The 144,179-nt window shown below is 42.4% G+C and overlaps 2 protein-coding genes and 1 long non-coding RNA gene across 6 annotated transcripts in view; 1 reads left to right on the top strand and 2 right to left on the bottom strand.

Annotated features, from left to right (window-relative positions):
* Nucleotides 1-64,467: 64,467 nt before the first annotated feature.
* Nucleotides 64,468-125,468, bottom strand: CRPPA (CDP-L-ribitol pyrophosphorylase A). 4 transcript variants are annotated; one of them, XR_014212650.1, is made up of 11 exons: nt 122,227-125,468; nt 114,074-114,341; nt 103,321-103,470; nt 101,619-101,723; nt 99,542-99,587; nt 93,153-93,250; nt 92,449-92,541; nt 90,794-90,886; nt 89,300-89,422; nt 82,058-82,165; nt 64,468-64,939 (listed from the first exon to the last, which is right to left on the bottom strand). XR_014212650.1 is itself a non-coding variant. In XM_082193979.1 (11 exons), exons 1-10 carry the CDS (start codon nt 122,430-122,432, stop codon nt 82,121-82,123), a joined length of 1,227 nt encoding a protein of 408 aa, XP_082050105.1. In that variant the 5' UTR covers nt 122,433-125,468; the 3' UTR covers nt 64,468-64,939; nt 82,120. The 4 variants fall into 4 exon arrangements, 3 of the variants coding, with proteins under 3 accessions (XP_082050105.1, XP_082050104.1, XP_082050106.1); XM_082193979.1 differs by having other exon boundaries at nt 82,120-82,165; XM_082193978.1 differs by lacking the exon at nt 82,058-82,165.
* A 7,141-nt stretch (nt 125,469-132,609) lies between these two features.
* Nucleotides 132,610-136,699, top strand: LOC309515822. Its single transcript, XR_014212675.1, has 2 exons — nt 132,610-132,974; nt 135,779-136,699. It is a non-coding gene; the product is annotated as an uncharacterized lncRNA (long non-coding RNA).
* Nucleotides 136,700-142,086: 5,387 nt separating this feature from the next.
* The window catches only part of SOSTDC1 (sclerostin domain containing 1), a 5,118-nt gene continuing 3,025 nt past the window's right edge, over nt 142,087-144,179 (bottom strand). Inside the window, exon 2 of the mRNA XM_082194023.1 lies at nt 142,087-143,365. Within this exon, the coding sequence (XP_082050149.1) occupies nt 142,950-143,365 (416 nt within the window). The 3' untranslated portion in view covers nt 142,087-142,949. The remainder of the gene's footprint in view (nt 143,366-144,179) is intronic.

The following is a 144,179-nucleotide window of genomic DNA, read 5'->3' as shown; positions in this document are numbered from 1 at the left end:
AAGTGGACCTTGGCTGCAGGGCTGTAGCTAAGGGGCGGTGAGGTGGGCCCCCGCCAGGGGCGCGAATATGGGGGCGTGCAAAACCGGCTTTAAAATATGTCCATAAATAAAAATATTGATTATTGCCTCATAAGAAAAGGTTTTAAATAGAGGGTAAATGGAATGGGTAGAGGTTAGGGGAGAGGTGGAAAGATGAGCTAATTTTTCTATGGCTAGGGGGCGCGATCTGGACTGTTCTACCAGGGGCGCAAGATCACCTAGCTATGGCTCTGCTTGGCTGTGGCACATAGCACTATGAGAAACACATCCCCTGATGACCAGAGTGGCCACACCAGTATGCCAGTGAAGCAGTGTCTCAGATCCTGCAAAAGAGAAGTGTAAGGCATAGGTTCCCAAATTGTGGTCCTGGGACCACCATGGACCATTCAGATGGTCCATGGTGTGTCTGAGAAGAACAGTGGGAGCAGCAGATGGAAATGGGGAGGGCACAATTAGTGTAGCTTTCCCTGATACTTGAGAGCCAGTGTGGTGTAGTGGTGAAAAGCGGTAGTCTCGTAATCTGGGGAACCGGGTTCACGTCTTCAATTGAGAGCCAGTGTGGTGTAGTGGTGAAGAGCAGTAGTCTCGTAATCTGGGGAACCGGGTTCGCGTCTCCGCTCCTCCACATGCAGCTGCTGGGTGACCTTGGGCCAGTCACACTTCTTTGAAGTCTCTCAGCCCTACTCACCTCACAGAGTGTTTGTTGTGGGGGAGGAAGGGAAAGGAGAATGTTAGCCGCTTTGAGACTCCTTAAAGGGAGTGATAGGCGGGATATCAAATCCAAACTCTTCTTCTTCTTCTTCTTCTTCTTCTACTGAATGACCCCCCCCCCCGTCCTTATGTTTAGTTAAGGCAGCAAGCTAGTATACACACTGACCCAGGAGTAAGCCCATTGAACTCAGTGAGTCTTCTTTTTTAGCAAGCATACACAGGGAGGGCTTCAGTGTAAGTCACTTGCCCAATTTTCAAAACATCTCTCTCTTTTTTTGTGGTAAAAGATATTTCTCCATCTTTTCAAAGTGCCCTTATTAGCTTTGGGCCATAAATGCTACAAAACAGATTTGAAAACTGGAACAAGCCCAACAGAAATGCTTGCTGCTGGTGAATATAAGGGCATACAAAACAGGGCAGTAAAGTCCCTATACAATATCAGGAAGACCATTAAAAAAATCTGGAAAAGCATCAAGATAGATGGCCTCTTTGTAGTTTCAGCCCAAAAGTTGAGCCCTGTTTCTAAATATTTTCCCTAGTGGGAAATAACAGCTTGAAAATAATCCCAGATGTATTCATTTGTATAGAATTGTGCTGCTTGCAATATATAAGCATGGAAATATTGTTGAAGGTTTCAATTCTGGTCTTGTGTTTTTTAAAATGTCAGGCTTTTGAAAAACAGCATCATTTTCCCTTAAAAGTTACTCATTTACCTGGAATGTTGGCCTGCAGGCCTAGATTATGGCCTGGGTTTGGACTTCCTTGAGACTGAAAAATTGCCTATAGGCAGAGAGTGGGGGAAGCAGGCAATTGTTGTGGATCATGTTCAATTGTAACACAAAAGTCAGCTGAAGGCTGGAGTCCCATGCTATTAGGACATCCACTGAAATGAACAAGCTTTACCTCTGAAGAGTGACGAGGACAAAATTCAATTCCGTTTGCCTTTAATGGCGACCTTACCTAATGAACACTTTTGAAAACAGTAAGAGAACCAAAGAACAACTGTCCTTCAAAGCTCGCACTTATTCTGCAGCCCAGTTGTCCAGCAGCACAGGACTTAGGGCAGTGTGAGTGGTTCCACGGCACAGGGCACCAAGCCGAGGGAGAGCAAAATTGAGAAGATCCATTTGGAAGCACCAAAATTTGGCCTTTCTCGGGGCACCATATTACATAAAATTACCAAAGTCCACTCCTTTCTCCCGCCACATAATATATACAAATATATATATATATAATGGAGTGAAGTGTGCATATGTTAACAAAAATAACACCAATACGCATGATATTAGGGGAAATGGCTTTGTAAAAATGTGTGTATTACACAAAAATGTGTACAGAAGGAGAATTTTGCACTAAAATGCAGGTGAATTTTCATGTGGACTTTAAAAATAAATCAGTCACAAACTAGAAAACCTAATTGCCCTGATTTATGAGGTCAGAAGGACTGTGTACAGAGGAAGCCAACCAAGATGATCAAGGATCTGGAAACTAGGCCTATGGTTGAAGAAGCTGGGTATGTTTATCCTGGAGAAAAGAAGACTGAGAGGAGATATGATAGCTATCTTCAAATATCTGAAGGGCTGTCACATGGAAAATGAAACAAGCTTGTTTTCTGCTGTTCCAGAGGTAGAATAGAGGAGCTTACCATTCCCAATTGCAAGATGAGCAAGAATATAATTTTTGAATGCTCCCCATATTTTTTTAAAAGCACACAACTTCCAAGTAATAAACCAGCATATCAGGGAGAAGGGTCAAGGCTAACTTATTCCCTTTTGTGATTTTCAACTTGCAGTGGTTTTTCATTTTTCATTTTATTTTTTTACATTTCAAAACAGATCCCCAAACTGCGGTTTAAAATGGTAGGACCTATTTGACGACTTCAAAACACTACCACCATTTCATCTCATTATTTTGCTGCAAGTTGTTAGTTTCAGCTCTCTTCACTGTGCAGCGAAGTGCTTGTCACGAGACAATGTTTACATTCCACAGTCAGAGTACTGTTGGGTTTTCACACGGGAATGGGAAGCTGGATGTGACATACACTGGTTTCCTGTTTTTCACTGTTCTCTCGGTGTTCGTTATTCCGAGGAGAAGGAGTGTTGCTTCTCTGCTCCCGCAGAGGCAAGATGCATGTTTGTAATTTCTCAACAATGAACTGAAAATAAAGCAACTTTAAGCATGTGGCACGTACTGTTCATCATTCCGTTGTGCAAAGGACTCTGCAATCACAACATTTTGGTTCCGGGCCCAGAAAGACGTAAATCAAACTGAAGATTAAAGACTCCAGCAGTCGAGTCGGAATGCCGGCAGAGGTACAGAGACACCGATCGCGTTATCTGCTCTGCGCGTCAAGTTTGATTGAAGAAGGTATGTGCTCATGCTGCCCGGAGCAGCCTGGCAGCCTGCCAGTTTCTAATTTATGGCTTTATGGCTGGACTTTGAACTTTTAAAGCCGTCTTGACGCGATACAGTTTAAGGCACAAGCTCACAGGCTTGGATGGCTGGGGAAAGCGAAAGTACTTTTTACAAGTGCTTTTGGAAGCTGTACTGTGACGCAGCTCGATTAAAGCAGCAATGATGGCTGAAGCAAAGCTGGCTGAAGCTTTTGGGATTCCTAAGCTCAATAAGAAAAATTACACGGAGTGGGTGCTATATGCAGAGGCAATTCTGCGGAAAGAAGGTCTGTTTAATGTTATTACAGACAACCCCCCAGCTCCAATTACAGCTGAATGGACTGCTAAGGATTCCAAAGCAAGGGGAACACTTACGTTGATAGTATCCCCAGAAGAGCTCTGTCTGTTGCGTGGAAAGACCACAGCCAAAGAAATTTGGAACTCTTTAAGAGAAGCTCACTTGAGGACAGAAGCTGGTTCCTCAATGTATTATTATGCCAAGCTGCATGGTATGGCTCTTGCTGAAGGTGGAGATGTGCGTAAACATCTGATGGAGATGCAGAATCTGAGACATGAGTTGCAACAGAGAGGACTCAACTTTCCAGAGGCTGTGTATTCCTTCATGATACTACATTCTTTGGGTCCAAGTTGGGAGTCCGTTGCCACTCAGTTTGCTGTTCAACCAACTGCTCAACTCACAGTAGCCTATGTTACTGCCGTGATCCAGAATGAAGCAGATCGCCGGGGTGCTAGCTGCATGGGTATGGGGGAGTCTTCACAGACGTCATCCCAGAGTGCAGTGGAACCACCAGAGGGCGCCAAAGCTTTGAAGGCAGTGAAATGCTACTCGTGTGGACGTCTAGGCCATATGAAGAGGGAATGCAGATATCCCAGGGCCAAGACAGAGCAGCGCAGCGGAAGCTCATCACGTGGAAAAGGCCAAAGCAAAGGCAAAGGTCCAGTGTCCAGGACAACGCAGCACAAGGCAATGGTCTCACGCTTCACTCCAAAGGTTGCAAAGGTCCAGAAGACGTCTAGATCTTTCTTCGTTGTTGATTCAGCAGCTACCCACCACATGTGCAACGACAAGAGACTGTTCATGTCTTTTACACCGCAGGAAGGTGCGATTCACCAGGCGGATGACCACACGATCCCCAGTCAAGGCTACGGAACTGTTGTTCTTCACAGTTTGGACTTAGAGATACAGGATGTACTTTATGTTCCAGATGCCACACACAATCTTCTAAGTGTGATGCAGCTGAATGAGCGCAACATTGACGTTTCCTTCAAGAACAAGAGATGCACCATCACAAAGAAAGACGATTACGTATTGCATGCTGAATGTGTTGATCGTTTGTTTGTTTTGTATTATGATGATGTTGTGCAGAATGAGACTTGTTGCATTGCAGGTTCTAACAAAAGTTTGCATGCAGGATGTATTCATGATTTTCACAGGAAATTTGGTCATTTGCATTTTGAGGCAGTATCTAAAATGCCTGCCTTGGTTGAAGGTATGACTATTAAACCCTGCAGGTACCACATGAAGTGCAAAGCATGCGCAGCAAACAAGGTGAAAATGGCTGCAAAAGGTAAGGTGTCTAGTAGGCAAGCTACAGAACCATACCAGATTGTTCATGCTGATTTAGTTGGTCCACTATCGCCCTCTTTGGGTGAAAATAGGTTCTTCATGGTTCTCATTGATGCATTTTCCAGGTATATTTACGTGTACAATCTCAAACAGAAATCAGAGGCTTTTCCAAGGTTCAAGGAATTCTGTGCTTGGTTGGAAAATGTGCATGGTAAGAAGATAAAAATTCTTTTCACAGATCGCGGGGGAGAATTCACTTCTCAGCAGTTTGAAGCTTTTCTGACTGAGAAAGGAATTCAACACGATTTGTCCAGTCCTCGCTCGCCATGGCAGAATGGGCTTTGCGAAAGGGCAAATCAAACATTGCTTCAAGGGTTAAAAACCTTGCTGCATGATGCCAATCTTCCAGAGAGTTATTGGGCCGAATCTCTCTCATGTTTTGTTTACAGTTACAATCGCAGGTTATCTTCAGCGATTGATTGTACCCCCTATGAGAAGATGTTTGGTAAGAAACCGTACATCAAACACATGAAAATTTTTGGTTCTGATATGTGGATTCACTCACCACAAAGCTCCAAGTTAGGCAAACGTGGTTTGCATGGTATCTTTCTAGGTTATCAGAAAGGTTCTTACAGAATAATGATGACTGACTCTAAAACAATTAGGCTCACAAGAAGTGTTGAGTACAATGCCAAGTGGGGGGAGAATGTGGGAATTTTTCAATGTTATCCTGATGACAGTGATGAGACTGAGGATAAGCAACAACAACCCACACCCACTGATGAAGGTTCTGATTCTGAGTCTGAAACTGAATCGGATAATTCAGAGGATTTCAAGAGTGCGAAAGCCTCTATGCGACCCTCTGAAAGCTCTGATCAGGAATTGGAAGAACCATTGTTCACAATAGGTCACTTTTCTCCTAAGAAGGAAGAGGAGAGTGTTGAAGACCAAAGGCTGATTCGTAGGTCACAAAGAGCCACAAAAGGCAGACCTCCAAAGAGATTTGCTGATGAATTTGCTAAGACAGCAGTAGCAGCTGTTAAAAGCTCCAAGAAGGTATTTGAACCTTCAAGTTTCCAAGAAATCCAGGATTTGAATTCTAAGGAAGCTGAGCCATGGTTAAATGCCATGAAGGCTGAGCTTGATTCCTTGGAAAGGAACAAAACTTGGGAGCTAGTTCCAGTAGTTCCAGGAATGAAACTGCTTGGAAGCAAATGGGTCTTCAAAGCGAAGACTGATCAAAATGGCAAGATAGTCAGACACAAAGCCAGATTGGTAGCCAGAGGTTTTGCACAGGTACCAGGTGAAGACTATCACGAGACCTACTCACCCACGGTGAGATATGAGAGCATTAGGCTTATGCTCAAGCTAGCTGCAGAGGAGAATCTACACATTAGTCACCACGATGTGAATACAGCGTTTTTGTATGGATCTCTAGGTGAATCACTTTATATGCTTCCACCTGATGGCGTACAGGTAAAACAGGGATTTGTTTGTGCTCTGAAAAAGTCCCTTTATGGTCTCAAACAAAGTGCACGGTGTTGGCACACAAAACTCACTGAAGCATTGTTTTCTCTAGGTTTTCAGCAAGGGAAAGCTGATCCATGTGTGTTTGTCAAAGAGGAGGAGCAAAAGAAGCTGTATTGTTTGTTTTATGTTGATGATATTTTATTCTTTTGGAAAGATGTCACAATGTACAATAACGCCCTAGCTCAACTGAAAGAGCACTTTGACATGAAAGATCTTGGTGAGGTAAACAACTACCTATCTCTGGAAATAGAAAAAGATCAAAGTGGTAACATTCTAGTACACCAGTCAAGGAAAATTGCTGATGTGTTAAGCAAACTAAACCTGATGGATGCTAACCCTGTAGACACACCGATGACAACAAGTTATCAGGTAGAAGACACTGAAGAAGCATTTTCTGACACTACACTGTACAGAAGTGTGCTAGGCAAGCTAAACTTCATTGCCAGATGTTCAAGACCTGACATTGCTGTTAGCTGTAATTTGCTAAGCAGACAAGTCAACAATCCTACTGTTAAGGATTGGAAAGCTCTGAAACGCATAGCACGCTATTTGAAAGGCACTATGCATTACAGACTGAGATTTAACAATCAGAAGTCTGGTGGTCTTGAGATTTTTGCAGATGCAAGTTTTGGAAGTGACACTACAGACAGGAAAAGTACGTCTGGAGTTTGCTACATGTACAATCAGGGTCTATTTGATTGGTCATGCAAGAAGCAAACAACAATTAGCTTAAGTACTTGTGAAGCTGAACTGAATGCACTGTCTTATTCACTTAAGGATTGTGAATGGTTGTTACAATTGTGCAAAGACATGAAAATTCCTGTCAAATGTCCAATCCAGGTTTACCAGGACAACAAAGCATGTTTGGCTTTGCTGAATTCGGAAGGTTGTAAGCAATGCACGAAGCACTTGCAATTGAAGTTGCAACATGCTAGGGAACATATTCAGAAGGGACTCGTAACGGTGTCCTATATGCCAGGTAATGAAATTCTTGCTGATGTATTGTCCAAGATTGTATCAAGGGATCAACACTGTACCTATGTACAGAAGTTGGGTTTGTACTGATATTGTACGAACACGCTGCCCAGTGATGTTCACAGAAAGGGGGAGGATGTTAGTTTCAGCTCTCTTCACTGTGCAGCGAAGTGCTTGTCACGAGACAATGTTTACATTCCACAGTCAGAGTACTGTTGGGTTTTCACACGGGAATGGGAAGCTGGATGTGACGTACACTGGTTTCCTGTTTTTCACTGTTCTCTCGGTGTTCGTTATTCCGAGGAGAAGGAGTGTTGCTTCTCTGCTCCCGCAGAGGCAAGATGCATGTTTGTAATTTCTCAACAATGAACTGAAAATAAAGCAACTTTAAGCATGTGGCACGTACTGTTCATCATTCCGTTGTGCAAAGGACTCTGCAATCACAACACAAGTGTCAATTACATTTGAACCAGCCCTTAAATACTGACAATTGTCTTCTGCATGGCAGCTGCAATTACCTTTATGAAAGTTATTACAAAGGTCAGGTTTGACTCAACATGGTTCAGGCAAGATCAATGATGTAAACAAGTTTGCACTAGTGCCTCATCAGATTAAGTTTGGAATCTGGAGGAGGAAATCAGACTGGAAGAGCTTCTCCTTTATATTGACCACCTAAGACTGCAGTCCTGAGGCAGACAGGAGAGAGCTCAAAGATGGATGAACCATTATATCTAATGCAGGCCTCTTACTGGCAGAGCACTAGTGAGCGTGAAGGAGTGCTCTTGTGCATCTCTCTTGTCTTCCTTGAAAAAACCCACCCATTTCCCACCTTTTGATCTACCTCTGGTCTTCCCGTGACACCCCCACAATCTGCTCCAAGACACTCCCCTTTCCGGACCTCCCAATGTCAAAGCTCCCGTGTTCATAAGGTAAGGATTGTGATTTCCGCTGAGGCAGGGAGGAGGCATTCAACATCACCTCTTCCTCTCTAAAGTTTGACCTTCCTCTATCTGCCATCAGAGAGAGAAATCTGATGTTTCCTATCTGGGATACCCCCTCCCTGGGGACCATATTCTATCCCCTAAAAAATTGGTGGAAGTGCAAGAGCAGGGATCATTCAGTGTGCAACTTAAGGGTTAATTTTGTTAACGTCAACATGCACAGAGGGTGATGGGATGAAGGAGCTGCTTTGCAGGGCATGATCTCTAGAGCAGTGTTTCCCAAACGTTTTTGGGCAACGGCACACCTGTTTACCGGAAAAAAATCTCGCGGCACACCACCATTAAAGCCCCGCTCCGTGACGTCAGCGCGCAGCGTCACGCCGGGAGGGACGCACAAAAGTGAACGTTTTTTCCCTTCCCCTTGCCGGGGTGGGAGGAGGCAGCAGAGCGAGGGACTGAGGGACGGCGGCAGCTGAGGCGGCGGCGGCTGTTGTGGTGGTGGCGGCGATAGCGGGCGGAGGAGGAGCCGTCGTCGGGAGTTGCTGCTGCTGCTGTTGCTGCTGCTGCCCGGACATGCCGGCCTCCTCCTCCTCCTCTGTCTCGCGCTCCTCCCTTTTGCGCGCGCTGCCCCGCTGCTCGGCACCACCACCGCGGAGCCGCCCCCGGCTCGACGCGGATCCTCGCCGCCGCCGCCTCTCGCCGCCCGACTCGCCCGCCTCCCTCCCCCGGCACACCAGCCGGTGTCTCACGGCACACTAGTGTGCCGCGGAACACCGGTTGGGAAACACTGCTCTAGAGCTCTGGTCGTGTAGTTATGAGAGAGTTCTTTCTCTGTATGTTTTGTTGAATGTCTCCCTGGTATGTACAAGGCCTGACCTACGAAAGAAGAAACCTCTCTCTTCCTTTCCCTTCAAATTATATGCTGTCTTTCTTCAGTTTGTTCAGTAAAGTGTTATCCAGACTCTCTTTGGACTTCTCCCATGTTACTTAAGGGGCTTTGCTAAGAAAAACCTGCAGGTGGAGATTCTGTGTCTGGAAGATATCTTCAAACAGATGCAACTATCAACCCTATAGCAGAGGGTTGTAAGGAAGCAGTAGTAGTTATGAAGAAGTTTCACACAGGTTTGATTTTGGTCCTGGCATTTGAGACTTATCTCACCCATCCTGGCTGCTCCACAATCCTCTTTGCTGTTGTTGCATTTTTGTTCGTCTTCGTTCAGTGTGCCTTTGAATGGGAGGCACAGTTCATAAATCACACAGGGGGAAAAACACAGGCAGGAAAAGGGTGCTATGAAATATATACAGAAAAGAAAATGTTTGATGGCAAAAGGCGGTCTTTTTTAAGACCCCTTGTTATGGTTGTGGTCACTTGTTTATACCTCGTAATAACTACAGCAATGTTATCAGCGCTTGTCAAAGCAGAAGGATTTCTGTCTGTGCTGTGAATATTGCCTCCAACAGACCCATGTAATTGTTTATAATAGCTACTCAGTGCATATAACCAGAGAGTTGGCCAGAAATGTAGGTGCTTCTGGGAAATAAATATTGCCTCTGCTGATAGGCATGATGTCGTTCAGCTTAGGGTAAGCAAATTAAATCCTCTTAATTAAAAATAAAAACCTCAGCCCACAACTTATTTTCCCTCTGTATACATTATCTGTGGAGAGGTTTGTAAAATATGTAATGTGATACACGGATTTCATTCCAGAATTCCAAACTTAACCTATGTTATATGTGAGACTAGTTTCACTTAAATTTATAGTCCAGTTCCTACCATTGAGCTTACAAGTTAAGTTTTACAAGGGAAGGGCAATAAATTAAATCTAGATGGAGGCATAACTTTGGCCCTCTAGCTGGTTGTACAGTTTAGCACATTAAAAAGAGAGAGAGCATAATGCGCACTTGTTAATAAAATTAGCACAGCGCTGACATGTAAAAAACCATTTTATAATTGGCGGGTCCATTCTAAGGGCCTGTTGACAACACTGAATTTCAGAAACCTGCTTTGGTAACAACATTGTAAATGTGGAAAGCTCATAAATGGATACAACAGAAATTCGTTTGCTCTTTGATATTACGTGTGTATGTGTGTGTCTCCGTAAAGCGAAAACTGTAAAATTACCACATAATAAAAGCCAGGGTACTGAGCGCTAATTGCCTATTTATACAAAAAAGGCTCTTTTCTACAGTCTTGTAGGTGTGAGGCGTAAACGTCTTGGATTTTACGAAGCTGCGATTTACATTTTCAGCCTGTCTGTTCTCTCTTGCATTTCATCTCAACCTTATAAAAAAGAAAATGTGATTTTATTAATCCGCTTCAAGTATTCACCGGGCATTAAATCCACAAAGCACCCTACAGGGTTTTAATTGTGACAGAAGAGCCAGCGACAATTGGGGCCTCCTGCCCACCACTGAGACTGGCCCACCCTGACTGCTGGGCACAAATGCTGGTTTTTAAGCAGCAATACCCAGCCGGTCGTGATAGCCACTTTGTCAGCTGCCTGGAGGGAAGTTGTCAAGTCTGGGACCCCGCTGCTTTATTCCTATAACTCTGTTGTAGAAACACCTCACAAGTGGAATTGTGGTTGCCTCATCCAGAAAATGTGGAAAGGATTAATGTGGCATGTAAAACAAATCACTCTTGAGCTCAGCTGAGAAAGTGGGTATTAAAAGCACTCCAGTCAAAAGGGCTTTTAGTAAAAGGGTTGCTGTGATATACAGTCAGCATATGCTGGGCTGGTAAAGCTGCAGGGTGTTTGGAAATGGTAATGGTCCATGGGTGTAAATTCTTTCAAGACCTCTTAAAGGCACATATGTTTTTTGAGCATGTTCCTCAAACAAGGACCTGTTATGGTTTAGAGTCAATGGCGCTTTTAAACTTTATTGATTGGCTTGTGATATTCCGAGGCCACTTAACCATCTTTCTAGTATTGCTGGACAAGTTGCTTTTAAAAACCTGGAATCTCATACATTCTCCTGCCTATGCAGTTGTGTGCATTCTGAAATTAGTGATCTCTAGAGGTCCAGGCATCCCAAGGAAACAGTGACATCTTCCTGGGGTGTGTGAGTGTGTCTGTGTGTGCCCTTTTATTGAGCTTTGTTTATTCTTATGCAGATTTTATTGTTGGTTGATATACCACTGTACTGGTCCCCAAAAGCCCTTAAAGGTTGCTTACAATAAAAATAAGTAAAAACAGTGAAATACCTCATCCCCATTTTGCAATGCATAAATACAGGATAAAATTTTGGGAGGTTGTTTTCACTCAGTTATGCATATACCTGCTACTTCTTCTGAAGATTATGGACTCCTTTGAAAGCCACTTTACCTAGACATGTTACAAATGAAGAAGAGCAGAATCATTCCAATGCAAATCTTTTTTGAAGCCTAGATTTCACAAGTATGGGACATTGTACAAATTAACCAGGAATATTGATCTGGCGGGGTGGAGAGAGGACTCACACCTTCTGTAAGACAAGGTATTCTATTATTGACTTTGTTTAGACATTTGAACATGGTTTTGATTCTCCCCAGACCCATGGAACCTTAGACACTTTCATTTGACTGCCTTTCTGGGAAGGTCTAAAACTACAACCATCAGCCGCTATTTTTCTTTCTTTTCTGAACAACTACTAAGCTCTGTTTTCCTTGCATGCATATGTTTTGCTACTTGAAATTAATAGATCAATCAAACAGCAACAACAGCATCTCTCCAGGGCAACCCATCACCAAATGCACACAGAGGCAAATGTTCACCATACCATGTTGTAAAAACACACACCAAAGCATACATTTAAAAGAAAAAGCTCAGAGAGATGGAGAAGGAGCCAGTATGTAGCACTAATAACCTAGCAGGGTAGCAGTAAACAGAAGCAAGATGAAAATGGGATGACGAATGGCCCAGATATTCATCATGTGCAGGAGCGAACCTTATAGTGAGGCTGTGCTGCTCAACTGACCCCCCTTTAGTTGTGTTGCTGCTGCATAGTAAAATACAGAGGAGGAGTCGGAGTCAGACAGCAGCAAGATCAGCCTGCTACAAACACGTCAGCAGAGCTGATCTGGTAGCCCTCTTTCTCTCCATTCTGGTATGCAAAGAGAAATACCTGATTTAGGTGTACAAACTCAGTGTAAGTTCTCCAACTGTCAGATGGGAACAAGTAGTTGCCTACATAGATCACAGGAATGTATTGCAGGTAAAGCTGCAAAGGGGACAAGAAAAAACTGAAGCCGAATACAGTGGTACCTCGGGTTAAGTACTTAATTCGTTCCAGAGGTCCGTTCTTAACCTGAAACTGTTCTTAACCTGAAGCACCACTTTAGCTAATGGAGTCTCCCACTGCTGCTGCGCCACTGGAGCACGATTTCTGTTCTCATCCTGAGGCAAAGTTCTTAACCCGAGGTACTATTTCTGGGTTAGTCGAGTCTGTAACCTTAAGCGTATGTAACCTGAAGCATATGTAACCCGAGGTACCACTGTACTGAAAAGACAGAGGGGTTGTGTATTCCAAGTTTTCGAGTTCAGGTGGTGGGAACATGATCCGTGTTTAAAGTCCTAAATAACCCAGCACCCCAACACCACCTCCTTCCCTATAGACCCTCCCAGTTGGTAAGATAAACAAAGAGAGGGTCCTTTTGGTAGTTCCACCTGGTAGTTCCCCCGTGGGGTAGTGGTGGTGACATGGGAGAAGGCATTCTCTGTGGCAGCCCTTAAGTTGTGGTGTTGCCTCACCAGTGAGTTGTGTCCAGCTCCTTTACCATATAGCTTTTGGCCTTTGACACCTGAGATGTGTTTTCAGAGCCCACCCTATTCCTGCAGGTGCAATCTGCTTAAACTGTTTTAAATGTCGAATTATGAATTGTTGTAACCCACCATGGGACCTGCTGGTGAAGATTTAAGAGTAAGGAGCACATTGTGTAGAACCATTTCAGTGAGGTTGTCTACTGGCTTGACCTTCTACTTAGGGACATATGATTGCTTTATCCATACTTTAAAGAAGAGGAGCCATAGTTCAGTAGCACAGCTCATGTGCTGCACAAGGTCACAGGTTTAGTTCCCAGAACCAATAATAATAATAATAATAATAATAATAATAATAATAATAATAATAATTAATTTATACCCTGCCTATCTGGCTAGGTTTCCTCAGCCACTCTGGGCGGCTCCCAACAGAATATGAAAAACACGATAAAACATTAAAAGCTTCCCTGAACGGAGCTGCCTTCAGATATCTAAAAGTCAGGTAGTTGTTTATTTCTTTGACATCTGATGGGAGGGCGTTCCACAGGGTGGGTGCCACTACCGAGAAGGCCCTCTGCCTGGTTAGATCCCCGTCCAAGATCCTGGCCATATTGAATGAAATGGACCAGTGGTCTGATTGATGATAAGGTTCTTTGAGCATGTTAACTTTGTTTGTGGACTGAAATGATTCAGACTTATCATCTGTTGAGTAGTTCCGTTGTTCTTGAAAACTATGCCTGCTACTTTATATGTAAACCTAACAATGAATTTAAACGTTAAAACGAACATAAAATCAGGGAGCAGCTGCATAGACTTCCCTTGCAGGTAATCACTGCATCTGAACACTGGCTTCACTGAATGGAGCTCATGTTACAATTGCTTTTGAGCTGTAGATGCCAGATGTTTGTGTGTGGTTTTTTTGTTTTTTGTTTAAAGAGCATGCAAGAGACCTTGTTGTATTTCAAAGTGGGAAGTGGCTGAAATGGAAATGAAAAACAATGCTGCATCTGGCTGTTAGATTTTATTTGCCATTGCATTCGGCAACTTTGCAATAACATTTCCTTCCACTGTCCCTGCACATTCACCAATAAATCTGTGATTTCTTTCAAAACATTGCTATTGTATCTGGACTCATTCTGGAGTCTTGAAATCAATTAAAAGTACAATGTTGACTTTGATGGTGTACAAGAAAGAATGAGCACAGGAAACTGGGATAGTGGGTCCCCACTACCTGCCAGATTTCTACCTGAGTTTCAGCAGGAAAGTAATAAATATATATACCGTATTTACTGAAAATGTGCATAGATAGTAGGAATGAACACACACAACAAGGACAAGTTTAAGTTTTTATCTGTCCAGAATATATCTCCATGGGTAATCTTGGGAAATAAATCATGGATACATGAGCAGCAATTATGTCAGAGTTGGGGGGGCAAAAAAAGAAGAATATATATGTGTGTTTGTGTTTTGAATCACTGTATATAAAATTACTCACGGATTGCTCTTATTTTTGTTAATCCTATAAATCACCAGGACCGTCAAGCAGAAAGGTCATGGTTTCATGATCAAAAACGTACTTAGCTGAGTTAAAACAATCGTGCGGAATCCTGTGTGAATGTTGAATATTTTGGTTTCCCTTTCAGGTTCTGGTTCAGTGCCCCAGACTCTGCCTCTGACTGTAACCATGACTGAAAATATTGTTTCACCCGTTTCAGCAATGACACCATTTGTTACTTCTTTGCTTTACTACAGGGCTGGTAAAAGTCAAGATCAATCAACCGCCTTTAATATTTCCACCATGCAGAGAACTTTGCAGCCAACATGCAAAAAGAGATACAGTTGAAGTGAAGTCACGCTCTGGCATCTTCATAAAATGGAAAGCCGAACATGTAACTTCTGCATACCAGGACTGAAACGCCTAAATTTCGCTGCCAATGCCCTGAAGTTCAGAAGATAATTCATATATATATATGAATAGACAGGGGACAGGAATAGCACCTTGAAACACTGGTTAATTATTATTATTTTAATCACAAGCTGATGTGGAAATGCAAAGAACTGAGTTTAAGATATGAAAAATGAAAAGTTGAGTGAAATTGACAAATATTCCCATTCTTAGTAGCCTCCACATCCTGCTAAATGGGAGATAATTTGCTTCAAGGGGTACCATGAAGGCAGTGGGAGGATAGATACAAGAACTAATGTACTTAAAATTGTGGGGGGGGCATTTGGACTCCACTTTGGGTATTAAAATTCAGTGGGCCAGCACAGATGTTGAGCAGCACTAATCAATATGTCATCATTAGATGTATATACCATCCCATATATTTTTGCATTTCTGTAGTGAGAAATGGTACATGGAAACGAATATAGGCCCACGGAGAAAAGCATAATATACGGAAAAGAGACAAGCTATATAAGGATGTAGAAGGGGAGACCGAGAGAATGAAAAGAGGAAGCAGGAAATGAAGGCAACATTTGAAAAAGCAAAACTGCCACACCATAATTTATTAGGCAAACCAGGAAATGAATTACAGTTAAAGAATGACAAGAGACATTTCGGAAACTATATATAATAAAAAGTAAATTCTGGACTGATGGATCATGTGCTTCTGGAAATAAAATCACAGTGCCATTTTCTCTCGCCAACTCACCAAAATGTTTTGGGTTTTTAAAAAAATGTTTTCCAATTGATAAATATGACTAATAAAAACGGTATGCTGTAGAACTGACTGCATTCAGGCAAACAACAACAAACACATTTTTATTTTTGAAAGGTCAAAAAACCCCTCACGGATTACCTTTCACAAAGTTTAAAACAGTGCCACTCTGCCTATAACATGATGGGCTGCATCCAGCTAAGATACTCTACTCAGAGTGGACCCATTGAAATTAATGCACTCAAGTTAGTTAAAAGGTCTACTCAGATTATGACTAACAGTGGGTCATGTTAGCATTTCACTCCTCCGTTGCTGGATGTGTGATTGTTATATCACATGTCTGTGTTTACTGTCTAGTGTGAGAACGGAAACTAGTCTTATCTCTTCCGCTCTACTGTACTTTTTTACTTTCTTTTACCTCCTTCGTCTCCAAGAGAGAGATCATTGGTCCTTGATCCAGTGAGCAGTGTATACGTAGCTGGGCATTCTCAGGCCTAGAGGCCAAAGGCAGCTCTAGCCAGCCCTAGACAAGACTCCTACCTGCCCTTGCTTCCCTGGTCACTTTTGCCTGGCTGGAATAAACTTTGATAATGCATCTTGTTTGCCTGAATGGTGGGTGGAGAGATTTGTATGAGTGCAGAAGCCTCTCTATGTGTTAAAACCTCTGGCGGTTGTATGGCTAGAATGTAGCCTATGCAGCAAAGGACAGGTTCATTGCTCTATACTCTTGGGCCTCTGGCCTTGCCAACTGGGGCATGGGATCCCCAGAAGAGTGTCCATGGAGGAATGTATATGTTTCCCACGCCCAGGGATGGGGGAGAAATTCATTTCAGTTCACACATAAAGGCAGACCTAATGAATCCACACTTTCCAAAACAATACACAAAAACCAAGTCAGAGCCATCCAGAATGCGGCAGCTAGTCTGGTGACTGGGTGTGGTCACCGTGACCACATTACAACAGTCTTGAAAGACATACATTGGCTCCCAGTACGTTTCTGAGCACAATTCTAAGTGTTGGTGCTGAGCTTTAAAGCCCTAAATGGCCTTGGTCCGGTATACCTGAAGGAGCATCTCCACCCCCATCGTTCTGCCCAGACACTGAGATCCAGCGCCAAGGGCCTTCTGTGAGAAAAGAAGTTACAGGGAACCAAGCAGAGGGCCTTCTCGGTAGTGGCACCCACCCTGTGGAACGCCCTCCCACCAGATGGGAAAAAAACTACTAGACTTTTAGAAGACATCTGAAGGCAACCCTGTTCAGGGAAGCTTTTAATATCTGAAGGATTATTATATTTTAATATTTTGTTGAGCGCCACCCAGAGTGGCTGGGGAGATGGAGCCAGATGGGTGGGGTATAAATAATTTCTTCTTCTTCTTCTTCTTCTTCTTCTTCTTCTTCTTCTTCTGAAATTCGCACTTCCCTGAATTTTGCAATTCGCCAGCAACATAACATGAACAAAAATCTATATACTGTACAGCACTAATGAGTTCATATAAATGCATTTATTGGTGGAAATAGCATACTGTACAAAGACACATTGTGTTGTGGGTAATTGCTTTGCAAAAAAAATGCATATGTAAGGGAAAACTGAATATAAGTATGTGCATATTAGGAGAAATTTGCACTAAATGCTGGTGAAATGTCACAAGAACATTTCCCTACACAAAGTAGACTTAGGCAGAATTGTGGAGAGCCAAACGTAATAGTGGGGCAAGTGGAATCAGAGGTATTGAAATGCCTATATTTGCCCATCCCTACCCGCCACTGGCATAAAGAAGCAGGTTTCTGGCCACAGGTTATCTCCTCCAAGCCCCTGTACATATTTCAAGATGTGATTCTAACACAGCTATGCTATTGCAAATAGGGCCATGTTAAAGCACAAGTGGCACTGTGGTGTAAACCACTGAGCCTTGGGCTTGCCGATCGGAAGGTTGGTGGTTCGAATCCCTGCAACGGGGTGAGCTCCTGTTGTTTGGTCCCAGCTCCTGCCAACCTAGCAGTTCAAAAGCACGTCAAAGTGCAAGTAGATAAATAGGTACTACTCTGGCAGGAAGGCAAACAGCGTTTCTGTGTGCTGCTCTGGTTTCGCCAGAAATGGCTTAGTCATGCTGGCCACATGACCCAAAAAAACTGTCTGCAGACAAACGTCGGCTCCCTTGGCCTGAAAGTGAGATGAGCGCCGCAACCCCAGAGTCATTCGCGACTGAACTTAACTGTCAGGGGTCCTTTACCTTTACCTTTTTTAAGCCAGGCGGTCCTAAATCTTAAGTTTTCTGTCTTTAAATGTTTACTGTGAGAGTGACAGCAGTGTTGTTATTGTATCTTCCGGATGACAGTTGCTGCAGTGTTGGACAAAATCTGTTGCCCCGAAAGCTCATTGTATTGGAATATCATAGAGGGTGGAATTCAATGTTGTTTAACATGTCTATAAAAATGCATGTTAATGAACAGTACACACAAAAACGTGTATATTCGTGAAAATGTACAAAAATGCATCCTACGATGGAAAATGCATATATAATAGGCAAAATTGTGGCAAAACGAATATATATTGGGAGAAATGCACAAAAAAGGCATCTGAATGTCCATACAACCTTCTTAAACTGAATTTAAGATAAGAAAATTGTGAAACTGAGAAATTGATAGTTTGTCCATCCCTTCTTTGAAGTAAGGCTTAACGTTAACAGCTATAACGTTAGCAATAATATTAATTAGGCAGTGCCCCCTTCCATGGCTCTTACTCATGATATGCTATATAGAGCAATAAAATGCACCTAGTGCATATAATAAACATAAATGTGAACTAATATGGAAATATGGATCCCATGCCAATATTTCTAAAAGTTTTCAACACATTTGTTGTTGTTAATGGTTTATTAGGGTTTCTTTTTTAAAAAAGATCTTACAACTAACAAGAGTTTCCCCTTCATTTCTCCTTCCCAAAATTCCCTCCTCCCTCTTATCCAAACATATTAATTCCAAAACACTTTAATTCAATGCATACACTTAAAATCCTAATAATTTAAGGGAGAAAAAAACACTTCTCAACACTTTTAAAGCTTAATTGGGCAGTAACAAAGATGAAGAACCGGCCAAACATGCTTCACATCTTATCAAATTCATATTATCATTTGAATGTATCTGAATCCCATAGTTCGTATTCAAATTACAGACCCTTGCAACTTCTGTTTGGCTGGCACCAAATACTAAATATTAAGGTTCAATCTATATTGGAAACTGAGCTTGAAACGGGTTTATAGCCTGGAGGCAAGTTGTGAATCCCATAAAGCATTGTTAGAGGCACCTGGTTAGTGTTCGGTACACCTGCTTAATGTTCCTCTCCCCTCCCCGAAGTCGCAAACGTCAAACGTCTTGGCAACGTAATGGGGTTTGAATGACAGCCATGCGCTTGAACAGCAGTTATGTTTTTTCACTACCAAATTGGATCATAAATGATGAAAAAGAGGTCAGAAAGGAAGTATGGAGGCAAACAAATTTGAAAGGGGAAACTGCTAATAGCCATAAACCGTGCAAAATCAAAGGGGCCGACAAGTCATTGTGGATTACCTGCCCCATGAATTACTGATCAAGCTGCATTATGATATGGAATTTTCTGGCTCCTTTCATCTGCAGCGCAACACTTTCTAATGGCTCCCAGATTAAAACGCACAGGTTTGCCTGAAGACTGCTTTCTTAGAAAGCAACCCCCATTGCTTTGCATGCGTAACATGCTTTATGTGTTGAGTATTTCTTAAATATGAAGGTTAGACAGCTAGACTGCTTCTTGATTTGATTACGAGGTATGCTGCAAGTGCCATCCTCTTCGACACTTCTGAAATAAACTCAACACAAATGTTGCATTTCCATGACAAAGCCATTTTGAATGTGCAGTAAAGTCACAGATGATTTGACGTGCCTCCACGGTTATTTCTCACCAAAGGAGAGTGCTGAATGCAAGTAGTCTGTCAACGCCTAGTCACATGTTTTGAGACTGATATACTATCAAGGCCCAATGTACATATTTACAGAAACACACCTTTCACACATATTGAGGCATCACTGGCATGGGAAGCAGCCATGTCTTTGACTCCTTCCACATAACCTCAGAGTTATCTCACTGGGGTTGTACAGGAAATGGCCACCTTCCATGCAGTCAGGTCCGCCATAAAACAAATTATGGAGCACGCACATGTGATTAAAAATGAACTGTGTGATTGTGGGCCTATCACTCTTTAGTTCACAGAACCTGATCTTTTAAAAAAAAAAATAGGGACTACACCTGTCAGAGAGGAGAGGTTTAACCAAAAATACTCACCCGCAATCTGAAATTTGCAACAGAAAAAAATAACCCACTAATATAAGGGGAATCCCCCCCCCTGTCATTAATTGTGTTTTTTGCCCGGGTGGTTTTTTGTTTGTTTGTTTGTTTGTTTGTCAGGATAACGGTAGAAGAGGAAACAGTCAAGTTTCTTCTCCCCATGAACTGAAGTCCCAATTCAAAATAGACTCCCACACCCCATGGATGTGCTTACTGCTAAATTTTAAAACCCAGACAATACTGCAGGCAAAACAGTGAGCATTACATGTAGCAAGGCCTCAAATGCTTTAAGACTTTAAACTTCCCTACTAAGAGAGATGTTCCAATCCCCTTTTCTGCGCTCTTCCCAGCCCTTCAACATCCTACTTGAGATGTGGCTAGTGAGAAAAGCTGTAAGATGCTTCATACAAAAAGCTACTAAATCTGCCCTGAAGCCTTATTTCAAAAATAAACCAGGATTTGGGGGTCAAGGGGGAGGAGTCTTTACCGATATTCCTGTGTGCTAGGGAATGTGCATTTGCTTTTGTTACCTCAGTCAGCCAATGAGGGGCACTATTGCATCATGCCATAGAAGTTAACAAAATCTTTTTAATTAGTGTTTTGGCAATACAAATGATGTTTTTGTTAATCTCTTGGGGGTGACACTCTTTTATTTTAATTCCAAAATGTACTATTTTGTTGTTGTTGTACTCTTTAGTAATGCTATTATTGGTATTAGTATTGCTATTAATAATGCTATCATTATTAGAAACTACATGAGAAGACCTAAGACTTCTGTTTGCTTTGAAGAATATTGACATTGTACAATGCCATGCGGTTTTTAGGTTGTCGGTTTTGCATTTGTCAAATGCAGAACACATTGGATATAGCAATAACCTGACCCAACACAGGTGAAAGATGAAAGAGAGATTATTTCTCTTCAGAATCGGTACAGAGAAATCCAATGTTTCTGCCACACCAACAGTCACACTCCCAGAAAATTTGGAAACTAGAGAGAATATAATGAAACTGGCAAAACATTTGCCCACGTCCTTGGCAATGCTGTCAATACACACAAATCAGAAAGCAGCATGTCAACACCCAGGGCCAGCCTACTCATGGCGCAAGACAAGACAATCACCTCAGGCAGCAGCATCCACAGGGGCAGCAGATCCTGGTGTAGATCTTTATTTCCCCCCTTGTTCCTATTGCACCAGAGTCTCGTCTAAGTAAACTGCAGCAGCTCTGGTGTTTTGACTAAGGTGGCTCAGCTTTACCAAATCAACCTCTGCTACGGGTCCTCCTTTTCTGCTCTTGTCATTGTTCAAATGCTTGCAGAAGGCAAGCAAAAAGGTAGCTGACACCAAGCAGGAGGAGGCACGGGATACCCTGAGGATCAGCAGGAAGAAGAAGAAGAGGAGGAGGAGGAGAAGGAGGAGGAGTTTGGATTTGATATCCTGCTTTATCACTACCCTAAGGAGTCTCAAAGCAGGTAGCATTTTCCTTTCCCTTCCTCCCCCACACCACAACAAACACTCTGTGAGGTGAGTGAGGCTGAAAGACTTCAGAGAAGTGTGACTAGCCCAAGGTCACCCAGCAGCTGCATGTGGAGGAGCGGGGAGGCAAACCCAGTTCACCAGATTACGAGTCTACCGCTCTTAACCACTACACCATGCTGGCTCCCTTGCCAGGCTGTGTGGGCCTCAGGAGGTGTTCAGTAATGATGATTCCTGAAACCAGTGTATCTCTAAGGACCACCAATGCAAGGGACTTGTCAGGATCCAGCTGGCAAATGAATGTTGCCCAAGGGGAGTTTTAAGACAAGAGCAGCAGAAAGGCAATCATGCCTTCCACACCTTTTGAGTGGTGGCTCTCTGTTCTAAGAGGACGCAAGCTTTTGTGTGTCTTCTTGCTTTGTTTATGACAAGACTTGATCCATCAACCAATGGATATTTTCAGGGTCATGAGTAATGCAACTCATATCACAAGCAGGATGGTTTATAGGTATGGAATTAGTATTATACTAGGAAGTTGAATTACATGCCTAGTGAAATGGAGTGGCTAGAAGATCAGCAGGTCCATTGCAATCCTCCAGTTTCATAAATCTATAATGGGGGTGGAGTTTACTTCTACTAGAGTCCACAATACACACACACACACACTTTACAGCTCAGACTTAACAGTTCACTGCATGTTGACTGGCTAGACATCGAGCCTAGTTTTCCTAGATCACTGGTTAAAGGTGAATTGGCAGCTACAACTGGCATGTTGGAACAGCCATTTTCCTGGTGTCACCCTCAAAAGCCGTGATCCCCCCCCCCGCAACCTGCAATATTGTAAAGTCCCACTTCTAAAATCATATAAAATGAATGCAACCACCACAAAGAATGGCTCTTTCCTAGCAGAAACCGTGGCCCCACGTTGCCTTTGAGCGAGGAACACAACAGAAAAATATAAAAAGGAAGGGGGCAGGCTAATTTGTCGTTGTCAGCAAAGTTTGGCTGTAAATATACAGAACGAGTTGCAGGGGAAAATGAAACGAGAGAATTTGCAAAGCTGGGGGATGAGATCATCCTCCAACAACAAGCCCCAAATTCATAAGACACTTTTGAATTCATGAGGTGAGAATGACTAGCACAGAGGGCTGTAAAATGCATTTGAAGTGCATGACTTTTTTTTGGGGGGGGGAGAGAAATATATACATTTTACAAACTATCTCCCATTAACAGAGATGTGGCTAAGTTGCACTAGAAGGGGGTTTGGGTGGAAAGATAATATAATTGTTCGCAACCGTGAATGTTCTCTATAAATATTAGAGGATCAGAGCAAGCTACAATGTGTTATAGCATCAGAGCACTATTTTGAAAAGGGCTGATCTGGAATACATAAATTCCTATGCATGTGATTATGCTTAGGACCGAAAGCCGACTAAAGGTAAGTGGCAAAACGGGGTTTGAAATTGATTCTACACATGACATAAAAACAGCACGTGGTGCTCTCCCTGCTCCTTTTAAATGCATAAATTAATGCACTACAACCAAAATGGCAACACTGAATCCTGACAAGACAGCAGTGCATTTGGTTCCTGGGTAAGATGTTGGGAGATGCCAGAAAATCAACAGATTTATGCTCCCCATATCTATTGGCCAGGGGGACTAAGGAAGTTCAGACCCCAAGACGGGCTGAAAACTGTATTGGATGGAATTTCAATGAATAATTTCATATTTTTTTTTTATTAAAATACTACCTCCCAAAAAAGACCTGAAACTGACATACCATCAGGCACCTTGCCCCGAAACAAAAGCTGTTCAAGTTGCATAAACCTAGCCAAAGTTTGACAAACTCAGATGTTTACATTTTGTGGCCTGGTTATCTAACTGGTGTAAAATAAAAACAAAAACATAATACGGTAATCAAGTTATAACAAAGAGGGCCTTCTTGGTAGCACCTACCCTGTGAAATGCCCACCCATCAGATGTCAAGGAGATAAATAACTATACAACTCTTAGAAGACATATGAAGGCAGCCCTTCATAGGGAAGTTTTTAACGTTTTGTTACGCTTTTATATTTGTTGGAAGCCACACAGAGTGGCTGGGGCAACCCAGTCAGAGAGGCGGGGCACAAATAACAAAATTATTATTAATGTAGTAGTAGTAGTAGTAGTAGTAATAGTAGTAGAGGTTTTCAAATAAACATTATTATTATTATTCTATTCATTTCTATACCACTTTATATTTTTAAGAAAAGAATCTCAAAGCAGTCCACAACACATGAAAACATCAAAGAGGACAATCCAGAATAAAACATTGCTGAAGAAAGTCACATATAAAATGTACATTCAAAGCAACATAATTAAGAGGAAGCTAAAATATTCTCTTCAAGTTTTCAAATAAAACATTGCAAAGGAGGTCAACGACAGAATGCACATTTAGCGCGACAGGGTTAACAGAAAGAAATCTTAAACATTTCAAAAGAAAACATTACTAAAGGAAGTCAAATATAAAAACCACATTTAAAACAGCATAATTAACAAGAGAATAAAATATTGCCATAAGCACAGAATTTGTCTGCCAATGGTGGTTCATGGTGGAAGCTCAGGCTTGATGACCTGGGTCTGCATGAAGGGACAGCCAAAATGGTCTCCTAAACATTAGGAGGAACTTCCTGACTGCATGAATTTCTTGGCGGTGGAATAGACTGCCACAGAAAGTGTGGGGGCTCTTTTTAGGCATGATAGAGATAGAGATAGAGATAGAGATAGAGATAGAGAGAGAGAGAGAGAGAGTGAGAGAGAGAGATAGAGATAGAGATAGAGATAGAGATGATATAGATATAGATATAGATATAGATAAGCCCTAAAAACAAACAAACAAAAAGTCAAACACAGCATCTCCAAGAGTCAGTTCTTCTTTGAGCAGGGAAAGAAAAATGCAAAAAAGGAGAGAAAACCCAACACAGCCCCCCACCTTACTTTCCTCTCTACTACACCCCACCCAGCTACTCACCCCCTCCAACGACCCCTCAGAAACATGTAGTGAGGTGCTGCCACCTTTCTCCCCCCACATCCTTGAACTTACCACAGCTGGTTTTGTTCCCCTTCCTCACAGTTTGCTTCCCTCACTATCCAGGCCTATCCAGGTCTCATTTGAACTCTTTCCTGTGCACCCCCACTGTTACCTGCCCAGCGCCCATCTCTGCCTTGACAGTGTTGCAGCTAGAAGGGGATGGTGGCCCTGAGTGGCTGCAGCCCGTCCTGACAACACAAGGAGGTACATGCCATCATGTATCCGGCGGGGGAGCCGAACCAACACCACCACCTCAACCCTTGGGCAAGGTGGCTGTACCAGCAGCTCCTGCAGACCCTGTTTTGCTATCTCCACTGTCACGACTGCCTGGACACAGAGTTTTACATTACATAAAACACAAAGATTACAGGTAAGGGAGCGCCAGGAAGGCAGAATAAAGTGCCATCATCTGAATCTAGCCTTCGAGTTGGAAGGGGACTCAAAGACCATAGAGTCCCCACCCCACATTCCTGCAAATGCAGGAAATTCGTTGCTATGAAATCCCTGAAATTGGTGGCCTTCCAGCCTCTGCTTCAAAACCTCTAGCAAAAAAGAGCTAGGCTTGCCATACGTCTGGAAAATTCCAGACATGTACAGAAATCGGATGCCTAAAATGGCACCCAGGGGGAATTTTTTGAATGTTAAGAGATTTCTGGAATTTCCCGAATGTATGACAACCCAGGTTTTTTCGGTTTTCTGTCCCTGCTTCCCCTGTTTTTCTGGATTTTTTTTCCAGGGGAGGCTGTGCCCTGGTGGCAGCAGAAGTGACGAGAGGTCACTTTTGTTGGCCAGTGGGGAGAAGAGGGAGGAGACAGAGAAGGGAGGAAGGTGATGCAGCAGTCTAGCTGCCCCAAGCATGTTGAAAAGGGGACCCCATGCCAGTTGGTTCTCAAACTTAATTCATTCCAGGATTCCGTTCGGCTCCCAAAACCATTCGAAAACCAAAGCATGGCTTCCAACTGGCTGCAGGAGCTTCCTGCACTCAATCAGAAGCCGCGTCGGATGTTCGGCTTCCGAAAAAAAAATGCAAACTGGAACACTTACATCCAGGTTTGCGGTGTTTGGGAGCCAAGCCGTTCGGGAGCCAAGCTGTTCAGGAACCAAGGTGCCACTGTACTGCAGTGTAAAAGGAATGTTAGAAATTGGAACAGAACTGCTAGCATTATAGCCAATAAAATGAAATAAACTCTATGTCTGAAAGCTGCCAAAGATTCTGTGAGTAACGCAATGTCATATTCTACGATACTTTGCATTGCTCATGTACACAATATGTAACTCCAAAAATTTATGTTAATAGTGCATTTGGGCTCTCTGTGGGTTTAGTTACCATTACCTGCTCTGCTTTGGATATAGTAGCTGCTCTGTTTGTTTGATGGTATGTTCTAGTATGTACTGTTATTTTATGATTTTGTTGGTTGTTTTTATTGCTATTTAGTTAATTAGTGGACATTCTGATCGTTTTTCAGACAGAACAAAAAAACCCAAACATCTCAAGGTGGTTTACACACCAGATGTCAACACCTGCATGATAAAATATAATCTTAAAAATATTATAAATATTTATAACAATCCATTTCCTTATTGAGAGCCAGAATAAACCATACAATAATGATAACCCACCTCGTATTCCAGAGCCAGATATTACTCCAGCGAAATAATGCCAAGATTTCGGAGCCAGACCACAATACCAATTCTATAGCCCAAGTCATGGTTAGCCTCTACTTGCCACGATAAAAAGATGGGGTTTTTGTTTTTTAAAAAAGCATTTAGGAATTGAGGTTTGCCTGATCTCGCTTGGGATCGAATTCCAAAGCTGTGGAATGTTAGGTTCTACACCCTGCCTTCATATCTGTAATAAATATGAAATTTATATCTGTATAAATTTTCAGCCTATATAAACCTGGTGCCTTCCAAATGTTTTGAAAATGAATGCTCTATTCTGTGCCCTGCCCATATATCTGTATAAATCAACATTCCCCAATCTGGTGCCCATTAGGACCAGTAGGGTAGAAGGCAGAAAGTCCAATAGTAGAGGGAGACAGATCCAATGACCTGAAAATGAAATTTTCATAGATTTTTTTTAATAAAACAAAACAAAACTCAACTTACTGTATTTTTTGCTCTATAAGACACACCAGACCACAAGAGGCACCTAGTTTTTGGAGGAGGAAAACAAGAAAAAAAATATTCTGAATCTCAGAAGCCAGAACAACAAGAGGGATCGCTGCGCAGTGAAAGCAGCAATCTCTCTTGCTGTTCTGGCTTCTGGGATAGCTGCGCAGCCTGCATTCGCTCCATAAGATGCACACACATTTCCCCTTACTTTTTAGGAGAGAAAAAGTGAGTCTTATAGAGCAAAAAATACAGTACTTTACAGTACTTTTTACCTGTTGGAGTTTCCCAATATAACTGACTGTACATCATACAAAGAAATAATATATTTCAAACCATGTGGACCAGACATATTTCCCTCATCTTAATTTCAAATATTTGGTCTGAGAGCATCCCATTTCAATCAATAGTGGGATGGCTCGGTAGATTACACCAAAGAATAAAAGTTTAAATCCGGATTGAAGAATTGTAACAAGCCTGGAAATTATAACCTTGCAGGCTCTTGATTCTAAAGCTCCAGAGATACCTCCCCCCCCCTTTTTTTTGTATGCCAGCTCTCGCAATGATCTCTCAGGTGTCATAATAAAGAACTCTGCAGTATAATTATCGCCGAAATATAATTGGACTAATAGATGTGTTAGTCAGTCCAGAAGGACCAATCTCCCAAAAAATAATCACCTGAAAGAATGTAAAGTAACTTTTATGTCAGGTCAATGGAAATGGTCGAATTCTCTCCAGGGAGATGTCTTTTAAAATAATTATATGCTTTTTTTCCTTCTTCTGTTTGGTATTTCCTGCAGCACTGGCTGGTTAACACAATAGCACCTTGGCATACTATACAGGGCTGTGGCCCAATTAAATATTTTAAAAACCCAGCAAATTCAGTGTGTGGCAGTTACACCACTGTCAGGAGACTATTGTTCTGCCTCCACACCACTGGGTGATGATCTGGCAATTCACACTAAGTCCTGGCATTTAAAGCACATTGTTCCCCTCAAAGAATTATGAGAGCTGTAGCTTATCCTTTACTGACCTACTGTTCCCAGAATCCTTAGCAAAGTACAATTCCTGGGGGAAATAATGCAGCCTCTGGCTCCTAAAATGACTGAAAATGAGCCAGGCACCCTTTGGGGTCTGTTGCCACTTATAAAACACTGCTTTAGAAACTCCACGCATCAGTATACATGAAGCTACCTTATATCAAGTCTGGTGACTGGTCCATATAGCTCAGTATTATCATCAAATCATATTCCAGACCCCAAAAAAGGGGGTTGTGGGTCTTGCTGCTTCCAAATACTTGAGTGTCTGCTTTTCTTCTCATTCATTCTAGGGGAAAAACCCAACACTCTTTTCACTTTGGTTGAATTGCCTCAGGTACTTGAGACTCTTTTGGGGGCTGACTTGGAAAAGAGACTAAATATTGTACACTATGGCAGACAATTCCAACAGACTGGGTCGTCTTGACAAAGGGTAATGTACAGTACTTGGGGAAGGGGCGGAAATCTGGCCTTGGGCCGTCAAATTGAATCCCTGGACGCAGCAAGTCACAATAAAAGGGTAGGGAAAAAAGGAAAAGAGGGGGAAGGGAGGCGTGCGCTGCTATGGATCATCCATTAAGCTGTCTGTTGAATCTGGTGTAATGTTAAGCAGACCAAAGAGAGGCTGCTATTCAAAATTATGCGGTCTGAACTCATGCATGCACTCAACCTTGTCCGCAGAGTTCTGGTGCTACATAAACCTATTTGCTAAGGCCCATATTTCTCTTTTTTATTTTATGAGTGTGGAGAAAGAGAGGTTGCTACCTTCTCACCTGTGTCCCACTGTGAGCCCGAACGTCTATTGAGAGCAGTCCTGGAGCACATTTAAACACATGCCACGAAGAAAGGGCCTCAGAGCTTCTGCGTTGTGCTGCTTGATCATACATATGTATGAAATGAGGATTTGACAGTGTAGCAAACCATTGGAGGAAAAATCAAGGAATTCTCAGGAAAGTGGATTTTTCAGTCACCAGCTCCCATCAGCTCCAGCCAGCATGGCCAGTTGTCAAAGATGATGATGATGACGATGACAACAACAACAACAACAACAACAACAACAACAACAACAACAACAACAACAGTTTATTATTTATACCCCAATTATCTGGCTGGTGGGAGCTGGAGTCCAATAGTGTCTTAAGGGTCTGCACAGCTTCCCTATCCCTGCCTTAGACTACTGGTGTGAGCTGTATCAGGTCCGAATATTATATGCAGGGCTTTTTTTCAGCAGGAGTTCACAGGAGCTCAGTTCCGGCACCTCTCAGGTGGGTGTCACTGCCATTCTAAGAAAACAAGAGAGAAGTTCATGATGAGCTCCGGCACCTCTTTTTCTAGGAAAATAACACCAATTATACATAATGTATTTCTTAGTGGCTGACCCACAATTATAGTTTTCTTTCAGGTATATTATTTAAAGAAGCCAAAGGCCAATTTATATACTTGTAGCTGGGCTAGAAAATCTCCCGATGCCATCCATCAGGACAATCAACCCACAGAAAAAAGTCAGTTAGGGACTGGGCCTGATAAGTGAGCAAAATGGGAGTCTAATATCATCTTTTTGGCACCCTGTTTTCCTGAAACATGGTTCAAAATCTGCCTGCCTGCCTTCTTCTGGGCTCCCCCCTTCCCCTTCCTTGAGCTAACATCAAGTTATCTTTCTCTTTTGCTCCTCATCTCACTTTGAATGCTAGTTCTCTCAAGCCTGTGTTGGACTTGGACAAGAGAGACCCAGGGATGAAGCTCATTAGGTGATCATTGGGCAAGTCACTATCTCTCTGTCTCTCCAACTTCCCTCGCATGATTGTGATATAAAATGGCATGAGAAACCCCCCACTCCCAGCTCCTTTGAAGAGCAGGGCAGTTTAAATGTGTTATGTCGTATCTTGCAATTTTTAGTTGACTTGCAATCTGCTCCAAAACTCTTCTGTATTTTTTACATGAAGGTTTTGTGCGGTTTTTAAATGTGACTAGTCTACATCGAATGCTGTAAACTGAATCTAAGCTAGATAAATGTAGTCTATGGTGATAGGTAGAGGGGAGGAAAGGAACCGAAGGCATCTTGGATACCTTGAATATGTAGGTTTAGCATAGCAGGGAGTGAGTATGAAAGACATTTGTTAACACATGTGGAAATACTTAAGCAAAACACAGTTACTGACTAGTGATGGAAAGCACAATTCCTGAACTTTCTGATAAACACCGCCTCTTTCACCAGCTTCAGCCTCTATACCTATAGTGCTGAGATGGTCAAATTGCAGCCCTTGGCATGAGGCCTTCAGAGAGATATCATTTCAGACCTTTGGCAAAAGGAATGTGTATCTCCACCAGTGGTATAAAATGCATCCTGTCCTTCTAGGTAGGGAGGGAGAGGGAGAGAGAGGAAAATATGGGGTGGCAGAAGTCAAAGAAGTAATAATATATTATTATTATTATTATTATTATTATTATTATTATTATTATTATTACTCCACCCATCTGGCTGGGTTACTCCAGCCAGTCTGGGTGGCTTCCAATAAAAGATTAAAAATACATTAAAACATCAGTCATAAAAAACTTCCCTAAACAGGGCTGCCATCAGTTGTCTTCTAAACGCCAGATAGTTGTTTATTTCTTTGACATCTGATGGGAGGGCGTTCCACAGGGCAGGCGCCACTACCGAGAAGGCCCTCTGCCTGGTTCCCTGTAACTTCACAACTCACAGTGAGGGATCTGCCAGAAGGCCCTCGGCACTGGACCTCAGTGTCTGGGCTGAACGATGGGGGTGGAGACTCTCCTTCAGGTATACAGGACCGAGGTTGTTTAGGGCTTTAAAGGTCAGCACCAACACTCTGAATTGTGCTCAGAAATGTACTGGGAGCCAATGTCAGTCTTTCAAGACAGGTGTTATGTGGTCTTGGCAGCCGCTTCCAGTCACCAGTCTAGCTGCTGCATTCTGGATTAGTTGGAGTGGACCACAACAAATTTCCCTGAAGGGAAAGTGTCCCTTGACAGACAAATGATTGCCCACTCAACTAATACACATATGAATGTAACAAACACCAAAAAATGCAAAATATAAGGAGAATTTTTTAAAAATGTGTATATTGGGCAGAATTGCATACAAAACTGTATTTATTAGGAGAATTTTGCACTGGTATTCTGATGAATTTTCGTAAGGATTTAAAAATAATTATAATAATAATCACAAATTATGGCAGGGAAATGGGAAACTGAGAGAACTGAAATGGATAGATCTGTCAATACCTACTCCAGCTCAAGCTCCTGTCAGTCATATCTACAGGCATAGGACGTGCATACCATGTCAATGCAGCAGTGCAGCAGCACTTATTCATTTTGTCCTCCCAGATCATATCATCTATTTTCTCCTTGTCCTCAACAGGCTCCAGAATTCCTTTTCAACATAGCACTACTTGAAACGCAACCCTCGGCTGGTTCTGCCAAAAGCTACACCTGCGAGTCCTCCTGTGTGTCTGTGCTGTAATAGAAACTTGGCAGCGCAAATGTGTTGCTGAGGAAGACCTGCCGCGTCAGTCTGTTGCTTCTCCTGTACCGGTACACAGTGTAGCTCCATGCTGAATGTATCCACAGTCTTTTCCCAAGCGGCACACACACTTTAGAAAATACGTTGTATAAATACCTGTCTTCCTAGCACCGTCTGACAGATTTATATGGTTTTCTTCTGGCCCTTTGAGGTAAGAGGACAAAGTTGCAGAAACATAGAAGCAATAGTGTTTATAGAGTTACAGTTTCATAGACTTCCTGAAAGCCAAGATGCAGTGATGAGAGGTGCATGCCTCCGGAATGAAGCAGAAACCAAAGGAAGATGCCCTAGTCCAGTTTAGACCAGTAGGCTCAGCATTGTCCACACCAGTATTGGAGAACCTTTGGCCCTTCAGATGTTGTTGGACTACAGCTCCCATCATCCGTGTCCATTGGCTATGCTGGCAAGGGTTGAAAAGTGGGCTGAAGTAGCCCAATCACATCTGGAAGGCTATAGGTTCCCCATCCTTGACCTAGGGGTAGTTAATATACTGTCCTCCATATGTTTGTTAGACTACAACTCCCAGCAACCCTAGCCAGCATGGGGAGTGATCAGGGATGATGGGATTTGTAGTCCATTACCTAGAGTTGACAATGATTGAGCCTGGGATCTTTTGCATGCAAAGGGCATGCTCTGCCACTGAGCTATGGCCCTTTCCCCTTAATAATACAAAAATCTTCCTATACTTTTCTTTTTAAAAAAATAAGATAAAACCACAGATGCAATGATCCAAACAATGATAAAGCAATCACAAGCTTTGATAAAGTAGCCACAATATTTTCCTCCAGTGCTACATTTACAACGGATCCAGGGATTTCAAGTTGAAAGCAATTAGCTTTGCAGGAAAACAGAGAAAAACACTTTAATCTGTATGCATTCTTTTAACAAGACTATCTGCTTAATAACAGTGCAAAAGAGCCATTTAGACAGGCTGCTTACACAGCACTCCCAACATGGAAAAGAACAGTTGATTGGGCCTTTATTAAAATCTGGTTGGAGGAATATCTGTGTCAACAGAGCATGTAAGATAGCAAAGTCATTCCTAATCTAGCCCACAAGCAGGGGAAATTGAAGGTGGGGACATTTCCAGCCGACCTGTTTACTGAGCATTCAACCAGACTTGTGTTTGTAGGGAGGCCAGACCACATTCCATCAACGCTGGTGCCATCACACACTTCCCACTGCATTTCCCTGTCACCTCCCTTATCACAAAAGGTTGATCCTTTGGCGGAAGTAGGTTTGTTGGGCCAGATCCCCAAATCAACTGGAAAGGCACAGCCTGAGCTCACCATTATGAGATTGAATCTCACCCCCAAAATCTGGAAGTGCCCAGAGAGGCAGGGGAAAGAATGATGGATGTTGTTTAGGCTTCTGGAGAAATTACCTCAGAAGCAGATGCATAGCTGTCAACTTTTCCCTTTTATTACGAGGAATCCTATTCAGAGTAAGGGAATTTCCCTTTAAAAAAGGGAAACATTGACAGCTATGAGCAGATGGTTCTTTTTCTTCACTCTGGAATCATAATGATAATAATTTTATTATGTATACTGGGTTGCCCCAGTCATTCCAGGCACTTCCAACAAACATAAAAACGTAATATAACATCAAACATTAAAAACTTCCCAATACAGGTCTGTCGTCAGATGTCTTCTAAAAGTTGCGTAGTTCTTTATCTCCTTGACATCCGATGGGAGGGCTTTCCATGGGAAGGATGCCACTGCCGAGGAGACCCTCTGCCTGGTTCCCTGTAACTTCACTTCTTGCAGAGAGGAAGCCGCCAGAAGGCCCAATGTTTGTGTATAAAGGCGTATGATATGTTTTCTCCCACCCACCCCCATTTAATCCACAGAGACTCCTCAAAATTCTTAACTGTATCTAAATGACAAAAACTCGCCACTGAAAAGTCGCCAGATCTCTTGGTTGCTTTGGTTTGCTTAGGTAGCTTCCATGAGGTGGAACCTGCCTCCAGCTTTGTGTGCTGCAGGATCTTCTTCTGCCTTCTTGGAGTTTCGTTTCTTCTCAGGGGAACCCATATTACAGTTTGAGGAGCACTATGTTAAAGAGGGCACGTGGGTGGCGCTGTGGGTTAAACCACAGAGCCTAGGGCTTGCCAATCAGAAGGTCGCGGATCGAATCCCCGCGACGGGGTGAGCTCCCATTGCTCGGTCCCAGCTCCTGCCAACCTAGCAGTTTGAAAGCACGTCAAAGTTCAAGTAGATAAATAGCTACCACTCTGGCGGGAAGGTAAATGGCATTTCCGTGCACTGCTCTGGTTTCGCCAGAAGCGGCTTAGTCATGCTGGCTACGTGACCCAGAAGCTGTACGCTGGCTCCCTCGGCCAGTAAAGTGAGATGAGCGCCGCAACTCCAGAGTCGTCCACGACTAGACATAATGGTCAGGGATCCCTTTATCTTTATGTTAAAGAGACTAAGGTATTATGCTTGGGTAAAGGAAAAACTTTCTTAATGTGAAGAGGCAACTAGTGGACTATCTAGGAGAGCAGCCTACTTATGGCCTATTTGATTCAATATGTTTTATTATTAAGCTGATTGAAGGAAATAGGAGCATGTTGATGGAATCTGCAGATAACACCAAGCTAGGCAGTATTGTTAATGAAGCGAAGGAGCAGGAAATTATGCAGGATGAATTTGGGTGACCTCATGAACTGGAGTAATATAAATGGAATGAAATTCAATAGCACCAAGTGTAAGATCATGCATTTGAGGACAAACAATAAGTATTATTTTTGTAACTGGCTGAAGGTTTCATTCGCTGGAAACAACTAAATAAAGAGATAATGGGGTATTTGGTTGATTACATGATGACAAAGAGCCACCAAGCTGCTGCAGTTGCCAAGAGGGCAAACTCACAACTTGAAAATATCCGTGTGAGGTCTCTAGACAGCCAATACAAGCAGCCCAGTTGAGTCACACTTTGGCCCAACTGGAAGTAAACGCAGCCAGGCCGAAAAAGGGATACTGTGGTTCTGCCACATGCTCTGTGCATGCCTTATGTCTCTCCTGATACCCACATAGAGAGAAGGGGTCAGGGCCAGCCCAATATATTCTGCTGGTTGTGACAGAAGGCAAAATGGTGTCTTCTCCCAATTTGACTTATGAATTAGCAACTATTTTTTTACTTCCAAACTGGTGATGGGACAGCATCCACTCCCATCCCTGAGGACAGAAGGTGGTGCAGGCCAGGTTCAGTAGCACACAGGCTCTGACTTCCAACAGCTCAGGGGTGGATCCCAGCATCTGCTGTCTGAGGAGGACATTTTGCTCTGCCCACGGATAGGATGAGCCCTGAGTGGAATGCTGACAAGAAGGGCCTACTCTCCCACATGTCACAATGATAAACCCAGATGCTATCTTCTGCACGAGTCACATGGCCCACATTTTTAGGGGCACAGCACCCCAAAAATGAGTTTTGGGGTGCTGCACAAGATCACAGACCCCCAGCACCTTTTTTGGGGGTAAGAGTGTGGCATGAAATTGTCCAAAATGGTTGTCATGCTCTCTTGGAGGAAAACAGGATGTTCTGGTTTTTCCAGGACAGTTGAGGGTGTCCAACTAAAAGGGAGTTTGGAGGCAAACAATGGTTTTGAGAAGCTCAGTTGAAAAGCAATGCCTATATTGCCAAGGGGTATCAACGTAAAAAGCCATTGCCTTCATTATCCATATGCTAGTCCCACCATTATCCTCTTTGTATCCCTACCTGCCTAGCAGAGCGAAAACAACACGGGATATTGTTCCACAAAAGGGCATGAAGTATGATAGTTTTCCACATGGCCTCAGCTTGCTTAAATCTCTCCTGTGATCACAAAGACATAGCGAGGTTCTTGAGTTCTAAGGGGACCTAAACTGATGGTTCCACTGTAGTATTCATTACCTAAGTATTTCTACCATTTCAGAAAAGAACAAGAAGTTTCATTGCTTTGAAAGACCATTTGAGACTTTTTGGTTTGGGGTGGAAGTTGACACCAGGGCAACTAAGGCTGATGGGAGTTGCAGTCCAACAACATCTGAATGGGTCACAGCTTCCCTGGCTTAGCTTTGGGGAATCAGAGTCCCCCCCCAATTTTTCCCCCAGTGCAGGTTACCCTAAGAAAACCACCCCAATTTCCATAGGGAAACTGCATCTGGAAAATCAGCCAGAAAACCTACATCATTGTCTTTACCTGATGACTATTACACTTGACCATTCAGCCATTAAAACAGCTCATGACAATGAATTTTGCAGCATACGCTCTCAGCATAGTAGAAAATAGTAATGAGAGGCTCTCCATTTCAAATAGCAAGTGCAATATTCTCTAGCTCCAAGACACTTGGATGCTTTCTGTTTAGATTGCAGTTTTCCATTCATTTTGTTGGATGAGGATGACTTCAGTAAATAATTCAGAGGAAGATAAAGTTGTGGATTTAGGCAGCTGTTGAGATAGCCTCTCAGATAAAGTCTTGCAGAAATAAGACAAAAAATAATGTAGATCTTTCAAGATGACATCATGTTTTATGCGGACAAGACATGACCACAAATAACCTACAGTAACCTTTCAAATTAGTTTTTTCCTGACTCCATAAAGCAATATTTTATTTGGCAAGCCTTCACTGGCAAGCACTTTTGACAGCTCTATTTGTTTTCTGTAACCAGGAAGATACAACCAGAGTTTTCACGTAGGCTTCCTCCAGTGCGGTGGTTTTTTGCCATTTTTGGTCTCTTTTATTACAGTTTGCTGCTGCTCAATATTTTTCTTTGGAATGTGTATTAAGAGCAAGGATATGAATAAAAGAAAAGCAATATCTATAACTATGCTGGCTACACTTCCCCAGCTATAACATTGCCGCATCCGAAAAAACACAGTTATGACAGGTTAATACTAGCTGGAGCAGTTTATAGTTTGGATTTATGAAAGGGTGTGCAGCTGCGAACATATAAATGGGAGGAAATCCTTCTTTAGCTGTTGATGCGCTGAATGAAACTAACAATCCAATATGGAACTGTATAATGTGGATCTAGATGAAGTAAATTAGTGGGGTGGGGAGGAAGATCCTTAAAAAGCATTACAAGTCAAAACAACAACAAAATGTTGCAGTATGGACTGCTGTTGGCGATTACAGCTGCTCCACTCCATTCTCCTCTCCTTCCTTCAGTTTATCGACCTGCCCACAACTCTCACTCCCACAAGAATCAGTCAGTCCCCATTTGGGATGCTCTCCCACTAAAAAAAATAAAATCCTGTACATCTTCAAACTTTGCCTTTTCCCCAAGCCTGTCACTTTTTTCCTCTTGTGTGTTGCTAGCTATGAAAGTAGCTTGCATGTGAGAAGGGGAATGGGGAATCTGTCCCTGCTGGCGTTACTGGATTGTAGGTAAATTGCAAATAAATAAAACCTAAAAGCCATTAAAAACAAACATAACTGAGCAGGGCTGGATTTAGGTTTGATGAGGCCCTAAGCTACTGAAGGTAATGGGGCCCTTTATATGTGCAGCTGTCCTTTGTGAACAACAAATTGTCCCTGTTTTTTGTGTTGGATATAAGCTATATGGTAATTTATGGACCTAATAGGTATCTAAAGCCATTTCCACATAACAAAATATGTATTTTATCAAAGTAATTGTTGAACTGAAATACAGTGGTACCTCAGGTTAAGTACTTAATTCGTTCCAGAGGTCCGTTTTTAACCTGAAACTGTTCTTAACCTGAAACACCACTTTAGCTAATGGGGCCTCCTGCTGCCGCTACATCACCACTGCACAATTTCTGTTCTCATCCTGAAGCAAAGTTCTTAAACTGAAGCACTATTTCTGGGTTAGCGGAGTCTGTAACCTGAAGCGTATGTAACCCGAGGTGGCACTGTACAAGAAAAAATATATTAATAGTGAAACACTGTTGCTGTATTTACAGGTAGGTAGCCGTGTTGGCCTGCCGTAGTCGAAACAAAATAAAAAAAATCCTTCCTTAGAGACCAACTACGTTAGTTTGTTATTGGTATGAGCTTTTGTGTGCATGCACACTTCTTCAGATACTGTTGCTGTATGTGTGTTTTATTTCTTTGTTTTTTATCTTATATTTTGGAAATGTACATCCAGTTGTTGTTTTTCTTTAAATTTTTTGGGGGCCCCAAGAGAGTGGGGCCCTAAGCTATAGCTTATTTAGCTTATACGTAAATCTGGCACTGTCACTGAGAGAAGATGAGAAAGGGCATAGACATATAGTTTATATATGGATGCTTTGATCTCATGGGGGCATGAAAGAGATAGTTGGGAACCCCATAATAAAGAGAAAAATAGTGTAGACACACATAGGCCTATACATGAGATTTAAAACTGTGTTGAGAAGTAGGATCTGCGCACAAAAATCTCCCCCCCCCCATGTCCTCACATGAACATGTTCTTCTCAGACCTTTGAATGCTGAGTGCAAAAGTTCTGCTCCTTACCTCTCTTGCCCTGACCTAGCCACTGTGATCCACGCAGCGGCCACTTCCAGATTTGATTATTGTAACTCACTCTACATGGGGCTGCCCTTGAGACTGACCCAGAAACTCCAGCGGGTGCAGAATGCCGTGGCGAGACTCCTTACGGAGTCCTCACCATGGGATCACATTCACCCGGTGCTATACCAGCTGCACTGGCTCCCGATGGAGTACAGGATGAGGTTTAAGGTGCTGGTTTTAACCTTTAAAGCCCTATGTGGCCTAGGACCCTCGTACCTACGGGACCAACTCTCCTGGTATGTCCCACGGAGGACCTTACGGTCTTCAAATAAAAACATCTTTGAGATCCTGGGCCACAGGGAGGTTAGGCTGGCCTCAACCAGAGCCTTTTTCGGCTGTGGCTCCAATCTGGTGGAATGCTCTGTCACAAGCAATTAGGGCCCTGTGGGACTTGACATCTTTCCGCAGGGCCTGCAAGACGGAGCTGTTCCACCAGGCCTTTGGCCAAGGCACAGTCTGACCCCCTCCTTCTGTAATCCTCATAGAACTGTAGCCCAATGGTTGCCGTTAATTTGATTCTGAATTGATTTTAGAATGTATTTTAATTAACTGACTGTGATTTTATGTAAATTGTGCTATTTTTTACTGTTGTTAGCTGCTCTGAGCCCAGCTTTGGCTGGGGAGGGTGGAATAGAAATAAAATTTATTATTATTATTATTATTATTATTATTATTATTATTATTATGCATTTAGAAACCTCCATGCAATCAAGGACCCTTATACAACAGGGACTCTCAATTGTGCAGAGGCTTCTAAATGCACCCAGAAAAGCATACAAAAAGACCCTGATCAATACACAAAGTTCTAAGAGGATGCTTTTGACACAATTTTAACCCTTGTGTGTTCAAGTAAATGCCTGAAGATCACTACAGTCAAAGAAATCATAATTTTCTAGAAAAATTTAACATGGGCCTCATGGGTTGATATCCAATGCCCTTTAAAAATGTGTTGAGGAGGGGGGGTTATTGGGTTGTTCTTTTATTTTATTTTTGTCATGTATTTTGTGCTTTTATGTTGTGCTTTTATGTTGTGAACTGCTCCGAGACCTGTGAGTATATAAATTTTAAAACAAATAAATAAAAACAAAAATTTGACCAAATACACAATGGCAGAGAGCACACAAGGCCACATACATACAACTTAGATGTATCTTATAATACAATGCAATTGCACAATGCAATACAGTGCAGATACATCCTTCACATGGATTCAACGCATCATCCTTCACATACCTATAACCAGCTTTGGACTGGGGAAGAGGAACTTACATTGGCATCAGAAATGTGTGAGCACATGGAGCAAGCAGCATAGACATGACAGCACGGCAGACACAGATTTTGCCTTGCACCCTATGTCTGATGAGATAGGCTCTAGCTGCGGTCAAGAACAGATCCATCCTTGCAAGGTGTGTGTCTATTAACGAATAATGGATTATTTAAATGCCACTAGTATACTGTTCTCGGATTTCTGAGCAATATTGCAACATACAACTTGAATGGAAAGTTCCAATAATTAAACTTGCTCTACTGACCTAACCAAAATTAACAGGCTTTGCAACAGTACAGCCGTCCACATAAAAACAGGAAGCCAGATTTCCCCAAGTAACTCTGATTCACCATGAGAAAAACAGCTGGTTCTCTCCCTTAACGTGCAAGTTTGTAGGGCAGGGATGAAAGGATGTATATGTATGATATCCTCTCTTTAAAATGGGTGTGTGCGCATGTTTCCCCCCCCCCAGTGGAAGTTTTCCAGCACTGATTTCTGCAGGGGCCTGGCCCCAAGATAGTCTGAGTTAATACAATCTTTTCTTTGCAAAAATGGTTTTATTTTCAATGAACTGGGCGTGGGGGGGGGGAGCCAATTAGCCTAACATGCATATTTTTCTACAACCAAAAAACAGGAGTTATGTATTCTACTTCCAAAGAGATCAGAAAGGGGGGGGGCGCTCTCTTAACAATATTCACTGTTTAAAAAACAACAGCAAAACCCGGGGATTTTGTGTCACTGTTTCTCAGCAGTTATGCTACATTTTCCCCTGTAGACTGCTGAGACGTTTGATTTTTTTTTTTAAGGAAAAGTTTTGCTCCACATGATTGCACATCTGCTCAACATGTGTGGCTGGAGCCTGGGTTTTCAGGCTGAATGTCCTGCTAAATGGACAGAGTGGGCAGATCATTCCTTGGAGAGGGGAGAATCTGCCTCTGGTGGATTGCTGCCAAATGCTGCGGTGTAATAAAGAAAAGAAAGCTGCTCATTCAAATTGCTCTGAAATGAACTGTGTCTTCTCCAAAAAATACCATCTGGCTGCGATCCCTCGAGGCCTGGTCATAACACCTAGGTTTGGCAGGCTTCGCGTGATGGCTGCAGGCATCTCCACGCGGCCGGGATGTGTGGAAATCACAGGACCATTTTAAAAGCTGCAAAGTGGAAGAAGGGCTGTTGTTGTTGTTTTTCCTCTTCTCCCTTTCAAGAGGCTCAGACTTTGTCACAATGATTATGGAGGGCACAGGATTAATAAAGGTAGTGTAAGCATCGCAACAGAAAACTTCCACCCATGAACTTAGAACAGTTGTACCTCAGAAGTTGAATGCCTTGCAAGTCAAACATTTTGGCTCCCGAACGCTGCAAGCCCAGAAGTGAGTGTTCCGGTTTGTGAACGTTCTTTAGAACCTGAACATCCGTCGCAACTTCCACAGCTTCTGATTGGCTGCAGGAGCTTCCTGCAGCCAATCAGAAGCCACGCCTTGGTTTCCTAACGTTTTGGAAGTCAAACTGACTTCCGGAATGGATTCCGTTCGACTTCCAAGGTACCACTGTAGTTCATCCTAGGGGCTGAAGTCCCTTCACCCCTCCCAATAAAAAAATGAGGGGGCTGCCTCCCCAAGTTGATGGGCATTACCATTCAAATTGTGTGCATGTGGCGCATCATGGGATCAACCATGCAGGTTGGAGCTTACCAGGGCCCCTTCAATATTTTATTCAAGTTGGCACCTCTGAGCCAGTGTGGTGTAGTGGTTAAGAGCAGTAGTCTCGTAATCTGGGGAACTGGGTTCGCGTCTCCACTCCTCCACATGCAGCTGTTGGGTGACCTTGGGCCAGTCACACTTCTTTGAAGTCCCTCAGCCCCACTCACCTCACAGAGTGTTTGTTGTGGGGGAGGAAGGGAAAGGTGAATGTTAGCCGCTTTGAGACTCCTTAAAGGGAGTGAAAGGCGGGATATCAAATCCAAATTCTTCTTCTTCTTCTTCTGCAGCTTTATGAAGATGGGTTTGAAGGGGCTCAATGACACGTCTTTCAGTCAATCTTTCAGTGGTTTGGCACATGAGCAGTTTCTTGCAATCCCCATTGGCTTCATATGCTGCCCACCTGTTTTCTGCAGTGATGTGGTGGTTAAAGGAGGTTATGTAGACACTGAGGAAGTCACATGGATCCTTCAGAATGGGCCATGTTCTGTCCCAAGCCACCCAGCCCATACCTCAGTTTTAACATTTTCAGATTAATCATGCCAACTGGCCTTGAGTCTAGCTGAGGTCAAAGGGAACTCACAGAGCTAGAGTGGAGAACCTGTGACCTCACAGATGCTGCTCAGCTACAGCTCCCATCAACCCTCACCATGGCCCATGCTGGTTGGGGCTGATGGGCATTGGAGTCCAAAAACTTATGGATGGCCACAATGAAAGGTTTCAGGACCAATGGTCTGACTCGGTTGAAGGCAACTTCTGTGGTTCCCAATATCTGAATGTTCTCCTGTTATAGATAGCTGTGATCAGTGTTAATTACAAATGCATTTTCTGCAGACATTAAGCAGCAACAGGCTGGTAATTACTAAGGACTCAGCTACATTAGTTAAAAAACAGTGCTTTAAATGCATTATACACATGCAGCACCAGATGGCACTGTAGAGCACACAACTTTTCTGTGTGATTTTACATAGAGGGTTTTTTGTTGTTGTTTTGCTATAATGATTTAATTTATGACTTATTTAAAGTGGTTTTTTTCCCCTGTGTGTAGATCCACTCTAACTGTAGGAAACAAGCAAACAGCCACGCACAAGGAATCAGCTTAATCTGCTAAATCTATAGTTATTAAAAGGCAAATGGTATCTTAAACTCAAGCTCCCATCAACTCAATCTACTTGCACTCCATGGAGTGTTGGCGCAGTTACAAAAAAATGGGAATCTGGCTCTGTACGTTTTATCTGAAGAACAAGGAGTTCCTCTGCAATAAATAAACAGTGTAAAGAAGACGAAAAGGACGTGACATAAACACAGCAAAAGGCAGTTCCTTTATTAAAGCCACATCATTGGCTGTTAACACATATACAAGCTGGCAGGAGACATGAACAACTATCCCACCAAGTCCCCCGTTATTTATCACGGATGATCTTTACGAGAGAGAAAGAGAGAGAGTTCGTGCATAGGCTGTGATACCGAGTCAACAGCTGTCAATGGGGGAGAAGGCCCATGCAATGTTATGTCCTGCAAAAAAAGGAATGTTCCCTGCTTTGACCAACTAGAAGGCCGCTATTAGCATATGCTGAAGGGACTGTACTCACAGTTGAGCAGAGCATTTTAATCACGCTAGGTACACAATCTCCCTGTTTACACAAAGTGCAATCTGTGTCCTGGTGGAGTAAAATGGCAAAGTTGTTGTTGAGCTGAGTGGAAGTGGGTTCTTTCTAGCTTCGTGGCTCTTTCCAACATTAGAAAGCATGAGAGGAAACTGCCCTCTACAGACCATCGAGAGCAATATTGCTTACACTGACCAGCATCCGCTCATGAGGATTTCAGACAGGCTTATTCCCCCATCTCTTTTGGGGGGCTGATCCTGGGATCTGACTGCAAAGCAGCTGCTTCACCACTTAGCTACGGCCTTTCCCTAACCCAGCAATGCTCTATTTTATAGTTCTAAGATAACTGCAACTTGGCATTTCCTCCACTGTGGAATCTCTTGTTCTTTTTGACATTTTCCACTCCCCAGTTGTGAGAGAAGGTTTCTATGCCCTGTTGCACCCCATAGCACATCCGCCTGGAGAAAGCCAGATGTGCGCTTGTTTAAAAGTCAAGGGGGTTCCATATTTTAAAGGGAATATAACACTTCTATAAAAATGCCACAGTGATTCACCTGAAGACTCAAGTCTTCTGAGTACCCAGCCCTGTTCGTTAAGTTTTATAATTCAGTGTCCATAGCCATCCAAATCTTGGCTGCAAGTTTACTCTTGCCTCTCTGAACTTACTACCTTCTTATCTGTCAACATCTGCCTTAATTGGAGTTAAATAATAATTAGGACACTTTGAACAGGGCCTTTGATTGCTTACCTAAGGCATGACTCCAAACTGATGCTCAAACATTAATTACACTGACAGCAACGGAAAATGCTGAATTAACACTGTTGATATTTTGCAAAGGAGTCCAGTGTGAACCAAGTTATACATCAGGAATGGGGAACCTTTGACCCTCCAGATGTTGCTAGACTCCAGTTCCCATAATCCTTAGCCATGGGTCATACTGGTTGGGCAGATGGAAGTTGGAGTCCAAAAACATCTGGATGGCCACTAATTCCCCATCCCTACTATACGGAACTGGTCTACAGTTTGTGAGAATCAGAGATGGGGACTGCAATATTTAGGGGGTTCCCCCCCTCTAATGGAGGCTTTCATGACCAGAGTCTACATTACTTCAATGAGCGCAGAAAAACTCATTTCCCCAGGTCCATGCGGCTGATAACCTTTGATAGTTTTGCGCTTTCATTGAAATAGGTAGCAGAGCTAACTTGGGCCTGTATTTTATTACATGCCCATGTCCCAGATTAGAAATTGGTTACATGGATGGGTCTCCAGTGCCCATATGAGACTACTCTAAACACAAAATCTGCCCCTGTCGTCTCAACAAGTACATCCTGTTGTGCATGTCAGCATACGAAGTCAAACCTAACATTAGGTGGAATGGGTATGGACCTCCGGATGTTGCTGGACTACAACTCCCATCAACCCTGACTACTGACCATGCTGGCTGGGGCTGCTGGGAGTTGGAGTCCAACAACATCTAGCGAGCCCCAGCTTCCCCCACCATGGAGGTAGAGTGAGATGGCCACTAAAGGCAACAGATGATGCAACTCCCCTCTGCTATTTCTCTTGAACTTGCATTCCCATCCTCCTGAGCCAGAGCTGCAACAACAGCCTAGTCATGTCTTGCCGAGTCAGGTGCTCCTAACACATCAGAGGTGGTGCAGCTACGATAATCCCGCTAACTAAGGGACTAGGCAGAGAGGAAGCCAATGCAGACATGCCACAAACTGCTGGTGGGAGGACCATCACTGTTGCACTGGGGTTGGTCTGAGCAGGCAGAGGGCAGGTACCAGATAGAGTGGTCTTGGGAGTGGAGGAACATCTCGTCCCATTGCCCATGTTGAAGGAAGATTCAACTGCTGGTCTCTTTGGCTTCTCTTTGGAACAACAACCTTTTCTAGCCAGTGGGCCAGATCCTGATTTTCACCACCCCCTGCAGGCTATCACCTGACATCACAATGACATCAGGTGACCCAAAGTAATTTTCAGCTTTTAGAGTTTAAGTGTGCATCCCAGCAGGCTCCTACCACTGCCGATTGGCTGATCAGTATTTACATCATGGCTGCTTTTAGCAGGGATCCACTGCCCTATGGAATTCCACATTGTGGTTCAAATCTCCACTCAGCCATGAAGCTCACCTGCTGAGTGACCTTGGGCCAATCACCATGTCTCAGTTTCACCTACCTCGCAGGGCTCTTATGAGGATAAAATGTTTGTGTGTGGAAGGCAGGACCTCCCCACCTGCCCCAGAGCTCTTTGGGGGGAAGTGTGAGATGAAAATGTAATAAATAAATAAATGTAACAACTAGGTCATGGGTAGGCAAACTAAGCCCCGGGGGCCGGATCTGGCCCAATTGCCTTCTAAATCCGGCCCGCGGACAATCCAGGAATCAGCGTGTTTTTACATGAGTAGAATTGTGGGGCATAGGAATTCATTAATATTTTTTTTCAAAATATAGTCCAGCCCCCCACAAGGTCTGAGGGACAGTGGACTGGCCCCCTGCTGAAAAAGTTTGCTGATCCCTGAAGTGGCTTTAAATTAGGCTCTCAAACTCACAGTGAGCATCTATGGGTTAAGGTTAAATCCATCCCTAAGACAAAGCAGTGGTGTAGAAATTAATATTCCCTGTTCAAATGGCATGATCAAACCTGAAAGGAAGGGGGAAATCAAGTTGAAGTGAGACCGCTATGCACATCATTAAGCTTGACAAAATCATTTTAGAGGAAACACGAGCTGTTTACAGTGCAAAAGGTACATTTGTATTCCCTTACACTTCCCTCATTTATTTCTCGCCTCTCCCCCCCCCCCCCCCGATCTCAGTTATTTTCTTTACCTGTTTTGTATGGCTTTATTTTCTCTTCCAGCTAATGCCTGAGCCTTGGTTGGGGAATCCCAAAAGGCAGCCTAACCCTCAGCAAGAGAGAGAGAGAGAGAGAGAGAGAGAGAGAGAGAGAGAGAGAATGCAGAGCCACAAAGTGCAAATAGGTGAAAGAATTAGCTCTGCAGCACAGCTCTAGAGGAGAAGGGGAGAGAGTCCCTTACTTTCAAGCCATCATTTATTATACTATGGTCCCTCTGCTGGACAAAGGGAAGGACTGCATTATTGGCTAATAAGACATTTCCTCCTGGTTTGAAGCACAGGCCCCTGTGACTGGGTGTGCAGCGCAGATGGAACACACAGAGCTCTTTTGATTAAGGAGAATGCATCTCAGATGGCTGGATGCTGCAGTCCTGCAGCCAGTCTCACGGATATGGATCTGGTTCAGACATCCGGCCCAGAGGAAACGTCTTATACCTAGAGGAGAGAGATAGACCCGGCCTTGAAACACACCACATGAAAACATCTCGGGGACTTAAGAAGCAGTCTGCAGGATCAGCCCCATCTAGGCCAGCATTCTGTTCTCAGAGTGGACATACATCAGAAGGCCCATAAGGTCTACCTGTGATATCTCCCCCTCCCAACCTCGGTTCAAATGTTGGGGGGCTCAGGGAAGACCACAAATGTAACTTGAAATGTGTGCATCTCTGACACCACATTCCCATTGCATCTAGTTGGCCACTGTGAGAACAGGATGCTGGACTAAATGGGCCTTTGCTCTGATCCAGCAGGACTCTTATGTTCTTGTATTTACACAAATGACATATTTGCAGACCCTCCAAGTGTCCCTATTTTCCAGGGACAGTCCTGGATTTACAGAAGCCCTCCTGGTTTCTGATTTGATCCCAGTATGTCCCACTTTTCCTTAGGATGTCCATATTTTCACTGGAGAAATGTTGTAAGGTATGGCATTATCCAACACCCCTGTAGGCAGCCCTGTGTAGGGGAAGTTTTTTAAAAAAATGTTTAATGTTTTCTTATGTTTTTATATATGTTGGAAGCTGCCCAGAGTGGCTGGGGCAACCCAGTCAGATGGGTGGGGTATAAATAGTAATGTTGTTGTTGAATAGAACACCCCCACTTTCACTGGCAAAGTGTTGAAGGCTTTGTATTTGCATCTGCAAATATGTAAGTGGCATTCCTACAATCTGTGTGATCCTTCCACCCCTTTTAGGAGTGGAAACGCTCGTGCACATCGGGCTAAATCCATACACATTTGGCCCAGGTATGCAAACATGCTTCTGTAGCTCATTCCCAGCTCCCCATCATGCAAAGGATGTCACCTTGGATTCAGTTGTCTGAACTGGCCTTAATTGTCACATTGACATCAGAGAGGCAACAGATGCACATCTTGTCTATAGAGTCAAGACAAGCAAAATGTGGCTTAAATTCAGGCTAGTTCTACTGCTGCCCCCTGGTTAGCACAGCAGTGGAATGCAATTTGCCCATTCCTAACATCTACAACACAACCTAAGCCATGGGACAGCAAACTTTTTCAGTAGGGGGCTGGTCCACTGTCCCTCAGACCTTGTGTGGGGCCGGACTATATTTTGGAGAAAAGGGAAAGAAGAATGAATTCCTATGCCCCACAAATAACCCAGAGATGCATTTTAAATAAAAGGACACATTTAACTCATGCAAAAATACTCTGATTTCCGGACTGTCCACGGGCTGGATTCAGAAGGCGATTGGGCCGGATCTGGCCCCCGGGCCTTAGTTTGCCTACCCATCACCTAAGCTTTCCAACCTGGGTTTTGCAGCTATCATTGCAAACTTTCTCTTAATTATGACATCTTTTCAGATGAGTCTGTGTCATCCAGATAATGGTGTCCTACAAGCAGAAAGTTGGGCAAAAAAAAATATCCCACCTGCCTTTGGGGGAAGGAATGAGCTTAACGAAACAATGGAAAGTGCAGACACAGAAATTGAAAATGACTCACGCAAACTTGCAGAAGGCAGATAGTAAATCCTGTTCTCTGGCAGAGAATACTAGGATTATCTATATCTATTGCAGTCATCATTTCACAGAATGGCTGGACTTCAGTCACCTTAAGCCATAATTGATGGTGAAGGCAGCAGAGTCACTGAGATCCCTGCTCGCTGCAAGAGATGGGTGATTGTTGCAGTGTAGGCAAACTAACATATTTAGTTCAATTACATAACTGACTCCCTCCTTATTAACTTTCAGAAGTCATCTGTAAAAAGACCTGCTCACTCAAGCATTTGATGCCTGGAAGATATTGTTCCCCACAACTTTAGTTTATTTGCTGTGAGGATATGTGACTGTTTTAAAAAAATATGTTTATAGGCCCTTAACCTTTAAAAAAGGTGTTCTTATTTATATTTAATTCTTTTGTTTTACGGGTTTGTTGTTTGCCTACCTGGCTTTCTCTGGGAAGAAGGAAAGGATAGAAATTTTGGCTTGCACCCCATGTTAGTCAGAGCAGACCCATTGAAATGAATGAATCTGGGACTGTGTAAACATTTCTGTTTAGTCTGCACCCCAGGCACTCCCACAGGGATGCAACATGCACACATTAGCCACAATCTACAAATATCCTGCTGTTTCTTAGGGAATACTCCATTTTGAAGCTCCCTTCCCGTGAAACGCCCAGCTTCAATCAGAACTGAGAATTGAGAAAAAGAACAACCTATCCGCATTTGAAGCTGATAATTTGAAGTGTTGGTGTTGACCTTTAAAGCCCTAAACAGCCTCGGTCCAGTACACCTGAAGGAGCATCTCTACCCCCATCGTTCTACTCGGACACTGAGGTCCAGCGCCAAGGGCCTTCTGGTGGTTCCCTCACTGCAAGAAGCCAAGTTACAGAGACCCAGGCAGAGGGCCTTCTCGGTAGTGGTGCCTGCCCTGTGGAACGCCCTCCCATCAGATGTCAAAGAAATAAACAACTACCAGACTTTTAGAACACATCTGAAGACAGCCCTGTGTAGGGAAGCTTTTAATATTTGATGAATCATTGTATTTTAATATTCTGCTGGAAGCTGCTCAGAGTGGCTGAGGAAACCCACCCAGATGGGTGGGGTATAAATAATACATTCTTCTTCTTATTATTATTATAGAATGTGTACGCAGCCTAAGTTATTCAGGTCCATTAACATCAATGGGTCTCACTGAATAGCTCTGGCATTGGATACAACCCTTAATAAATAAGTAAAGCTATCATGCTGGTAGCAAACCTTCTGTAGGCCTTGCAACATGTGAGCCCACATTCGGTTGCTGGATTGGACCTGCAGAGAAGTCCCATGGATGCCAATGCCATGCACACAGGGGGCATTTTGAACCCTTTGAACTCGGCATGTGCATCACATTAGTTACGGAAGGTTCCCACATGTACAAATCATAGCCTTTCCATTCGAAGTGTTAGTGATATGTTTATTTTGTTGACTATGCTCTTCAAGCCAAATGCCCAGAGGGGCTTCCAATAAAATAATTACAATGAGAAACAACAAAGAAAATTAAAAACGAATATCGGAGCAACTGCAACAGAAAGCTGGATTTTAAAACAAAAATCTAAGAGAGCCAGGAAAATAAAGACCTGGTGCCCAAAAGGCGACCAGCTGCACCAGGCGAACTCTCTCTGGAGAAAGGCCAAGGCCAAGCTGCCATGACAAGGACATTCTCACCTTCAATTGCCACAGGTGGGAATAGAAACAGGGCGGTCATTTCGCTTGCCCCCCAAGAAGAAATGCATAACCCCAAAAGGATAGTAATATTCTCAAAATGTGCCTGTGCTAACTGAGATGCGTACATGCACATTTTGAAACAATGACCACCATTTTGAATGCAGCTTGCTGGGTCTACTGCCCAGTTGCCAACTGTTGGTGGACAACTTCAAGGTCATTGTTTTCCATCCTGGTGATTCTCTGCCTTTAAACCAGACTTGGACAAGACAGTCCTTCAGCAGAGGACTTCTTCAGAGGACTGCCCTCTGACAGCACCTTCAAATACAGCTTCTGGCTCAGCTCTAACCATTACTTGTGGCTCAGCCTTGATCCCCTATGAAGAGGGTGACAATCTGTGGCTGCATCAGATGTATCTCCTTACATACAGCAAAGAAACACAGAGATAGGAAGCAGAAGACACTGAGCATGAGAAGAGACCTTCTGGATCATACAACTGGCCAGCACTCTTGCTACATTAGCCAACTAAATGCCTATGAGAAGGCCACAAGCAGGACAGGGGCTGAAGCAGGAGTGTGCTCCGGTTCATTATGTGCAATAATAATCTTATTTTTCTTTGAGCTTTTGCTGCAAATTACCCAGTGGCAGGGCAATTTGTTCCTATTGTACCACAATGCTGGTAGTTGCAGGTGTGAGTAATTCAACCGCAACCTAAGCAAGTACATAAGATACAAAGTCACAGCGCAGTGGATTTACTCCCTTGAAATCCTTGGCACGGAACCATGTTTAATAAAGTGAATTAGGAGGAAAACCACATGTGGTTTTTTTTTTAAACTGCGCTCCCTTAAAAATTGTCCAACTGCAGGGGGCATGAAAGGACCATTGAACAGTTATGTATCTTACTCATAGAATTTTACAGCAGATCTGAAATTTTTCTAGGTGAATAATGTGCCTTGTGTTCCTTCTCCTTTTTGAAGCTTTCCTAAAGCATTAATAATATTAACCAACATGCACAGAGCCCTGAAGAGCAGCCCACACCTAATTGACAAAATGATGCTAATCTACAGTATTTATGAATACAAATATTAATATTAAAATCCAATGCTTTTCTCTGGGGGAGGGGGGGGATAAACATTTTGTGAATCTAGGTGTCAGGAGTGTGTGCAGGAGCCAGGCCCTGTGACCGGTAGGGCTTCACAGGACTGGGGCTTTCCTAAGTTTGTTCTGAAGAGGCAAGGTGCGGCCGCACAGTTGAGGCCGATTGGTAACTCACAGCACCTGGTGGCAAGAGCTGGGAAGGGATATAAGGTCAGCATTTCCCTTTGGCTCTTTGCCACAGCAACACGCTTCCTGCCTTGCTGTGTTTGGCTTCTTGACTCCTTGCTTCCTGACCCTCAGACCCTTGACTCCTGGTTTCCTGACCCTCGGACCCTTGGCTTCCTGACTCCTGTTCCTGCTCCCACCCCACCATCTTGCCCCTGGTCCCAACGTCCTCTGCCAGGACTTCAACCGCCCATCAACCGGACCGTGACACTAGGTTTCTGGGGGGATAAACATTTTGTGAATCTAGGTTTGGCCTCATTGAGGGGCAGTATTTCATTATGAGTAGGAAAATGAGAGTACCCCTAAACATTTTTAAGAAAAAAAGCACTGTTAAAATCTAAGGCAGAACCCACTGGGATCATCTGTGTAGGCCCCACTGGATAGACAAATGTGAAACTTCCATTCATCTATCTTAGGCTTACATGGGATAAGTTATGTGGATTGTGTCCCAAATGAACATGACTTCTTTGTGAACAAGGAGACAAAAGCAGACAGGCCTGTAGGTAATGTTCATGGTTTAGGCTGTCAAACCCTCTCTAGGAACTAAGAGAGCAAACCTAAGTCACCACCCAGCCCAGCTGAGTGGGACTTTATGGAGGGACATTCCTTGCTTGCTGAGCATGGCAACCGGGGCAGAAGGTGGGGGGGGCAGTAAGTGGGCAGATTTCTCCACCACCCTAGAGCTGGCAGAGCTATGGGACTTCAACTGGGCCTAAGGCTGATTCAGCTCTCATTTCAAGACAGTCTGCTGGGTGTCAGCACAACAGTTCCTTCAGCCTACAAATGTGGCGGTTCAGCAATGAGGACAGTGGGCAGCAAAACCAGGAGGAAAATGGCCCTCGACTCATCTCCCCCTTTACAAAGAGTTCCTACACAGACCCTTTCACTGTTCCATTCCATGAGCAGCAAAGCATAGAGAAAGCAAACAAGGACAACACTTCTCAGCTCTACCCCATTCTTTCCAAAAAGCCCTTCCATGGGCAGAAGAAATGGAATGACCTCGGCATGTTCCCCCACCCTCAACAAACAACTCAAAGGAGGGGTCCTTTCCTCTCCTCTCCAAGATGCTGAGGTGGACACCCTAAGGCCGCCGCTGGAAGCTCTATGGCCGGTCTGCCGCACGCTCACTTGGCTTCTGGACAGAAACTTCCACCAAGACCCCTCTAACGGGGTGCCCTGCATATGCCACCAGTTCAGGACAGGGTGGTGCACCACTTCCCCCCAAAGCTTGAAGACTAGGATTCCACCCAATGCCTTAACCGCCACTTGTGGTGGCTCTTTAAGATGCCTTGCCACCAATCCACCGACAGCTGCAACCAACCAGAGATGCCCTCAAACAAATCCGCCACCCAAAACTCATTCCCTGAAGTGGATAATTCCTAATTTTCGAACAATGTCAGGATGAGGGGCTTGCACAACTACCAAGTTGCTCAGTTGCTCAGTCGCTCAACGCAATGCCTTGTTCCTTGCCACTGTTGCCATGAAGGAGCTCTGGCCAGATGATTATGAGGCCTGGATACTGAGGACGCAGCATTTCGACATCAGCAACTGCTGCCTTGATGAGCTCAACACCCTTCATGGAAACCAAGTCATTTCTGCACAGCTGGAGGTGGGAGGCATGCAAGTCATTGCCTATGGGGGGGGCCCTCTGATTGGCGTGATTTGAACTCAACTTTTTGGTGGGAAGTCCTGCTCTGTGACCCGGCCAGCCAGGGAAACTGCCAAACAGCAGGCCCTACACATGTATTCTGGCTGTCAGGGATGTCAGGCAAAGGCGAGGGGCCGCAACCACTGTGCACTTGAGAAAGGGATGAGAGGCCATTCTGGACAAAATATGACCCTGGGGAACCTGGCTCAAATCAATCCCGGAATAGTCCTAAATTCCTAACCAAAAATCAGAAAATTTTAAGCAGAGGGGGTTGGCATTTCTTTTTTTAAAAAATAGTTTTATGCCATTTGCACTAGTTTACTGTTCAGCTTGGAGGGTGGAGGGAAGAGAACGCTCGTCTGAGAAATCCACTTGCCAGACACTGTTGCGACTGCTGCCCATTTGGTTTGATTTATTAAGAGCAGGAAATACAATAATTCTAGCTTTGTGCTTTAAACCTTTGTGGGGAGGAGAGACTCCTGCCCCTCCAGTCTCTGGGTGGCAGCTTTCCTGAAGGCACACACAACACACGCCGGATTAATGAAGGATTGTTGTACTTCCAAACAGCGAGAAGGTGGCTTTTGTCTTGTGCACTCAAGGCATTAGGAACCTTTTGTTTTTGCCAGCTTAGGATGATTTCCTTGAACGGGTGCTAAGCAGCCACTCCCCAAATCCTTTACAGGCAGTTGGTTTCCTTCCTCCCTTTTCTTTCCCCTACCAAAGATGAGGGGAGAGAGGAGATTACAATTCCAACCCTTAAGACTTTTTAAAATATTGTTTTTATGGCAACTTTCAGAGAAAAGCCTGTTGGAGGTCTGGAGTGCATTGAGGCTGGCCCAGTAATCTGTTTCTTACATGCAGGAATGGATTTTAAAGGAATTCCTGGCGGGGCAGACTGGGAGTTTCTCAGGATTTAAGTTCTGGTGCACAACGCTGCCACAAGCAGCTGCCATGGCGAAGGGTTCTCCCTTTCCGCACCAGCTGTTGATCATCTGTACTCCCTTGGCAGGGGAAAGGACATCTGCTCTGAGCCCCACCAAGCAGAGCAGGGAGGTGCCAAAGAGCAACAGCCTCAGTTCCTGATCCAGCCAGGCAAGGAAAGGAATCTTGTGCCAGACCACGGTCTTGGGTTAGAACGCAGGAGGGGATTGCTTAAGTCAAGCAGGGTGGGCTTCAAATGGGGGGGGGAGAGGGATGGGCTGGCAAACTAGGACACAAGGAAGCAGACAGGAAAGGAGGGGGTGGAATGGGAAAGCACAACAAATGCAGAGGAGATGCTGAGGAAGTGGGGTGGAGACAACGGGGAAATTCTCCTTTTCTTTTGCAACAGCATCTGAGCAATCCAGTAGTCAGCTTTGTTAGAAATGAGGTGGGTGAAAGGAGCTTGGTTTCTTACGCACGCTGTGTGGGCTGGGTGTTGCAGGAACTGGGGCCTAGAGGCACAGATAATGAGTCAAGAAGCAAGCACCTATTTGCCGAAGAACACGACCCCTGGGCTGAGTCTGAAGGCAAGAGCGAGGTCTCTGATTTAAGGTTCCTGGGAGAACAGAAGCAAGCAGGGAGTGGTAGCTCCTGAGCTCCATCCCATCAGGGTTTGGACCTTCTAGTTCTCTCCCGCTCAGAGGTCTCTCTCCTGCTTTGGGCTAAAGGATGGGGAAAGCTTCAGGGCAGAATTCCTTCCCACCTGTCACCAGCACCTTTCCAATATTCCTAGAACTTACTGGAATGGGCTAATGGGCAGCTCTCCATTCAGCGGTGCCATGCCCTGTGGAGAAAGGCAGCTTTGCTTTTACGCCTCCTCTCTCCCAGAGCTGGCCCAAAACATTTTACTCTCTAAGGTGGAGAGCAAAATGGCTTTCAACAGGGCTTTTTTCCCCCAGGCGGAGCTCACTAGAGCTCAGCTCCGGCATCTTTCAGGATAAGCACCATTGCCGTTCTAAGAGAAGGGGGAAGTTCGTGGTGAGCTGTGGCACCTCTTTTTCAACCTTTTTCATATACAGAAGCCAGCTGGACTTGCGGTTGAATCTTACCTTGATATTAGCAACTGGATCGAGTCCACTAGCACACCTGAAGGCAACAAACTGAATTAAGAATGTGCAGGACTATTTAGGACACAATGCTCTATTTGCCAATAGCTGGGAGGAGCAACCATGAATGAGCGTCTGCTGCCGCCCTCCATAATCTGTTGCTGGAGGCAGTTACCTACCTTTGCCTAATGGTACTGCTAGCCCTGCAGACTTTAGCTTTTGGACTACTATAGCTGACTGCACCCTTTCACTAATTGGAAGTGGCAAGCAGGTCAGCAGCATTGGCCCAAGTCAGAATGTCATGTTAGAGCGCTGCTGGAGGAAAACCATTCCTCACTCTTCCCTTGTGAGTCCAGGGCTTAGTGCCTGCTTAGGGCAGGAGGGAGAGTGGCAAGTCTTAGGCTATCCTGCCACATCTAGTTACATGATTTTCTTTTTTGAATTAAAGAAAACATGTGTATCTCATGTGGAATTAATACTAGCTTGCCAGTTATGCAGATTCTACAATTGATGTGAGGTGGAGTCCGTCTTCATCCTCTGGCACAGTGGAAATGGACACGCCTAACTTGTGACTGACTCACCGGATCACAAATTTATGAGTGCTCAGTATTAACTTGCTCTGGTAGGTTCCAATTGGATAGGATTAAGACACTTCTAATTGATTTATCATGCAGTTAATTGCTTTCATTTTCTTTTAGGCACACGGCACAGAACCTGCTTCCGCAAACAGGAACATAGAAATGAAAAAATATGTATTTGCCAGTCAACTTCTTGCTTCATTGAAATGAGGAGTGCATTTTGTGAAAAAAAATTACCAATGGGGAGGAAATGCCTTTGGAAGACTTGGCCACACCGTTGCAAAACTGTTCACAAAGAAGCAGAGGAAAGAGGCAGGTAGCCAGTGTTTTCTTGCATCAATTTGGTCAAAATAGGGATGTTTATTGGAATATGCATTCCATAAGAAGTAATTCTGCGTGGACCAACAACATCCACCTGCAGATGTGTCTTCCCTGTCAATGCCCTGCACAAGACATTTCCTCCTTCCCTCCCAATCCATTTTTGTAAATAATATAAGCCTGAGGGCAGGGACTGCCTTGCATGTAGTCACTCTGTAAGTCACTCTGGGAACCTTGGGTGGGTGGGGGCTAAAGAGTGGGATTAAAAAAAATACCTTTAGTCATACCTGGTTACATTAAACTTATTTAAAGTTGAATAGGGGTGAGAGCATTGGTGCATTCTGTTCCGGCAGGCAACAATATTGCTAGTGCAGTAACAAGAGGAGCATAGGCACAGCCTAGGGGCCTGGACAAGAGGCATGTATTGCCTCAAGTCACTGCTCTGATGCTTCCCATGTTTCTGCTGTGTTTTTTTTTTATGAAGTACAGATCTTGCCCACTTTGCTCCTCCCCATTTGCACACGGGAGAAACTATGATCGCTGACTTCGCATTATATCAGAACTGGGTTCATAATTGTTTTGCTCCAGACACACAATTACAGACTGAAATGTTGCACAATGTGTTTTGCTGCTTCTTCATGCTAGCAAGAAGCCATGTGAGTGATATCAGACCAATATTGGTAAATGATTAGCTATGGCTTACAGCAGCCTTTGCCAATCTGGCGCTGTCCGGATATCTTGGACTATAGCTCCCATTAGTTGCATGTAGTGGTCATGCTCACAGCAAGAGAAGTTGGGAGGATGCCAGATTGGTACAGACTGGTTTATTGTGGTGTGAGAAGTTGGCCAATGTGTGTGCTTTAAAATTAAAGAAGCACTGTCTAAATATTATCACAAGAGGTCCAAATTCTGGTTGCAGGATGTGGGGAAAAATAGAAGAGACAATACAGTGGTACCTCGGGTTACATACGCTTCAGGTTACATACGCTTCAGGTTACATACTCTTCGGGTTACAGACTCTGCTAACCCAGAAATAGTGCTTCAGGTTAAGAACTTTGCTTCAGGATGAGAACAGAAATCGTGCTCTGGCAGCGCGGCAGCAGCAGGAGGCCCTATTAGCTAAAGTGGTGCTTCATGTTAAGAACAGTTTCAGGTTAAGTACGGACCTCCGGAACAAATTAAGTACTTAACCCGGGGTACCACTGTATAAGGAAAACTTTCAGAATAACTCTAGCATTGTGAGTTTCTAATAAAATCTACTGAGATTTTATGACAAATTCTGTTTCAGGCACAAATAACTTCCCTCTAGGTTTTTGTTTTTTTTAAGGGGGCATCTATATTTATCATCTGAAACAAAATAATTTATCAATTTAGCAGTAACAAAATGAAATTGCAAGAGATGATGAGAACCAAGGGGAAATAGCAAAAATCAGAGCCGTGTTTTGCCTGGGGGTACTGCTCAAATACAGCATCGAGATGTGTGACTGAGAAACAGAACTTTTATACTTGAGTCTATTGTATTGCATAAATATAAAGGTCAGCGACTCATAGAATATACTATCAGCTGGATCACATCAAGGGTTTATTTCTTTTGCAAGTCTTGGCATCTCTTCTAGTTAATTCAGAGACAAAAGCAAGATGTGGGTTCAGGTAAGTGATCCTTGAAACAAACAAGAGGAAATACCTTTGAATAGCTTTCTTTCAAAGTCATACCAAAAAAAAAAAATATTATTCAACAAACCATGTATTTCAAGTCAGGATAAATATCCAATAATACATTTTTTTTAAAAAAAAGAAGCCACTGGGATTAGAACTAAGTAATTCTACTGTCAAAAAAAGAGTATGGAATAATCAGGTGGGTTACTTTAAACAGTAAACATAACCAAACACAATGGTTTGAATGACATAATAATATTCGGTTATGCCTACAGTTGCTTCTCTCTAGTGCAGCGTTGATTTGAATTGCTTATGGAAGATTTGCTTCTTATTGCCTGCTCTTTTCTGTAATCCTGTGTTTGAAGTGCATCTTGTGTCTGCTTGAACTGAGGTATACTAGAGCAAAAGGGCTTTCTCTCAGGATTTCTGGCATGATCAGGTTCCCAACATGTTTCAATCTATTTCTCTTAAAAAGTAAGTTGTAAGAAGTGGTTTTTAAACATATATGCTGGCTTTTAAGCTCAACCACTGAGCTGAGTCTAGATCCCTTCCTACTAGTCCTCAACACAAGATAGTATTCCTGACCATTCTGTTTCCCAATGCATAAAAACATTATACCCAAATTAAATACTTTATATAAAAAATGGAAAATGGGGCCATCTGCTAGCATGATCCTGTATCATACTTTGCAGGACTCTAGTTAAAGAAATCCGCAACTGGAAGGCTGCCTAGATAGAAGTCCAGTTAGAATATAAATAGCCATGAGAAGGGAAAGCAAAGGCCTTGATGTTGCCCATCAAGAGTTGGCACCCGGACAGCACATGTGTCACCTGGCCAGTCTTCCCCACTATGGTGAGATGTACTGTATTTCTGTTTGAATGACTGGGCTGTGTCTAATGCTGCTATTCCACTAGCATAGCAGACTTGTGATGGAACTTTCCCCTTCGCTTCCCTGCAGCGCTTTTCGCACACCCTCAAAATCTTTTCCGGAGGGCAAAATCTGGAGTAGATTTTGAGGGTGTGCAGGCAAGAGAGGAAGTCCTTTTGCAAGAGTGGAACTCTATGCCCACAATGTTGGATGCAAGCCATAGCAGTTATTTCTATATTTGTATCTATAGATATTAATTCACATATATAAAAGTTATGTACATCTATTTTTTGTGATGCCTTTTTTTTGGCAGTGTGCAAGTTATTATACTACCAACTGCTGCTGTTAAATCTGCAGAGCACAATCCAATAGGAAGTTAAAGTTTTTATGGGAGGACACTACTATTTGACCTGCCTGCCTGCCTTAGTATCATTAACTGTTCTTCCCTGATGTCATAGAATGTAGAGACATATTCTTTTAATGCCGTGGGGTTTGAGTGGTACAAAGAAATTTAAACCATTCTGGAGCTTTTTTGCACAAATATTCTAGACAGGAAGCAAGAAGGAGAATAGTCACAGAGCAACAACATGGAATTGAGGGTAGATGTTAAATGCTTAAGACTCAATGATGTAAATTCTATATTTGATAAAAAGTGCCAGGTAAAAGGTTATTGAATCTATAGATGATACTAATCATCATCATCATCATCAGAATTCATAGCATTATCCCATACAACAGGAGCCCTGAAAGATAGGTCAGTATTATTATCCCAATGCTGTAGACAGGACACAGAGACAGTGGCTTGCCTAACACCTCTAGTGAACTCATGGCAGAGTTGAGTTGGAAAATCAAGAACTTTGATTCAAAGTTTCAGTCACGCATGCTTTGTTTTGAAATTTCAGTCTATGCCTTAGGGAAATTAGCACTATCGTGCTTCTTTGTCACCTACCCAAGCATTGAGAAAGGTTGGGAACAATTGTTCAGTGTAAATGCCTCCTTGCAGAAACTGCTGAAGCTCAACAGAAGGAGCACAACTGTACATATCAAACAAACAAAAATGCAAATAAATCTTTGTAAAGTTATCAAAGGACAAGAGAATAACAAAGATATAGAGCCTCACATCCCATGTTTGTTTGTTTTTACAACTCTCTATCAAATTGCAAGCCTGAAGGCAAGGACTTTCTTATTGATATTTGTGAGCTCCTTTGGTAATCTTTTGTTGGTTGAATAGCAAAATAAAAATGTTTTAAGTAAAATAATAGTTTATATGGCCAAATCATGCAAGACAGCTCTTTCACCTCCATTTCTGAGGGTTCTCTTCACTATACTTCCTTGAGAGTGCTAAAAATAATCTTGCCAACAATGACATGAGCGTCTGAAAGGACCACAAAAAAAGTTTCGATGATTCAATTAGCCTTACTGTAATTGATTATATTTAGCTGCATTACACAAAGCTGCACCCAGGATATGGCCCAAGGGTCATAATGCGAGCACTTTTTATTTCCTTGTCAAGCTCAAAGAGGTTGTGCATGAATACCTGTGTAAAGCTGTGCACTGCTTATTAACCATTAACCATTATTGTTTTAGTTCCCTTACGGATTTAGTGACATACTGTATGAAAAGAGTTGGGTTGAAGAACATAAACATAACTGGGGTTTGCTCATTCATATTTTACGTTAACAAGATACAAGGCTTCCCAGATAAGGAGCAAGAGGCACGAACCACCTACTCCAAGACAAGAGCCCTACACTTAGGTATTTTGGGATGCTCCACATCTTACCTGGCAGGCTCAAATATTGTGGATATTGTTTTCTGTAGCTATCACACATGAAGTGCAAACAATATACTAGCATCTTTAAACACAAGACAGATCCTTCTCAACACATTCTGTCAATGTTTAAAGGTGTGGGTTGTGTCATCCGCAACGTATATATTTGTTGCAGAAAACACTGGTGTAGTCACAAAAAGAGTTTCTGCTGCGCAAAGTGTGGATTTGGCCTAAGGTTAAGTGATGACAAGGCAGCATTCTCAAGAGATAGAACCAGGAATCGGCCTTTCTTTGCTGGCACAGGGAGTCTAATGTATGCCTTCGAAATCCTTCTTTTCTTCATTGCAAGGGAAAGCTCCACACATGAAAAGGTGAACATCTGAAGCCGAGCGAAAAGCCCACTTACTTCTTTATCTGGGATTCAAAGCACAGCAAGGTAGTGCAATACACACACAATCCAATTAATAAATGTCAGTATGAAATGTTTTGTTCAAATAACACCTATAATTGATTTTCCCTGATTTAAACCAAAAAGTTATTTGAGAGAAGGCGAAGGAAATACTGGTTGCCTTAAACCACAGGGTTGGGTGGTGCTGTTATGCTTGGATCCTGATTTTGGGTTTCCGATGTTGGTTTCTGCTCTCTTCACTGTGCAGCAAAGTGCTTGTCACAAGACAATGTTTACATTCCACAGTCAGAGCACTGTTGGGTTTTCACACGGGAATGGGAAGCTGGATGTGACGTACACTGTTTTCCTGTTTTTCACTGTCTCTCTCGGTGTTCGTTATTCCGAGGAGAAGGATGGTTGCTTCTCTGCTCCAGCAGAGGCAAGATGCATGTTTGTAATTTCTCAACATTGAACTGAAAATAAAGCAACATAAAGCATGTGGCACGTACTGTTCGTCATTCCGTTGTGCACAGGACTCTGCAATATCAACATTTTGGTTATGGGCCCAGAAAGACGTAAATCAACATGAGTCGGAATGCCGGCAGAGGTACAGAGGAACGGATCGTGTTATCTGCTCTGCGCGTCAAGTTTGATTGATGAAGGTATGTGCTCATGCTCTGGAGCAGCCTGCCAGTTTCTAGTTTATGGCTTTATGACTGGACTTTGTACTTTTAAAAGCCGTTTTGCCGCAAAACAGGCAAGGGCTTTAAGGCACAAGCTCACAGCTTGGATGGCTGGAAAAGTGAAAGTACTTTTTACAAGTGCTTTTGGAAGCTGCAGGACTGTGACGCAGCTCGTTTAAAGCAGCAATGACGGATAATGCAAAGCTGGTTGAAGCTTTTGGGATTCCTAAGCTCAATAAGAAAAATTACACGGAGTGGGTGCAGTATGCAGAGGCAATTCTGCGGAAAGAAGGTCTGTTTAATGTTATTACAGACAACCCCCCAGCTCCAATTACAGCTGAATGGACTGCTAAGGATTCCAAAGCAAGGGGAACGCTTACGTTGATAGTATCCCCAGAAGAGCTCTGTCTGTTGCGTGGAAAGACCACAGCCAAAGAAATTTGGAACTCTTTAAGAGAGGCTCACTTGAGGACAGAAGCTGGTTCCTCAATGTATTATTATGCCAAGCTGCATGGTATGGCTCTTGCTGCAGGTGGAGATGTGCGTAAACACCTGATGGAGATGCAGAATCTGAGACATGAGCTGCAACAGAGAGGACTCAACTTTCCAGAGGCTGTGTATTCCTTCATGATACTACATTCTTTGGGTCCAAGTTGGGAGTCCGTTGCCACTCAGATTGCTGTTCAACCAACTGCTCAGCTCACAGTAGCCTATGTTACTGCCGTGATCCAGAATGAAGCAGATCGCCGGGGTGCTAGCTGCATGGGTATGGGGGAGTCTTCACAGACGTCATCCCAGAGTGCAGTGGAACCACCAGAGGGCGCCAAAGCTTTGAAGGCAGTGAAATGCTACTCGTGTGGACGTCTAGGCCATATGAAGAGGGAATGCAAATATCCCAAGGCCAAGACAGAGCAGCGCAGCGGAAGTTCATCGCGTGGAAAAGGCCAAAGCAAAGGCAAAGGTCCGGTCTCCAGGACAACGCAGCACAAGGCAATGGTCTCACGCTTCACTCCAAAGGTTGCAAAGGTCCAGAAGACGTCTAGATCTTTCTTCGTTGTTGATTCAGCAGCTACCCACCACATGTGCAATGACAAGAGACTGTTCGTGTCTTTTACACCGCAGGAAGGTGCGATTCACCAGGCGGATGACCACACGATCCCCAGTCAAGGCTACGGAACTGTTGTTCTTCACAGTTTGGACTTATCGATACAGGATGTACTTTATGTTCCAGATGCCACACACAATCTTCTAAGTGTGATGCAGCTGAATGAACGGAACATTGACGTTTCCTTCAAGAACAAGAAATGCACCATCACAAAGAAAGACGATTATGTTTTGCATGCTGAATGTGTTGATCGTTTGTTTGTTTTGTATTATGATGATGTTGTGCAGAATGATACTTGTTGCATTGCAGGTTCTAACAAAAGTTTGCATGCAGGATGTATTCATGATTTTCACAGGAAATTTGGTCATTTGCATTTTGAGGCAGTATCTAAAATGCCTACTTTGGTTGAAGGTATGACTATTAAACCCTGCAGGTACCACATGAAGTGCAAGGCATGCGCAGCAAACAAGGTGAAAATGGCTGTGAAAGGTAAGGTGTCTAGTAGGAAAGCTACAGAACCATACCAGATTGTTCATGCTGATTTGGTTGGTCCACTATCGCCCTCTTTGGGTGAAAATAGGTTCTTCATGGTTCTCATTGATGCATTTTCCAGGTATATTTACGTGTACAATCTCAAACAGAAATCAGAGGCTTTTCCAAGGTTCAAGGAATTCTGTGCTTGGTTGGAAAATGTGCATGGTAAGAAGATAAAAATTCTTTTCACTGATCGTGGGGGAGAATTCACTTCTCAGCAGTTTGAAGCTTTTCTGACTGAGAAAGGAATTCAACACGATTTGTCCAGTCCTCGCTCGCCATGGCAGAATGGGCTTTGCGAAAGGGCAAATCAAACATTGCTTCAAGGGTTAAAAACCTTGCTGCATGATGCCAATCTTCCAGAGAGTTATTGGGCCGAAGCTCTCTCGTGTTTTATTTACAGTTACAATCGCAGGTTATCTTCAGCGATTGGTTGTACCCCCTATGAGAAGATGTTTGGCAAGAAACCGTACATCAAACACATGAAAATTTTTGGTTCTGATATGTGGATTCACTCACCACAAAGCTCCAAGTTAGGCAAGCGTGGATTGCATGGTATCTTTCTAGGTTATCAGAAAGGTTCTTACAGAATAATGATGACTGACTCTAAGACAATTAGGCTCACAAGAAGTGTTGAGTACAATGCCAAGTGGGGGGAGAATGTGGGAATTTTTCAATGTTATCCTGATGACAGTGATGAGACTGAGGATAAGCAACAGCAACCCACACCCACTGATGAAGGTTCTGATTCTGAGTCTGATACTGAATCGGGTGATTCAGAGGATTTCAAGAGTGCGAAAGCCTCTATGCGACCCTCTGAAAGCTCTGATCAGGAATTGGAAGAACCATTGTTCACAATAGGTCACTTTTCTCCTAAGAAGGAAGAGGAGAGTGTTGAAGACCAAAGGCTAATTCGCAGGTCACAAAGAGCCACAAAAGGCAGACCTCCAAAGAGATTTGCTGATGAATTTGCTAAGACAGCAGTAGCAGCTGTTAAAAGCTCCAAGAAGGTATTTGAACCTTCAAGTTTCCAAGAAATCCAGGATTTGGATTCTGAGGAAGCTGAGCCATGGTTAAATGCAATGAAGGCTGAGCTTGATTCCTTAGAAAGGAACAAAACTTGGGAGCTAGTTCCAGTAGTTCCAGGAATGAAACTGCTTGGAAGCAAATGGGTCTTCAAAGCGAAGACTGATCAGAATGGCAAGATAGTCAGACACAAAGCCAGATTGGTAGCCAGAGGTTTTGCACAGGTACCAGGTGAAGACTATCAGGAGACCTACTCACCCACGGTGAGATATGAGAGCATTAGGCTGATGCTCAAGCTAGCTGCAGAGGAGAATCTACACATTAGTCACCACGATGTAAATACAGCATTTTTGTACGGATCTCTAGGTGAATCACTTTATATGCTTCCACCTGATGGCGTACAGGTAAAACAGGGATTTGTATGTGCTCTGAAGAAGTCCCTTTATGGTCTCAAACAAAGTGCACGGTGTTGGCACACAAAACTCACTGAAGCATTGTTTTCTCTAGGTTTTCAGCAAGGGAAAGCTGATCCATGTGTGTTTGTCAAAGAGGAGGGGCAAAAGAAGCTGTATTGTTTGTTTTATGTTGATGATATTTTATTCTTTTGGAAAGATGTCTCAATGTACAATAACGCCCTAGCTCAACTGAAAGAGCACTTTGACATGAAAGATCTTGGTGAGGTAAACAACTACCTATCTCTGGAAATAGAGAGAGATCAAAGTGGTAACATTCTAGTACACCAGTCACGGAAAATTGCTGATGTGTTAAGCAAACTGAACCTGATGGATGCTAACCCTGTAGACACACCGATGACAACAGGTTATCAGGTAGAAGACACTGAAGAAGCATTTTCTGACACTACACTGTACAGAAGTGTGCTAGGCAAGCTAAACTTCATTGCCAGATGTTCAAGACCTGACATTGCTGTTAGCTGTAATTTGCTAAGCAGACAAGTTAACAATCCTACTGTTAAGGATTGGAAAGCTCTGAAACGCATAGCACGCTATTTGAAAGGCACTATGCATTACAGACTGAGATTTAACAATCAGAAGTCTGGTGGTCTTGAGATTTTTGCAGATGCAAGTTTTGGAAGTGACACTACAGACAGGAAAAGTACGTCTGGAGTTTGCTACATGTACAATCAGGGTCTATTTGATTGGTCATGCAAGAAGCAAACAACAATTAGCTTAAGTACTTGTGAAGCTGAACTGAATGCACTGTCTTATTCACTTAAGGATTGTGAATGGTTGTTACAATTGTGCAAAGACATGAAAATTCCTGTCAAATGTCCAATCCAGGTTTACCAGGACAACAAAGCATGTTTGGCTTTGCTGAATTCAGAAGGTTGTAAGCAAAGCACGAAGCACTTGCAATTGAAGTTGCAACATGCTAGGGAATATATTCAGAAGGGACTCGTAACGGTGTCCTATATGCCAGGTAATGAAATTCCTGCTGATGTATTGTCCAAGATTGTATCAAGGGATCAACACTGTACCTATGTACAGAAGTTGGGTTTGTACTGATATTGTACGAACACGCTGCCCAGTGATGTTCACAGAAAGGGGGAGGATGTTGGTTTCTGCTCTCTTCACTGTGCAGCAAAGTGCTTGTCACAAGACAATGTTTACATTCCACAGTCAGGATGGTTGCTTCTCTGCTCCAGCAGAGGCAAGATGCATGTTTGTAATTTCTCAACATTGAACTGAAAATAAAGCAACATAAAGCATGTGGCACGTACTGTTCGTCATTCCGTTGTGCACAGGACTCTGCAATATCAACATCCAATGGGCATCTGGTTGGTCCCTGTGAGAACAGAATGTTGGACTAGATGGACTCTTCTTATGGCTTTAATTAGCCAGTGTAATAATCTAGTAACACATGCTTAGCACTTCCTCGTGGAATAGCTGCATTTAAAGCGCTTCACTCTGGTTAGATCATGCCCACGCAGCTTTGAAGCAATTCACTCCTGCAGTTATATCCCTTTAGAATACAAACAACCTTATTTATCATAGTCCTTAGTTCTCGCTGCCCAAAGGCACTCAAGGTAACACATAGCATAACATTCTGAACCTTATAGTAGCTATATTTCAAATAAGACCTCCCTCTTAAATATTTAACTGCCACCCAAAGTATACTCTTGGTAGATTCTAACTTAAAAAGCCTGCATTGACCCCTCCTTGTAATATCTGCACATCTCATTTTCACGCTACTAGAAGCTGTCCAACATAGGCAGGATTTCTGTCTCTTATTAATGCCATGATAAGAGCAGCAGCTGAATCCATGGTCTCTTGAAGCTTCAAATTGTCCTGAAAGAGAGCAAGAAGATACCCATTATCAGCTGCTTTCATTTCTAGGATGGGAAATCAAAATATGAATTTAAAATTTTAATGGGGAAATGGTAGGAATTAGGAAGAAAAAGTAGGAAGCAGATAGGCCCATATCTCAGTGGCACATTACATCCTTTGGCTGCAGATGGCCAGAGATTCAATTTTTGAGATCTACAATTGAAAAAGAATCTTAGGTAGCAGGGCAGAGAAATAACTCTGCACAATACAGTGGAGAGCAGGTTACAACAAGTAAAGCACAACATTAATATTAAATTTATTTTTAAAAGAAATAAACTTAGCTGAATATTTCCTGTTCTCTACATTCAGTTTGCACATTTTTGACTGACAATGGTCAGTGCAAGAGGGTCTCCTCTATTGACAGATCCTTTGAATCCTTTGAATTTACAGATCGCTAAATGTTTTTGCTGTGTTCCCAACATGTTTATGTGCAGAACCTTTAGTTTCTGAATGACTGCTTTATGGCTTGGATTCATTAAACCCAAATAAAAATAGAAACAAGAATCAGACAGTCTTTCTAATATCTAGCTGGACCTGTGAGTGAGCACTTCGTTCCAGTGATATTTTGATAGCCAAGAACCTTTCTTGGAGTTTCTCCTGAATTAAACTGGCAGTGCAAACTGACTCAATAAAAGATGTCATGGTCAATCATATTTACAAGTGCTCCTGCCTTTCTTTCCATACAACTTTCTTTCTATAGTGTTACAATCCTGCTTTTCAATATTCTCATTGAGGGAAGCCAAATATTCAACAACGGGAAACATCACAGACTTAGATACTTGAAAAGTTTAGTCATATTGTAAACCATTAAACACAGAAGGATAGGAAAAACAAAACGAGCAGCCGAGATCTTGTTCTTGTCCCACACCAATTATCTCACATTACCGACCACCCACTGCTGCCTCTATGGTTCTGGCATCCCAAATGTGTGATGCTTATGGAACATGTACAGAAAATTGTTTTACTCATCAGTAAATCCTGCAACAGCAATCCTAGTAATTGATCTTCCCTATGTATCACGTAAATTCTGTGGTAATCTACTTCCCCATCTCCAAAATGTAGACTGTATTATTGTTGAACCGCAGGATCCATTAACCTAGTACAGTTAATGCTGTATTGAAAAATCTATCTTCCTGGCGTGTAATATTTTTTTACTGTTATTTAAATGGATGATTTACTGCATTAATATACCAACCAAAGAACAAAACATTTACAGCGCCATGTGAATGTAATTTGGAAAACAAAGCATTTTGGAATCTTGCCAGTCATACAGTCTATAAATTCATATTACAAAAGTTTGATTCCACAAAAAGATATGCACCCTCTGCTTTTAAATAAGAAATGCCTTGTAGCTCCAGATGGATTCGGATGCACACTTACTACATCTGATTCGAGTGGTTTCTCACTATGTGTGGGCGCCCATACCACACACTGATGTCTACTTTTGCTTCAATACTAGTTGGATTATGGTAATACGCTGCCGGAAAGCAGTCTCATATTTGTTTTCTAGTAAACTTATTGGTGATCAGTAACTTGTATTCTATACATTCAGCTATGCCACCATATGAAGCGAGACCACACATACAATACACAAAACAGCATTGCCTAGACGAGTGTGTCGGCCTTGGGAACAGACTGGAGAGGAGCAGGCTTCACTCTGGTCTGCCCTCAGCCGCTTTAAGGCATTCCACAATCGGGGTTCCATTGCCAAGAAAGTCCTCCTTCTTGTTGACCAGAGAAAGAAACCGGGCTTCTTTATCCAGCCCTTAGAACCTTTCCCAGGCCCATGCCGCTCTCCAGCTCTGCACCACACCCTCAAGAGCTTTTGTCTGCTTAAGCATAGCCTACTATACAAATATATAGTACTTATTCTATAGCTCAATGTAATTATTCCATAGCTAGATGTAATTAATGAAGATGTGGAAAGGGCAAATCCACAAATGGTCAGCTGCATCATTCCAAGCATCAAGCCACATCATGAAGCCACAACAACTACAAATTGATTAATTGTTTCCAGATACAGTGGTGACAAGGTTGGAATAGATAAGAGCCATTTTATCATCAAAACGTCTACAAGCATGTCGCAGAAGTCCTTCAAAGGTTTTAAAATATCACCCAATAGGCCACTAACCCTTCAAAAAAACTCTGCTGAATAACTTCCTGAGCAACTGTGAGCAATTCAGTGGGAGGAATCATGTTAACAGCCCAATACAAGTCACAATTTCATAGTGAGACAAGGTTTTTAACAGAGGCACCAGCCACGTCAACTGGAAACTCCTAGGGTATTCATGAATTTATGGGATTCCTAAGTCTCCCAGAATGAACAAACTTAATGGGCCCAACTCTTCTGCACAGAGGAATGTTTGCTGTCTGCCTAATTTCATGAGAAAGAGATTTACTAGTCTGGCTCTGACTATGACAATAGGGTCTCACCTTCAAACCACCTGATAGGTGAAAAATACTAGGTTCAGAATGCGCCCTGGAGACTGCATAGGCCCAGTAACAACACATACCAGCCCAACTGTTGTCATGAAGCCATGGCAGCCTGAGGTGACCCTGTTAAGGCTGTCTTGGCATGAATGTTGATCGATTCTGACTGCAACAGGTTAAGCCAACTTTTAAAAATCATGCTATTTCACTGGCAAACAATAATGGCTGGGAGACAGAAGGCCAAGGGATCATTGTCCATTGTATCTTTTTACCCTGGGTTCAGGTGAGTTGAACTTCCACTTCAACTGAAATGAAGAATAAGCTTATATTTATATTGACAGCTGTGTGTAACTATATTAAAAGATGCCCAGATGTTAGCTGCCGCAAAGAACTAACAAGAACGTGAGGTAGTATTCTGTGCAGCACATTTGGCATTTCTTTTGGGTGGTCTCAGTAAAGAATTCTGAAATAAAATCCCATAACCTGTCTAACAGAATCAACAACACACCTGCTTCCAACCAAGGGGACAGGGAGAGACTGACTGCTATAACTATATCATGTTTGGGAGGGTGAAAGCATTATTAAGATGCACGAACTTCACTTCCTTTTGCTGGTGAGGTGTGGCATCATCACAATGGTTTTGCTCCAAAAGCCCTTGGAAATCTGGATGATGTACTAAAACATACATTGTATTTTGAATACCCATCTTTCAGTACATCTGTATCAGTATAAACAGAAGATTGTCAGTTGGCGACAGAAGAAAAAGGATAGTCTGTAAACTATTTTTATGGCTGCTAGGAGTTACATTTGCGGCTTGGAAGACCCACCACACTCCTGTGTTAAGGAAAACTGGTTAGACATTTTTGTACTACTGGAAAACACCCAACCATTCACCCAGAACATGCCAAGAGGAAACGCAAAAGAAAACAAAGGAAAATATGCAAAATTACCTTTAAGATGTAGATCACGGACAGGAAGCCTGTGACCCTCCAGACTGATTGAACTATATGAGGTATTTTTTTTCATATATATGCCTCATTCACTCACATCCATTTATAGCATGTCTAGTCTAGTCTAAGAAAGTAAATTAACAATTTGAGGCACTAGAGGTGGACAAATTGTAACAAAAAAAGATGATGAATTCTAGAATACAGACAAAATGTTTGTGATCAGGAAACCTCTTTACCCAAAAACACAAGAATGCAGAAACTACAATCTTCCAGATACTATTGGACTAGAACTCCTGCCATCCCCGACTACTGTTCATACTGACTGGGGCTGATGGGATTTGGAGTCTAACAACATATGGAAGGTTGTAGGTTCTCTATCTCTGCAAAAAAATACACCCTTGCCATTATTTATGCCCTTACCTTACAGTATTGTACTTTCACTGAACTGAATGTCTTTGGACAAGATAGTGATGCAGGGGAAAAAACAGAAAGTGCAACTGCCCCATTGTTTCCTGTTTTCAAGCATCTTAACATCTCATCTAAAACAGAATACATTCAAACTGCATCGGGAATCTGCCTATCTAGAGCAGGAGAAGAATTAAGTGTTCTACTTGTGATGAAGCAGATCAAGAAAAAAGCAACATTTTCATTTTCTGGTTTCCTATGTTCATCATGCATACACATATTGAGAATACAACCTCCAAATTCAGCTTTCAGACTTCAAAACCTAGAAGTATGTCCAATGCGACTCATACTCAGAAAAGACCCATAATAATTAATGGACATGACTAACTTGTCCATTAATTTCAGCAGGTCTACTCTGGATATTGCCACAATACATCAAGTAAATTAATAAAAACCAGCATACTAATAAACAAAAAACCAATAAAGTAGTGTTCTACTCATTAGGCCTTGGCTGTTAAGATTTGCCACCAACCATACTTAATCAAGAACATCCTTTTTCAATTTTGCATAAAGCTCATCTGAAAAGTGTTTCCTCTTTTGTTTTGTTTTTTACGAATCTGCTTCTTAAGCTATCTACTTCACATTGTTGTTTCACTGAAATGTTAGTCGTGCAATTTATTTCCAATGCAGACAGCAATTATTGTGCGCAGCTTGTTTTCCACCTTCACCCTGTTCTCATAGTTTTGGAGGTTTAATTAAACCAAGATTGTCAGGTTTTTCTGTTTCTGCCCTGCCCTCTAAACACTAGATTCTCAAATGTCTGGAACGCCATATATCCTAGTTGAATATGTTTTCAATTCCCATTTTGTTTCATGAATTGTACTGCCCAGCATTAATTCGGAGTTTGAAACAAATAATTCTAAGTACAATTATGCTCTGCAAAGCCAAGACTTTCTTAGTGACAGTGCTCATCTATACTCTATAAATCAGTGTTGGTCATCATGATTAGAGGTTTTCCTACAGTTAGTTGCTTCAAATCAGTTTTGAGAAGGAGGCCACACAATTTTGAGAAGGCGTAGCCAGGGATGTGTGCAGCTGCTCCCCGCATCAAGTAAATAAAGAAAAATACTTAACAAACTGACCTATTGCATCACAGATAACTGTCCCCCCCCCCAAATAAATCCTGGCTATGCCCATGAAACTACAATGTTTTTTTTTATTTAATTCACTAAATAATGCAAATGAAACTTCACATTTTCACTCTGTTAATCAAGTACAGCTATTTTGAATTATTTTAAAACCAAAGCCCAAAGAAATATGAATGAAACGCACAACTTGAAACTCAGTGCGGTCTAAGGTTTGGGAACATAGTCAGTACTTTCTTTTGCTGAAAATTCAAATTAAAACCAATCATGTACTGAAAAACACTGAATAAAAGAAAAATAGCAGTGAAAATATATCTTCTGCAACAAGGCTGAATTCCCATGCACATATCCCTAAAAGCAAGCATCACTGGGCCTACTTTTGAGTAGATAGGTACAGGATTGTGTTGAAAATACAAGTAAAACAGTGGGAGAGGAAGAAAAGAGCCAACAAACAAGGGCAATTGAGTAGCAACTAAATTCTAAGATAATCTAGTTGTTTTTGCTTTTCCCCTCATTTCCACTTTTGTTCCTACAAAATTGTTTTGTCTCTTTCACTCAGATTTGTGTTTTTAATTGTGGCAAAGAGTTAAATAAAGATATTTAATTTCTCTGAGGGGAAAAAATGTACATTTGTGTTTTCTGTTAAGAGTTCACCCTCAAAACTAGCTAGGCTTCAGCATAATCTAAAAAGAATGCTCTATGTTACTGATTAAAACAGAAAAATGACATGACAATACCCATGAGTAACTGCTTCCCCTCCAATAGTCAGACAGCAATAAAACTTGCTTTCAAGCAGACAGAAAATGCACCAACCAACAACAGTCTGTACTAGACGTATTTGCATAGTACACTACATAGCTCCACTGGTTTCAATTTACATGCCTGAACAGCATCCCCAACTTTGATTCTACTGGATAAGGATTGTTCTTGGCTACAGCTCATGGTTAGCAATCTAAACCATGAGCCCTGGGTTAGAAGCCAAACTGTGGTTTTAGCACAGCATAATAGTAAGAATGACCAGCGTAGAGCAAAGTGACTATCAACTCCTCTCCAGGTACCTGCACATTCACATGGTTCAGGTACACTAAGGTATAAACACAAAGCTTGTGGTGTTTTATGAACCAGGCCATAGTAAAAATAGTAAACTAAAAGCAGTGAACTATTTGAAGCTCCCATTTCACCCATTGCTGTAAATGGGCTCCACACTCCCTTATAGTTGATCTCTATAAGGGAAAAACATGGGGAGGGGTTAGGGAACATAATGTTCTATAGACCTTTGCTGCTTCACCATTGACTTCCAGCACAGTGTTTTTAGACTGATTTGTTTTTGTAAGATGTTTCAATGTTGTGTCTTACTATGCATGTGACCTACCTTGGAAGGTCTTACCCTAGAACTATCTGAAGTTATGGATCCTAAATATTTCCATTATCATTATTATTTGTAATTATTCTGTGTGGGAGTGCTGGGGTATTCTTGCAAAAAAAAGAAAGAAAGAAAGAAAGAAAGAAAGAAAGAAAGAAAGAAAAAGAAAAAGAAAAAAGCAATGTTGTATATGCACACTCCTTATTTGGCTGTTTTATTTCTTTTCTACTACATTCTACTAGTTTGATAGTGAAAGAGAAAAAGACATTGTGTCAATGGTTTCTGACAAACATTAATTTAGTGCTATGGTCTTATGGAACTAAAATGATAAAGTTATCAGAGACGAATAGCCAAAATAATATTTTTATGCCATTATGATAGATGCATAAAACAAGGGTTATCTACAACATGTTACAGTAAATTAAAAGCATTCAAGGGTTGTTTCACACACTATGTGTGCAGGGATATTTTAAGAATATACCTAAAAATGTAAACTATAAATGCAAATGCAGGTAACACAAGGGCATACTTCCCAAGGAGCAATGATTGTGCCCTAACATAACCAAATATTGCAGCCTAAAACTACCAAATTAATTATGTTTGGATATTTGTAGTTGTATCCACAATTGCTGAAAAGATTCAGCAAGATCTGAAGAAGTGTGCATGCACACGAAAGCTCATACCAAGAACTTACTTAGTTGGTCTTTAAGGTGCTACTGGAAGGAATTTTTTTATTTTGACTATGGCAGACCAACACGGCTACCTATCTGTAACTGAAAAGATTCTGTTACTAATCCCACTTAAAATATTGTTTAAAGAATGTCAAACATTACTGAATCAGAGTAGCTGGGTACAAAAAGAATGTCCTTGAACCCTGAATCCATTAGGTCCAGAGAGAATAGGCAACATAATCCAGGACAAAGTTTTCCATGGACCTAGGATGGGGAAGCTGTGGCTGTTGAACTCCAACTCCCATCAGCCCTAGCTAGCATGTCCATTAATCAGGAATGATGGAAACTGTAATACATTGACATCTGTGAGGCCACAGGTTCTCCATATCAGCCATAAATAGATGCAACCCAGAAAAGCATCTGCAGGACAAATAGTGCATGGTGACTCCAAGAATGAAGTCAAAGCACACTCTGGGGACTAAGCATTGAAACACCCATTAGAAATGTGTATTCTGTGATCAAAGCTGGAAAGCAAGAATGGTCACCAGCATGAACACATTCATGTAGAAAGAAATGTGTTTTTCAGCATTGCATTGTCAGAATGCATGCGCTAGCATGTCTTGTGTCAATATAAAATGTAATAATTTTGGCAATACATTTATAATTATAATCAGGACAAAATGAAGATCTATTGCCTTTTACTGTAATTATATTAATAAAACCACTGCTGACTGATGAAGAAATATGATATTTATGCTCCAGGGATTAAAAATGAGAAATCACTGACGGTCAAAATAGTTGAGCAATCTAGTTTCTGGTGAGGTATTTCACTAGAAAGATAACGTAAGCCCTTCCTGAACTCCGGTTTCTTCTCATCCCCCTATTTCAGACAGCTTCGTTTCACTGGCAACTGTGTAATTGACTCACTAGCTTACAATTATAACATATAACAACAATGGTGACTATAAATAGACCAATTTCATTAAAAAATACAAAATGGTTGTAACTCCAAGAGCAGTTTGATGCTAAAATCTATTTGACCTCATTGAGCTTTAGCTAGCCAGTACATACAGCTGTACTCTTCTTTAAACTGTAACTGAAAACTAGTGTTAGAAAACTGTTTGCAAATTAATATTATTTATACCCTATTTTTCTGTACAAGTACACCTAAAACAGCTTATAAGAGTAGAATGGTATCTGCCACATTTTAAGAGTCATTTTAGAACATTCCGCTCTTACATTAAAATAACAATTTAGGGATGTCTTGGCTCCCTGCCATCTCCAGACAGGATTGGAAACATCCCATATCTGAAACCCTAGAAAGCTGTGGTCAGTTAATAGAGACAATAAATACTGAGTTAGATGGACCCCTTGAAACTATGCAATTTCCTATGTTCCTATTTTAGCCATTGACTTCCCAAATTAATTTCTAAAAGGAAAAAAAATGCACCGCCCCACATATTACAGTAAAGACACCTTGGATCATCCAGTGGCGTAGCGTGGGTTGTCAGCACCCGGGGCAAGTAATTTGTGCCCCCTAACCCGTGGATTTGCGCCCCCTAACCCATGGATTTGCGCCCCCTAACCCTAACCCCCAGATGTTGCACCCGGTGCTGCCGGGCCCCCCTGCACCCCCCACGCTATGCCACTGGGATCGTCTGCAATGAAGAACAAAATGTATTTTATTTCTATTGATGAGCTAGCTGCTGCTGTAAAATTTTCCATGGGGAAAACAAATTGAATTAGACAGACTGATACTCTCACAAGCTACATATGAAGAGGTATCACATGTATGCTGTCTTGGGTACTATGGTGGAAGGAAGTCAAGATATAACTGTTATACAATTAAAAAAATGTTTTCTCCCCCAATCAGGCACTGGTTTGTGTGACTTTTTTCAATTTACTGACTTGTCAAGGGACACTGACAAGTATCATTTTTTTCCTTTATCTAGTAAGATATATACACATTGGTACAAATAAAATATGTCTGTGTGTTTGTTTTGTATTTTGCTCATTATGCAGTATGCAAATGGAACCATGCACAACTGAAAACAATTTAACAAAAAGTACAGAGAAACATGGGGGCATTCCACAAAGTAGGTCACATATTTAAAGGCCTTTTAAAAACATTCATTTCTTCCCATCACTTTATTTCATTTTAACCAATACCACATCTCTCTTTTGTAACTCTGCTCTCACTTTCCCTTCTCTTTGTGTGGCATGTGCTACTCAAAGAAATATCAACACTGTAAGCTAGACCTCAGAGTACATGGAAGGACACTGTATTGGTGGCTTTATTACGCTGTAAATGTTTTCCAGCGTTACCTCCTATAATAATCTAAAGCAGAGGTGGCTACCCTGTGGCCCTCCAGATGCTGCTGGACTGCAACTCCCATTATACCTTACCATGGCCATGCTGGCCGGGGCTGATGGGTGTTTATGAGTTTATTGGTGTCTGGAGAGCCAATGGTTAGGCCCCACCCCAGTCAGAAACTGTGTTTTGTTCTTAATTCTGTTCTTGCCCGCCTGCAAACAGACATAGACAGCCTAGATACAGTTGCCTGCATACGGTTCAATAAACCGAGTTGTGTGGCCCATATCTTGTGCTACATTGGATACAGTTGTGTTTTTCTGCACTTTCGTCATGATCCATCTTGTTGTCCATGAGTTGTTAGCATTCTTAGCAGCATGAGTAGCATTTTAAATTTTACAACGTCGTGTAATATCACATTCCCTTTGATCAGCAACGAAGTAAAAGAAACACAATCAAAATCAATGGACTCATCCTCATATACCTCATATGTGTTTATTTGGTACACACATCATTCTAGTACACACATCATCCACCCGTCATCCAATAAGCTTTATTACTTTTAATAGTAACAACCACCCTTTCCCTGGTGGAAATAGCTTCAGGTTCAAGAAGAAACAATTTCAGTGGGACCAGAAGCACATCTATGAGCTAGTTCACAGATCAGGCCTACATGACTGTCTTGGGGAAAGAAAGTTAGACTGCATATCTTTTTGGAAATGATATGCAAAGTAAATAAATATAATTTAGAGAACTAGAATTAATTGAATGTAACCAAAATTTGCATAAGGAACTGCTGATGTATCAGGAAAATTGCTCACTTCTTATCTTTGTTGAATTTAGTTAATTATAATTATACTACACCATCTTTTTTACTAAATCTACATGTACATCATTATGAAACACCTGCAGCCAGCATATTATGGCCTATCTATTGTAGAAAGCAATAATTATAGCATTTAGCTCCATTTGCCTTGATGTTCTGATACAAGTTACCACTGATTTAACCATTACATTCCAAGTACAAGACGTATTTGAAAGGCCAATTATATTATAATTATTATTTGTTCATATAGCAATTGAATGCAATTTTTAAAAATGTTTTGGCACTTTTATAATTAGTGACATTATTTACACAGCAAACACTTGCTACACTCAAAACAAAAAGCAGTGTAGTTTTTTACCTTTGGTTATAAAATACATTTCACCGTACGTGATTAATGAAGGAGTGGGTTTAGAATAGCATTTTGGCTTAAACCACAAAAGATGTTTGCTTGAGTGATAGAAGGCTTCTTACATCAATGCAAATTACTGAGAGATCACTAAAGGGAATCAGGGCATGTGTGGAAATGAACCAGAGAAGGTAAAATAATATAGATGGCAGCAGAAATAATTTTAAACTGATTATAAAGAACTTTTGAAGTCTGCATGTGGGATTGTTAAAAAAATTCTTTCATTAGGAGTGATTCCCCCACCACCACCACCACCACCACCATGGTATGCTGCTGCTGCTGCTGGCATCCATCTGTATAGGGCCTTATGTGTTAGCACCAAAAGCATGAACTTGGCCCAGTAACAGATGGGCAGCCAGTGCAAAGTCTTGCAAACTAGGGGATATATGCTGCTGTTGCAGCATGGAGTTTTTCCTTTACTTGGGAATAAGACCCATAGGAATCACCAGGACATACTTCAGAGTTGGGATCTGGCTGCAAGACCATCTATAAAACTGATGTAACTGATCAATTCTGAAAAGGAATCAAACTGAGAAGTCAGGGCAGGAGTGCTGTTCATTAAAGAGATAATGGAGGGGTATTTAAGTAGCTGAACATATTTGATACCAAGCTATCCACAAAACTCAGTAGCATGGATGGAATATTTTAAATGTTTCAGCACCTTAAAAACAAAACCTGAAATGCAAATATAAGAGATTACTGGCTAATTTATCACAACAGTTGAGAAGAATGGTGTCTGTAAATTTAATCTTATATCCCAAGTTCTAAAAATGCTAGAAATCCCTTTAAAAAAAAATAAATCTGATGATTTTGGCTCATTCTGGGAGCACTAAAGAAAACCTTTGCTGGTGCGTGGTGCCTCCAGGGTTGGTAACTGTCAGGGGATGATTAGCTGCTTGTGCTTAAAATTGTGCCCCTTCAGAGTTTGTGCGGCCCCACAAACCTCTGTGTGTGACAGAGCTCCTCAGACATGTCTGCTCTAGTCACTAGTAGAGTCTGACAGTGGCTGCCTGCGGAAGCGCTTCCAGCAAAGAAGTTCCTTAACGGAAACGCGTCTCCTGGACTCACGACGTGGCAGCTTCCGGCGAAGCATGGGTCTCCCTGCAGTTGCTTCTGACACCTCCCCGCTATTTTCGCTGGAAGTGTCTCTCACCCCTTTCTCTCCCCTGCTGTTTCCTGCCTGGGCTGCTGCGTCTCTCTCAGCATTACTGAGATCCTCCTCCAGAGACCCCTCGCTCCCCCTCCTTGTCCCTGCTTTAGCTGCTGACTCTCTCCCAGTCTCTGGGAGCCCTACCACCTCCCTTTCCTCTGATGTCAGTTCCCTGACATCCACCTCCCCTCCAGGGCCCCCTTCTCCCCCGCCCCTACTCTCTCCTCTGGGCGGTGAGGAGCTGAAACCCCGAAAAGAATCCTCTTCATCTTCAGACGTCTCGAACATTTCCCTCCATCGGTCTTCGTTCCGACTCGCTGAATCCTCCTCCACCTCGGAATCAGAGAACCCCTCCAACTCTTCTTCTTCGTCGGTGGTGGCGAAGTATTCCCTCCGGAACCTCGCCACTGGCTGGGGTTTACGAGGGAATCTCTGATGAAAAGTTTCAATCAAAACCTCGTCATCTACATCCTCTGCCCTGACCCAGGTGTTTTCCGACTCCGGCTCCCCTTCCCACATTACCAAATACTCTACTTGCTCTCCCTTCCACCTGGAATCGAGAATCTCCGCTACATGGTAGCTGTGTTCTTTTTCCTCCATAGCTGGTCCCCTATTGACCCTCCCCTCTCTGTCCCCTATATACGGTGACAGCAATGACCTGTGGAACACTGGGTGCAACTTCATGTGGTTCGGTAACCGGAGTCTGAAAGCCACTGGGTTGACCTGTTGCGTGACTTCAAATGGGCCCAGTCTTTTGGGTCTTAACTTCTTACAACCTCCTTTAAATGGTAACCCTTGGGTGGACAGCCACACCTGGTCCCCCACCCTAATGCTTTCCCCTTCCCTTCTGGTTTTGTCTGCCTGCCTCTTATATTCCTCCTTCGCCCTGTTTAAATTAAGTTGGAGCTGGCGATGGATCGCTTCCATTTCTTCAACGAACTGTTCTGCGGCTGGAACGCTCCAGTTCTCCCCTTCCCCCCCTGGGAAGGCTCGGGGATGACACCCGTGATTAGCCAAAAAAGGGCTCATCCCCGTGGACACGTTCTCTGCATTGTTGTAGGCAAATTCTGCCAACGCCAGCTTCTCCACCCAATCATTCTCTCTGTCATTCACATAACACCTCAAATATTGCTGGAGGACACCATTAGCTCTTTCCGCCTGCCCGTTGGTTTCTGGATGACGGGCAGTAGAGAAATTCACCTCTACATGCAATAAGCTCATGAGCTTCCTCCAGAACCTGGAAGTAAATTGTTTCCCTCGGTCAGAAACCACCCTCAAGGGGGCGCCATGCAGCCTAAACACATTTTCCACAAACAATTTAGCGGTTTCTTCCGCTGTGACCGCATGTGAGCAGGCTATAAAGTGGGCCATCTTGGTTAACAGGTCTACCACAACCATGATGGCTGTTTTCCCTTTGGACCTGGGCAGATCAGTCATGAAATCTATTGCCACTGCCTCCCATGGCCTTTCCGGCGTGGGTAGTGGTTCTAATAAACCTGCCGGTGCCCGCCTCTCCCCCTTGGCTCGTTGGCATCGGTCACACCCTCTCACATATTCCCGCACATCTTCCCTGACCTTGGGCCACCAGAATTCCCTGGTAACCAGCCACATGGTTTTGTGTTGCCCAAAATGCCCTCAATTCCCCTTCAGGTATGTATAACGCTCCCTTGTAGTACAACGCCCCATCTCTCTCCTCAAAACCCCCGGGTTTGTCTCCCTCCCTCCTGAGACCCCTGAGTTTGTCCTGGGCGTATTCATCCTGCACCGTTCCCTCTACCAGTTCCCTTTGCCCCACCAATGCCGCCCCACACACCCAGCGGTCCTCGGGAATGACATGGGTCTCTTCGGGTGCACCCTCTCCCTCCAAATATTCAGGTTTGCGTGAGAGAGCGTCCGCCCTAACGTTCTCCGGGCCTGGTACGTAACAAATCTCAAAGTTAAATTTGGAGAACTCCTGGGCCCATCTCAACTGCCGTTGGTTGAGCACTCGCGCAGTTCTCCAATACTCTAGATTCTTATGGTCCGTGCACACTTGCACCTTCTGTTGTGCACCAATTAGCAGGTGCCTCCATCTCCGGAAGGCCTCATGAATCGCAAGAAGTTCCCGGTCGTACACCGTGTAGTTCCTCTCAGATTTGTTCAGCTTTCGCGAAAAGAAGGCACACGGTCGCCACTCTGACCCCTCCTTCCCCGGCTGCAGAAGAAGCACCGCCCCTATGGCTCTGTCAGAAGCGTCTGTTTCGACCCTCAGCTTTTTTTGTAAATCCACATGTAGAAGTTGTTCATCAGAGGCGAAGGCCCTTTTCAGTTCCTCAAACGCTCGCTCCGCCTCCCCCGTCCAAACAAACTTCTTTTTACTGCTGAGACAGTCCGTGATGGGCGCCGTCAGGTGGGCGAAGTTTCGGATGAACTTACGATAAAAGTTTCCAAACCCTAGGAACCTCTGCACATCCTTCTTGGTCTTGGGTGTTTTCCATTCCAGCACCGCTTGAACCTTGCCGGGGTCCATGGCCAACCCCTTGTCTGACAAGCGGTACCCCAGGAATTCCACCTCCTTGGTATGAAACTGACACTTCTCCAGTTTCACCCACAGTCTGTTGGCTTGCAGCCTGCTCAACACTTCTCTGACGTCTCTCACATGTTGCTCCTCATTCTCCGAATACACCAACACGTCATCTAAGAAGGCCACGCAATTCTTGTAGAGCAAAGACCCCAGTACGTGGTTCATGAAGGCTTGAAAACACGCGGAGCCTGTTTGTAATCCAAAAGGCATAACGAGGTATTCAAATGCCCCCAAAGGGGTGAACATGGTGGTCTTCCATTCATCCCCTTTCCTTATACGTATCAGGTTGTACGCCCCCCTTAGGTCCAGCTTTGTAAAAATCTTTCCTTTTCGCACCCTGGTCAAAATATCATCAATCCTGGGCATAGGAAAAGCCGCCGGCTCTGTCACTGCATTTAGGCGCCGAAAGTCACATACCAGCCTCGGCTTGTCCGTGTTTTTTTTATCCACAAAAAACACTGGGCTACCCCCCGCTGCCTTGGACTCTCTGATGAAGCCTCTCTTCAGGTTCTTGTCAATGAACGCTCGCAACTCCTGCATTTCCCTGTCTGACATGGCATACAACTTGCCTACAGGAAGCTGTGCTCCAGGGAGTAAATTGATCTGGCAATCAAAGGGCCTATGCGGGGGTAGTTGGTCAGCTTCCTTCTCGCTGAACACGTCGCTGAGATCAGCATACTGTGGTGGCACCTTCCCCTTCCCCATTACTTCAGTCCCTGCTAGGGTGGCTTGGGCCCCTGCTGACCCCTTTTCCCCCCTGCAGTGTTCTAAGCAATGTGCTGAACCGAAGGAAACCACTCTTTGATGCCAGCCCACCAGCGGATCATGTAAGGCTAGCCAGCTCATTCCCAAAATAATGGGAGCGCCTCCCAAGGTGGCCACATTAAACGCTATCAGTTCTGTGTGCCTTGCCACCCTCATTATCATTGGGACGGTCTGCAAGCTAACTCCTCCTCCCAACAGTTCCCTGCCATCGATCGTGGTCACCTGCAGGGGGTTGCTTAAAGGGATAGTCTGTATCTGATGTTCAGCAGCAAACTCCTTGCTCATAAAATTGCAGGAGCTGCCTGAGTCCAACAGCGCCTTTATTTTTAGGGGGTGTCCATTTTGCAGCTCTAGCGACACTTCAATCACTAGAGCAGGTCGAGGAGCTTCTGGCACGGGCACTTTCACTGCTCTTTGGCCTGGCTGCAGTGCCCTGACGTTGGCAACCAGGCGTTGGCTTTTACCTGCTCCGTTTCTCCCTGCTCCTCCCCCTCAACTGCTCCCACCATCCCTTGCCATTCCTTCCTCTGGGGGCAGACTCTGGCAAAGTGGCCTGGCTGTTGGCAGAGATAGCATTTCCGGGCTCCCTTTCCCTCCTTCTTCGCCCCCTCACTGGGCTTTGAAACTGCGCGCGCGCGGGCTGTTCCGATTTCCATCGGCTCTGCCGGCGGGAAAGCTGGCTCAGGAATGTCTGGAATGCGTAACTCCTTCCAACGTTCCCCTCTCCCCTCCCGCCTCTCCAAGGCTCTTGCCTCCTGGCGCGCTCCAATGGTCAGCGCAGATTTGGTCAGCTGATCCATAGACACCGCCCTGGGGCTCCTGGCCAGCTCGTCTTTCACAGCTGAAGAAAGACCTTCTTCAAATAGCATCTGAATGGGTGCTGCCGATAAATCCCACCCCAATCTGTGAATCAGCATGGTAAATTCAGTCCAGTACTCACGGACAGATCTGCTTCCCTGCTTGCAAGCCATTAGCTGTCTGCGCACCACCCCTTCCTCAATATCGCTGGAAAACATGATATCCATTGCACGAAAGAATTTCATAGTGTCCTTTAGGATATCGTTGTGCGTTGCCATCAGGGGTCGAACCCAGTCCCGCGCCCCCTTCTCAAGATGCCCAATTACGAAAGCAACTCGCGATTCCTCATCAGGGAACTCATCAAACTGCACATTCAGGGCATATTGCATCTCAGTCCTAAAGGCATGGTAATCCTTGGGGTCCCCCCCAAACTTCTGCACCAATCCTGGTACCTTTCTGGGGAACTGAGTGGTTCTCCCCTTTTTGTCAGCATCCTGAGCCCTTCTCTCCTCGAGCCTCGCCGTCTGCAGCGCAAGTTGGACCTCCAGAGCTTGATACCTTTCTTCCAAGCTTGGACCAGCTCCAACCCCTGCCTCTCCGGTTCCGGCTGGGTTGCTCATGATGCTTTCTCCTGCACAGGCAGCGTACAGAGACTGTCAGACTGCTGTCAGGGGATGATTAGCTGCTTGTGCTTAAAATTGTGCCCCTTCAGAGTTTGTGCGGCCCCACAAACCTCTGTGTGTGACAGAGCTCCTCAGACATGTCTGCTCTAGTCACTAGTAGAGTCTGACAGTGGCTGCCTGCGGAAGCGCTTCCAGCAAAGAAGTTCCTTAACGGAAACGCGTCTCCTGGACTCACGACGTGGCAGCTTCCGGCGAAGCATGGGTCTCCCTGCAGTTGCTTCTGACACCTCCCCGCTATTTTCGCTGGAAGTGTCTCTCACCCCTTTCTCTCCCCTGCTGTTTCCTGCCTGGGCTGCTGCGTCTCTCTCAGCATTACTGAGATCCTCCTCCAGAGACCCCTCGCTCCCCCTCCTTGTCCCTGCTTTAGCTGCTGACTCTCTCCCAGTCTCTGGGAGCCCTACCACCTCCCTTTCCTCTGATGTCAGTTCCCTGACAGTAACCCTGCAGTAACAGAAGATAAATTTAGTCACTCGTCTTTATCACAGCCTTTCAAACCCAGTGAGCTCTGATTTATGACCCTGGCATGTTCATTAACTAGAGTTCCCTCAGTTCAGACATAACAAGGAATTCCATTTGGTTTAAAACCAGTAGCAAATGTATCCGAACTTCTCACCTGGCACATGCCAGAGAAGGCAAGCACTCAAACCCAGCGCTCATCATGGTTCATGCACTTACATCAGAACTGGCTCAGTGTACCTCCAGAAGTCTCACCATTGCAGACGTGTTTAGAAGCATGGAAGTTATCCCCTCACTAGAAATCCATTTCTTAGATATGAATCATAACAATCAACACTGAAACATTCATCAGAATCTATATTTTATAAAACAATGCAAGAAGCACAAAATACATTAAGTCAATTTTGGAATGAGTAATTCAGATGCCCTGTCTTTGACAACTTGTCTCTGATCATGAATCAGTTGACACAGTGTGTACTTTTCACTTGTTTTGGCAAACATGCTGGTTTCCATTAGCAGCATACTCATGTAGTGTTTTCTTTATACACTGTTATGTTTAAAACAGCAAGTCTGTAATAGCTTTCAAAGAGGCCTGATGTATTTGTGGTGAGGTTTTTGTTTTGTTTCATTTCAAGAGCTGGTTATAAGATTCCTGGTCTGTGGCTGGCCTTTTATGTTTGGAATAAAGAACCTTTATTAGCATCTCATATCAATAAAAAAATCCACAATAATGTGGGCATTGTGGTAGTGCAAACACAGGATATTAACAATTTCCATGGTCTTTTTGAAATATCACTTTGTTTCTGAAAGGCATTATTCCTGCATACAGGTGGAAATTCAAAATGCAATTATCATGCTGCTGGAAAAATTTAATATTTCCTCAACGAGTGTTTTTATTGGAAGTGCTACATGGTGTGGATTGTACCTGTGATATCACAAACAAAAAGGGATAGAACCCAGCCTTACCCAATGCCATTTATATTTTGTAGATTTCTAGCGTACTGTAACGAATCTAAAGAGGCCGTATCTCTGATTGCAGTATTTAAGTGTGAAACAATCCTAATTGTCTAAAAATATGTTCAATAACTAGGTCTAGATTCTGTTCTAAAGCATAACATTATTTCACTTTTATGAAGTTGCTTGATTACACATAGTTATTCATCACTCAGCAATTGCAGTATCAATTGATGGTTGGCATTTGCAAAACAGTCTTCAAAGATAAAACTCCAGAGGGAGAGCTTTTATATCATCTCATCACCCTAATTTTCAAAGGAAGCAATTCACATACTGAGTTGCAAGTCATTAAGTGATGAGAAGTCAACTACATGCATGTGTGAATCAAAAGTCCAAAGAAACTAAACGTACATTGCCTAGATTTTGTGTTCTAACTCCATGAATAGTAATTTAATTACACCAAAAATGAGGGACAGTTAAGATAACAGAATGATTGAATATGGAACACTACTTCCAAATTGAGTGGCTAGAGCAGAGGCTTTCAACTTTTTTGAGTCCACATCTCACATGACCAACTGCACTCTTTCTGCAGCTCCCCAGTGGAGAAACACTCTCCAAACCAGTTATGTCACCCCTTGCCTGCAGAGCTGACAGCCCCTCGCTCCTTTTTGAAACCCTCCCATGGAGTGTTCCCTCAGCCTCCTCTCCTCTCCCCTCTCCTTGGCAGTCCTCCAGGCAGACGCCACCACTGCCCCGGTGGTCTCTGAGCCACTGCCCCCCGCCCCAAAGAGAGGTGCCTCCTCACGCTGCCCCACAGGGGCAGAGGTTGCCTTCAGCCTTAGAAGCCTGAGGCCAGCACCTTATTCACCTTGGCAGGCAGCAGTGACAGCAGAGGGTGGCGCTGGGCCTGCATGGTGGAAAGGCTCCCCTTCAACACCGGGCACTCAGTTCCCATCAAGCACAAGAAAGGCCAGTGTGGTGCCTGCCTGCCCAGCATCCCACATGTTTGTCCGTTCCCAACAGCAGGGGCTGGGGGACTGACTGGCTAGGCTCCTTCACCTACTTGCTTACTTCCTCTGAGGCCACCTCAGCTCCTGGGAACCAGCACTCCCTGGCCAGCCCCTGAGGAAACATTTGCCTGGGGAGCATGTAGCCAGGGCTGTTGCAACAAACAGCCACGCAAGCCTTTGGGATGCAAGACAGCCTCAGAGGAGGGAGGGAAGGAAAGAGGGACAGAGGCCAGTGCTGCGTGCAGCATCCCTGACCATCATTCAAGGCACCCTAGGGTGCCACGGCACACTGGTTGAAAACTTAAAAAAACCAAAAACAGACAAAAATCACATGCAGTAAACTGGATTGTATCCAGTGATGCCCTTGTATTCATGAAATAGCTTTTGAGCCAGAGGAGATCTGTACTAATGAAAAAGCGAAGGCAATTTTCACCAATTCACCCTCTGCCCTCCAAATCTACTCTACTGGGATCAGGGATTCTCCTGAACAATGATGGGGTACAGCAGAACTTTCTTTTGTTTCTTCTTCCCTCATCTGACTACCCTGCATAACAAAACATGGCAATGTGCAAGAAAAAAGAGGAAACAGCAGAGTAGTTCATAGTGCCACACGTTTTTAAAAAGCTAGGAGAAAGCAATGTTTCATCAGTCACTGACTACAGTTAAAATGTGTTCACCTCTCAAATGTGACTTACCCTCATCACTATAAGAATAATTTAGTGCCTACAAGATGTGGGTCACAACATTGATTTGAAGCGGTGGAAACAATTGTGAAAAATAAACCTAAGATTTACTGCTAGTTACGCTTTTAAAAAGAACTGTTTAAAAATGATCCACAGGTGGTATTTGACACCAAGTAAATTAGCCAAAATGTCTAGAATCTAGATCTAAGGATGACTTATGTTGGAAGTGTAAAGAAACATCAGGTACATTTTATCATTCATGGTGGTCCTGTAGAATAATAAGAGAATTTTGGGAGATGGTATATAATGAACTTAAGAAAATGTTTAGAAGAACATTTCTCAAAATGTTTTTGGGAATAATAACAACAGAAATATCAAAAAATCAAATTACTCTTTGGATGTATGCGACCATAGACGCTCGAGTTCTGGTAGCACAAAACTGGACGACGTACCAACATAAAAAGAATGGCATCTTAAGCTATTAGAATATATAGAACTGGCCAGCATGACAAATAGATAAAGTTGACAAGAATTTGAAAGAGGATTGGATATTACATATAGATTACCGTATTTTTTGCCCCATTGGAGGCATCGCCCTATAGGATGCACCTAGGGTTTTTTTTGGGGGGGGGAATGAATAAAAAAAATTATTTCCCCCCCAGGCACGACCCCAGCCCCCAGAACAGCCTGCTATCCGCAAGCCTAGGGAGCCGCGCCGGTCTCCCCAGGTTTGCGGACAGCTGTGCGAAGCCCGGGCGCGCTGAAGAGTGCGCCCGAGGCTTCGGAATGCAGGCAGCTCTGCGCAACCCTCCAGAGGAAACCAAGGAAAAAGTGGAAGGGGAATTAAATACAAAGTTTAGGTAAGTAAAACAAATTGGAGGAATAAGCTATGTTACTAGTAATATTTATTTATATGTCATTTTTATGTTATTTTTCTTATTATCCTTATTATATAATACAGTATGCATTGATGATATGATAAAACAGAAAAGCAAAGAAAAAAAGATTTTTTTAAAAAAGAATAATTTAGTGCCTAGAAGTAATTTGATTTTTTTGGAATTTTAATGTTGGAAAGGCAGGATACAAATTGAAGAAACTGGTAAATAGGACAGAGGTGTATGCACATATTACAGTGAAGGATTACAGTGTAATCCTTCTAATATACAATACACAGTGAATATGTAAGTCTTCTGTGCTTTTTCTCTAGCAGGATGCAGCTTAAGAATACCAAACGCAGAAGCATTGCCAGGATATGTTCATCTTATTGAGTAAACACAGGTTTACTGAAGCCAGATGCAAGTAATTGCATTCCTTTTGAATTTGTGGTGGAAAATTCAAGAATTTATAGGCTGGCAATTATGGACCGAGTACAATATATTTATTTTACATATTGTCTGTTGCTGCTACCTAGCAGAAAGAACCCCCTTTCAGAATTAGCACAAAATTATACTTCATGGAATGAAATAGTAAACAGAAGCATTTAGCGGCTAAAGCAAAATTAGGTTTCCAGATAGATTGTAAAAATCAAATATAAGTGGTTCAGACTGTCAAAAATGGAAATTTGATACATTATGAGATTGTTCTTTTCCACCCATATGGTAGGAAAATGTTTCTCACTCTAACTCAAATACAATTGCAGACCAGTATGTATTTCTTCCACAAACTACATTCATAATTCTGAAGATTAACCCCTTCTAGGAGCAAGCACAGGTGCAAGGGAAACAATCTGTATAAAATGGCAAAACAAACCCTACTTTTCTAAATCTGTAGTGAACCACTAAGCAACTTTATGCACATGCATGCCTGCATACAATGGAACTTTCTCAGTGCATTAAACTGATTTCTAAGCATGGGTGATCTGCCACATGTGCAGGTATCAGCTACAGATATTAATAGGAGATGCTTCCAAGTAAATAACATTAGGTTCCGAATGTCAAATTATAACAGTCATTCCAACCTAAAGGATTAAGCAGCACTTAAAATGGAGATTTATGGCCACACCAGAGGTAGATGGGGGCTCTTAACTAGCACCAGAATAACCAGAATTTACAGATTTAGAAAAGTAGGGTTTGTTTTGCCATGCTAATGTGTCTGCTTGGCCTTGCTCACATTCCTCTGCATCATGGCCCAAGTAACTGCCCAAACCACAGTCTGTGACTCATGGTTTGCATGTACTGATAAACAGTGAGCTGGCACTTAACAGCTTTGGGCACAAAGCCTCTCTTTGCTAGCATAGTCATGATGAGATTGAATAGTCTGCTTCCAATTTCAATTAACCACAGTTTAGTGTTATAGCCAAGCTCTAAACAGTAGTTGGTTGAAACAATCAGCTTCATAACCAATGGTTAACCATAGTTTGGCTAGGTTTGAACACAAAACTAAGCAGGGGTCAGCCTTAATCTGAAGCAAAGCTTTCCAACATTAATGGAGGAGGAGAGGGAATGGGAAGCGCTTGAGCTAGGATTGTTCTTTATAGTCATAAACAATTTTTTATCATGACATGTAAATGTGGGCACTGAATCATAAGAGTCAGAAATACTCTGAAAGAAGACCTCATTCACACTATAACAATTCAGTAGAAAAGTACTGTATATTATTGTATAAAAGTATAGGCAGTGGCTATTTTGAGTGTCCCGTTGACACACGGCCACTGACATGTGTGCTGCTTTTGGCCTCAGAAGGGGGCAGAATGGACTTACAATGTCCCAGAATGCAAGTTGCCTGTACTGTATATGTTTCCTAAACCATTGGATATGGGCCTGAGAAATATCCATTAAACCATTAAACACTGTAGGCGATGTTGCGGCAAATGCCTCACAGGATTGTTGTGAAGAAAAGATGGGATAGGTTCATATACTCCACTTGGAGAAGGATTATTTGCAAAACATTTCTCTCAGTTAATTGATTTATCTTTCTGGAACAAAAAATCCTCAATGTTTTCCCAGCCAAAAGCAGAAAAAGTAAGGTAATATTAGAGAAGAATCATCCAGTATTTAAATGCCTGAAGTAGTCACACAAGTAATTTCAAAAATTAACCACAAATTTAAATGCTCTCCCACAAATTGAAAACAAAATACCACCCCTGATGAAACATTGGAATTTTTTAATGATAAACACAGCCCTCGCTTGGAAATGGACTGAGAAAGGGAAACTTTGCCTTTTTAGAATAAGCATTTCAAGCTTTAATGAGATTAGCCTTTCTAGGGCTTTCATTTACAAGAACTACTAAATCAGGCATCCAGTTTTTAGTTTGTACTGAAAGAAAAATGTACTCAAAAAGCTTTTACACATCTGCTGTCGGTATTCTTCTTAACCAAGTTTACCTACAGTTAAATGTAAGCCCTGACATCACCCTTTAAATGGCAATTCCTGCAGCAAACGTGTAGCATGAATGGTAGGAACATGCCCTTTAAAAAGCAGTGGAGAGTCACAGGGAAACCCAGAGCTCAGCGGGCCCTCTGGCACAAGTACCTAATGATTTAGACTAGATTCACATATGAATTGAACTTCAACCATGCACTGTGAAAGAGAGGGTGGAGAAGCTGCCAAGGTAACAACTGGATTTGTCTGGAAGCATAATTTCTGTGAACTGGTAGTCACACATCTAGTATGTGCATAGCTGAATTCTGTGAACTACGGCTACAATTTCTGACATTAACAAGCTGACAAGATGCCATCTATGTGGAGGTGCCAATTCACATAAACCACACAAATATCATCATATGTCCTGGCTTTGAGCCTCACACCCTGTTCCCTTCCAGCATAATCAAACAGGGCCTCATGCGTCAACCAGTCCTATAGCACTCCCTGACGATATTGCTATGTACGTGATCAAGTCAGGTATCTTGGATCCTTTTAGGATTTATTCCCTGCTTCTGCACTCTTATTGCATCACAGATTTGCCCTCATGCATTTCACAAGAAAATGCAGCAAGTGTCATCAACAGCAATGCAGTTGATTTTATTTGAAAGCATAGATTTTAGTGAAGATCTGTCTTTCTTGGTTTCTTACGCACAGAAAGTGCTGCTGTGACACACGAGATACGTTCTTGGCATTATACATGGAATTATACTTACTTGACACCAAGAATGGCTCTAGGCAATTATTCAAGGACTGACATTTAAACTGACAATTCCCCAGTGCAGAGTGTGATATATAAACAGAGCCAGAAGTAACTGTACTCCTGTATCCCTCATTATACTGGGATTACATGGCTTTCTCAGAAACCTACTTAGGCTTTTAATCACAAATTCCTCTCAGAACCATGAAGTTGGAAGGGACCCCATAGGCAATCCCATCCAACCCCAAGCTCAATGTAGGGAATTCAGAATTAGAATATGCTCAAAAACTGGCTGTCCAGTCTCCGCTTAAAGTCTTTCAGTGAAGAGAGGCCCGCCCCCACTTTGTTCCAGGTAATTGGTTCCATTGTTGAACTGCTCTTACTTTTAAGGTCTTCCTCCTAACGTTCAGGCTTCTTCTCCTTCCTAAACCCTTTTTCTTTTGTGTCAAGTCTCTCAGATTGTAAGCATAGGGGCAGGGACTTTTTTGTTACTAATAATCTGTAAACCACATTAAGGATTCTGCAGAACAACAAAAATGGAAAGGAACCTTTTCAACCTAAAAAACAGTTGTTTCATTTTTGTCACCTTTCAGATTTTTCAAAACTTAAAAAAGAATCAAATCAGGTGGGTCACAAAAATACATTCATAAATAGGTAATTCACAGATACTTCACATTTATTCAGCTACATACCTTTTGGTAATGTATACTGAGACCATATAGCAAAATATTTTTCTTTTCCACTTCCTTTGCAAATTTAGCAAATCTTTGCATTGCACTGATAAAAGACACATTTTCGAAAAAATCCAAGTATACCTAAGAAAGGGAGAGAAGAGAAAAACTATTTTTAAAAAATATTAATCAAATTCCCAAGAAACAAATAAAAAAGGAAAGAAAGTCAATTTATTGCTATTTAGAACTGCACCAAAGAAAACATTCTGTGAAATCCTTGGTCCAATTGTCCTAATAGTATCTGCAGGCAAAAAAAAGGACCTCTGGCAGAGAGGGAGGTCATTCCTGGATAGCAGTGAAACCTTCTCCCATTCCTTATGCTTTGTTGGTGGTGCTCCACCAGTGGTGGAATGAAAAAAGGGGTGGTTTGGAGGCACATCATGAGTGACCAAAGATCCACAGAATCTTAAGCTCTCTTGTTTCACTGGCATGCCTCTAAACTGAGCCTGAAACTAGTTCAACCCAAGATCTAGCATGGTTAATGCCCATCAACTGGAGTCAATGGGAGGAAGCAAAAAGGATACACACACAACCAGCTTCCACAGGATGGTTTCACTGCCACCTGGACTTAGTTAAAGTGTGACAGGTCTACCACAGATCTTCACACCATCACCATCAGTCGGATTAGTTTGGCAACAGAGGCAAACATAATCACACTTCCTAGGGAGCAAGCTTGACTGGACACAGTGAAACTTACTTCTGATTTACCATGCAAACAATTGCAAAGCAGATAGTGTGGTTCTCCGATACTATCAAAGAAAAGTACCATACCAACCCTGCTTACTATTTTAGTACATTGCTTTAAATGTTATTCTGGTTCAGAAATTTCCCTTTAAAATTTCAGCCGGAGTTAGAGGTGACAAGATACACACCACCAACGTGATTAGACAATCCTAATCTGGAAAAGCATGGAATTTTACAAGAAGTTGTTGGCATTCATCTGTCTCAAACACTATGTTAGCAGGACCAAAATGACATCCCCGGGGCGCAAGTCTAGGCAGTGTGTATGGAGGTCCTGGCCTGCCCAGATGACAAGACCCTTCTCCCAGCCTTGCTGATATGGTCCAAAGGAAAGCAGAGCAATATGGTTGGCACCAGCTTGGCTGCAGGAGTTGCTGGAAGGAGGCGTAAAGGGCACCATCCAACCTTCTTAAGGGCTCCACTCCAGATTTTTGTAGAGGAATCACAGATGAGAGCTGAGTGCAGGACCAAAGGTGGACAGACTATCCCAGAAGGAGCACAATATGTCCCCTGCCAGAGGCACTACCCCTCCCCTAAAACCCCATGCACCCTTACATTAAGTATTCAATAAATAATATAGTTTTGACTTGCCTCTACTTGGTATCTATTACATGTTACAGAGGTGACACTGATGCTTAAAAACAGAATCTCATATGTAGTCTGATGTATTAGAAAAGTTACTTTATAATATAATAATGTAATATATTAACCTACCGAGATAAGAACAACAGAGTATAAAAGAGAAGCATTTGTGTTTTCAAGTATTTCTACTAACTGATGTGTTTCTTGGAAGTTAGACAGGTTATCCTAAAAAACAACAACAACAAACAAACAGGTTTCCAGTTAAGAAGAATGCTTTCAAGATGCATAATGTACTTATTTAATTACACTATCAACTTCTCTTGCTCAGAGAGGCTGTGGCCTACCTCCCTCAAGCCTATACCCTACTGTAACAAATGAAGCACATGTAATGTAAATAAAAGGATATTATTCCCTAATTTACTACCTTCTCCCCTTCCTTCTGTTGTCTTTTTTGTGTTACTGTAAATCCCTCAGGGAAAGGACCTATCCCCTTGTACTTTATGAAGTTGATCTCCACTGAAGTGGTGCTATATGACCAATAAAATAACAATACATTTGTAGTATTGCACTAATATTACAACTGAATTCCCCTTTCCTGTGCATTGTAGGGTTACAGAATCTCAGGATTCGTAATGGACAAAAAATAATCTAAGCGAATTTTTCCATAAGGAAAGAAAAGTGCCTTTATGGAGCCACAAACAAATGTAACTTCACTGTAGAAGAGTTAAATTCTGCCTTGGCAACACAGCAGGTGCATCAAAGAAATATGTTGGCAGAGCAAATAGAAGAATGTATTTTTAAATAGCAATCTGTCTAATATGTTAACAATCATATAAATAACTTCTGATAAAAATCAATAATCTCATACAAACAAGCCAAGTTGCAACATAATGAAAAAACAGGATTGCCTGATTGGGGGAAAATGTCTTACTGATTACAATTGAGGTAATCACAGAGACACTTTGGGATCAAAAGCAGTAAAGATTTTGTGAAGTGTGTTATACTCTTTCAAATGTACTTAACTGTTTTCCCTAAAGTTATGGCTTTATGAACATAAAGCAGTACATATAGTGGAAATACTGTAAAAAATGAAATTTAAAAGACAATAGTTGTTCTAATTTAGGAATAACTTTCTACAATGTATTAAGAATATGAATACAGTGGTGCCTCGCAAGACGAAATTAATTCGTTCCGTGAGTTTTTTTGTCTAGCGAATTTTTCGTCTTGCGAAGCACGGTGTAGGAAAAGTTTTGGAAAAGCTTCAAAAATCACCAAAAACCTCAAAAAAGGCTACCACACCGCATTCTATGAGTTGCTCCTCGAAGCCAAGTCGCAACTGTATTAACGGTGTTAAGAAAAAGGAAACAAACTTGCAAGACGTTTTTGTCTTGCGAAGCAAGCCCATAGGGAAATTCCTCTTGCGAAGCAGCTCAAAAACCGCAAAACCCTTTCGTCTAGCGAGTTTTTTGTCTTGCGAGGCATTCATCTTGCGGGGCACCACTGTACAACTTTAAATGGGATGTATCTGGTTGTAAAATATATCAACATTACTCCGCCTGAGTCAACAGTCCAAGTATCAAGCTGACAGAACTGATTTCTACATATGACATATGGCTCTGTTAAACTAAAACCTGTCCTTCACAATTGCAGGCCTGAGTTTCATCAGTTTGACAACAGACCATGAAGCTTGTAAGGAAGCCAATTTTACCAAGGACAATGCATCTAAGTGATGCTGTAAAGTTAAAATATGTGCTCGGAGACTGCCTTTGATCTTCCATAATACTTACATTTATGCAAATAAAGTTGTAGCATTGTCCTAGTAATATATTTTGTAGATGACTTTCATTTTTGCAAAGGGAAGTTGATATAGCTTTAACCAGCTGAAAAGAGAAATTAAGATTGTATTAATGAATACTCCCCTAAACAATGTTGTTATCCTGCACATCTTAAACCACAAACCACTGAAGAATCCATGTGTTAACTACCACTTTTAAACTATGTAAGTAACACTTTGTATCATCATACTCATGAACAGAACAAGCATACTCAGGCTCAGCTCCCACAATGGTTTGATGTGAATTAGAAGTATTCGTTGTGGGAAATTTCTAAACTATGGTTTAATGGAACCAGGCCATAAACTCATTTCATGCCCAGCTATAGGCCTCCTTAGCCAGTCCAAGCAGAACACTTATCAAAATACTGGTCTGATCTGACTGTCCTGACTGACTGTAATAAGACCCAAGGAAGGAAGCACTGTATTAAATACCCTGGTACAAGGAGTGATTGATCAGCTGCATGTGTTCTGGGAATCTAAAAGGAAAACCAACTCAGGATGCCAATTCAACCCAAGCTATAATCATCCCTTGGGGGGGGGGGGAATTGCCAGAGGCCACTGCATTTAGTGGCATGCTAAAAAAAATACTTGTACATATCTTTCACATTGTAATTCTCCTTATGTTGATGATGTTGAGAATCAAAATCTAGTACTTACTTTCACATGACTCTTCAGTGTTTCATGAAGGAGAAATCCTACTTGCACGGCATCTTCCTTCATATTAGTGAGAACACAAACTTGTTGTGATATGGTGTCTAATAAAGAAAATTTAAAACGGCGGGGGAAAACAGTTGTTATCATCATAATCATCAATTCTCTAACTTATTTCAGTAAACAATTATTTTAGACAGGGTTTGTTTTTATAGAAAGAGGAATCGTGTTTTCTGCACTTGGAAAAACGGTTTTATGACAAGGGTTATATACAGGTAAATACAGGATTAGATATGTGATCAGCTACTATGAAAATACTCCCTCCCCCCAACCTGAGGATTGTTAAATTTAACTTCCTGGCTACTATTACAGATACCATCCCTATCCAACTCAAAGACAGCTCAAGTTTGTGAAAAATGAACTGACCATAAGCAGCCCAGTGTTTTATCCCATGGGTCCCTTTGGGAGGAAGGGTATTCCCTACTCTTTCTTTTTTGTGTTGTTTGGCAAACCATTGCATGTGTAAAAACCATGATTCAAAAGCCACTGTAACTCTGGAATAAAAATGAACTTAATAATATAATAAGCTTTCTCTGTTCTATTTCTGTTGGTGTAGTTTTGTATCCATTTCTCCCATTGCATCTGTCATCCCATCTATGTTACATGACCAAGCCTTGTGTTCCATGCACCCTCCTACTGCACACGGCACTTAATTACTTCCTCAGTTGCAGAAAACAATCGTTTGCATTTGCCCTCCAAAATCAGGCTTGCAAACAAGCTTCAAACCATGCTTTTGGTTTGAAAGGCAAGCACCAACCAGTTGGGATGCGAAGAGAACACTATGATTTGCCTCAAGCCAGGAAAGTAACCAATTACACAGAGTGTGCAAGAGGAAGAGTTAGTGTGCTTGTTCCCATATTGCATAACTATGATTTGGCACTGCATATGAACTGACCTACTGGGTGCAATATTAAGCAGCCAACAGTGCATGCAGGAGCAAAGCATTCACATAATCAAAGGACATTTTAACAGAAGCCCATCACTGAAAAAACAGGCAGACCAGATAACTGATCTGTTCCCCTATAATGACCAGCTACAACAAATAATAATAATTTCAGTGCACTCATTTTTCACCCCATCTGTTCATTGGCTACCTAGGATTACATTCTATGTGAAGAAATACTAATGAACAAAGCCCTAAGTGTATTTAGCATAAAAAACTTAGATATATGATTATCCTTTGTTACACAACTCACTTAATTCATGTGGGATTTGAGCACCCACACTCTATTCCTGTGGTGTGGGAACAGAGCAGAAGTTACCTACACTCCAGTACAGGAGCAGGGGGAAAGGGTGATACTGTCAATGCAAGTGCAACTAGGGATAAGTTAGATACCACTGATATAAAAGGAGTATGTTCATTTGAATGGAGGAGCATGTGGCTGCACAATGAGGTAGTACGTCAAAGCAGGGCATAATAAGTGATTGATTCCTTGGGGGCAGCCCCACTGTGAATATATTAATTTCTAAACATTAATTTCTCATTACTGCTAGAATTTGGGATCACATAATTCAGTAGTGAAGCAAGTGTGCAAGGCAGAGCTACAGTTCTAAAAATTATAGGTTCATTCTTCACCTATTTCTGAATGCACATTTCAAGGTATCCCTGAAAGAGAGACTGAAGCTTTACATGTTTCAACTGGAGGTTCAAATATATAGTTGCCCTAGGGGAAGAAATCCTTAAAGAGATTTTTTCAGGATGTTTTTGTACTATCCAGGTTCTAACTACTTTTCTAAATGAGTCATCCTAACTGCAGGATGAGGTTTCCCTATTTGCAGACTAATAATATGAGAAGGGGGAGAGAGACAGACATGCGCCACATTGTCTGCACATCCAGCAAGTTCTTACCTGTTTTACTTCAAGAGCATTAAGAATGCTTTTTTTATTATTGAACATGTTCTATTATTTTTCCAACATTGGTTGTTAAAGAAAGACAAAGCTAAAAAAATGGAACACCATTACACTTTAAGAAATCATTTTATGAAGATAGTGAATCAAATGTTTAACATATTGGAACCACATTGTTTGGTACTTGAATGATCATTATATTTTTCTTACCTACATCAGTGCTCAGTTTAAAAGAATGGAATGTGTCCTTTATCAACAGCTTATATTGCCTACAGCTGAAAACTTTAGCTAAGCTTTCCTAAAGCATTTGGAACTTGTTAGCTGTATTTGCATAGGTAGGATTACATTTGTAATACAGATCACCAAATACTGCTCACATAATTAAAAGCAGATGATATACTAATTTCTTTTAAACTCTTTAATGTCATATCTTAATTATGATTTGATCAATCACACTGGGAAACAACAAGGTATTATTTGCATTTATTTGCAGTTTACTGCTGCTCAAATGTCTAGGGAAATATTACTGAATAACAACTTAATGTTTGCACGGCGCTTTCAGATGGTCATAGTACTTCATATTCAGTATCTTACTGTAATCCTTATAACCACTACCATGTATAATTATCCCCATATTATGAGTAGCTGAGAGGAAATTTGGCTCCCTTAAGACCACCTAGTGGCTTTATGGCAGAGACAAGATTCAGTCCAGTGATTTCCTGGGTCATAGCTCAGATTCACAGGAATGGGGAGCCTGTGACCTTCCAAATGTTGCAGGACTACAACTCCCACCAGCCCCAGCCAGCATGGCCAATGGTCAAGAAGAAGAAGAGTTTGGATTTGATATCCCGCTTTATCACTACCCGAAGGAGTCTCAAAGCGGCCAACATTCTCCTTTCCCTTCCTCCCCCACAACAAACACTCTGTGAGGTGAGTGGGACTGAGAGACTTCAGAGAAATGTGACTAGCCCAAGGTCACCCAGCAGCTGCATGTGGAGGAGCGGAGACACAAACCCGGTTCCCCAGATTATGAGTCTACCACTCTTAACCACTACACCACACTGGCTGGTCAAGGATGACTGGCATTATAGTCCAGGGACTTCTGGAGGGCCACCGGTTTCCCATCCCTGCTATGATAACTCTCCCTAATCCTGGCTCACCAACAGGAATGGGAAAGAAATTTGATTCAGTTTGCATTTAAAGCCAAACCTATCAAATATGCGAACTGAAACATAGCTATCCTTCAAATTGTACACTCACAAAATTTTGCAGTGCCATTCTCCAGCCAGATACTTGTAAGACTCTAACTTGCTTAGCTTCCCATTAGGTACCATTGGACAGCTCTCATCTTCTAATAATGGATGTACTTAAACCAAGTTAATGTTTAAAAGTTTTATACACTGTACTGCTATACAAAATAGTCTTATATGATTATAAAACTGATCAGCTACTATATTATGCAAAATAAGAGGCCATTAAATCACAAAGTTAATATGATCATACTTCTATAAAGATAATGTTAACCCCGCCTCTCCTAACTGCACCTCCCTTTTTACATTGGATTCCCACATCCTCACTTTTTACATGATTGAAACAAGCTGGGTTTAAACACATGGATATGTCACATTATCATGGCCCTGGTGTAACATATATGGCATTCTCCTAGTGGTCTCTTATCCAAGTTCTGGCCAAGTTGTGGAGAGCCAAATCTCATCCCCTTTCATTATACTTGATCATACAGTCTGTAAGATAAGATGTATAGTTTGGCTATGTACAATCCTAATTCTATAGGAGAAGCTCACAACCACTGATTCAATCAATAAAACAGTGGAATGCATTTGCATTAATATAGCCTACAGAAATGGGTCAACTTCAAACACTTGCATACCATTGTAAAATCCCATTCCTAAATATATTACATGGAAAGAAGCCCCATTGTGGTCAATTTATATTTAGGGTTGGCATGTAACATTGCTGCTGTGCAAATATTTACATTTTCATAATTCTCATCAAGGGTTCAGTGAGACTGCAGCTGGGCTAGTTACTGAAGTTGTCACACCTACTGATTTATACACAGCAGCTATACTACCTAAGTACAGTCATTTCTAAGACAGTTGCCATTATGTGAAATGTCACCTAAGGAGCTATAATAAGTATAGGCATATGCTCGGAAGAACTGAGGAAAGGTGGCTTGAGAAGTATACAAATTCCCTTTTATACTATGTACAAATTCCCCTATACACACAAATCTGGAATAATTCAAGCAACCTAGGGAATATGCTATATTAATCTCATCTGTTACTTTATGTGCATTGAAGTCATTCACATAATTTCAAAGGGTGCTCTCCTACTATGCTGTACTCAGTGTAGACCAACTGCAATTAACTGACTTAAGTTAGCATATAATTTCTCAGCAATTAAAAATATATTTAAATGTCATTAACTTCCATAAGATGTTCAGAGAAAACTGAACATTAAACAGCTGGATAACTTTGTTGGAAATATTTGTAGAACAAAAAAAGAAGAAGAATTTGTATTCAAAATTCAATAGTCTTAATAGTCAAGTACCTTTGTGTGAAGACATCGTAGATTACTGACTGGTATAACATTTACGTATAGTACAGAAGCAGAAAAATCTGAGTGACTTAAGAAAATAATTTATAGAGTCATTATTTGAACAGAATGTACTACCCAATTGTACCAAAAGAAGAAGGTAAAGAAGAAAATAGAAAATATAAGATGTGTCTGGATATTTTTAGTTTCTACTGAAGTGACTAGTAGAGTATGTGCCAAGAAATGCTCATTGTAGAGAATAAGAAAATCCATATCGCTTCAGACTGGTTTGTTTATGTAAATTAAATTCAGTTTTTTTAGTCTTGGCATTGTTAACCAGTTTAAAAACTTGTTAGTCTGAGCTTGCACAGCAGCTGTGGGTGGGCGAAACAAGTCTGCACAACAAATACAATGTTGCTTTGCTTAGAGAATATCCCTAAATACATAGGTAAACATACAAGATGAAGTATGGTTTTAGCTCATTGTAACTAGTTCCGTATTTATTTGTAAATCAGTCCTTGACATAGGAAATCCCCATATTTAAGCAGCTACAATTGTTTTAGATACTTAAGTGCACCAGAAATCACACTTTCCCGTGACTCTTCTAAATGAACAAATATATGCAAAATGAGGAGCCAGGATCCAATTTCGCTTCTAATTTTAAGTGAAGTTTGAGTATCTCCTTCACACAGATGATTAACTTTCAATGACGGCCATTCAACTGAAAACCAGAGTAGTAGACTTAAAATTTAAACCACTTGAAGAATCAGGTCCAAATGTTTTCAGAATGCAAATAAAAGGCCGCAGTGTGGCAGAACCATAGTGTATCCACTGACTAATGGCTCCCAGGGCTGGTTTCCCTATGCAGGGAGAGGGAATTGCACAGAACAAGTCCCTACAGACACTGCAGATGAGAAAGCAGCTCAGTCAGGCTCAGTTGGTTCTCTTCCACTGTTTCTCTAAGAAGCTACACTGATTACTATCACCATATCCTACGAGGAACAGCAGCAGCTTGTCAGGAGTTTGGAGACAGAAAGAGAGATCTCTTTCTATCCAAACCAGTCTGCTAGGGCTTCTTCCTCTTCTTCCTCCTCCTGGCTGCAGACCTTTGTGACTCTTAGACCAGCTCCACAGCACTGCCCCCTGGGAAGTTACTGAAATTTGAACCTAGATTCTCCTACTTGGCTTGCCTTGATTCTCCACGTGGACTGACATCCTGCTTTGACTTTAGCAAGCTGTGTGCTGTATGTAGTCCAACACCCCAAAGACAGGTCCCTCCAAGAGATGGAGCTGGCAATACAGTGCTAGATGGGATTTGATGAGTTGGGACTTGCTGCCAAAGCAGTCAGAATCAAAGCCCTAATGTTGCAGATCTGTCTCAAATAAATGTGGAGTGCAACACTAAATGAGATGTGAGAATCTGTCATGGTGAAGTGTGAAGGTGCAAGGTGCTGGCAAGGTGAATGTTTACATTTCTCACTAAGAAAGAATCTGTAAAGGCACTTTTACAGCCTTGAAACAGAAGCCAATACAAGTTGAATCTGTGCAGCAGCAACCATGATGTGTAGCGTCACTAGCCATATGGATCTTCCACACTGCATCTCCCTGCTGGTGCAATGCCCATCCACAGAACAAAGTCCTCACTAATGTCTTGATTATGTACTTCCTGAAGTTCTGTTTTCCCCTTGGATAGGCTTTCATTTTGGTTGAAAGGTCAGCATTGTCTGACTTGAATCAGAGACAGTGCCCAAGGCCTATTTTCCATTTGCCTGGTTCCTTTATGCAACTTTACATGATTAAAGGAATAAGGTAAAGCTATTTATGTGGTTTTATTATTTTGCCAGTCAACTTTAATTTCTAGTGTTTTCACACACAAAATGTGGTTTCATCTTGGTGACTATATGAACTGGCAGACTCAAGGACAAGCACATACCCTTAATTAAAGAATCAGCTGCATACAGATCTCGCTTGTAGGTCACCTAAAGGACAGATAAACCTAATTAGTTCTTCCACAAGTTTTTAATAACACACACACACACACACACACACACTACCTAAAGACCATTTTCCACACTGAAAGACTGTCAACACATAATATTGTCATTTTATTATTGTTGCTATTTTTAGTAGCCTTCCATCTCAAGGCTATGTACAAAGCACAATGGATGAACTAAAAATCAGTTAAAACACACGCAAACACAAAATATTATTTGAAAAAACACACAGAATGTATGCATAAGGCAGAGACCTATTCATTCAGCTGGGAAAGCTTGTTGGGAGAAAAAGGTCTTCAGTTATTCCCAGAAAGTGCAGATAGTGGGTACCTGTTGTGTCTTGACAGGAATGTTGTTCCACAGAACAGGGACAGCCACACTGAAAGCTCTGCTCCAAGTTACTGTATTATATTTAATTATATCTTAATTATATCTAAATTATATTTAAAAAGCACTAGAAGCCATGAGAAAAAATGTAAATCAGAAGATCTTCCAAATCTGTATTTGTATTAAGCTTTAAAATCTGTTCGGTATTAATTTTATCATTCTTTTAAAAAATGGCTACATTTGGTTTACCCACATATGTCTACCATATTCTTTCTAAGAGTGTTCACCTTTATTCTGTTTTAGTGAAATAGTAAATTTACCATTTGCATATCTTCATGTCAAGAAGTTCATCTAAATTACTATGATAATTATATTGCTTCCCTTACTATGATAATTACATTATTTCCCAAAATCTAGAGTTAACATCTTTTATTTTAAAAAACAACAATCCTCTTTCTGTAATACTCTGAATGTATTACTAGCTCTGATCTAAAAAGTACTTTGGAGCAGGAGTGTTCTTTGAACAAGACACCTCATAGAGGAGAGCTCTTATGTCAGTTTTGGTAGTGAAACGAATAGGTTGCTCTGAAGCTCACATGCTTAAAACTGACGCCAGAAAATAAAGAGAAATTACCAAAACAGATTTTATTTATTGTGTGTGTGTGTAGTAACAAATGTCTTATATAAACTGAATATACTGCATAGTGATAAAGAATGATATATAAAACAGTTGCTACAGTATGATTTTAGCATAGACATAATAACAAAAATGTGGAAGGATAAGTCCTAGAAATTCCTTTAACACAAGATGTATACACTATTTTTTAAATTTAAAAAATGTATCTCCATTCATTTATAATTATGTCACATACTTTAATAATATTGTAGTAATCCTTGTTTTTTTAGAGATTAGGGGACAATCCAAATCCCCCTACATGGTGGCAAGTGCAGGAGGTGGTGGAGGGAGAAGCCTGAGTCAGCCTAGAGCTGAAGCCGCAACTGGGCCTGAAATAGAACCAAGGCAATCATAGGATGCAGTGAGAGTGGCTTGGGATCCAACAATACTTGGCTGGCCCAGCCCTAGCCCCTCCAGGAAACTGGTTTCGGGCTGCTGTTGACACTTCTGTCCATCCACACATTCAGCAGGTGAAGTGGAGTAGCACATGGACAGAATGACATGCCAGGAAGCTCTATTACCTCTATTCAACATATTAAAATATATATGTTTGATGTATTTGATATAAACACATCAAAATGTGTTGTTTATATAATATAATAGAATATTATATAAAAGAATATTTGAAGAGTATCGTTCTGTGTGAGCTAAAAGAGAAGTCTACCAAAGTTGAGCCATTTCCATAAACTTCCTTTCTTGAATCCTGCCTAGATACTTAAAACCAGAGGAGAATGGGTTTTCCTAAGAAAAGCTGGATCAGGCTGATGAGACAGGCATCTCAGTGAACAACCTGCATCTCAATTCTACATTGCAGAAGATTTATTACATTCATCTGTGGCAGTGAAAAGCGAGTTGGGCATCTTAAAAGTTCCAACATGGATATACAGCTTGTTATAATTAAATTGCATTCATGGTTTGTAGCATTTGAGCAGTATTTTTCAGAAGTGCAATAATGTAACTATCATCAACTTTGCCAAAGCTTCCCATTTACTAAAGAAAAATGTTGCTCCTACCTTCCATAAATCAGGGGGCCCTTCAATAAGTTTCGCATTTGTTTTGTTGTATTTTAGTGCCAGATGCAAACATTCTGTTCCATAATCCAGGTCATAGTCACTGCACTGTAGACAATGTTGAAACAAAAATCATTGTAGCCTACAGAATTTATATACAACATGGCATTTTAAATTACTGTTTCTCAAGCTTTACAAATATACAAAGTCGCAATTGTGTACAGATTGACTGAGCACCCTAGTCCAGGTGCAGTCAATGTTTGGCTAACAGACCTATATCAGTTGCATTTGTGTGATGAAATGTTACTGCCAACATCAGGTTGCGCCACCATGGTAATCACTGCAGAGGTCCAAATAAGCCATCCTGATCCATATAATTTTCTGCTTTATACTGTTATATGCCACATCAGAAGATGATAGCAGTTGCTCAGCTAACAGTATCAATACTGAAATTATCATATCTGTTTCAAATTTGGCCTACATTTGCAAGCACACACCATGAACGTTCTACTGTGCTGGCAGAGCTGTAACTGTACTTCTCCTAAACATGTATTTTCTAGTATAATGCCTCACAGCAACAGGACAGTGACCTAACATTATGTAACTTTGCCAATTTACTCTCAATAAACTGAAAGTGTTATGTCAAGAAAGGGCTAGATTATTTCCTGAGCCAAGATCTTCTGTAATTCTGTCCTTTGTTAACTGTGCCAGTGGAGAATTGTCAGAGTGCTGTTAAAGCCCTTTCAATTCTGACTATACTATGTAAGCACACTATAGCTCCTAAAATGGTAGAATCCCTCCTGTAATGCATCTGAGACATTCTGGAATACTTCAAAGCAATGCAAATTCACCAGTCGCAATTAGTAGCTTTCCCTCTACACATTCTTAAGTACGGTGGGGGGGGGGGCGAGTGAAAAACAGAAAAGCAACAGGAAAATGAGCTGTCCATAAATTCCTCAAAATGTTTGTTAAGATCACAATAACTAGCAAAATTTAAATCAGTATGAGGTAGATTGAGATGGTGAGCAGTTGTTAAGTTTACCTGGAACAAATACAGAATTTCAATACCTCTTTTTTTTTAGTGACAGCAGTAAGTACTGGTTTTCAGGAGTAAGAGAGGGCCAGTATTTTTAAAACTATTTTAAAGGCAGGTGGAATGGGTCCCTCTTTCAGTCCCTCTTTCAGATGGCAATTCCATCATGGGCAAATTTCCAGAAGCCACCTGCCAGTGGGGTGTGTGGGCAGAGGTAAAACTGGTCAGAGCCTTGGCTGTGACTTTTATCATTGTGCAATAAGCTGTATTCCAGCCATGCACAAGTCTGAGGTTTCTATGCACCCACATAGGGTGGTTTCAGGTTTCACCTTCCCCGATCAAAACAAAGAGAAGACACACTTAGTAGAACAAGCATTTGTCCATTTTGACTGCAGAATCAACTACACAGGCTGTACACACCCAACACATAAACCTTTACATCCATTTTGTGTGGATATTTGTGTGGAAGTTTAGTATATGTAACATAACATAATTATACAAAATGCTACCATTTGGTGGCAAAAAAACCAAAAATATAATTTATTAAAATGAATATTTACTAAGTCACTCCCCAAATAACACATGCAAGTCAGTTGCCTCTTACAGTATGGGGGTGGGGGTGGGGGGTTGAGGAGAAGAGTAAGTTTCTTTTTTAATTGCCAAAATTCTTACCTGATGATATGCTTGATGGATTATATCAAATAAGAATGCCTGAGGCATTTCACTTGCTCTGTACTTGGCACGATCTAGTGAATGGTCTAAACATCCATCAGCAGAGGAAGCAATAACAGTGGAGACAAGAGGACAGATTGCTCCTGCTGCCTTGGGAACCAAGAAAAAAAGGGGAGGTTAAACACAGATTTACATGTTTACCTTAGTTAATCTCTGCTTAAAGAACAAGTCCAAGCAAATTTAATATTTTGACTTCCACATACACTGTTGGCCTGATCCAGACAGACATTGAATTCTTCCTGATATATTGCACATCCTATTCTGCATGATGTCGATGAAAGTTGAGCCTCATACTATGGGAATAGACAGCTGCATGCATTATTTTTATCCTGTTGTAGCAAACAGTGAAAATTAACACTAAAACCTTTCCCAAAAATGTTTAGCACCAATCTTTCATATTTGTGAAAAACTATTGTCAGGGAACTGCCATCAGAGGGAAGAGGAGAGGTAAGACGCTCCAGTGATACAGGGGAGGGAACTAGCAAGGAGAGAGATAGAGCTTCCTCGGGGGAAGGAGATCCAGGGGACACCAGGGAGAAAGGGGAAGCTGAGAGTACAGCGGAGGGGAGGCTCCGAGACTCTTCCAGTGAAATCAGCGGAGAGAGCACAGGACCTCCGCTTGGCACGCCCACGCTGCGCAGAAGGCTTCCACGCAGAGAATCTAGGAGGAGACTTGGAGTCAAGCAACTTTTATGTTGGAAGAAATTTAGGTCACGCCCACTGACGGATTCTGCCAGTGACTAAGACAGTCGCGTTTCAAGGGCTGTCAAACCAGGGAAAGTTTTAGCTATACGACTAGCTTGGAGCAGTTTGCAGTTTACGCACAAGCAACCCCAATTCCCATTACAACTATCTAAAGCACACACATACCTATCGTATTTTCAGAATCTTCTATTTATGGGAGGCAAAAAGCTTACTTCATTATGGAGGCTGAAAAACCAACTGACAAATTATTTTGACTGTTCTGAAATATGGAATGAGTGTAACCATACCATGGTGGATAAATGGCAAAGTATTAATGTGAGCACTTCACCAAACCCAGATCTATATTTGAAACCATGACCACGGACATGTGGAGAAACAATCAGATGACCCAAGCCATCAAATTAAATATGACTCAGACTCTAGCGGATTTTTAAAAATAATAATAATAATAATTTTTCCAAATTATTACAAATCAAACCAAATTACTTTAATTTAATTCAATTTCATAAACATGGTTACTGAAATTCTGCTGTGTTGCCTTCATAGGCTTATAAATATCTTAGTTTCAAACGTTTACGGTAAGTAGTGAATGAATTCGTAGGACAAGCAATCAGGTAACAGTTATGACACAATAGACTAAATTTAGCCAACAATTCTACAACACTACACTGCAATATGTACTGCGTGATTAAGTATTTTGAACTTTAGGCAGAGACCACTTCTAAGCAACAGTCTTTACATCTGTCTCTTGCTCAATAAACATTGATAATTCAACTCTAGTTTCATTTTGTCCATCCTCTCTCACACACACACCATTTGGTGAATCATCAGAGCCTCCTGGCTATTCACCCAATTGGTCTTATTTTCAGTTCTCAATTTTCTTCTGATTGGCTTCAAGTGCCAGCAGTAATCATGGAGATAGTCAGGACTTATGCTTAGGAAAATAAGCATGTCTTAGTTGGGATCCTGTCCTCTACTGCAGCAGAGAAGAAATTGAGACGCGGCAGTTGTCTAGGACTGACTGTTGACAACAATGGTAGCATTATAATACACTTCCTCACTTACAGGCGTAACATTACACCACTGAAGGAAACGGGAGCGTTACCTGAGAAAGCACACAATACTGATTAAGCTCTGCTCTTCCCTTGCCATTCCCTAGTCCACCCACTTTTTGTCCCTTGTACTGATGCCAACGGAAAGGGCAGCAGTGATGTGATATATTGAGACTGAAATCTATCCCAGTGTATCTTCAGGCTGAGCAAATGCACAGGAACTTAGAAGAGAACCTCTCCCTGCCCAGGAGGCATAAATAAACTCAGGGATAGTATTGCTCTGTAAATGAATATGATTAATGTCTTCACATCCTAATTAATCAAACTCTTTCCATATATTACTGCACAGAAAATATTATTTTACACCATTGAAACAACTTCCATTAGTGGGCATTCAAAACCACATGTATTTTCTAAACTAAAGTAGAAGAATTACCTGTGTATTTATGTTTTTAACAGGTAGAAACATGTACTTCTATTCAGACATCTGCGCTCCCACCAATTATATCTCTAGTAATCAACATGCTTCAGCCACATACTGTAATTACCACTTCTGTTAGCAGAACTGTCTTAAAAGAATACTTACCCTAAATTTACAGAATACCACCTTCAAAGATAAAGCAACCACCAGCAATTATGAGATTAAAATATTTCAACTATTTCCAAAAAATATTTTGTTGTATATTTGAACATTAAACTGATACTGTATTAAGCTACTCTTTAGCATTAAACTGATACTGTATTAAGCTACTCTTTTAGCATTAAACTGATTTTAGAAAAACTATTCTAATTTAGTAGCCAACAAAATCCAAAATTACTTCACAGCAACTTAATCACCAAAACTTATGACAACATTCGTCTACCTGTTATTGATGCTTTTGTTATGCTCTTTTGTAAGACCTCAAACCCATCCCATCTTCAAGTAAATGTCAGGGATGCCAACAAAATTTGTCCACACCTGGCTTGGAAAGAAGCTTCTAGGGTTCTTAAAAACCCACCTCCCCACAATTCTTCTCCAGCTCATTTCAGTAGTCAGTTGCACAGCTTCTCCCCATCCCCAGTTTTACTAACTGGAAAGTCACACAAGAACTCAGGGATTGATAAACGGTGCAGCGTTGACTTGATCAATTTAAGAAATTGAGATTTGGCTTTAGTGCATCCAGGAGTTCCCCTGGCAAGAGAGGGAAAGATTGACAACCTCTCCTTGACATGGGAAAGAGAGGTTCACAAAGGACCTACAAATACTCCTTTACTGGCCTTTACAAACTAATGTTCAAGAAGGACTAAAAGACAAAATGACAGTGTGGAGACAAAAACTGAGCTGTCTTTCCGGTAACAATACTTTGCGCTTGTTTGGAGTCCAATGTGGCTGGTATCAAGTTTCTGGCCCAGGATTTGTCTGTCTGTCTTGTACAGTGGTACCTCAGGTTACAGACTCCACTAACCCAGAAATAGTACCTTGGGTTAAGAACTTTGCTTCAGGATGAGAACAGAAATCATGCTCCGGTGGCACAGTGGCAGCAGGAGGCCCCATTAACTAAAGTGGTGCTTCAGGTTAAGAACAGTTTCAGGTTAAGAACAGACCTCCGGAACGAATTAAGTACTTTACCCGAGGTACCACTGTACAGTAAAAAGGTAAATTTGTGGGCGATAAATAAATAGTCCATGGTATTCGATTGAGACGACAAAACAGGCCTAGACAGAATGGTTACACACTAGAGTGGTTTTGGAATGTTAAAAAAGACAGTACAACCCAGAGTCTTAAATTCCTTAATTTGTAATGCTGAGAATGAACTGTTGAACCTGTGTAAACTACTCTGTGAAAACGGAAAATGATGTCATGAGTCACTGAAGAGAACATTTAACATAATTTTGAATTAAAGAGAAGAGGGCAAATTAGATCCTTAAGGCTGTTTACCCAGCTGGAAGGGGCCAGTTGTAGAACTTGTTGGAATAAGGTCAGCAGGAAGGAAGTTTTAATCTGTTTATTCCGAAATGCAAAATGAATAGATAATCAGAAGCTTAAAGCAAACTTTGAATCAATGACCTGACACCTGACACCATGGTGCATATTAAGCAGACTTCAAAAACAAAGGTTTAATGTACACAATGTATATTTATAATGCATAATTACAAAATTGGATGTCTACTAAGTAGTAATTTCTATTGAATTCAGTGGGACTTACTCTCAGGTGGGTGGGGTTAGAATTGCAGTCTTTGTTTCAAAATTTCTTCCTTTACACAGTTTCTACTATGTTTCTGAAAATCCTAATCCTAATTTCCAGTTAAAACTGCTTTTCTCTTGGCCGTAAATTTACAGTTATGCATAAAAAGTTCACACACATGTGCCTGCTTCAACTGAGCACAGGCCAAAGTGCATTACGGCACTTAGCATATGGTGATAGCAATGGAGAAAGCTTGCTTCTCTGTCATCACTGCGTCCACAGTAGTTGTCCAGCAGAGCTCTTCCAAGTGGTGAATGGGCTTGTGCCATATGACCAAGAGAGCATTGCTATGACACCCTTTAGCAGCCTTGTGTATACTTACAAGGCACTTTAGGCTACGGGCAAAATCACTCAGATTTGGACAGTCAGATACCAGTTAGAGCAAGTCCAATGGAAGTGTCCAGAACCCTGTCTGTTCTATCTCTACTGGATCATTTTGATTATCGTGGTCTGAGGATGTGGACCAGTGCTTAGAGAAGTGCAGCTAATCACCTAATCCCTTGCCCCTTGCCCACACTGGCTTCTTGGAGCTAGCGGAAGGGGATTTGCTGGGTAGTGAATGGTTAATGCTTCATTGTAGGAAGGGAAGCAAAAGGAATCACTATCCAACAGGAAGTCTAGGGCTTGAGCTGGAAACTTCATGACTGAAGGCTGGAGTTCAGCCCAGAACTGAAGGGATGTCAACCTCTGTAGTTTGCACCTCTGGATTAGCAAGGTACATATACTAGAAGCCTGACCACCTGCCATAGTGTGGTCAGCAAAGCTGTTCTGCCTGCTTCAATTTTCTGGCTTTAGTTCAAGCCCTCTCTCTCACTCTGTTACTTTCCAAATGTGGATTTAAGTGTAGCACGCAAAAAAAAAAATTGTCCCTTTCTTTAAAATTCTTAAATTGTTTTTATTTTTTTAACTACAAAGGGCTATTCACTTGTTATTTCTATCAAAGACACCTCTAATTTCTTGAAATGTCCTGATTCTGTCAAGATACTCTTGAAAAATTAAAATCAAATCCTAAATTTAAAAGGCATTCATTTTAAGGAGCAGTAATTATTTCTTTAGAAACAGTGGTTTTCTTAAGCTACATAACTTTATTTCTAAAGATCTTTTCATAATAGAGAAGAATTCCTATTCCTATCAAAAACAGATACACAAGCAAACTGGATTCTAGTCAGTAGCTGCATTATTTCCTGAGGATTCAAGGTTCCCAACTTTCTACTGTATTCAGTCTAAATTAACCAATGTTTCCTTTTGGTTTTTACAGCCTAATTTTACCCAACAAAATCCTTTCATGCACAAAGAAGCATTGTTGATTTTTTTTCTACAGTAACAAGTTTCGGAAACACAAGTCTCCTTAAATACTACCTGCTCCACTGATTCATAAACCTGTTAAAAAGGTGAAAGTATGGAATAAAAATAGGTTTCAGTTCATAAAGTCCATTAGGAAGGGTTTCATTATCTTTTAAAAAGAAACATCTAGGAATTTTGAAGTTGTAAAGGTTTAGAACTCTACAATGAGTATCATTACTGTGCTCTCTGTGCACAATAAGTTATTGGGGAGGGGAGAGTCCAAGTACAAGAAATATTTCTTAGCACATTGGACTTGTCATAATTTAAAAACAGTACCACTTAAAACTGTTTTTCTGCAGCCTGATTTGAGGTAGTCATAATTTTATAGCTGAATGGTGTATAGTGTCCCACAAGTTATGAATCACTGGGAGAGTCCTTTAGACTGCCTTGGGGGAAATAATATTTCACTAATGAGCACTATAATGAAATATCTAAAATTTGAAGGAAGCCAGGAATAGGATCCAGAGGCTGTACCAGACCTCCTCCATCTCAACCCACAGCTTGTTGGCTTCTTGCCCAACAACAAAGGAAGTCAAGAGAATCAAAACATTACTAGAAGGTTCAAAGCATACCTGAAAATTTAAACACCGAATAACATATACTGCACGAGAAGGATTGCATGAGATCAGTGAGCTTTGGGGAGCAATAGAGCACTCAAGGATTTTGCAGGGGCCCACTCTGCTATGTCAAACAAAACCAAGCCAGAGCAATTTTGCTGTCTCTCTTGCAACTGGTGAAGAAAGAAGCTTTCCCTAAGTTTTCAATACTGCACAAGAACATTTGCTGCATTTTCTATCCGATAACAAGTTGCTGCAGGTATGTGCAAGCACAGTAGCTCATTTTGTGATAGCACTAAGGCAAATTAGAAATCAGAAGAAAGGCACATGCCTTAAGGATGTTGATCATTTAAGTTACAAAGTTGCACTTCTCAATGAAATGACATGCACTAATTGCATTAGGAATGTTTTCAACTAGTCCCTGGAGCCTCCATGTATGGCTTGGAGAGGGGGGGCGGTGCAAGCCATGAAGCAGCTGAAGAAAAAAGAAGCACAGCAGAAAACCTTGCTTCTAAGGAACCTTCAGTCATACAAATAGTATCTAAAAGAACAATGAAATTCACCCACAAGCAATTTTTTTAAAACCCTTCACTGATACCGCATATTAAGTGGTGTTCTTGAAGTCAACCCAGTAGCAAATAGTCCTCGGAGCACTAACTTTCTGAAAAACAGTAACAGGCATAACAACCAGAAAATGCCGGCTAGAGTTCATCTAGTTATTATTCTACATGTTCAGCAAAATGAAGTAGTAGAGTGAACTCTACCATGTCAAGGTTGTTGTGTTTTTAATCTCTCCAAATAGAAAAGGAAGGGAAAAGAACAACCTCATAGATTCTTTTTTACTTTAAGCGAGTGGTTTGTGTATTTCACAGAGGTGGTTTTTTTATTTTTATGAAATTCCCCCATCTGTAGCCTGAAACAGTGTACCACTCTAGGACAACCATGATCTAAAGCTAGGGCCCCCAACATGGCGACCATTGGGTTATTTGATTGCCTGTTTGGGGGATGTTGATTGCTTTTTTAGTCTGTTTTGTTTCTGGGGAGTTGTAGAGGGTTCTGAGCATCACCAGGAAACTAGTATTTTGTGAGACCCATGACAGTTTCTTATGGTGGTAACCATCAAAGTAGTTCTGCTAGCACAAGGATTCTGCTTGCGTAACAGAACTTTCCCTCCTCCCCTTTCCCCATGTGCAAGTCTGGGGGGAAACCCCAGAACAGATTTAGATGGGCACAGGGAGAGGAGCAAGAGGTGAAGTTCTGTTTCACAGCCAAAGTCCATGCCCTAGCAGAACTACTTTGTTGGACACCACCCTAAGATTTCTAAACATGCCCTTGGGCTCAAAAAGGTTGAGTATGTATCTGATCTAGAGCTTGTTCCAGGGAATAGAGCATTTTATAAACAGCTGATAGAAGGGATGACAGAATGGCCATCTTTCACTAGAATGCTATATAGTGGTAACTGTCCCACAGACTCAGTGGACAACTGCTCATTTTTTCCCCCACATTTGTCTGCTGCAACCAACATACAGCATTCCTAATTAGGGGATGAAAAATGTCTTCACAAGCTTAGTAAGCATTCTCAGAAACTTCATCCTAAACATATGCACAAGGGTATCTTTATGTGAGGTTGACAAAGCCTCTCCTTTTCTTTAATGCAACACTTATGCAATTGTTCTGGTGTTCTATTGTAATTGCAGGTGCAGCTGGTTTTGAAACAGTGTCTCCAAACTACAGTATGTGTCATCTTACATGTCAGTCACCTATACAGCCAAAATCAGATATCCAACAACAAAATTTCATTCTGAAGTATAACAAAATCTATACACATAAATTTCTTATTGTGCTGCTCTAGGAGCAGCTGTATAGTTAAAACAGTTGTTTCAGAATTCCATTCATAATAAAATCAAGATGATTCATCCTATCACTATGCAACTTGGCATAGCGAATCTACCTGGCAAAGGGTTTAAGCTAGCCACATTACCGAAAAGAAAGAAAGGGGGGAAAGCGAAAAAAGGAAAATGACTGAATTAAAGCAGTTAATTTTTTATCATTGAAGTGCAGGGGGATTCCGTGTTTTCTACAATTTTTGGGTACCTTCCATTTTTCCTTTTTAGTTTAAATTATGTAAAAGAAAAGAGATACTACAGGGGTAAGTTAAGTGTAAGTTAATTCAGTACATGCTCATTGCCAGATTGATGTTGCCTAGGTAAAGTTGGCCACCTCATGAGAAGAGAAGACTCCCTGGAAAAGACCCTGATGTTGGGAAAGATTGAGGGCACAAGGAGAAGGGGACAACAGAGGACGAGATGGTTGGACAGTGTTCTCGAAGCTACCAGCATGAGTTTGACCAAACTGCGGGAGGCAATGGAAGACAGGAGTGCCTGGCGTGCTCTGGTCCATGGGGTCACGAAGAGTCAGACATGACTAAACAACAACAACAAAGGTAAAGTTGGGTCCCTCCTCTGCCCTCTGAAAAAAGGTAATCATCAGGCTAAAAGGCTGAACAAAAGTCAGGAGGTAGGTAACATTACTGCTGTGTCTGTTTTTATATATGAAACACTGCCGGATGCATGTGAGCACCTTAGAGTGCTGTTGTGTGTTTGCCTGTGTGTGCAAGGATGTGCTATGGCTTCACTTGATTTGCAGTTTCTGGCTCGGCTTAGCTTCCTTGAGTGACCTGTTTTACACCTCTTTGTCACATTCTCTCAATTTGCAATCTTTAATAACTGCAGCAGACTACATTCTAGGGCTGCAATAGACATTCTGTCTCACATTCCACTTCCATAACATGAGGATAACAACAGATTACAGTGTATGCCAAGCACACTTCTTAAACTACTAGATATACTGGGAAGATAATAAAAACTAGGAGAAATACTCTTAGAGGACTGATGTAGAGATTACTACTATAAATAAATAAATATTTTCAACATGTCAAACCACAGTATAAATGTTAATGAATATAGAGCCACAATTAAGTTAGATTTTGATGGATGCCTCCCTCCAAGGAGATCTATGTCATTCAGTAAATTTCCTTTAAGAAATACAATGAAATATAAGATCAAGAAAACTTGGGGCTAAGATGCTTACAAACGCATTCATCAAAAGCATGGAAGTTATGGGCATGGCAATTCCATTCCATGTAAGGCCAATATATACTATATACTGTGCTCATCTCTATACTATATACTGTGCAATGGAGCTTCCATTTATCTATGTGATCCTTCAGTCCAAATTCTGTAATCCTGCAGTTTGGCAACTCTGAAGGTGATTTTTCTAGCCCTGGAATACACATACACCTGGTCTAAGTAAAAGTACACAGGCACTGAACACAAACACAACAACATCCTGAATTCTCACTCAACAGAAGCTAGATTCTACACCTGAGTATTCTGGCAGTCAACTCTTTTCAAACTAATCACATTGTTATATCCCTAATCAATATTTATTTTCAAAATGTACAATTTCACATTTAACACTAAAGGTTTATTTGAAAGCATAAAGAAGCATCAGTCTCATCTTTCAATTGGCTGCCTGTTTCATGTGAAATACAAATCCAAAAAACAATCAGGAAAATTCTAACTTTTGAAAACATGAAAGTTTTTGAGTCACTTTTTACTTATAAACAGCAATAATTGTAAGGAAAGAATCTGACTTAATTCAATACTTGTAATTATATAGACTCTGTCTCTCAATTCTATCTTTCAAGCTGGACTGACAAGTTCAATTTAAAGAAAACATGCTGCAAGCATTTTTCTTTGTGGTGCAGTTTAAATTGTTGGCAATAAAAAACTTGCTAGGGGCTTTGGAATGCTGCCTTCTTCTGTTTCCACTACTTTCCACAACTTGTATTGGCAACAAAAATAGTGGTTTTTAGAAATGTAAAATTTTAATTATAAATTGCTTCAAAACATAAATGGAATCTAATTGGTTACAAAATTATATTCTAACATTATCAGGAGATTGTTTCATATAATTAATTTATTAAGGCCTAATTTGGAAGTTCTGGAAAGTTGCACATTTTGAATCCTTCAGGCAAATAACAAACTGATTAGTAAATGTAATAAAGTAATTTATTCCACTGACAAGTGGAATTAAGGAGTGCAATATCCTACTTGATCAATTGCCATTTTAAGAACATTAAAACTTCATACAATTATGCTATCTTTATGGTATGCAGAACTTGAACTCTAAATTAGCATCATCTTCCTTGCATGAGTGATTTAGTATGAAGTTTCAGACAGGTTGGTGTTTTTTTTTAATGAAAAAGAAAGGAAAGAAAACCAGGAAGTCTCTACACACACAATGTAAGAGGAAATCATTATTTTTCATAGAAATTTAAATAAGTGTTAAATGTTCTTTAACTCATTTTAGGATATCTTGGAATGCTTAATTTCCAGAGTCTTTCTCTGCATGGATCAGCATAACCAGATCACTGTAGTCCATGCATTGGTAAACTCAAGGTTGGGTTACTGTAATGTGCTCTATGCCCTTTAGCTTAGTCTGGAAGTTCTAGCTAGTACAGTAGGCAGGAGCTAGGCTGCTGGTGAGGTCAGATGGTAAAAGCATGTGACATCTCTCCTAGAAAATCTATACTTGCTGTCTCTATCCTACCTATCCTATCCTACCAGGCCAGGTTCAAGATGCTGAAAACCCTTAAAAACTTGGGTCCAGGATACCTTATGAAGTGCCTGAGCCCTTATATCACAGTCTGATCACTGAGATCATCCCAACTCAGAGCACTGTTAGTTGTCTCTGTGTTACCACCTACTCTCTCAGCATTAGAGTTCTGTGATTTTACAGTACTTACCCCATGCTCTTTGGCAGCCATAACTACTTTAAAAAGTATGTCCTCCTCAACAAATGGTCTCACGGCATCATGGATTATTATTACTTCTGGTTTCTGAAGTGGTGAACTCTCTGCAAATTTTTTCAATCCATTGAAGATCGATCTATGACGAGTCATTCCACCTTCGGCTACTGTTGTTCGTTTGTGACCGTATTTTTTTATAATAGACTTCATTACTTCAACGTTCTCCGGAGACACCACCACAACAATATCAGATATCCAGCTGATTCTATAAGGCATTGAATAAAATTATTTAATGCACATGTCTAAATATTTGAGTATTTTTTTTCTAAATATGTTTAAAAAAAGTATCTTTCAGAGTTTCTTTAATTTTACTTGTTTGCTATTTAGGAACACTAGCAAAAAAAAGCAAGACACAATTCACATGTTCAGAACAATGGTGAACTACCGTATGTTTTACCCAACAGAAACTTCTACATTAGATCTTCGAATCATACGTAAATCTTCTCATTTACTCAACTGAATAACCAACTTTGTGACCAGAATTTACTCACAACTGTAATTATTTGTTAAGACACAAAATATTCTTAGACATATACTATTTACTAGAGGCATAAGAAGATTCTCTCCTATTATGACTGGGGATAGCGTATGGCCTTAGGGAAACCTGTAGTGAATTTGCCAACTATGGCCCCATCTGCATTATACATTTAAAGCAGTATCATACCACTTTAAATATTTAAATCCTTGAACAATTTAATCAACGGTATCTCCAAAAAGTTTTACACATCACTGGGGCAGATAGGTGAACTAATGCCAGTGTACTGGAAGAAACAAAGATCACCAGTGTCAAAGCAATGATTCTTCAACATCAACTTAGTTGGACTGGTCATGTTCGGATGCCTGATTACTGTCTTCCTAAGCAACTACTCTATTCCCAACTTAAGAATGGAAAGTGTAATGCTGGTGGTCAACAAAAGAGGTTTAAAGACTCTCTCAAGGCAAATCTAAAAAAAAAATTAGTACAGTGGTACCTCGGGTTACATACGGTTCAGGTTACAAACGCTTCAGGTTACAGACTCCACTAACCCAGAAATAGTACCTCGGGTTAAGAACTTTGCTTCAGGATGAGAACAGAACTTGTGCTCCAGCGGCGCAGCAGCAGCAGGAGGCCCCATTAGCTAAAGTGGTCTTCAGGTTAAGAACGGACCTCCGGAATGAATTAAGTACTTAACCTGAGGTACCACTGTACTGTTTAAACACCAACAATTGGGAAACACTGGCCTGTGAGTGTTCCCATTGGAGAACAGCCCTTACCAAAGCTGTTGTGAACCTTGAAGATGCACGAACTCAGGGTGATAAGGAGAAATGACCTAAGAGGAAGGCACATTTGGCAAACCCTCACCGTGATCAACTCCCACCCAGAAAACTATGTCCCCACTGTGGAAGGATGTGTGGATCCAGAATTGGCCTCCACAGTCACTTACAGACTCAGTGTTAAGACTGTTTTCATGGAAGACAATCCTACACGGCTACAAGTGATCACCAAAGAAGAATAAGATATCACTTTATATAGCCATAGCTTTACCCCCAACAATTCTGGGAACTTAATGTTTGCTACGGGTACTAAGAGGTGTTAGGAGACCCCTATTTCCCTCACACAGCAACAGCTCCCAGGGTAATTTAACAATTACCGTATTTTTTGCACCATAACACTCACTTTTTTCCTCCTAGAAAGTAAGGGGAAATGTCTGCGCGTGTTATGGAGCGAATGCCTACGGGTAGCAGGGGGGATCTGCTGCAGTCGTGAGCAGAGGATCCATGGTTCCCCTTCCTTCCCTCCTCTGTGGTTACAAAGCATGGATCCACATGGATCCTCAGGATTTTTGCATTGGGCTACTCCAAACTCACTGTCAGATCACATGTCTGTGGCCACAGCATGAACCACAAAAATCATATATCCACTATTTCATTTAGAATATTTTTTTCTTGTTTTCCTCCTCTAAAAACTATGTGCGTGTTATGGTCTGGTGCGTGTTATAGAGCGAAAAATACGGTAATCCTTCTCCCCAGTGAGTTTGCCTTAGTGGAAAGTGTTTTCATTCAGAGAACCCAGTTTCTGCAGAAATCTCCTGCCAGTGCCATAACCCATGCTGTTCCAGAGGGTACCCAACCCTCAGAAACATATTTTTAGGAAGCCTTAGGTGGGTAAAGGGGATTGGTGAAAACTGGGACCATGCATGAGCTGAAATACTTTTCACCAAGGTAAAACCACCACTGTATAGAGCTGAACTTCTAAGTACAGTAGATGTTATTTCTACCAAAATGCAAGCTCAAAAATTACACTAAAAGAGAATATTTATTTTTAAAAGTTACTTAGGTAAAGGTAAAGGTACCCCTGCCCGAACGGGCCAGTCTTGACAGACTCTGGGGTTTGTGCGCCCATCTCACATCTATTGGCCGGGGGCCAGCGCTGTCCGGGGACACTTCCGGGTCACGTGGCCAGCGTGACAACGCTGCTCTGGCGAGCCAGAGCCACACACGGAACGCCGTTTACCTTCCCGCTGGTAAGCGGTACCTATTTATCTACTTGCCCCCGGGGGTGCTTTCGAACTGCTAGGTGGGCAGGCGCTGGGACCGAGCAGCGGGAGCGCACCCCGCCGCGGGGATTCGAACCGCCGACCTTTCGATCGGCAAGCCCTAGGCGTTGAGGCTTTAGCCCACAGCGCCACCCGCATCCCTAAAAAGTTACTTAGTTTTCCTTTAAAATGTATCAAAACCTTTGCATGTTTTCAGATTGCATTCTATTATGAAACAGAAGCTAAATAGAATGTTTTATATTAAGGGGTGATAATTAAGCTTTGGAAAGCCGGTCAAAAGGCAGAGTATAGCACAAAAAATAGTTTTAGTTTTATTTTTTAACCCAGTACAGTACTACTCAGTGCTCGCTTCACTTATGAAATAGATGGAAGAATACAGTGTGTGGTGCTCATGAAAGAATTCATGAACTAGTTTTATCAAGACGATGAAGCAGATAACTTCATTCAAAGAAGCAAAAAGTAATAGATGGAATCAATTTCTGTCTTTTAGCAGACTTCATCAAGACGTAGATCCAAATATATCACAAAGCTAATCATGGGTCATAACTCCTTGCAAAGAAAAAAAGATTCTGGAACATAATGGAACTTGCAACTTTGTGCTAAAATGTTTTCCAGATGTCTCTTATTTTAGAAGACGCCAGCTCTCAGAAAAGGTACATCACTTGGTACCCTTTCAGGGGTGGTGGGATATTTGATCTTTCCAGCTAAAGACACCTTTTAAAATTTGACCAGGGACTAGATGGTGCCTGTTTGGGGCAATATGCCATCAAAGAGCTATTGAAAAGGGAAGAAAGTCTGCAATTAGAAGATACTGGAAAGCAAGGAAGCCACAAATGATTGGAGTGGGGGGTCTTTTCATATGTTTTCTAAGAAGGGTACTAGCTGCTGATGAGTCCCAGAGATTGAGGCAGGAGTCAATTAAATTGTTAGCATGACACTGTATAAAGTGCTGCCAAAGCTCAAAGCAAGACACAGTAATCCTCTGGCATCTGTAAAGAATGAAAGCAACCCACCCAGGATGGGGTCAGAGAAGGCTTCTTGGAAAGAGCCAATACAGATGGAAAGAGAGAAGGGACATGCAGGGTGGCACAAGTGGGGGGCTAAGACAGGCTAAGAATGAATGAGCATAAGTTAGGGTGCCAAAACAATGCTCATTCATCATGCCAAGGTTTGCATAAATACCAACATATGCAGAAATTAATGATAATGGAATATTAGTCAGTGTTAACTACACACACTAGTTTTTCCACCACTACCACCACAGGGTTTTGTTGGAGAGAATGGTGATAAATCTATTCCTCTGGCACCATTGGCATGTAATAGGGAACACTTGCAGGGGTTCATCAATCAGTTTAAACCAAAATGTTGATTTTGTGTGGGTGACAGCATCACTCCGCTCCCTTCTAAAAACTGTATTTTTAACTCAGCTTCTGTGCTGTATATTTTGTATCTTTAAACAAATTCACATGCAAGTACTCTCTTCTGTCCAAGTGTGAAGGCTTTCTGGAACAGAAAAACACTCCACTCCTGAACTCAGACACCTCTTTACTGATTCACATAAACAGCCATTGTATTAGAAACAATCTCCAGGGCTAAGCCCTGGGAATTTCTGACTCTGTATTCCCATTGCCCACCTTAACACACTGTTTGAAAAACTGCTGAGTACAACCATTCTTCATATATGCAAGTCATTTTCCTTTCTGCACATTTGCACATGGCAAAAAGGTCACTGACCGAATCATTCTTCACAGGCAAACACAGGGTAGTGGTGTGCAAAATTACAATTTATGCACCTGCCAAACTATTATGACAACACATTCAGTCTATGAGGAACAACAAAAGCAAAGAAGGGCAAGCCACAAAGGGTGGTAAGCAACACAAATGGGCCAAAACAGGGGCAGAAAGAATGTTATTAAAAATGAACATGAGAAGGCAAGATTGAATTCAACAGATGGGGTAGTAAGCATGCACGCTGTTTCAAAACACAATAAACTTAACCTAAGTCAATGTTATTTCAGGCTCGGTCCTGGAATCTATTTTCAGCATGCAGGGCCTCAGTCACATATAAACCAGTTCATTTCCAACATTCCAACGGACTCTCATGCAGAATGTTCAACCTTTTCAGACTTAGAAGCTCCATTAGCCCATACATGCAGTACAGCACTGATCCTTAATTTACCTCCATATGCAAGTAATGCTGTAATGCCACTGGACTGATCCACCTTAGGTCAGGATACAATCCAGCTTTGAGTCCTGACCAGCTAGTGAAAGACTATTGCCCTTTGGGCTTGGTGTTCATCAGTATGCAGATGATACCCAGCTCTACCTCTCTTTTAAATCAGAACCAGTGAAGGCGGTGAAGGTCCTGTGTGAGTGTCTGGAGGCGGTTGGAGGATGGATGGCGGCTAACAGATTGAGGTTGAATCCTGACAAGACAGAAGTACTGTTTTGGGGGGACAGGAGGCGGGCAGGTATGGAGGATTCCCTGGTCCTGAATAGGGTAACTGTGCCCCTGAAGGACCAGGTGCGCAGCCTGGGAGTCATTTTGGACTCACAGCTGTCCATGGAGGCACAGGTCAAATCTGTATCCAGGGCAGCTGTTTACAAGCTCCATCTGGTACGTAGGCTGAGACCCTATCTGCCTGCGGACTATCTCGCCAGAGTGGTGCATGCTCTGGTTATCTCCCGCTTGGACTACTGCAATGCGCTCTACGTGAGGCTACCTTTGAAGGTGAATCGGAAACTACAACTAATCCAGAATGCGGCAGCTAGACTGGTGACTGGGGGAGGCCACCGAGACCATATAACACCGGTCTTGAAAGACCTACATTGGCTCCCAGCACAATTCAAAGTGTTGGTGCTGACCTTTAAAGCCCTAAACGGCCTCGGTCCAGTATACCTGAAGGAGCGTCTCCACCCCCATCATTCTGCCCGGACGCTGAGGTCCAGCGCCGAGGGCCTTCTGGCAGTTCCCTCATTGTGAGAAGCAAAGCTACAGGGAACCAGGCAGAGGGCCTTCTCGGTAGTGGCGCCCGCCCTGTGGAACGCCCTCCCACGAGATGTCAAAGCGATAAACAACTGACATTCAGAAGACATCTTAAGGCAGCCCTGTTCAGGGAAGTTTTTAACGTGTGATATTTTAGTGTATTTTTGGTTTCTATGGAAGCCGCCCAGAGTGGCTGGGGAGGCCCAGGCAGATGGGCGGGGTATAAATAATAAATTATTATTATTATTATTATTATTATTATTATTATTATTATTATTATTATTATTGCCCTAGTGGGGCTAAGAACCCTGGACTGGATTATGCAGATAAAGAGAAAAGCTATACAAAACAGGGACAGGCTTGATTCTCAATGGAATACTCTAGAGTCTAGAGTACAGGCGTCCCCTTACTTATGCAGGGGTTATGATCCTGGGCCCCACAAGCGCAAGTAAAATTGCATAAAGTGCAGAGCACCCTCTAAAAAGTCTCTAAACGTCTATTTTTTTCTGCTCTCCAGTTCCCTCTCTAACCCAGACCAAAATATCTAGAGTTGAAGCTCTGGGACCAGCTGGAGGTTGGAGGACTCACAGGAAAGTGGCAGCAGTGGCTGATGCTGTGCTACCCCACATGTCATCTATTAGGTAAACAAAACCCCACTGTGCCACAGGTCTCTTTGGGGCTTCCTCTGCCCTCTTCAGGTTCTGGGGAGGGTCTCCTTGTAAGCTGCGAGGACTCTCCAACTCTCTCCCACAACTTCCTGGTACAGTATGATTCTATTTATTTCTTTCTTTCCCAGCACCATGCAAGCAGAACACAGGTACCGTAAGTGGGGAGATGCCTGTAAGTAATCAGTGCCAGGGAACTGATTTAATGCCAATCACAATAATGTATCCAAGTGATACCCTCCTATTTTATCTATTCGCCCATGGCAGTCCAAATTTTATGGTATCCATAACTGAAAGCAGTACTGCCCCATGACTGTATGGCTCCCTGTTTGTACCAACTGGGTATAGGCTTTGACATCAGCATTTCTGACAGTTCGGAAAAATGACAGTTGGAGGAGCTGGAGAAATAAAGGCCTGCCATGAATCGCTGGGAAATACAGGAGGGGATGGTAGCTATTCCAAAATATTAACTGTGGAGTTAAAGAGCACAACAGCATGGAGTCTATTCTTTGTGGGCTCTGACAGTGTCTCTCCAACTTTTCAGGCAGACCTCTTTTTCCAGCCATACCAGGACTTGACAGGGAGAAGGACTTGGGACCCAGTGCATGCAAAATATGTGATCTACCAAAGAGCTATGGCCCCGTTCATCACATTATTTACGTGCTTACAATTACTGATGTAGGGGTTTCAGTGCCGTATTTTCCCCACATAATTTTTTCCATTTCATAATTTCATTAGTAAATAGATGTCAACTACAAGTAAATATTAGGCAATGCCACTAGCTTCATTTACTAAACACAGTTATGCCAAATTAGATTACTCCCTAGGACATCATAAAAATTTCCAGTGTAAATTACCCCAATTCCAATTCAATTTTTTTAATTAAAAAAAATACCACTTGCAATTTTTCTTTTCTTCCCATCAAGCCTACAACTTTAGAATTTGCAATTACCTGGAATATGAAATGACTTGGGATATAGACAGCTACATACCCAAGATCATCTACAGACCAAACCTGTGAATACTTTGAAAAAGCCCACTCATTTCAAGCAGCTTAGGTGTACCCAGCTGTGTAGGATCAAATTCCAAAGCTGCAGTTCAAAACACAGTAAGAGCTTCCCTGAACTTAGTGGGACCTCCAAGTCAACATGTACCATGTACACCACCTGGAGCTCCTTAGAAAAAAGGTGGGGTGTATGTGTAAAAGATAAATAAGTACATCACATGCTTAAGCTTCCATTAGTGATCACGAGCACTCAGAACTGCAAATACTTTTTACTAGCTGAGGCTCCATAGGACAAGGGGTCCGAGTAGGTGGGGCTTGCCTTTGAACATCTCCCTCATCTTAGCAATAAAGCCCTGGAATCAAGGCTGCAAAACTCCTAGTGTTTAATCAGAATAAACACCCCTGTATTCAGCAGGTAAGTAAGCACGATTCTGAAAGCGAATCCTCGTGAAATCAATAGGTCTTTTCAAGTGTGCCCATAATACAGAGCTGAATTTGATTTCCTTACTCCCCCTCCTTTAAAAATGTTTATAAGTAGATAAAATTGTAAGCTTCCAGGCAGAGCTGCGTCTTCTTCAAAATCTCAGCTGCGTGAAGTGAGTCGTGATTATGACCCGCATTTTTGGCAAGAACCCGTATTGGGACCGACCCCAACGTTGCCCAAATGCGATATTTTTGCGGGGGGGGGAGCGGGTTTCCCTCATACACCCACACTGCTACCTTTGCGTTTTATACATTAACAGTTATTATTTCTCTCGGAAGGGGGGGGGGCTGAGGTAAGCGCGCCATGCTTGTCAGCCCTGGAGAGCGTGTGCGCATGCGTGGGTGAAGGAAAAAAGCCGTTGGCCGCGCTAACGGCTGGCGTGAGGGAAGAGGCGGCGGCGGCGGCTATTTACCTTTCCATGGCTCGCACCGTGTAACTAACGAGCGGCCTCCCCAGCAGAGCGCAGAACTGCTTCGGAGTGCAGCTGCCCAGGCGCTCCCCGCTTCCTCCGGCGGGGAGCACCGCTGCCACAGAATCCGGCGGGCGTCGCTCCCGAGGCGCCTCCGAGCCCTTGCCGCCGCAACTGCCCTCCCTGAGGTCAGTCACCGGCAGCTCCATGGTGGAAATCCGAATTGTGGCTCCTTTTCTCCCTTCCCCACCACCCCGGAAGAAAAGGTTGTTGCGCGCGCGTCAGGGACGGAGAAGGGGCTTGTCTCGAGCAGCCGCAGCCGCCCGCCTCACTTTTGACCCCCAAGCCTGGCTGTGAGTCGCAAAAACCATCGGGCGCGCTGTGCCGGCTGCCTGGATAGCTCGCCCCCGTTGAATTGATCTCTTGCCTCACATATTCTCAATAAGCCACCATCCTTTTACTTCTTGATCCTCTCCCGCCCCCGGCATTTTTTAAAAATTAAATTTACTTTGTTTTTAAGTGGGTTTGGCTGGCCCTTTAAATAGCCCCTCTTAGAAACGAGGCAGGGAGAGAGAGGGACGCTTGCGTTCTTTCTGCGCATGCGCCTTGCCCATTTGGGAAAAAAAGGCTGGGATTCAAAGCGGAAGCCGCGTGGCTGCCGTCGGCGTGACACTGCCTTCAGTTTAATGCCTGCGACGTTGTGGCTAGACATGGTTATCTTGTAGACTGTCTACGTTAAGGATGTTGCCCTAGTTTTTTGACTACAGTTCGATGCATATGTAATGTTTCAGCACAGAGACCAGTTACTTGTTTTGTGTCACTCTGCAATTCAGTAGCCTGGGTTGCAGGACAGGACAAGGCAAGCAATGGCGTGCAAGGCGTGCTCTAGCTACTTTGCTGCTCCCTGGCCATTTGTGCCGCCTCCTCACATGCACTGTCCACATGGGTAGAGAATGTGATGCCCTTCAGATATTGCTGGACTCCAGCTCCCTTCACTTCCAGCCAGAATGGCCAGCGATTAGGGAAGAGGGGAGTTGAAGTCCACCATGGCCCATGGGCATAGCTGAGTAGGCAGCTGACCCCCATCAAGTAAATAAAAATACGTAACTAACTGACCAATAATGCCTGGCTCCCCCCCCCAAAAAAAAAAAAAAATCCTGACCATGCCCATGCCATGGATCATGACAACTCCAGTGTCAATGTCAACCATGGGTAGGAAGCCTAGACTACCTTACTGAACTACAACTCATGTCATCTTTGACTATTGGCCAGGCTGACTGGGGCTGATGGGAGTAAATCTTGCAAATTCTGGATACTCCCCACCCCTGAAGTAAACTCTTGTTTCTGACTTTTATTCATCTGAATGACACTTCCAGACTGACATTTAGGGAAGTAGGATAGAGCTAACTATACCTCTTTGTTTCCCATTAAAATGCTCTTGACATATGTAAATAGTCCTTGTGCCCTACAATGAATGGCAGCTGTCTTTAAATATTTCAGTACAATTGCTTATTCACTGTATGCCTAACAATATAAGCTACTGTTGATTTTTTTGAAAGGCCAAGGCAAAATTATAGCTTTGAGAGAGTTCCTGGTTGTCTGCTAAAAGGTGCTCATTGTGTACTGAGATGGAAGTTAAATACTTCCTTTTCCCAAGTTGCTTATCCAACCAACTGGTGACTGCAAACACTTCTATATATCAGTTGGACCTTTCTTTTTTAAAAGAGCTACTAAAGAAGGTATTTCTTAACCCACAACAATAGCTGCCATTCTATGCACACATAGAACACATTGTGGAGATTAGGATCCCTTCCTTAAGAGATAGCATGCTGGACATGCATTTGTTTACTTGACAACACAATCCTATGCATGTCTACTCAGATGTTAGTCCCATTAAGTTCACTGAGGCTTCATCCTAGATCAGTGCTTATAGGGTTTCAACCTGAAATACTTAGTGACCTGGACAGAATCTAGCAAAAATCAGTCATGACTAAATTCCACTGAAAGCAATAGAAGAGGATTTAGTTATAGTTAAAAGTGGGACCTGAAACAAAATGTCATTGTATGTCTTCTCACTTTGGGGCCTTACCTGTTGTGCCAAAGGGCTGCCAGCTGACACCAAATCTGAGCGTTTTATAGCTATATAGGGGTGGGCCACGCAGTTCTGGAGATGGGAATGGCATCCTCCAACCTAATTCTGCCCTTCAGAAAACTACAGTATAAGCTATCAGGGGGAGCATGAGCAGGCTGATTTCTTCTCTTTCTCAGCCCCTCTTTTTCCTTTCAGTTGGTTGTTTTTAATTTACACTCCACATTTCCAGTAGCTCTCAGTAACCAACCAACAAAGCCATGGGAATCCAAGCAACAGTAAAATAGAAGTTATTATTAGCATGTAAAAAAACCTATGGAAGTGTATGTATATACAATACAAAAGACAAGTTATCCAAGCCACTATGGCTACTGTAGAAACAAAAAGCTCTCCAAATAATGGGGTTGATGGGAATTGGAGTCCAGCTGTATGTGGAGGACCACAGATTCCCCACCCTTATGTCCTCCGGGTTTACTCCTGAAGCTTTTCTCGTGAATAGCTGCAAAGCAGTGGAGGTTTAGTTTTCAGTCTCCTAGAAGTGTAATAAGAAGTACAGTGGTACCTCGGGTTACATACACTTCAGATTACATACGCTTCAGGTTACAGACTCCGCTAACCCAGAAATAGTACCACGGATTAAGAACTTTGCTTCAGTATGAGAACAGAAATCGTGCTCTGGCAGCACAGCGACAACTGGAGGCCCCATTAGCTAAAGTGGTCTTCAGGTTAAGAACAGTTTCAGGTTAAGAACGGACCTCCGGAACAAATTATTTAACCCGAGGTACCGCTGTAATTAATAATTAGTAAAAGTTAATATGCTCTGAATTGTATGGTTATTGTATTCACTAAACATCTAATGAGTCTAAGGAATAAGTATCTGTGGTTTCTCTTGCTGTTACATGTTTGTGCAAAGCACATGTTGGGGAGAGGAGAGAGTATGCACTGAAACCTACTCGCTGCTCTCAGTTTTTGAACCAATGGGGTTAGGTCCAGTATTTAAAGATCCCCCACCCCTGTTACATCATTAGAACCAGAACATAAACCTATGAAACTAGAAAAGAGCAAAAAATATCAATGTTTGGTCCAGATCCTAGTTATTGCACCCTCACTAAAGGAGACTGTATGGATGATTCACTAAATGATTGTAGGATGACATGTGTACCTGAGCTTACGGCCTCAAATTCTATTTATCTTATATGCTGCTTTATTACAAGAATGATGACTAGACTACTGATCCTAAACTGAATATTTAGTTGCCCACCCACCCCCTCCAGAACCTACCATTCTCAACTGACTCTCAACTGCCTCGCATTCAAACTCCCTTTCAAATCCTCATCCAATCATCACTCACCACCAGAATTCCACAATCTCTCTTTCCCCCTCCCTCCTTGACATTCTCATAATAATTCTGATACAATTACCTTAATAATCCTATTACATTCAATATTTTATACACATTGCTCCCTATAACCATACTGTTAGAAGCACTTGAGCTCCCCATTCCTGGTTCCTAGGAAACTGCGGGTTCTTCATCCCTGTTTTATAAAGCAGGTGTCTTCCCCCAAATGATGCTGGGAATTGTAGTTTGTTAGAGGTTCTGGGGATTGTAGGTCTGTGAGAGGGAATCCACAATGGCACAAATCATTTCGGGGGAAGTAATGTGCTTTTTAAAGCATAGCATCATAGAATTGTAAAGTTGGAAAGGATCCCGAGGGTCATCTAGTCCAGCCCCCTGCAATGAAGGAATCTCAACTAGATGATCCATGGCTGATGGCCATCCAAGCACTGCTTAAAAATATCCAAGGAAGGAGAGTCACTGCTTCAGACCCGAAGGGCCTCTGGAGCAGGAGAAAACAAACTTCCTTCATGTGACAGCCCTTGAGACTAGTTATTGAAAGGGCTTCATGGTGTGGATCTCCTATCAGTGTTATGAGAGTGTAAGCAACACATTTCTCTCTCCCCTTTCTCCACACCACGCAGAATTGCAATGGTAACCAGAAGGCTAGAGTTTGGAGCCCAGCCAGGGCTGGCTGTGGGCAGGATCTTTGCATTGTCAGGGGGTTGACTAGATGACTCTTGGGATCCCTTCCAACCCTACCATGCTATGATTATATCAAGGAGCTAAAGGACCAAAAAGATGCTTCTGAAACATCTGGGAATCATAGGAACACTCTCCTCACCCGTGGCTTCCAGCAAGAGCTTGCATCTTCCTTAGGAGAGTGGCAGTCCAGAACAAGGGGGAAAGGTTCACAGTTCAGGTAGGTGGAAATGCCAGTTGAGTGGCCTATACCAGGAGTGGCCAACTTCCAAGGGACTGCGATCTACTCACAGAATTAAAAACTGGCAGTGATCTACCCCCATTTTATTGGGGTTCAGGTCACAGTTGTTGAGTTTTTTTAGAGAGTGTTCAGGAGGCTGAAGTTGCTTTGCTTATTTAGGGAGGGGAAGTGCCACATTATTAAAGTATTTTGGGGAGAAAGAGAAACAGCAACTCACAAAAGGATCGCTGGGGGGGGGGAATGGCCTCGGTTTGTAACTCCGTCTTCAGTTCTCCAACAATGCGGGGTGAGGGGCGGGGCCGGAAGGGAGCCAGCAATCGACCGTGATCAACAAAAACATCGCAGGGATCTACCAGTAGATCGTGATAGACCAGTTGGACATCCCTGCCCTATACTATAGGAATACTTCCTTCCCGTGACCCCCACCCTCATGTGCCAGACTGGTGCTAGCATGGCTGGGAGCCAGGCGCCTGCTGATTCCTCCATTTTCTTTGCAGGGAGGGAGCCTTTCCTCAACAGATACTTTTTTCTGGCCAAATACCTGGAGAGATGTGACAACCTCAGGTACTGGGGCAGAGGGAAGGAAGGGGTCCTTGTGAAACACATTTGGGGAGTCTGTTGCTTTCAGCAAATGCTTTTCAGAAGCATTGCTCCCTCCAACGGGAGGCTGAGCATAGCCATCATGGCTAGTTGCCTTTGATAGGCCTCTCCTCCATGCAATTGTCTAGCCCTCTTTGAAAGCCATCCCATCCAAGATGCTCTTGTGGTGCACCCCGCTCCTGTGCTTCCTTGCTCCCGCAAGGAGATGACTATTGTGAGATCCTTTGGCTAACATCTATCTGGGCTGGAAAATATTAAAGCATCAGAGGACTGGTGAGCTTCCCTTGAAGCACAACTGATCAAAGGCAGGCAGATCTGTTAGATCTGTTAGATGCTCAAACTACAAATGATGCTATCATACCCCACACGCGTCTCAGCTGATGGAGAAGAGAGCAGTTAAGTGGTCAGTGGGGCTCCAGGTTGTCGTTTCTGGATCCCACCACAGCCCTTCCAAGTTGCCCAAGAAATCAATGTCACAAGAGTTTTTTCCTCGCAGCTCTTCCCCATGATCCCACGTGGGGCCTTCTCAGACATATGCTGTGTCTGAACCAGCAGACCCCACCAAACCAAGTAATTGAGGACCCAGTCAGAAAAGGAGTGTGCGCAGTCATACCAGAAATAAACACAACTAAACAGGTACTAGAAGTCACCCCAGAATGGGCCCTACTCAACATCTTCCAGGATAACAGTGCCCACTCACACTATCAAGAGCTCATAACCCACCGACAGCATACAATTTAATATGGCTAACTTAACCCGACAACCCCCCTCAGCCACGCACAAATCCCGCTGCAGCCAGCCAAAGATGATCAACCACACCCTAGGTCACCCTAACCTCTTTCACCATCAAGGAAACAACAAGTGAATAGAAAGAGAACTTCCCCAAGTGACACTGACAGAAAAACCCCAAGCATACACTAAATAAAAGAGCTTAGGCTTTGCCACCCCAGTCCCTCTGTCCCATCCCCCGACCCCCTTCCAGGGCTGGATTTAGATGAAGACAGACCCTAGGCTACTCCACTTGGCATCAGGTGCACTTCTGACATTTCTTTGCTGTTCCCTCACTCTTTGTCTCCTTGTTTTGTAGCAAACATTTGGCAAGGTGGCTTTTGCTTGTTTCTCATGCTCATCAAAATCTTCTCTTTAAAAAATCCAGAGGTGAACTGTACAAACTTGCACAAGAACTCAATAACAGGTCTTATTTCTGAAGGGCTTTGCTGACATTGTGAAAATGACCCAGCACACTTATACCTCTAAGATTCTGATTTTGGCTGTGAACTAGCCCCCCCCCCCAAAAAAAATTGAAGTTGGGCCCTAGAGTTTCAAATTGGTCCCCACTGGCTGGCCCTGAGTCTCATAGTTGCTGGGCCTGAGTTGCCCTGCCCTCACATGAAGTCTTGGGTTTGCAATTTTGGGAGAGGGGAGATTGTCTGCTGGGGGCAGTTGGGCTGGGGAGGCCCCCTAGATTTAGAGGCCCTAGGCTTCAGCCTACTTAGCCTATACATAAATCCGGCACTGGTCATGCAATTTGACTTTCTCGTCTATGTGTCTCTATTAATTCCTGACACTTCATTTTAATCCCTGTACTCCTTAGCAATCATTGGCTCTTAAGCAGGGTCCAGTGTAGCACAGATGTTTATTTCCATATTTCTCTCTCACACTGATATCACAGCATATAGCTTGGCAGTAATTTCTTTCTGTTACTGTGTAATGCTGTTACCCTCTCTTCATGAGTGATTATAATGTAATGTCCGAGTGCTACTGAACTGGCCAGAAGCTGCTGCACTTGTCACCAGCCTCTTCTGAGGTCTAGGTCAGCTGTTTTGTGCAGCCTTTTGAGTTAGCCGCATGGAACATACAACAGCTGTTTGTCAGTTACTGCTGAGGATTATACTTACAAAAGCAGGTGTTAGGAGAAGGGTGGGGGGGCCATTGATTTTCCAAAATTATCTAAAGTAAGACAAGTTACTATTCCAGTTCTGAAAATATAATCCAGGGCATAGGACTCTCATAGAAAATGGAGCCCTCTAAAGAACAGTGACAGTTTCACCCATGTGCATTTCATTACAAATTATCGTAAGTTTATGTGGAAAATCAATTCCCAGGGGGGCAGTGGTGGGCGGGAGGAAAGCCTGGTGGGCTGCTTGGTTGTGCAATGTAAGCAACACATGTTGGGGGTAGGCAATTGGCCGGGAGGCTTATGCTTCAGCGGTGCTTGCATAACTGGCAGCTGAAACAATTAAAACTGTTTATTTTTACTGCATTTATATATCGCCTTTCTGCCAAACCACACAAGATGGTTTATTTTATTATTTTATCATAACTGCTTGCAGTCTAAATGGCATGGCATAAGGGAGGCAAGGCGAAAATAAGCAAACTGGGGCATCAGCTCTTTATCCTGTTACATAATGTCCAGCTAAAATGGCCACTGCTGGATAGAATTGTGTTGGGTTACTACAATATTTTCCATGTGGGATTGATCCAGTGTTTGCAGCTAGCTTGCTTCTGGGGTAAACTATCAACAGAATATAACCCCTTGTTTGCAGGATCCGCACTGACTCCTAAAACGCTTCTGGGCCACGTTCAAAGTTTTGGTACCCATGTTTAAGACAAGTAGGAACCAGGTTGCAACAGAGACTGCATTGCCTCTTACATACCCAGTAACTCACTGTATTCTGCAGAAGAATCTCTTCTTGAAGTTCCTAAACTATCAGAAACCCCTCTGCAACAATTTGGAGCAGGACCTTCAATGTAGCTGCCTCTGTTTTGTGGAAAGCATCCCTGTTGAGATGTGACAGGCACCCATTCTCATTTTGAGAAGTTTTTCCAGCTGAATGAAAAAACTTTAAATTTCTGCTTTGGGTATTTATCTGTATTGTTTAACATTTATCTCTAGGCATTTTGTTATATGGTTGTGAATCACCTTGGAATCAATATGAAAGGAGGTTAATTAATAACAACTTTTGACCCACCAAACAATGCAACACATAAGCCATGCATTGTGCCACACATATTTTTTGTTACCTGAGTTAGATGACAAGAAAAGTGAATCAAATGCCCAGCATTATGTGACTGATGGGTGCCTTCAGCTTGAGAGTTACATCTTGTTTACATCTGCTGCTTAGCAAGCAACTTCTCAATTGATCTAGAAAAGGGTTGGAGAAGCTTCTTCAGTCTGAGGGCCACATTCCCTCAGGTACAATCTCTGAGGGGACTCGTGCAAGTGATGAGCAGAACCGGTCACAAAGGTAGGAGGAGCAATAGAAGTGACTTTTACCTTTGTTCAATAGTCTACATTCCTGCCACACAAAAATCAGAGGAGTCTACACATCCTCCACACACATCTCGCCATCCAGGTAAGCAAAAAGTATAATCACAGTTACCAGCACAATCTAGCTAGACAAAAACACCCTAGATTCTAGAAACACTGAATTCTAGACAAATGCTCTGCTTAATCTTAACTATTCAACAACTTACAGGGCTGAATAATAAATAATTATTAAACATTAAAATTAAATTATACCCAAATGGTTTTCTTTTTATTAAATCCTATTAAATCTGATTTTTTTAGTCTGGAAAAGAAGAGGGGTGAACCAAGAGATGTTTACCTTATCTGCTACTCTTTGAGATAATTATTTTTCTTGCTAAACATCACTTTGTGTGATTTTTTTAATGGCCCAGTGGATCGAAAACTTAGTAAGTTTGATCATAGCAGAAATACTTGCGCTTCAGTATGACTGATGTGAATGTGCTACTCGGTTCCTAGTTAGAAATATAGGCAACGTTTGCGCTTTTAATTTTTTTTTTTTGCTAAAGAACTGATGTGTCACTGGCGCAATTTAGTTTTGCTTTCAAGTAATGCAAATGTAGTTCACCAAAAGATTTATCACCCTGAGTTAACGATCTTGATAAAATCTTGCTTCTCTTATCTTTTACACTACTGTTTTGGGAAGAGGCCGTTGCTCAGTGGTGGAGCTCACACTTCGTTTGCAGAAGGACCCAGGTTCAACGCTTGGAGCTTCCAATTAAAAAGGAATTTAGACAAGTTTAGTAGGGCAAATGGCAGGGGCCCATGTGCCCCAGAGGACTGAGGGTGTTTGCCAGCATCCCTTTCTCCTTTTTCTTATCAGGACGGTGCATTGGCAACAATTTGCACTGTGAAGCGAAGAAAGAGTATAGGTGAGGCTGCAGCCACCCGCTAATCTTCATTTCATCAGAATGCCTCTGGGCTCTACCCTAGCAAAAATGTTCAAAAGAAAAGAAAAAAAGAATGGTCTTCCATTCCTGCCACAACTGGTGTGTGCTCACCCCCAACATGAATTTGACCTTTGAGCATTCCATTCAAATCGTCAGAACTCTTCAGCTAAGGGCTGACTGTTCAAAACAAATCTTGAAAGGCCCAGTTGTTTCCTTGGCCTGCTAACTCATTGCTGAGGGAGAAAACCACCTCAGGGGTGGTTCTCCAGGCTACTCGCAAAGTGAATATGCTTTGCTGGAGACCTCCATCACCTTTTACGTAATTCCCGAGTTCTTTGTTCCATGAGGGATGGTGTAATGGGGGGGGGGTGAGACTGAGCAGAGATGAAATGGGTGCAATCTGCTCAGTTCTCCTTGGAAGAATTTAACAGCTGGAGCAGACCATTTCTGGTGCTAGGGTGCTCATCAGGTATTGTTAGGGAGGGAGGGGATATGGGTATTGTTTCCTAGATTTTCTTCCATTCCCCATACGCCATTCCACATATTCCCAAACGTCTGCTGATATAACGCAGCTCTCCATATCCCTATGCCATGGGTCTTGTGAGGGATGGATGCCGACCAACCAACCAAGTGTCTTGCTATATATGTGATCTATATTCCCTTCTTGAGAGCACAAATTGAACAGATACTCATTATGGTATGCCATGATCAACTGTGAGAATCAGCACCCTAAGAAGCTTATCCTGGGTCAGATTGCTGGCCCATTCACTGAGCATTGTCTGCAAAGGCTAGCAGAGGATCTCCAGGATTTCAGACATGTATTTTTCTCAGTTCTTCTCAGAGATCCCAAGGATCAAAAGCATTAGTTCAACTTCTGAGCCTTGGGGTACATCCTAGGGATACATCCTATGCATGGTCTTAGCTGTGGGGCGGGGAGAAAGGGGGTCGTGATTTGCGTTTTTCCATTGACTTTCCATTGTAATTTACTTTACCTCTTCCACTGCCTTCTTAGAGGGTGGAGAGAAGCCACAAGCAGCAGGGAGTTCCTCCTTTGTTCATGCCCTGCTGTGCTCCTGCTCCACCCATTCTTTCCTTGCTTATGCTGACAGTATCCTGCCAGAAGAAAGGCTGCTTTGGTGGTAGACTTTGCTGGCATAAGGGTATCTCTGTGCCCACATAGAGTCTAGTCTATTGTTCCTATCCCCACATAGTGGTACCATCTTTTCAAAACTTCTGGCCCAGTTTCAGCAACCATTTCTGATTTAAGGAATATGTGTAAAAACCCGTATCCTTGCGTGGAAAACAGCCCCTGGCAAAAGTTGTAATACTCCCATTATGAGCCAGGATTATTTATTTATATTATTTCTTTCATAAGGGCTGTGTGTGTGTGTGTGTGTGTGTGTGTGTGTGTGTTAAATTTACAGCAACTCTTACTCACCCTTCGAACACCCTTAATCCTTTCAGAAGTATTCAGTTGGCCACCGTGCTTCTCATCTTCTTTGGAAGTGAGAGAGGAGAGAGAGGAAAGGAATGTACTTGATCTGCCAAAAAGAAAAGAGGGAAAAAATCACGGAAGAGGTCCCTAGGTATATAAAGTTTGCAGCCAATAAACTTGTTGTTTGAAATAAGATTAGTAAATGAACAATAACTGCAAGTGTCACCAAGGAGAGTAGAACACCATTAGAAGCAAACCATAACTGTTTCTCCTGTGTATTTTCCCCACCGCCAGTCATACATGCAAAACTCGGAGTGTTTCATGGATCTTTTCTGATTTTATCTTATATGTTGTACTCTGCCTTGCTATATTTTTATGAAGGTGTGGGTTATCCATTCATAAATAAATAAATAAATAGAACAAGCCACGAGGTCACCTCCTCCAAAGTGGAAGAGTGTAGTTATACTGCATATCTTGTCAAGTTATATAAGACTTCCGTAGGTCTAGGTCCCTGCAAAAGTATGTCTCCAGCTAAGTATTACTCAGAAGAGACCAACGAAAATTAATGGACCTAAGCTAGCCATGTCCATTCATTGTCTATTCTATTTAGGACTAGTGTTGGATACAACTCAATTACCATCTTCCTGTAACTGCCTTAGGAGGAGAACACACTTCAGCCATCAGGGCCCTCTTGGAGCTCTCCAAGGTCCTGTTCTTCTTTGCCCTCTGCTTTGACCTGCCTTCACTGGACAATGCCTGCTTCCCCAGTGAGCCTCAACCTCCCACAAATCTGAAAAAGCAAAATTTGCAGATTAAAGGTGTCCAGTCCAAACGGGGATTGGGACACAGGGAGAGGGGACCTCGGCTGTTTGTTCCTGCTTTGATCAGCTGTTTTTTGGGGGCGGGGGGGGGCGATCTGGAGTTAAATGGCTAAAGACTCCTCCATGCCATAATCCCAGTTTGGATTGGGGGCCCCCATAATATACTACCGGCTTTTCAAAATAGTTAGCCAGTGACTAATTGAGTGAATACTATCATGTCTGTTTGATCCCAAAAAGTTCTAGAATACCGTCTTAAAAGCCCTTAGCTCTCATTCCGCCAATGAATTAATGACACATATTGAGTGAGTTGCTGTGCTACTCATACCTTGTGAGGACGTGTGTGTGAATCTGAATTTCTGATATGGTTTGTCTCTGTAGATCATGGCATAGCTATTATATGACACAAGACACACACACACAAAACCATGATGAACTCCAGTAACCATGAAACCAGCCTGATTCCAGCCACCTGCTAAAAAGCATTCAGGAATATTCTGAATTCACACACATCTTGGCTTAAAGGTTAGCACATGCAAATTTATTTATCAAGTACAAGATACTCAACTCCTCTGTGAGATCCAGAACTGCAGCCAGATCACAGACAAGAGATGGCCAGGTTCAGATAATGGCAAACTACCACAAGTCTTTCACCCTTTTTGTTAAGCAAATGGGAACAGGATGACCAAAGAGAACTAGGCAGGAAATTCTGGAAGGGATTATGGAAACTGCAGGAATCACTCAGGCCACAATCCTCTCCCATCTATACTGGTGTACCTTGGCAAATTGGTATTTAAAAACCCATTCAATTCAAAGGTCAGTTAGCTCTCATAGCTCCAACAGGACAGAACTTACCCAGGGCTTTCCAGAACTCTAAGGACAGGTATACTTTCCTTTCCCCCCCCCCCTCCTAGTGTGAGTCTTTGGCAAAATTGTCATGCCCATTCTTCTGTAAGCTTCATAGAATAGTTAGGAAATATTTAACTCTTTAATTAAAGTGTGAATGTATTGTAATTTGTCACCGGCTTTGACTGTAACCCTGCTGTCTAAAGTAGCATTTATATATACAGTCATACCTCAGGTTGAAGTAGCTTCGGGTTGAGCATTTTTGGGTTGTGCTCCGCAGTGACTCGGAAGTAACAGAACGCATTACTTCAAGGTTTCACCGCTCATGCATGTGCAGACGCTCAAAATGACGTCATGTGCGAAAGCGGCGAATCGCAGCATGCACATGTGCAGATGCACAGACACAGGTTGCGTTCACTTCAGGATGTGAACGGGGCTCCGGAATGGATCCCGTTCGCATCCAGAGGTACCACTGTATATCTATTCTGTCATGCCTGTTTTATGTAATAAACCAAGCTTTCTTTATTTCTTTGTGTGAGAGCTTCTTGTGGGCATAAGGTTATGGGTTAACACACACATCATAACTCCCAGCAAACAATTCTAAAGCTCTCAGAAGTGTGTATATGAGCATGCATGAGTGCTGGCTGCACACATTTGGACACACAAACCTGCAGCCTTTAACCATACATTTTTTCAAGGATTTCATAGACTGGTCATTTTCTTATATTGGTGCATTATGCTATAAAGTCACAGCCTCACAGAACTGCTAGTCTCACCAGGGAATTTTGAATATCTCCTCTGTAATACCCATCACCCTTGATTCAGCTACCCTAGCAGATAGTTATCAGGTAGCTGTGGTGAATCTATAGCCTCATCCTATAACCAGATTAGTTACAGTATAAAATGTCTTATTTACTTGATGCACATTGGTGCCCCTGAGTGCATTCTACATTTCAAGAAGTTGCATTCCAAATTCCAGGCATCCCTGCTTCTCATTTCAGGAACTGGAAGATGAGAAGCTTGGTTGATTTTTAAAAACAGAACAGGCTGTTCAGCCATGTGGCAAAGATACTGCCATTTCCCAAATGTGTTAAGAACAAATTTGGAGCATTGCAAGAAGTTAATTGAATTCAGTATTGTCATCAATATGGATATATTCTCCAGTTATTAGAGTATGGAATATCTCCATACCAGGGGAAACAGAGAGGTCTTGAGTTGTTGTTGTTTTTTTTAAATGTGCATGCAATCCTTTACACAGAAGTAAGTCCCACTGTGCTTAATTTACTTCCAGGTAAGAGTACATAGGATTGCAGAGGTTGATGTAGAGGAGGAATGAGAATGGATAGATCTGTCTGCTTCTGTTTATATCAGGCTCTTCAAACATGTTTCCACATCAAGCTGCATTTTAAAAACAACAGCAGAAATATGCACATTGTATTTTCTCCATAAAATATGCATTTTTATTCTACCCTAAAATACATATTTTGGTGTGCATGGTAACCTAAAATGCTTGTTTTATCTGTATTTCAATATTCATTTGTTTTTTGAATGATCAGTTTGTAGTTCTGTATTGAAAAATTTAAAGATGTGCAAAAACCAAAGCTATTTGTGTTCCAGTCTGCACCTTAGCCTGCGAAGTGAATGGAGTCAGCTCACTTTAATATTGCAGACCCAACAAGATCTCCCAGCATCCCTAGGAAGAAATTGACATGGGCAAAACGTGAAACAATTTGAAAAGCTGGATGGCTTTCAAAAAGATGCTCAGGCAAGTCTTGTTGTGGGGCTGATGTTCAAGCAAAGGGAACAAGTCTAGTGACAGACTGTCTGCCCGGCTCATAAATCTGCAGACAAATTTAAGTTTTCACCTGGAGCTACATTTACAAGTATGTCAATGAAATTAAAATCAAAGCCCCTTGCCTGGCCTGCGGGAAAGGAAATGCATCATGAGAAGAGAATGCTTTCCAGCACTCACGGATCCTTCTAAGTTTCTGAAATCCTCCAAGTTAGCACTGTAGCAACAAGAATCCCAGAGTGGAATGTGTTGAACACGCTCATGATTAATGTGGCAGTTCTTCAGGAAGGATGTAAAGGTCAGGTTGAGGAGGACTCTGGTTATTTATGAGGCAGAAATCTTTTAGGTATTTCCAAGGGTGTTATTCAAGTCAGCATTATTCTGTGACTGAACTTGGATTTGACATTTCTGGGTTTCAAAGACAGTTGAGGAGAAATGCCTAGCAGGTTGTGTGTGTGGCGGCAGTTGAAAGGGGAAACAGAATGAAAATTAATCTTCTGATCGTTGTTGCAAACATGTCACAAACTTTGTCTCCCAAACTGGGAATCTTTTAAAGATATTGTAGCTCGCTCCTTCCAACCGCCATCATATGTTGTTCCTCTGTATTTCCATGGTGCTCTCTTTTTTTTTTTTATAAAATTTTTATTGGGTTTTCACATTTTATATAGACAAAAACAAAAACACAAAAAACAAATAAACACATAAACAAAGAAAAAAAAAGAAAACAACAACAAACATATATACTTTCCCGAAGATATTATTTCCTAACCCTGGTCATTGACTTCCCCCTACCCCCTCCCTTGCATCCCCATTTCCAAATTTATGTCAGCAAATTGGCATTTCCCTGTCCTAATATTAGTCCTTTTATAAAAGCAAACAAAATTAATTTTTTCTAAGTTGGACCTCAATTCCCTTCCATCGATTTCCCATTTTGTCTTGAATAATGATCTTTTTAACCAAATCGCATAATCATGAGTGTTGTTAGAACTTAATTTTTCCCTCCCTCCCATCCCCGGTTTGCGTCCCTTCCCAAAGCATGTCCAAAATAACAGTTCTTAGCCCGGGTTCCTCACGTCCGAGGCCCTCCAATCTCTTTCAGTCCCTCTCCGCCGGTCTTGTTGGTAACCCTTTATGCCAGTCGTCACATCTCGAAAGAGTTCTTTCACCATCAATCCAAAGTCTCTTCCCATATTTGCTAACAGCTGCTGAAGAGTTTCCACAAGGCATGAATCTTGAAGGTAATCAAAGTCAGAGTCTATGTGGAGGCCCCAATTATATTTCTTTATTTTAAATTCCTTAATTTCATAGACTCCCAGGGCCTCCACTTTCGTCTTCTGCATCTTTCGTGGATTTATAGTAGATTTACTCCAATAATCTCCTTGTTTGTATTCCACAGGCGTCAGCTTCTGCTCAATATTTTCCCACATCACTTCTTCTCTTTCTTGTTTTGTCTTCTCCTCTGCTTTTATTATCATTTCTGGTTCAGCTGTGGATTCTTTCTCATTGAGGTCCTCTTTACATTCAGCAGGACTACTTGTTTCAGAAGTCAAGGTCATCAATTGTTCACTCATAGCCGTAGTCTGCTCTTGTAAGATTCCAACCAAATAAAACATCCTTTCGATTTCTCCCAGTATCTTTCCATCCACAGCCATTGTAATTCCACAGAATTCCCTCTAGAGGGAATCTGGTTACTTAGTATTCTTTTCCCCAACAGTCCTCTGTCTTGTTATTGTTTCTTTATTTCCAACAATTTTAGATCAATTGTAACTCTTTTTAATCCAGAGGTAACTTAGGTAGCAATTTTCCACTATTAACAGTCCGTTTGACAGCTTTGACAGCTGTCAAACTCTGCACTTCTTAAACCAGCTCCAAAGCAGGACGCTCCCGGGCCCGGGAGGGGGGGTTGTTTACAACAGAACATAAAACATCCAACACTCCTCTCTCCTGCTCAAAATTTCCAAATCTTGGAAGTTACTGTCTTTTTTAAAACTCACCCTTTACAGGGTAGGCACTCCAGCTTAGTTCTTTTTTCGTTGCTCTAGATCGTCTGCAAGGTAGGGGGTGCGGACTTCCTTTTAGCACATCCCCCGATCGTCTCAAATTCAGTGGATAAATTTCTTAAAAGCCAAGTCCAAATTACTCACGGGTTGTTTTTTCAGCCGAATTTCAAGGAAGGAAGTCAGCGCTCTCCGGTCATGGCTCGCGGCTTCGCTCAGCAGAGGTAGCGATGGACTCTCAGTGCCGCGCCACCCCCCGTATCCCCTCCGCAGCCTTTAAAAAGGCTCTTCGCGAATCAGGGGGGGCGTTTAAGGCACCCGCCGAGTCTTCAGTCCGCAGGCATTCCGCGCCTGCGGTTTTAAGGGTCCCCGTGTCGCCGGCACGGCAAAGACCCGTCCCCTGCTGAGCCGATTCCCTCCGGAGCTCGGAGGGAATCCGCCATTCCCAGATCGCGTCAACCCCGGAAGTCCTCTGTATTTCCATGGTGCTCTCAAAACAGCAAACATGGCAGAGGAGAATGTATTTCCTTTCATTAAATATAACCCTGATTACTCCTTGGCTCTAGGCATTTTTCATCAGCAGATAACAGTTCACTAATGAGGTTGATATTGCTTTTTCAGCTGACTCATGCCAGCACTGGGATTAATCAGTTAAGGGGGGAAAATATATATCCTTGTTCATAGACATAGTTGGCACTCTATATTTTATAAACCAAATGACAGAAGAATTGTGTTCTTTTCTAGGATACTTTTCTATTATCTGTTCCCGCAGATTATTGTTTGGCTTTGAATGAGTCTGCTGTTTAAATGGTGGCACCTTTTTCTCTTTTGCAAACTGATTTTGCATTTTAGCGTTACATATTGGCTGGATCCAGACTGATTTAGTCACACTTTAGTCCCATGGATGAATCTGTTTCATTGTTTTCAATGGGACTAAATGACATCTGATGTAGTCTTAATCCAACCCATTGAATTATTAGATTTTTGGATGGCCTTGCCCTAAAAGGTTGTCAAAAATATTTAAATAAATGAATGATGACAAAGTGTATTTACATTATGTAAAATAGTCACCAAGAATCATCAGAACATAAGAAGAGCTCTATTGGATCAGACCAAAGGCCTATCTAGTCCAACCTTCTGTTCTCACAATGGCCAATCTGCTTATGGAAAGCTCACAAACAGGACACACTTTCTGGTTACAGCTTCCAGCAACTGGTATTCAGAGGCATATTGCCTCTGGTTCTGGAAGTAATATAGTTATCATAAAATAATATGTATTGGTGTTGGTTAGAGCAAGGTGCTGATAATGCCAGGGTTGCAGGTTCGATCCCCATATGGGACAGCTGCATATTTCTGCATCGCAGGGGGTTGGGCTAGATGATCCTCAGGGTCCCTTCCAACTCTAGGATTCTATGATTTCTATGAAAGTCTTATCCTCCAGGATAAAATGAAATGTCTGGTTGGTTAGCAGCCCTTGGGCAGTTCCCACATGTGCCCAAAACTTTGCCCAAGTATCGTGTACAGCTGATTTTACAGATAACTCATTCTGAGTATCTCTGGAACCTGACCATAAAGTTGCCATGTAGTATTTAAGCATTGTTTAATTGCTTGATGTGCCTATGTCAATAAAAAAAGTATTTCCTAGTTAATTGCAACATGGCTGGAAAGGGGGGTGTTAATTTCTTTTGCAGGACGTGCTTGCTCCACCTCCTCTGTTTGCAAACGAATGTGGCTTCCAGACACTACTGGATGGACTGCTTGCTTGCAAAATGAATTATGATCTTTGAACCAGCACAAGACATTCTACCCAAATGAGGCAGAGCTACCACTGACCTCCTCTTTTTGTGTGTTTTCCTGCTGTGGCAGTAGTCTCAGTGTGTCAAGGCTCTCCAGGGCTTCTCATTTGGCATTGTCTCCCTCCTTGTAGTTTAAGAGTAGTTCAACTTGAAAGGCTGTTGCTGCTCAAGTTTAGACAGTATTGGCCATGGCAAAGTGGCAGTGGTATAGCCCTTTGCCCACAGTGCTTTGCTCTCAAGGAACAACCATTCCTCAGAGCAAGATGCAGCTGACCAGAGAGCCCCGTATGAGTGCTACTGACTGCTTTGTCGCAGGGGCAAAGTGGTGGTCTTGGGTCACAGCCACACAATACAGAAGATAAGAAGAGACCATTGGATAAGGCCAGTGGTGCAGCTAGTCCAGGGTTTCTGAAACTTGGATCTCCAGCTGTTTTTGGACTACAACTCCCATCATCCCTAGTGGCCAGGGATGATGGGAGTTGTAGTCCAAAACATTGGAGACCCAAGTTTCAGAAACACTGATCTAGTCCAACATTCTGTTCTCACAGTGGCCAACCAGTTGCCTATTGGAAGCCTCAAAGGAAGGACCTGAGTTCAAGAGTGCTCTTCCCACTTGTGATTCCCAGCACTCAGAGGCATACTGTCTCTGACATAGAGGCAGAGTATAACCACCATGGGTAGCAGCTGGAACTCCATGAATTTTCCTAAAGACATCCAAATTGGTGGCCATCATAACTTCATGTGAGGGCACTCACACCCATGTCTCTCCCCCCCCCCAAGAATACATAAGACTGATGCATATCCCTGACCTCCCTGGGTTGCTTTTCCAAAGGAAAGATGTGATTGTTTCTGAGCATTCATTTGTATGTTTCCCATATGCTATGACTCTTAGAATTAAAGAACATGCGTAGCCCAGGATTCCCCCCCCCCCGCCGCCCCCTTGCAACTGAACCCACAGCCCTTCCACACAAAACTCCACTCCGTTTTCCTCTGGGGAGCCTCTCATTTGTTGCTATTTTTTAAACAATTGAGAGTCAGAAAACCTTTCTGATCAGCCACTTAACCTAAGGTCAACTCATAGATCCCAATTTACCAGTAGAACACAGCTGTATGCCAAGGCCAGATGATGCCTATGTTATAATACAGTCTTCAACCATCTTAAAACAATTCGCTTCCCTCAAGCCACTAACTGCACACTGCAGTGGCATCACTGAAAGGAGAAAGCTAGGGAAAGCTCTGAGAGTCTGCTTCCTATGCAGCCCTCTGAATACTGGAGGCTGAACATTGGCATTTCTGTGGGTTCCCAGAAAGCACACCCTGCTCTTCCCCTTAGGCAATGGTGATCATGCATGATGTGTGGGGCAGGAGGCAAGTGCTTATATGGTATGAAACTAAATAGATCCACTAGCGCAAGGATTTCTGCTTGTGCCTTTTCCTCTCAATCTCTCTGCACAACCTTCCCAAATCTGCTCCAGAGGGTTGAGGAAAATCCCAGCACAGATTAAGCAGGGGGCAGGGGGAGTCCCTTCGCGCAGCCCAAAGGATTCTTGCAGTACTGATTCTATTTTCTTGTATACCGCCCAGGGGCAATTTCCTCCATGCCACAATCAATGTCCCCTCCACAAATGTCTGGTGGTGGTTTGAACAATAGCACTGGGTGTGGTGAGGAGGAGCTGCCCTCTACACAGTGGTGTTACTTGAGTTTATTTGGACAGGACCAGGACAGGGAAAGGGCAGTGGCAAGATCGAGGCTGTGTAGGTGCACCAGCAGAGCCCATCTGGTGTTTCCACTGATGTTCACCAACCCTGAACTCACTGCCGCTGTGCCCTGCTTCAGCCCGATCTAGGTAAGCTGCAGCAATGTTGGAAGGTGGCTGAACAGGTCCACCACCCCAGCAGCTATGGGGTGCCAACCCGGAGTACCCTGATGTGATCTGCCACTCAGAAACAGCCCTTACTCTATGTCACTGATGCACCTTTCTTTTATGTGCTATTAAACCAAGGACAATAACAATGTTGTTGATATGTTTTTATTAAAAATGGATGAAACTGATATGAAGTAAGATCTACTTTTTTTTACCGCACACATAAAAAAATACAAATGCATTTTACAGTGTATTTACACAACATTTCCCACATTTCAGCTTCCTTGAGTTGAAAACTAAAATGAGAAACCACAAAGGTTAAAATATCTATTTTACATTATCTACAAAATGTATATTCTACTCTGACCAAAAATCAAAGGAAAACACTTTGATGCATGTGGGGAGGGGAATGATAAGACATAAAACAGGCATCTTAAAAAATATAAAACACATCAAAGCTCATTAAATAATTACATTAATAAATAGCTTTTGTTCAAATTTACTTTTGAAGCTGCTGTCATGCATATTTTGCTTTTGTTAACAAATCTGTGGATACAAAGGTTTGGAAGAAAATGATCAGCATGAACAATGCTCCCCCCCCCCTCCCGGTGTGAAATCCAAATCATTCCTTTCCTTTTAAATGAGAGGTGTGAGACATGGATTAAATACTTGATTGAGAACATGTGCCCATAAAAACACAACAGCAGCTCTCTACAATATAAAACATCGCATGTCCATGTCAACAGCTCTTTGTTTCCAGTAAAAAGAAGTTCATTGAGCTGTAGGTCTGGAGCCCATCTTGAAAATATAGATGCTCAACCCCCCCCCAGCCACCCCCCAAGAAAAAGGTCCTTATGCACAGAATGCCCTTTTGAGTTTGGTCAAAGCCACAAATATATGTACACCCAGCTGTGAAGCGAACAATGACATGATAGAGTTTTCGTTAGGCAGTGATATCTGTAAAGCAGGCAATTCATTGATAAGTTCAGATTTTAAGATGCATGACTGAGTTCTAACTTGGGGGATGCTTCATGGATTTGCTGTTCCTTTTCCTCTCTTTATGATGCTGCGCGGGCTTTGTTTGAGATGCTCCTTCAAAGTTATGGCTGGATTCGTTGTGTTGCCTGGTGTACCTCTTGCACTTGCAAGCCGTAACAACAGTTACTTTGTAGGTTCTTGTACTTCCATCTTGACACTGAAGCTGAATCCTTTGGGTGCGGGTCTTGTCGTTGACACATCGCCACTCCTGTGAGCTCCTTCTGCTCCAGTACTTGGAACCATAGCCTCCTCCGATCCAATTAGGCAACACCGGCAAAGGGAGACACTCCCCAGCACACACCAGCTCTTTCAGAGGGTTTATGCTGGTACATTGGCCATCGGAAATGTATTTGGTGGATCTCAGTTCCCGGCATCCAACTTGAACACGACCTGTCAAAGGCACAGAACATGGAGGTCAACGCTCAAATTCCAATGGCCTACATTTATTTCTTGCATCAGAGTAGCTCACAAAGCCTTGGTACCCATGTTCATATGTCCTTCATGTGGCAGAGGGATGGGGCTCCTTCCTGCTGCACTATGTGTAGATGATGTAATATGCAAGCCAGGAAGTCCATGTCAACATCCATCTTTTACATTATTGCTCCTCCCCCTTGCTGCTGCAACCACCTTCTCCATACGAGTAACTGTTTGTGGATCTGCTCATGCAGGGATTCACAGAGTATTGCAGCAGCTACTTCTGTGATCACAAAATACTTCCCATCACCCAAGCAGCCACTGTAATTTCCCTTGATTCCCTGCAACACACATTGTACTGCACATATACGCCGGCCACAAGAACACTGGCACCAAATCTCTTTAGAGGGTGAGAAATTGTGTCAGCAGGGCTTCCTTGGATGCTGGTATTGTGCATTCAGCTCTTGTTCCACCATCTGAATGGTGGTGGAATGAGTGGGGCATGCTTCTCCTCAGTCACATGGAGACTGGGCAAATGTCTGAACTGGGCAAATTTCTGAACTGGGGCACAGAAAAGGTCAACCCCTGGCAGTCAGTTGACATTTCATGGATGTTGTGGGTGATTATTTGGTATAATATTTTCCCACTATAGATGTGTACTTCACCCAGCCCAGTGTTTCCCAAACTTGGGTCTCCAGCTGTTTTTAGACTACAGTTCCAATCATCTCTGACCACTGGTCTTGCTAGCTAGGGATGATGGACGTTGTAGTCCAAAAACAACTGGAGACCC

Source organism: Podarcis vaucheri (genome assembly GCF_965113315.1).
Source record: "Podarcis vaucheri genome assembly, chromosome: 12".
In the NCBI taxonomy this organism is placed as follows: Eukaryota; Metazoa; Chordata; class Lepidosauria; order Squamata; family Lacertidae; genus Podarcis; species Podarcis vaucheri.
This window is presented reverse-complemented; position numbering and strand designations above follow the sequence as displayed.

Coding starts and splice junctions, on each gene's coding strand:
- CRPPA (XM_082193978.1), bottom strand. CDS start 122,432: ATGGAGCTGCCGGTGACTGACCTCAGGGAGGGCAGTTGCGGCGGCAAG. Junction 92,542..93,152: donor CACTGAAGAGTCATGTGAAA/GTAAGTACTAGA, acceptor TTCTCTTTTCAG/CTGGTTAAAGCTATATCAAC. Junction 64,940..89,299: donor TCAGTATACATTACCAAAAG/GTATGTAGCTGA, acceptor GCTCTCTTTCAG/GACAATTTGAAGCTTCAAGA.